Source organism: Cyclopterus lumpus, chromosome 9, assembly GCF_009769545.1.
Source record: "Cyclopterus lumpus isolate fCycLum1 chromosome 9, fCycLum1.pri, whole genome shotgun sequence".
Lineage (NCBI taxonomy): Eukaryota > Metazoa > Chordata > Actinopteri > Perciformes > Cyclopteridae > Cyclopterus > Cyclopterus lumpus.
In genome coordinates, this window is record NC_046974.1 from 22,605,145 (window position 1) to 22,748,888 (window position 143,744).

General features: G+C 42.8%; 7 protein-coding genes across 15 annotated transcripts; 3 read left to right on the top strand and 4 right to left on the bottom strand.

Annotated features, from left to right (window-relative positions):
• Positions 1-3,568: 3,568 nt before the first annotated feature.
• LOC117736982 (lymphocyte antigen 6G-like) lies at positions 3,569-4,529 on the bottom strand. Its single transcript, XM_034542677.1, has 3 exons — positions 4,393-4,529; positions 3,960-4,058; positions 3,569-3,848 (listed from the first exon to the last, which is right to left on the bottom strand). The coding sequence occupies exons 1-3, from the start codon at positions 4,439-4,441 to the stop codon at positions 3,700-3,702; spliced, it is 297 nt and encodes a 98-aa protein (XP_034398568.1). The 5' UTR covers positions 4,442-4,529; the 3' UTR covers positions 3,569-3,699.
• Positions 4,530-10,750: 6,221 nt separating this feature from the next.
• LOC117736066 (lymphocyte antigen 6G-like) lies at positions 10,751-13,821 on the bottom strand. 3 transcript variants are annotated; one of them, XM_034541100.1, is made up of 4 exons: positions 13,707-13,821; positions 12,822-12,864; positions 12,164-12,271; positions 10,751-11,985 (listed from the first exon to the last, which is right to left on the bottom strand). In XM_034541100.1, the coding sequence occupies exons 2-4, from the start codon at positions 12,838-12,840 to the stop codon at positions 11,831-11,833; spliced, it is 282 nt and encodes a 93-aa protein (XP_034396991.1). In that variant the 5' UTR covers positions 12,841-12,864; positions 13,707-13,821; the 3' UTR covers positions 10,751-11,830. The 3 variants fall into 3 exon arrangements, with proteins under 3 accessions (XP_034396991.1, XP_034396988.1, XP_034396989.1); XM_034541097.1 differs by lacking the exon at positions 13,707-13,821 and adding an exon at positions 13,196-13,332 and having other exon boundaries at positions 12,822-13,059; XM_034541098.1 differs by lacking the exon at positions 13,707-13,821 and adding an exon at positions 13,196-13,278.
• On the top strand, positions 13,371-51,435 carry msh3 (mutS homolog 3 (E. coli)). Of its 4 annotated transcripts, XR_004609946.1 has the most exons (25): positions 13,371-13,629; positions 13,732-13,855; positions 14,103-14,437; positions 14,764-15,003; positions 15,174-15,290; positions 15,387-15,504; positions 15,655-15,794; positions 16,588-16,754; positions 20,181-20,290; positions 20,655-20,769; positions 21,359-21,443; positions 22,478-22,587; positions 24,064-24,196; positions 25,955-26,142; positions 26,858-27,026; positions 27,260-27,324; positions 28,859-28,975; positions 29,249-29,356; positions 30,615-30,729; positions 31,302-31,459; positions 37,596-37,782; positions 49,267-49,399; positions 49,554-49,722; positions 50,637-50,999; positions 51,114-51,213. XR_004609946.1 is itself a non-coding variant. In XM_034541095.1 (24 exons), exons 1-24 carry the CDS (start codon positions 13,507-13,509, stop codon positions 50,692-50,694), a joined length of 3,384 nt encoding a protein of 1,127 aa, XP_034396986.1. In that variant the 5' UTR covers positions 13,371-13,506; the 3' UTR covers positions 50,695-51,435. The 4 variants fall into 4 exon arrangements, 3 of the variants coding, with proteins under 3 accessions (XP_034396986.1, XP_034396985.1, XP_034396987.1); XM_034541095.1 differs by having other exon boundaries at positions 50,637-51,435; XM_034541094.1 differs by lacking the exon at positions 50,637-50,999 and having other exon boundaries at positions 51,114-51,435.
• Positions 51,436-54,162: 2,727 nt separating this feature from the next.
• On the top strand, positions 54,163-92,406 carry rasgrf2b (Ras protein-specific guanine nucleotide-releasing factor 2b). Of its 4 annotated transcripts, none has more exons than XM_034541836.1 (29): positions 54,163-54,438; positions 66,702-66,808; positions 70,209-70,356; positions 72,879-72,968; positions 73,059-73,195; positions 73,731-73,847; positions 73,962-74,041; positions 75,555-75,748; positions 75,874-75,983; positions 76,064-76,182; positions 77,258-77,418; positions 77,507-77,573; positions 77,973-78,109; positions 78,569-78,651; positions 79,134-79,382; positions 80,901-80,993; positions 82,741-83,204; positions 84,771-84,896; positions 85,842-85,931; positions 86,566-86,672; positions 87,908-88,020; positions 88,421-88,481; positions 89,091-89,194; positions 89,841-89,925; positions 90,208-90,405; positions 90,693-90,772; positions 90,863-90,980; positions 91,070-91,138; positions 91,858-92,406. In XM_034541836.1, the coding sequence occupies exons 1-29, from the start codon at positions 54,163-54,165 to the stop codon at positions 91,948-91,950; spliced, it is 3,876 nt and encodes a 1,291-aa protein (XP_034397727.1). In that variant the 3' UTR covers positions 91,951-92,406. The 4 variants fall into 4 exon arrangements, with proteins under 4 accessions (XP_034397727.1, XP_034397730.1, XP_034397728.1 ...); XM_034541839.1 differs by lacking the exon at positions 80,901-80,993 and having other exon boundaries at positions 82,741-82,940; positions 83,022-83,204; XM_034541837.1 differs by lacking the exon at positions 80,901-80,993 and having other exon boundaries at positions 84,771-84,908; positions 85,848-85,931.
• Positions 92,407-96,766: 4,360 nt separating this feature from the next.
• On the top strand, positions 96,767-102,065 carry LOC117736248 (creatine kinase U-type, mitochondrial-like). Its single transcript, XM_034541451.1, has 10 exons — positions 96,767-96,863; positions 98,403-98,571; positions 98,865-99,063; positions 99,147-99,242; positions 99,349-99,570; positions 99,672-99,757; positions 100,358-100,481; positions 100,770-100,904; positions 100,985-101,110; positions 101,949-102,065. The coding sequence occupies exons 2-10, from the start codon at positions 98,426-98,428 to the stop codon at positions 102,063-102,065; spliced, it is 1,251 nt and encodes a 416-aa protein (XP_034397342.1). The 5' UTR covers positions 96,767-96,863; positions 98,403-98,425.
• A 10,330-nt stretch (positions 102,066-112,395) lies between these two features.
• On the bottom strand, positions 112,396-119,504 carry LOC117736522 (corticotropin-releasing factor-binding protein-like). The gene is made up of 7 exons (XM_034541913.1): positions 119,398-119,504; positions 119,217-119,304; positions 118,462-118,619; positions 117,483-117,693; positions 116,219-116,373; positions 113,625-113,745; positions 112,396-112,921 (listed from the first exon to the last, which is right to left on the bottom strand). Exons 1-7 carry the CDS (start codon positions 119,476-119,478, stop codon positions 112,767-112,769), a joined length of 969 nt encoding a protein of 322 aa, XP_034397804.1. The 5' UTR covers positions 119,479-119,504; the 3' UTR covers positions 112,396-112,766.
• Positions 119,505-138,273: 18,769 nt separating this feature from the next.
• Positions 138,274-142,384, bottom strand: LOC117736644 (homeobox protein orthopedia B-like). The gene is made up of 3 exons (XM_034542111.1): positions 142,348-142,384; positions 141,594-141,994; positions 138,274-138,771 (listed from the first exon to the last, which is right to left on the bottom strand). Exons 1-3 carry the CDS (start codon positions 142,382-142,384, stop codon positions 138,274-138,276), a joined length of 936 nt encoding a protein of 311 aa, XP_034398002.1.
• Positions 142,385-143,744: the final 1,360 nt, after the last annotated feature.

Sequence of the window (143,744 nt, forward strand, 5' to 3'; positions counted from 1 at the left end):
TTTCTGCAACCACAGCCAGTCAGTGAACATGAAGAGAAACGTCATAAAGAAAGCAAACAAGCTGCTAAATGTGAAACTAACCCCAACCCCCCCCAAGTTATTATTACACAACATATTGGATGCGCTGCAGAATGCTATTTTTTAAAATTCAGATCACTGTTAATAATAAAATGTAATCCTTTCATTACATTTAACATATAGATCAATATCTTAAATTACAATCTTTATTAATTCAATACAAACGGAAATAATGAGCCTCCTCACTACCTGAACCAGATGCCAAAGCTGCAATTTCTCAGTATTTTTCCAATATTTCCTCAGAGTGCATCCACCCAAACTGAGCACACTATTCTTGAGAAACACCAATGTGGATGTTGAAATAAACTGTTATTTAAATAACCAAGGCACAACATAGAGGTGCTGATCTTATGCACAGTTCATATATTACTTGCATGCACTCCTGTTTGTTTTAATCAGAGATGATCAGAAGGTTAGTATGTGAAGAAAGACCTGAGCATATGAATAAGGCTCTTTAGTAAAGGAACTTCAGAGAGACTCTGCTGACACCTGGCAACACGTGTATATTTACTGTCAAAGTACAAAGACTCAGAGTTGGCTGGGGACTCGATACCATTGCCTTTGTCCGTGGGGGAGGGGGAATGAAGGACAATGGTGAGGACACAATATTTCCTTGCAGTCACCAAAACTCATACCTGTACCTCACAGACATTAGTGCACAGCAAGACGTGTTATCAAAGTGAAAGTAGAGAAAACATAACTTAGTTTCCTCTGGATACCCTTACAGTAGAGAAAACATAACTTAGTTTCCTCTGGATACCCTTCCAGTAGAGAAAACATAACTTAGTGTCCTCTGGATACCCTTCCAGTAGAGAAAATATAACTTAGTGTCCTCTGGATACCCTTCCAGTAGAGAAAATATAACTTAGTGTCCTCTGGATACGCTTACAGTAGAGAAAATATGACTTAGTTTCCTCTCGGATACCCTTCCAGTGGAGGAAACCATAATAAAGTGCCCTCTGGGGTGCCCTTATGGTAGAGAAAACATGATAAAGTACCCTCTGGGTTAGGGTTATTAGATGAAATGCAGTAATCATTGCGCCTACATGCTTGAAAACTTTCGTCGCCTCGTCGCATGCAGCCGATCTATCTTTACTAATTTTGCCCCCCTAGCCCCTCAAACGTCCTGAGTCCGCCACTTGCATGGACATAAGAAGGTTCACATTACTTATTATACTCATTAAATTCAGTGCATTTTTTTTTGTGCATTGGGCTTATTTTCACTTTACGGTCTATATATATTCACAGTATCTTAGAGGAGGCATAATTCAGAGGACTTCTTCTTTTTCTTTTTTTTTAACTCACTTTTTTAAATTTAGTTTTCAACAACAAACAATACGTATTTTCATACAGTCGCTTCCTGTCAATTTTTCAGTTTTATGTCTTGGTACACATAATATTCAGGTACAGTGTACAACACATAGAGAACAACAAACATCAAATGGTGCTCATTCCAAGAAAGAAAAGAAGAGGGGAAATAAGAATAATACAAGTAATACAAATTAAATAAAATAAATAATTTTAATAATAATTGTCCACTCCTGAGTATATGTGCTATATATGCTTTTCAGAGAGGATTGTGTATGATGTGTCTGTGTGTGCACAGAGAGAGTTAACGAGAGCAGTTCAACCAGAGGGCCGAGCAACACACAGTAATAACAATCATTGTAGTAACAATGCTGAGACAGGACCCCATCGTTTGGTAAAGATAGGCTTCTGGAGCCTTAATGAATATGTGATTCGCTGCATTTGATAGATGTCCCATACTTTTTGGATCCATAAATCGTATGTCGGCGGATCCGGTTTGAACCATCTGAAGGTTATACCCTTCAATACTGCTCTGAGTAATATGTTTAGGAGGTATTTTTTGTCCCTCCCATCCAGGCCTTCAGGTATCGCTCCCAATAGTGCTACTGTAGGGTCTTGTTGGATGTTCTGTTGAAACAGGGCATAGCCAGAATATATGTGTATGATTGGCAGCGCTTCCACAGTTCCACCAACACAAGTTGGAATATGTTGGGCACTCCCAATAGTGCTACTGTAGGGTCTTGTTGGATGTCCTGTTAAAACAGGTCATAGACAGAATATATGTGTATGATTGGCAGCACTTCCACAGTTCCACCAACACAAGTTGGAATATGTTGGGCACTCCCAATAGTGCTACTGTAGGGTCTTATTGGATGTCCTGTTGAAACAGGTCATAACCAGAATATATGTGTATGATTGGCAGCACTTCCACAGTTCCACCAACACAAGTTGGAATATGTTGGAATATGCCCGTCTTGGCTACTATCTCTGGTGTTCTGAAAAATCTGGTGATTATTTTCCATTTAAATTCCCTCCAGGTGTTTGAGTTTGTAACTAGGTGTGCATCTGTGCACATTTCCTCCCACTTATTCTGTGGTATGATCGTGTTCATTTCCGCTTCCCATCTCTGCTTTATCTTTTGGGAATTATGTAGATTCATAGATAAAAATATGTTATATAATTTACTTATTGTTTTCTTATTTTCATTCCCCATCTGTATCTTGATTAAAAACCTTTCTAGGGGTGTATGTTTCACAAGCTTTCCCCACTCTTTGTGTTGTTAGAAAAGTTCTTAATTGTAGGTACCTGTAGAAAAGAGGACTTCTTTTTGATCAACGTTTTGTGTCAACAGAGGTTAATATAGGGTGAATATTGCATTATTCATTTGCCTTAAAAACTATACCAAAACTATTGAAAATAGTAATAGTATATAGACGCTGGAGTCCGCACAGTTTTTTTTATAATGTCAAAGTTATTATATATAGAATTGTAAAGGGATTATAGTATACTTCATTATATTCTGCTGTATTTGTTGCTGTGAACTGGAGGTATGTGTGTTTCTGTTTTGCATACTTACTGTCAGACAATGGAAGACGTCATAAAAATTAAAATGTTATTTAACTTTCGAAAACCATATACATATTAACATTTTGCAGACAAAGTAAACGAAAATATTTGACCAACTATGAACCGTTCACATTTATCTTTTGTAAACATTGGCCTTTTACGTAATCTGTAGATTGCTTTCAGTTTATTCACCTACAAGGACTGTTATATTATCAGTGTGACATACACAAGCCACATTTATTGATTTCCTGTTCTACTTTTCCCAAAGAAAGCAAAGGCTCATTTTGTCTTTGACTAAAGATACTATAATATTTTGGCAGACATATTTGCGCCTTAAGTGTTATAGTTTGTTGCAGTTTGGTGATAAGTGTCAAAAGTAACGACTGCACTCAAAGCAGGAAGTGCTGAATCTTAAGGTGTGCTGATCTGCGTCACTAATCCTCAGGATCAACATCTAACCATGTAATGTATTCATTTGCTCACGACTGTTCATAGTTTATGTCCTATTTTATCTCTCTTTTTTTTTGGACTATATGCAAATTGTGATTGTGCAAAGCTATTAGTTTTGCTGTAGCCTACATAGTGATGTGAAATGCAGAAGAATGAAACAACTCAATGGCCGAACATATATTGGGTTTTTATTGCAGTCAGCTTTTACATATTGAGACTTTGTTTACTCTTCTTGAGTTGTACACATTTGGGTATGAATGAAGACGAATGTTGTTAAGCTGTAGCTGCTCCAGTGGCTCACAGAAAGAGTGTGATGATGGCCGAGGATGCCAACAGCAGGAGGACACTGGAACCAGTGGGCATGGCGCTGTTACACAAGTTGCTGGTACAGCACTGTATGGGGTCGACACATAACTTGTTGTTCATGCAGGACTTGGTCATGATATCTGATGGAAAGAAAATCAGTTTCAACATCAATGAAAGCCACCAGGCATTGAGCACACATCGGCTCCGATAATCTATTTGAAATGCTTGTTTTTTCTGGAAGAACCGCTCACCGTTCACTAAGAGGGTGGAACAACGGTCAAAGCCGGCGGGACAAGTGATCTGGTCGTTGCAGGTTTGGCCAATACATGAGTAGCAACTCAGTCCACATGCTGTACAGAAATACAGAATATCACACACACACACACACACACACACACACACACACACACACACACACACACACACACACACACACACACACACACACACACACACACACACACACACACACACACACACACACGTTTTAAACATACACAAAATGTAATCTTACTGGAAACAATTCCACCAGGAGAATGAGCAAAGCAACTTGAGAGGAAGCTCCAACTATAAAATATGATACACTAAATCAATCAAAAAGAAAAAAAAAGAGCCCCACCCAACATAAATGCATTATAACAAATGCATTATATTACCAGCCGAGGCACATGAGACTGTTCTTACCTGCAGACAGGGTCACAAACAGGATCAGAGCTCCATACAAATGCATCATGAACGGACAGAAATAAACTGATGTTTAATCAACTGCGTGCTGGAGCAAGATGTCCCCTCTGCCAAAGCCTGCCCTTTATAGTCCAACCCACCAGCAGCAGAACCGGGTTGCGTTTCTTTAGACAGTCTCCTCCCATCCGCCTCCTCCCATCCGCCTGAGCGAATTATCCCATGAAACGGCTGTAAAAAATAAATAAATGATAACATCTCTTTTGGGTTTTAAAAATCAGCCTGCAGTAGTTCACTGCAAAGTATTACGTTGATTGTTTGAAAACAACAACAACAACACCCAGCATTTGTAACATGGTGGAGGTCAAGTACTACTTTATGATAGTCTTTTAAAGTAACTTGCATCCGAAAGTACTTCACTGTACCAACACTGCCAGAATACATCTGAGTGGTTCTGTTTTGTGGTAAAAATTGCATCCGTCTGATTCATTAGTCATCGCTACTTTAACCTTTTGAAAGCCAACCTATTTTTTAGATTTTTGCTCGAAATAACTAAAAAAGGGTGTATCTCAGCAACCACAAAGGCTATTTGAATAATTTTGGTGTTACAATAAAGGCAAACCATGTGTGCTTTTGTTCAGATGTGTAAATATCAGTATGTATTTGTTACTGGTTAAGAGTAAATAAAGATGAAAGACAGCAAAAGTTGAATTTTCAAAAAACACTCAGATCATAGCACACTATGGGACCAGTAAAAGTAAAGCAGAACAAAGTTGGAGAGATTTTAGTACAGATTAATTAGGCAACATGGGCACCATCTGTGCAATTTGAATTTTCTTATGTACAAAACCATATATTTCACTTGTATATTACTTATGGTGTTCAATACATCAAATACAGCAGTCTTTGTTGATTAGAAGAAGATTATATATATATTTTTTTTACAAAAAATGGTTTTCAAAAGGTTAAAGAGGATGTCCTCTTTATGAAAACTATTTTTTTTTCTACGTTTAATGAACTCTGGTGTTGCGTTGTATACGTCGACAGCATAAGGTGGGTTGTGGTGTGACTGCATACGGCTGCTCGCTCTTGCCCTGCAGCGACCGCTTTACCGCCATTACCATTATCTAGATTTCTCCATTTCCTCCATTAGCCTATTTATACCAGCCCATTTCCAGCCACACACTGTGACTTGGCGTTCTCCTTTGTATCTTTGCGTCTTAGCTTCCCAGGCCTCTGATTCGGACAATTACAGAGAAGCAGCCGTTGGCAACGGATATCTTTAATCTTAGGGCCCCAGAAACCACATATTTGGTTTTCGTGTTGCAAGAAGACCCTTATCTCAGCGTTTTTTGCTAAAGCAGGCACACTCTGACCACAGACCATTTCCTGCATGGGTATATGTGCACAGATTTTAGCCAAATATGAAAGCGCTAAATAATGAATATATATATATATATATATATATATATATATATATATATATATATATATATATATATATATAAAACCGGTCTCAGCCCCCCCCCCCGCCATATCAAAAATATGTAGTTGATATTATGTTGAACAGGCAACTTTATTAAAAATATATTAACATTTGTGTAACTTGGAACTCATTTTAAACATACCTTCAATTCAAACCATAGTTTAAATACAAAAGAATATTCTGCACCAAATAAATAATAATGATAAATAAATGAATAAGAAAAGTTCTGCTAAAATGCCAGTATACAGTAACAGTATATTCTATATCCAAAATATATATAAACAACTTTTACCAGTTGTGTAGTGAAAAAAGACAAAAGAAATTAGAACATTTGAAATAAATCTATCATTTGTAGTTGGGTGTGAACTGGTGTTTTCTCCAATGCTATGTTGTTACAGCATGATGGTTTGCTTCACTCGCTTGATGGCGATTAAAGCTTTCAATGGCATTTTTCCAATTACTAAAACCATTTAAGCAGAAGGCTGGGTCATTCTTTTTTCACAAAGTGGTCTTTTTGATGGTTATGCTTTGACACACTCAAAACAAAGTTCCTTTTTCAATGTAGGGCTATAATGCACTTTGCCTGAAACCGTAACTTCTTGTATTGAAGTTGCTGGACTCTGATGAGTTTCGGATCAGGATGGAATGGTTCACTCCTCATGTCCAGGACACTGCTACACTCACTTCATGACGGTCACTGTCACTGTTCCCCAAAGAGCAAAGAAAACTTAGCGTAGTCTGGGCATGCATGTTTTAACATAATAATTAACATAAAACAGGTAGACAATGTTTACCCTGTCAGCCATGATAATACACCTCAACACAGAATCAATGTAAGACCTCACCTGAAGCCCTGATGGTCTGATAGTATATTCTCTCTGTGTCCCAAAAATATTCACTTCAGGCTCAGAGGAAACTCTAAATTATCAACTTGAATCAATCAGAATCATGAAAGGGGTTTCTCCGAAAAAATGAAATACCGACAATGAAATACAATAAATTAAGGCAACTTCCAAGATGACGGGGTCAAACGTCACACTTCCAGTCAAGACGAAAAGTTCCCTTTCAGAATAAAACCTCTTATCTTGCCTTCAGAGTAAAGTAACGTCACAGGATCCCACTCCGCTTTCAATATTAACAACATTTCTAACAATAAACTATCATTCATTCTCATGCATCATACAGTTATCAATACATACCGTTATCAATACATAGTGGCAATAATAAAACAGTGATCATCTTATGCTTTACAATATATTCCTGCAGAATATTCTCTATTAATATTCCCTATTAATTATCATAACTTCCTTTATGTATTAATATAAAACATAAGACTACCTTTATGTGCATATGCAAATCAAAATAACCTACTACAACTCTACATAACTAACAACAACCCTCTGGGTGGTGAACACACTTTGGATATCTCTTTTCTTTTTTGGTGACATTTTCCTAACTACAAAGCACAACAGCGTCAACAATATCAATGCTGAGACCAAACGGAAATACTAATATGAGGCTTTATTATTTCCTGTCGTATTTAGTAGCTTACCGTGACTCCGGCCAGCTCTCTTTCTGCAAGTTACGATTCACGGTGTTTCTGCCACTTCAGCCAATTAAATGACAGCATCTTGTCTCGCCGGCTCGAGGGCGCATTGGAAAACTCTTCTGGGCGACGAACATAGTATAGATAATAATACAAATGAGTTTGCAAATATATTTTGCACAATTATTTTTTCTAACAGGCAATTCAAATTAACCAAATATTGGTGGGGACAATTGTGTCTTTCCCAAAACGTTGGTCGTGACTAGCCCCTATGGACCATATGCAAACCTACGCCCTTCTATACTGTATATATACTGTATATATATATTCATTGTTTATATATGATGAATTACAATTACATTTATGAGGTTTAGTGGTCTCCACTAGCCACTTTTTAGCAAATGGCTCTTAAAGGTATAAAACACAGCACCCACGGCTTCCATTGCTGTTGTAATGTAATGCAAAGTCGTAATAGGTGTTTGGGAAGGTTGCACACGAATGGGCCAATTGGTCCATGTGGCATTTTGAATGGCAGTGTTTTGCAGGACAACCACTGCTTCACCCGGCTTTATCTTAAATAAGGTGCTGGGAGTGTCAAAAAAGATAAAATGGTAGAATAGAAATCCGGCACACTTAATCTATGCAGAGAACACTTTATAGTGTACCTAAAGTGTCAATCCAAAAAAAGCTCCCTTTGCCACATCTTTCTTTTCTTAATTCCCCCTCTTGGCAATTCAATATGTTCAATGCCCCGTAATGGAAGCGAGGAAGAAACACTTCTGATTTGGGTGTTTTGCTGTAATCCAAGTTAATTAATGTAGAATTTGGGATCTATGTTTTATGACGGCCCCTGCCTGATACCCCTTCATAGCCCCTTGTTCTATACTTGATTTTAGATTGTTTTACTCTTATAGATTTGGGTATCTTTAATTAATGGTGGCTCCAGCCTGATCCGACTCAAAGCACTATTTCATATGAAATTATAAGATATTGCTTTAGGGTACCACCAGGGTGTGCACAGGTGTACTGCTTTGTTTGTTTTTACCTGCAGTCATTCCAGCTGAACCTGTTATGTGCGCAGCTGCAGGACACTGGACCCCAAACACCGTCAACACTGGAAAAGGCAACTTTATTGCTCAACAGGATTCAACAGGATTCAACACAAACAAAACAGGCTCACACACAGGCTCTTCAACGATCAACACAAGACGAACCGACAAAGGGGAATGACACAAACAGGACTTAAATACAGAGGGCTGGTGCAGGTGATTAGACACAGGAGGAAACAATCAGGGACAGGGCAGACAATCACAGGGACAGGAAGTGCAGAGAAACAGAGGACACGAGGGACAAGGACTTAAAAATAAAACAGGAAACACGACACAACACCACAGATCCACTACAGATCCTGACATAACCCCCCCCCCCCTCAAGGGGCGGATTCCAGACGTCCCAACACAGTCCCCCAGGGTGGGTGGAGGGGAGCCGGAGGCGGGACCAAAAGCATGTCAGAAGAAGTCCGGGGGACGGGCCGGAGGACGACCACCAGGAGGACTGACCTGCTCCGGAGGACGGGCAGGAGGACGGCCACCAGGAGGACTGACCTGCTCCGGGGTACGGGCAGGAGGACGGCCACCAGGAGGACTGACCTGCTCCGGGGGACGGGCAGAAGGGCGGCCACCAGGCGGACAGACGAAGTCCGGAAAACCGGGCTCAGGGGAACCGGGCTCTGGAGCCGTAGGCCGTGCCAAAGGAACCCCGGGAACAGAAGCCGGAAGTGGCCAGGGTGGTGACCGAACACAGGGAGCCTGAGTCGGCCGGGGTGGCAACGGGACAGGAGGAAACGGAGTCTGCCGGGGCGGCGACGTGACCCGGGGAACCGGGGTCTGCCGGGGCAGTGGCGAACTGACCCGGGGAGCCGGGGTCGGCCGGGGCGCCGACGGGACACGGGGAGTTGTTTTGTTTCCCTCTTTTAAACAAATAAGCACCCTTTTTAGTAGTTTACTAGTATGAATGGAATATATATATATATATATATATATATATATATATATATATATATATATATATATATATATATATACATACACATACATACATACATATATATTCCATTCATATAGTCTCCAAAACTATAAATATATATATATATATATAAAAAGAGTGGTTTAAAATCTGAGTGTAAGTAAAGCAGGACATGTATTGGAGCAGAACCCACCCAGGGATTTGGTTAATAGGTTCCCGACTGTGTCTTTTGTACCAGTATTAGTGTGGACGACTGAAACAAAAAAATATCTCCCCCCTAAAAAATATGTCCATCCTGTCATTACTATTCAAAATAAATGTCTTTAAATTCTATCATTCATTTAATAAAGCACGAAAGAAATCATGAGCCCTATCACCCTGCTCAAACTTCCAGAGGCCACTACCTTTTTTTTTAGGATCTGCAATAACTTCTACATATTAACAACTTTATGTTATAACCTGAAGCCAAAGAACAGGAATCCTAAGGTGTTTGGACAGAGTCTATAGGACCAGATCTCCATAAAACTGCATCGGGAACCGAGAGAGAAACCGACTTTTGATCCCCCGAGGAGAGGACTCTGTTGCTTTCACAGCTCAACTTCTTCCCTCAAAAGTGGGAACATTATCTGAGACAGTTATGTAGACCTCATCTGCAAATAGAGGAACCAAAAATGGCATTAGAATCATCTGCAGTAGCAGATAATATTATCGGATCTGACATTTATTTTGCAACCTGTACAAGTCCTCACGTTGGCGCCATCTTGTGGACACCGGGTGGTAGTTGGACTTTGAAACGCTCAAGTGGAAGGAAGCGTTGAAGCCTCTCACTTCAGGGAACACCAGTAAAGAGCCATAACCATGCTACCTGCAATGTTGATCATATGCCCACCACTTCTGGTGCAGACTGAAATATCACATCAACTATTGGATGACCATATCATTTTGCACAGACATTCATGTTCCCCAGATGATGTCTCCTAACGACTCTGATGAACCTCTGGCTCTTTCTCTGGTCTCGTCATGACTTTTTGATTTTGAGTCAAATATTTCGCCAACTGTGGAATGGATCGCTATAATTGTTTGCAAATGTTGATCATGGTCCCCAGAGGATGAATCAAAAGGACTATGGTGATTCTATGACTTCTCCTCTAGCGTCACCAGCTGGTCAAGGGTTTCTCCTAACTGGTGAGATGACTCTAGTGGAGTGACGGCATCCCGAGCAGGTGTTTTGTGAAAAACATGTGCTGGAAAATAAAAATGTAAATTAAAATGAGGAGGAATGACGACAGCCAGTGAATATTGGAAAGGTTTGAAAAGCTGGAGAGGTGAGAGAATTTTATTGTCAACTCGACGACAAACAAACACACAAACAAAAAGTTGCATGAAGACCAAATGTCTCACAAGTTAAACATTTAAATGAAACGCCGTCTCACTCACTTAATAGAAATAGTGTTTGTAAAATATGCATTATTTTCCATGGTTTTGTGCTGAAAATCCAAACAGAGCAGTCTTCATAGAATATAGTACATAAACACTGCAAAGTCGTAATAGGTGTTTGAGAAGGTTGCACACGATTGGGCCAATTGGTCGATGCGGCATTTTGATGGAAACAGAAATCCGGCACACTTAATCTATGCAGAGAACACTTTATATGCCCCGTAATGGAAGCGAGGAAGAAACACTTCAGCCTCAAGGAGGATTTTGATATACTGTTAGACTGTAATTCTGATTTGGGTGTTTTGCTGTAATCCAAGTTATTTAATGTAGAATTTGGGATCTATGTTTTATGACGGCCCCTGCCTGATACCCCTTCATAGCCCCTTGTTCTATACTTGATTTTAGATTGTTTTACTCTTATAGATTTGGGTATCTTTAATTAATGGTTGCTCCAGCCTAATCCGACTCAAAGCACTATTTAATATGAAATTATAAGATATTGCTTTAGGGTGCTCCGTGATTGTATATGTTTTTTGTCTGTATAAATTGTGCACCCCCTTTTTGTGTAAGGGGTGGCATCTCAGTACTACATTCAGCACTTTAACATTGAACAGGAGGCCGAGGCTCTAAAACCAGGGTGTGCACAGGTGTACTGCTTTGTGTACTGCTTTGTTTGTTTTTACCTGCAGTCATTCCAGCTGAACCATGTCTGCTCTGATGAAGGTCATTTAGACCGAAAGCTAAAAACAAAGTGTTGTCTGCATAGATTTACGTGTGCGGGTATCTATTCTATACCAGAATGGCAAACAAAAGTCCCACAAGTTAGACATTTAAATGAAAGGCCGTCTCACTCACTTATTAGAAACAGTTTTTGTAGTTTACAAATCGGAAAGAGAACAAGAAAAGTGCTGCATTGACACAAAGAAAAAAAACTAAATCCCAGAGCGTCAGAGAGAGAGCGTGATCATGGCCGAAGACACCAGCAGGAGGATGACACTGGGACCAGTTGGTGTGGCGCTGTTACACAAGTTCCCTTCACAGCAGTCCATGGCACCTGCGCACACCAAGCTGGTTTGGCAGCCCTTGGTAACCACGTTATAACCTGCAAAAAGGGGAAACCCTCAGAAAACCACATCACAAAACACACGATGGGTATGCATGCGCCACTTGTGGCCTCCGCCCAGGGACTTTTAGCTATGTCCATTGGCGCCTCGCTAATTAAACAATACAAATGAAATAAAATTAAATATTAGCTAGAGAAATATGACAGGACCACTTACCGTCAACTCTGAGAGAGAAACAACGGTTGAAGATGACAGAACAAGATTTGGTGTCCGTGCAGGATCTAGGGTCGGTGGCTGTGCATGTATAGCATCTTAATCCACATGCTGGACACAGAGACACAGAACACATCAGGTCAGGACATGCCCCACATCACACATCACTTTTTCTTCTTCTCCTTTGTATTTTTGTTTACATGTATTCTTTTACCGGTTTTCACACAGTTTATGTTGAGTTGTGGGTGTTTTGCATACAAGTGTCTGATCGCTGCATTGTGTGAGAAATGTCACGTGGCCAGAGTTCCTGTCAGGCCGATGAAGCCCAGACGGAGCGGCCTGGTGACCCGCACTTATTGGGCAATGCATTTCCTCTTTCTTGCCACCATGAGGCCAACAAGTGAAGACTAAAGAAAGTCACTGCTACAGCTCAAGAGAACGTTTCACACATAATCACAACAATACAACATGTTTACACTCTCTCACCAGTTGCTGTCCTTATCAGTGGCGTCACTATATACTATATATAAATATGCGTCAATACGCATATTTCCCAACATTTATCATTTTTACCTTCAGACACCATTTTCTTTTCAGATTTTGTAATATCATTTGTAAAGTGACGCTATTCAGTCAGTGCACATAGGGAAGCTGTTCTTACCTGCAGACAGAGTCATCATCAACAGCGCCAGAGCTCCATAAAGCTGCATCGCGAACACGGAGGAAAACGGATTGTTTATCGGGAGAGGGCAGAACTGGAGAGAAGCCTTTCCTGCTTTCAGCCCAACTTCTGCATTTGGAACTTGGACATTTGCATTTCCTCACAAAGCCTCTTTCCAACTGACCTAGAACAACGTCACTCCTGAAGTGACCTCATTATGCCCGAGACACCATGCACTCTTTTATTGGGAGGGGAACAAAAGACAAATACGTAATGCTGTTACGTAATGAGATAATCTCTCACGGTAGAAACAAACAAGTGAATATGTGTGTGCGCGCTAACTTCACACATGCATCAAAGATATTCTTACTAACCTTTTGGCTTATTATCTGAACCAGTGGATTGAGTTGACGAAAAGAAACGCAACCGGAAACTGGCTAAGGCTTTGATTGGCTACACGCTACGCCGCGTCATTCAGTCTAAGTCTCTGATTGGCCGCACGCTAAGCCGCGTCATTCCGTCTAAGGCTCTGATTGGCTGCACGCTAAGCCGCGTCATTCGCGCGCCCGAAGTGACCTCAGCACATGCGCCGCTATGTTTTGGAAACAGCCGGGGGGAGCCCAAAGCCGCTCACTGCAACGGACAGCTGTTTGTGTCGCGTGCACGGACTTCTGAAAGTGAAAACATGCCAAAGCCCCCGAAGAAGTCGCGCACCGGTCAGCCCTCCATCAGCAGGTACTTCGGAGGTCCGAGCGGCGGCGCCTCCGTTAACCAGAACCCTGCTCCGCACCAGCTCTCAAGAGGCAAGGTGAGGCGCGCGCTTTAATACATGCACATGCACATGCGCAGAACACACACATACTGAACCTAACGCTGACCACCGACCCGCGTCCTGCTTCTTGTCCTGCAGAAGAAACTTTCCCCCGATCACGGCGATTTGGGATTGTCAACAAAGCGAGCCAAGCTCTGTGTCCGAGACCAGCAGCAGGAGGAGCATTTGGACTGTGAGCCAGCATCCCGTCAGAGCACTGGAGGTGACTGAGAGCGCGCGTGCCTCAAACGCCACAATCCACCCGATCCTTCCCAACCGTCACACACGCGTGTCACGCCCCTCCCCAGCTTCTAAAAGCATCACGATCAGCATGTGCAGTAATGCATCCTCCTGTTACTGTGTGTGGTTTTGCCCATGATGAAATGAAAAAGAGTAAAATATTCCCATTTGGGATTCTCTTTCGTCTGCTTTATAAGCCTTTCTATTCTCGACGTCTCCTCTCAACCCAGAGCCGGCGCTAGCGAGGAGCCGGGGGGCAATCGGCCTCTGCACCTCCACCCGGGAGAAGCTGCAAGGGTTCACCTGCTCGGCTGAACCCGGTGTTGCTCAGAGAGGAGAAGGGAAGACGGGTGGTGCCAATAGCAGTAAGATCTGTGACGATGGAGGTGGCGGTGGTGGCGGCGGTGGTGGCGCTCGGCCTACCAGTGATGGAACAGATCAATGCGGCAATGAAAACAGCCTCCAACATCCAGAGGAGGAGCTGGAAGAGGAGGATGAGAATGAGTGGGAGGAGGACGAGGAGGTCAAAGACGAGAAGGGTTCAGGGATCGCTGCTGCAAAACAGGTACTCAACATATAGATGTTCCCTCAGAGTACATTTTGCCCTGCGAGGGTGTCCATCAGCAAGGCAGCACCGTGGCAGCCGACTCTGACCTCCGACCTTTTGTAGAGGAGGACAAAACAAAAGTCAGTTTCCCCTTGGAGGAGTTCTCGGGTAGAATTGCCAGTGAAGTGTCTGAAGATCTTTAGGCCCATTGTCCGTAAAGACTGTGGTCACAATTCTGTCTAAAACACACATTTTAGGGAACTGTATCAACACTTTTTTTATTTTTGTGTGGGAAACTGTTGCTGCTGAAACGATTTTCTATGCGTATAATTTTTCTGTTGCAGGGGTTCCGCTTGTCTCAGTTTGCCAAGTCAGGAGGAGGAGGAGGAGGAGGAGGAGGACGGGGAGGAAGACGGGGTGCAATGCCGAGTCCTCCGTCAGACTCCGGCAACCCCTCCAGACGCTCGAAGAGCGCGTACACCCCCCTGGAGCAGCAGGTCATCCAGCTGAAACAGCAGCACAAGGACGCCTTGCTGGCTGTGGAGTGTGGATACAAGTACAGGTTCTTTGGGGAGGACGCAGAGGTGATGAACTGACGGAGTTGACAGTTTCGATCCGAAACATGTCTCAGGTGTTCTTGTGTCTCAAGTGGTGGATATCTTTAGGGTGAAATTGTGTTCCATTGCTGGTTGATGTCATTGTTTTGGTCTCTGTTACGAACCCTCACAGTGGACGTCTTTGTGTGTGCGAACAGATCGCTGCGAAGGAGCTGAATATCTTCTGTCACCTGGATCATAACTTCATGACGTGCAGCATCCCCACGCACCGCTTGTTTGTGCACGTCCGCCGCCTGGTGTCCCGCGGACACAAGGTGCCAATCGCAGCTTTCCCCCCCGTATTCAGAAGCTGTTGATCGTGCGGCTGATCTGGACATTGTTGTCTTTCTTTTTTCTTTAATTTTTTGTAGGTCGGTGTGGTCAAGCAGACGGAGACGTCTGCGATCAAGGCTTCGGGAGCCAATAGGAACGCTCTGTTTTCCCGTCAGCTGAGTGCTCTGTACACCAAGTCCACTCTGGTGGGAGAGGGTATCCTTGTGGACCTAAATATGTGTCTGTCTTGTCTGTCTCTCTTTGTTTCTGTCTCTGTCTCTTTCTCTCCCTGTCTGTCTCTCTCTCTCCCTGTCTGTCTGTCTGTCTCCCTCGCTGCATGTCAAAAGCCTTGACAGCGTTCCTGAGACGTGAACCCGGTCTGCAGACTTGGCGATGTGGAGGAGGGGGTCTGTGGTGACGTGGTGTCGGACCCCCCAGACAGCTTCCTGCTGTGTGTCAGTGAGAACTGGGACAAACCCAAGAAGCAGCTCACAGTGGGGCTGGTGGTGAGTGTGATGGCTACCAATTCATAGCATTGTTTTATATAGTACTCTGTACTTTTTTGTATTTGACTAAGATTGATAGCAACAATAAGTCAATAAATAAATACAACAATCTTTGACTATTTTCATTATTAAACTATACAAGCGGTATGTAATTAATAATGTCTATTAGAATGTCATCTCTGTTTTCTCACCCTGTAGTTAATGATGTCCCATAATCTCATCTGGGGGGAATGATTGGTTGATTATAATTAGAGATATAAGAGATTCATTTTAGATTAATGCGATATTGCTCTTTTAATTTTGATCCATAAAGATAATCTGAATTGTGATATGTGACAATATCACTAAAATGACACAATAGTATTATAATATATCCATATCAACCAGCCCTGAGTAATTATATACAGGTTAATGTTGGCCAGAGCGGGTTGTAAAGGAATAATGACTTGATTATGACAATTTCTCATATGTCTTAGTTGCAGATTTTATTGCATCTTAACGTGCGTTGTTGTTTTCAAAGTAGCCTCAATTATGAAATCTTATTTCCATTTTTTTGTGGCGCAGCTAGGTCAACTTGGAGCACGAGCTGAACCTCTTTGACAGAATCAGATTGAGAGGAACATGGAATGACCCATTTTATATAGAAAAAAAGTCTTTATGGGAGAAATGTGAAGGTTTTTTTATTTCATAGAAACAAAATTGAGAAAGATTTGAATTGAAAAACATTGTTTCTTCAATGTGCTGCACGTGTGTGTGTGTGTGTGTGTGTGTGTGTGTGTGTTTGCGTATGCAGGCGGTTCAGCCCAGCACAGGAGACGTGTTGCTGGACTGCTTCCCAGATGGTCAGTCCCGCTCCGAGCTGGAAGGTCGCGTCCTAAAGATTAACCCCGTTGAGATCCTGGTGCCCTCTGACCTCTCGGAGCAAACCCACAGACTCCTCCAGAGCATCGCTAATGCCAGGTAATCTGCTGTCAGGGCACTAGGGGGCAGCCTGCACACATTTACCGTCTGCTTCTCCATGTGTTTACAAAGGTCTGTGTGTTTTGTGAGTTTTGTCCTTTTCATCCTGAGGGACTGAGTCAAGATATCGCGGCACCCTGGGGTCCACTGCAGTGCTAGAGGGGGTCCAACCAGGGCTTAGTTAATTTAAAATTATGTTTTTATGGCATTTGTTTTACAAAGAAAGATATATAAGATAATGTAGGAAGTTTAATCCATTGGTCAAATGTTTAAAGGAGTAAGTAAAACAAATAACAAGTTAATATAAGTTGTCTGGTGGTCCTGGAGGCCCCAGCAGGCTCTGGCGTTCATAAATGTTCTTCTTCTTTCTCCAAACCGCTCCTATTACTAGGAAGTCGGATGTAGCAAACTTTATTTATTTTTATATATATATATATATATATATATATATATATATATATATATATATATATATATATGCGCCTTTTTAGTACCAAATGTCCTCTTTCTATTCCAACTTGTCCACTGCCGCTTCATGGGACAACACTATGAGTGTTGTTGTCTTGAAAACCAACTGTGAACCTGTCCCTTTTTTAAACCCATAGCCGAGTATTTGAGCTTGACTTTCTTTTAACGCTCGCAGGCCGCTGTGTGAACCACACGATCCAAAGTGAAAAGAAAAGGGCTGAACAGCTTTTCATTTGGTTCAGTGACCGCTGGACGGATGTGTTCCAGAACACCTGTTGCCTCCCCCGTCCTTCCAGTCTGCACCCAGCGTGTTCACACTGGTGGGGGGACCGGCTCCTCTGGAGGCTCCCTGCGACTGTATTATGTTCTGGAAATGAAACTGGGGAGGGAGAGAGAGATCAAGAGAGAGCGAGCAAGCGGGCGAGAGAGTGAGCGAGCAAGCGGGCGAGAGAGTGAGCGAGCAAGCGGGCTAGCGGAGTGGATTCGATTTAGATGGTTGGATAAACGGGAAGGATGTCTGCCACCTTTCTGCCTCTTTTTGTCTCCCTGACAGGGCACATTTCTCATTACCTTTTTATTTTCATATTCCAGTTGCTATCCCCCCCACCCCCCTCCCCCCCTTTCCTCATTTGTTTAAATTTAATTCAGGGACCTTTTTGTTCATTTTTATTCATTCCTCTCTCGCTTTCTTTCTCTGCCCTCCGTGTTATAGCGGAGATGGACCTGTAAAGGCCAGCCCAATTATTGTGTTTGACCGGTTTGAACAGCACTGCTCTCTAGCGTCGTGCTCACCAGAGACGAGACTCCTCAATTTGCAGCCCATTTCACATACATACATGGCAGCTTCGTCAGTTCAGCTCAGAAAGTAAACAATTCCCCACATTTCTTATTCACACAGGCCCATTACGCATTACTTTCTTCTTCTTCTTCTTCTTCTTCTTCTAGGAATGGCACTTGAAATGCTTGAATTATTCTGACATTGGATGTTCTTATAGATGCATGTTAATATCACAAAGATATCACTCCAACCCATTAGTAAAATATGAGCGCAAGAGCCACCCAGGTGAGCGTTTAAAACGTTCGCCTCCGTGTCTCTAAGGGGTCGGGGCTGACGGGGGCGGGCCCCCTGGCAACTGTGTGTGTGTGTGTGTGTGTGTGTGTGTGTCTCCATGGTGCGGCAGGTAATGAGTCCCTCGGTGGCAGCGAGGTGCGGCGCTGGTTGCTTTACTCATCCACAGTCTGGAGTCAGGATCAGAGCAGTGACGGGGATTAGAGCCTCCGTAAAGAAAAGAAAGCTCTCACAAATGTTCTCGCTTTTCCAAAGATTTTAAGTCGGTGACTGACGCTCTTGAACACACACACACACACACACACACACAAAGACATAACCTGTGTGTGTGTGTGTGTGTATGTGTGTTTAAACAGACACACTCACTGCTTTCTATTTGCCCCACAGCAATAGACGCTAATAGAGCACCTCAATCTGCTGTGCACATTAACCTCTGCACTGTGGGTGGCAACATCTCCGACTTAACCTTTAACCCTCCCTGCTTTTGATCGATTATCTCCATCACAGTGCTCTGAGAGTTGGGGGTGGGGGGCAATTGGTAAATGTGAAGTACCCAGCCCTTCACATCTGCAGAGATGAACTAAACCCAAGTAAATAAAAAAACATATTTTTCTCACTTGCCTTCTTAAGTGGTGTCTCTCGACGTGGAGATGGTTTTGGCTTTATTTTGTCCGAGTTCTATGCTGCTTATCCCAATACAAAATAAATGTGTAGTGCTCACAGCGTTTCTGTCGGTGGGTTCACCACTAGGGTCCAGACTGAAGCGTCTCGACAGCTATTGGATGGACTGCCATGCAACTCGTTTGCAGGCGTTCATGATCCCCAGAGGACGAATCCTAACCACGCTGGTGATCCTCTTGTCTTCTCACCCAGCGCTGTCATTTTATACAAAACTGACCAAATAGCAGCAGATCCGACGTTCTCGTCGGACTCGGCCGTGCTTTTGCGTTTGGCGCTCATTGGCAATCGTTAGCATGCTAAACATTAGCGCGCTGGCGTCGTCATTGTGAGCATGCTGGTTTTCCGACACTAGCATTCAAACTCCCACATTTAACTGTGGCTTTTTCTAGACAATGTCATTTCATTGCAGTGAGCGCTAATAATACGAATACAAAAAAAATCCATTCACCTTCATTGTGTTAGTTTGGGTTTCCGTAGATTTTCTGAACCTGAACCAGCATTGTAGTTTCCTGTCAACCTCAAACCATATTTCCTAAACCCAGGTTCACAATGTGCTGGGTCCTGCAGAAATGCTACACTGCACCCTTCTCTCCACCGGATCAATACCAACGATTGCCTCTGTTCTGGTAAACCTCATAATACGGTGGAATCGACTGGTTAAATGATTAATGGTCACATTTGAGCCGCTGGCACAATATGCGCTCTATTGATCATGTTTATATACGGTCTTTGCTGTCAGTCTGGCCAGTGACTAGTGAGAGATGATGATGCTTCTATAATATATATATATATATATATATATATGTGTGTGTGTGTGTGTGTGTGTGTGTGCGTGCGTGCATCAGCATTAGGAAACGGAAGAAAAAGAAGAAATGCTCCAGAGCCACGTGTTTGCCATAGTTGCCCTGGCAACAACCGAGCGGACAAAGCAAACGAGTCCTTGAAAGCAGCGACGCCGAGCGAGTGAATGGAGCGATGGGGAGATGGGGAGATGCAGGGAGTGTGTGTCGGTTTGTGTGTGCGTGTGTGTGTGCGTGTCTATAGAGTCTAGTTGAACAAAAGGGCTGCTGCTGTGTCTCATTTCTTTCTCCCAGTCCGGAGACAGATCAGATACGGGACGTTGTGTTCCCCTTTTTCGTTTTGTTCGTCACAAGCACCACCGGCATCCTGAATCAATGCTGTCGCCATGTTGTCCCCCCCCCCTCCAGCGCTCAGGCCGATGACCGAGTGAGAGTCGAGAGGAGGGACAGCGCTCAGTTTGAGTTTGCCTCTGCGATGAACACAGCCACCGAGTTCTACTGCCACGCCCCGGAGAAAGGTGTGTTCGCCTCTGTCACCGCAGAGCCTCTTTGGCTCCCAGTCTCCTGCCTTTTTCAGTCACACACACACACACACACACACACACACACACACACACACACACACACACACACACACACACACACACACACACACACACACACACACACACACACACACACACACACACACACACACACACACACACACACACACACACACACACACACACACACACACACACACACACACACACACACACACACACACACACACACACACACACACACACACTTACTGCCCGAGGTGTGGGGCCCCGTGACTCATGGCTGTGGTTTATCTGTGGGAACACGTGGCGTGTTTGTTGCGTCTGCGTCCTCCAGGCTCTCGCTCTCTGTCGAGTGTCGCGTCCTTGGAGAGCCCAGTGATCTGCTGTCTGGGGCCGCTCATTCAGTACCTCCAAGAATTCAACTTGGAAAGAGTTCTTAGGAGCGAAAGGTACACACACACACACACACACACACACACACACACACACACACACACACACACACACACACACACACACACACACACACACACACACACACACACACACACACACACACACACACACACACACACACACACACACACACACACACACACACACACAGCAACGCAGGCTGCAAGCGTAATTATCCAGTGTTCCCGCTAGTCGATGGGTATTGTTTTAGGTTTTTTTTGCAATTGTTTTCCATTTCATAGAATGAGCTGCAATTTAAAAAAAGATGAACAGCATTAGATAGCTTGTGAAACTAATCCTTCCTTGCAGCCCTAATCCTGGAAACCACATGGGGTTTTACTCCTTGTATATCTACCACAATGTATTTGACAACTTATTGTAGACTTGTGTTGCCTTTCTCAGCGTAGAACCATTCGAGGTGACCTCAGCATTGACAGGAACAGTTTTCTGTCACAGAATTGCTTTGACTTTGACATTTTCATCATTCCGGTCGGCACATTGTTTTTCCCCCTCTGCCGAATCGATACAATGACCATTTTATTCTGCGGCTGTGTTTTGATATGATACTGTGCTCACGCGCAGCTCGTTCCAACGGCTGTCCTGCGAGTCGGAGGGCATGAGCCTGAGCGCCGCCACCCTCCGGAACCTGGAGATCCTCAACAATCAGGTAACGACGGCTGGTCGACCGAAATATATTTTGTATTTTTTCATCTGAAGTCTGTTTGAGGGAGGTCATGTGACTTCACGAGCAAACTGACAGTTTTTGTCCAATACTTTGAGAAATTTAAAACTCCCATGAGCCTCAGCTGCACTGGATCATTTCGTGCGAAAGAGCCAATTTCAGCACGCTAACGCACCAACAGAATAGACATCCGCACCATTGAGGACACTTTGCGGCAGGTGCGTGCCAACGCGCTAAGTTAAGACGGTAATCGTTACAGATGCTCCATGTTGGCGTCGTCACAGCACGCCGATGTCGGCATTAAGATGGAAAGCGCTCGCATTTGGCGTTTGACCCTTGACCTTGTTCCTTGTCTCATTTGAATGTCTTTGCTGGCAAGTCGGGCAAGCTAGGCTATATTTGCAGATGATGTACGGGAAAATGTCCGAGTCACGTCTGGAGTCTACTGCTCGGGCTAAGCGACACAAGTGCACGTCGGTGAGGATTTACCGTACATGTTTAGGAGTTCAGGACCTTGAACATGAGCATTTGTTCCATTCATGTCTCTGTAGGAGTAGACAGCCCTGCTTCATTCTCTATTCTATTCGATGGCTACAGATGTCATGTGGCTCACCAGGTAGACGGTCGCCTTCCCGGAGCAAATACCGTTTCACACATGTCGGTCAGGACTTTCCGGTACATGTCTGTGCATCTCGCGGGAATCCCTTTTGTAGCCGCGGTTGCGCAGTGGACCGTGGAGGAATTTAATGGTTGAGTTAAACTGTCATTTCTCCGATCACAAGAAAATGCTCGGTGACGAGTCGGGCTCGCGTGGGCGACGGGCTCAAAAGTTCAGCACGACTCCGCTGCTGCCGTGGCGTGTTTGTCACACGCGGAGTTCAGGCTCAGTTCAAACCTCCTCACCTGACTCCTTGTGGCCTCCGTCGACCAGCTCACCTCTTGAAATGATTACATCATCCGTTTTCTTTTTCTGTCAGCAGACTCTGAGCTGTGTTTTGTGTGCGCTCTTTCGATGATAGACAGATGGCGGCGCGAGGGGCAGTCTGTTGTGGGTGTTGGATCACACTCGCACTCCGTTTGGGAGGAGACTGATGAGGAAGTGGGCGAGCCGGCCCCTCACAGACCCGCGGTGAGTACAGGATACCCTTCTGACCCTTCTGACCCTTCAGCATTCGGTTTCTCAGTTTGCCTTATGAGGCGATCTGGATCCCAGAACCACTTCCTGGCCTTGAATCAAGAGTCTCAGGCTGTCCGGTGATTGTCATTTTGACAATATGACATTATATCTATAATAATATGTGTACAGATTGTAAAGCCCTCTGAGGCAAATTTGTAATTTGTGATATTGGGCTATACAAAATAAACTGAATTGAATTGAATATCTATCACATTTGGGTTTGATCACCTGGAACAAAAGACTTTGGCTAACATGAGCCCTCGATCTGCTTTTTCAGGAAAATACTGCCATAATTATAACTTGAATGTTGCCGTGAATGCCATTTTACAAATCGGATACATTTTTATATGCCATGAATGCAGCATTATTCCAAAGCTGTTTAACGTGGCCTCGGCTCTTCTTATTTCTTGAATTTATTAGAGCCATGTGTTAAAAAAAAAAAAAAAAATATATATATATATATATATATATTTTTTTTTACCTTGGCTGCACTGTTATTATGTGATATGAAAATATAATACCTTGTCAGCACCAGAAATAATACAAACCTGTAGCAGAAGGCCCTATTAATTTCATAAAGTCACATTACTGTGATCATTTAAAAAAAAAATTCTCACGTTTTAACTCATGTGTAGACTGTCAATGTAAATATGTCCAGAGTGTCGTGTGAGAGGCTGCTAGACGGTGCCCATAATGTAAATACTTTCGTTGTATTCATCCGGTAGTTTCTCTTTTCCAGAATCACTGCAGGGTGAAAAAATACAAATGCTGAAACTGACTCACGGCAGCTCTGGTACAAACAGCCTCTCAGTTATATGTTTGCAATACTGTTCCAGTTCTCCCTCTCTGCAGTTTTATTGTATTATCCATTTAGTGTGCGTGTGTGTGTGTGTGTGTGTGGCCCTCTCCCTCCCACAGTGCACGGATTAGAGCTGCGGATTGGGCGCTGCTATCAGATTATACAGATAGCTGCTCTACAGAATTTCCACGCCAAATAATACCCAGATCACACGCAGGCACAATAATTCCAAGGCACACGGTGCAGCGGCACATGAGACTTGATTTAATATTGCAGGAATACAGATCGTGGCCGTCGCCAGAAAGGATAACCGAAAGACACTGTAAACAAAAGTGAAAAAAATAAAATAATCTCAAACTGAAGAAATTCAACATATTCTAGATAACAACGTAATCACTCCCTTTATAGCTGGTTGGCTTCAAGTTGTTCTGGCAACTGGCAGGCCTCAGCCCGTCACAGGATTTCTGAATAAACTAATTTGGCAGATATTTGCTCAGAGTTCAAAACGCACAATGCCTTTTCAATCAGGTCCAATCTATTTAGCAGATTGAACAGTTTCTTTGGCGTCCATCAGTCCTCATCTACTTTCTGAAAGTCTTTTCTCTCCTTTTCTTTCACGACCCCCACAGGTCTATCTCGGAGAGGCAGGACGCCGTGCAGGAGATCCTCGAGTCGCAATCGCTCACTTTGAATGCCGTCAAATCCCTGTTGTCGCATTTGCCTGACCTGGAGAGAGGCATCTGCAGCATATACCACAAAAAGGTAAAAAGCAATATAAAAGGACACGGACACACACACACACACACACACACACACACACACACACACATACACATACACATACACATTCTTGCCCCTTGGCTGATATCTTTTTTTTTCTTCTTTTGTTTTGTTTCCACAAACGTGGACTTATTTTTGTAGGACTGTTAATCATGCTGTCAGTTATGATAACACTTCACTCACCATCCGAAGATGAGGTCTGTGGGCGTAGTGAGAGGCGGAAACTGCTGGGAAAGAATTGACAAAATATTTGACAAAAGCAGGGGGGGGGGGAAAGCTCCTATTCCTTGCTGTTTTACATAAAAATGAAAACCAAGACAATTTCCTCCCTTTCTCTCTCGTTCTCTCTGTCTCACATATGGCGTGCTTCTTGATTAACAACAGGGAGCAGTCGCTTTAGTGGCACTTACCTGATTGTCTGACGGAATCTCATTTCCCATTGGACCCATTTATGAAATGTCAGAACTAGGCTCCATCCCACATGTGTGTGTGTATGTGCGTGTGTGTGTGTGTGTGTGTGTGTGTGTGTGTGTGTGTTGTACAGAGATGAGAGAGGCCCTCTGGTCTGAGCTCATGTTCAACTTTCTGACTCATTCATATATTGTTAAAAGAAAACAGTCAAATGTCACTACACACACACACACACACACACACACACACACACACACACACACACACACACACACACACACACACACAGAGAGAGGGCCTTAATTGTCTTTATGCCCATCTGTTGATGAATGTGCCTGTGTGTAATGGCCTGTGTCTCTACGGCTCCATTGACATAATGGGAGGAAGGGCGCGCTCACAGTCTCCAGTCACTGTCCGTTTGGATTCATAAAAGAGCACCACAAGAGCTGCTGACATGGGGGACCATTAAAGCGGCAGCATGTGATTAATGCCATAAACCATTGTTGGTGTGACTCTCATTAACCTTTCATGACTTGGCGACTATACTGTGACGTCACCAATGGCGACGATATCGGCCCTCATCCGAGGCATTTTCATGCAGAGCATTGATTAATCAGTAACTCGACTTCATCCTAAATGATCACACGTTTAACGTTCAGCAGTGATGTTGAAGTCTCTATAAGCAGCTTTGGTTATTGTGCCGAAAGTGGGATTGAAATCAAATGCATTCGATTGGACCTCTAAAAGGTGTCCGGGCTTATTATGTAGAGTGATATGGAGCGACCAGGCGGCAAAAAAGTTTGCAAGAAGAAAAGATGATTGGATTTGTCCAGCTGTATTAAAAATTAACCAAACAAAAGCATCCTTGTACAAAAGAAAATATATCAATTATGGTAATACAAATAAGAGTGCAATGTAAATATATATTCATATTTATAGTTTCCATCATTCACTATCTTCTTGTGAATACAGTTAGAGGACCCCAGTGTTGCATGACTCTTGGTCGTATATTCTCTGGATTTGGTCTGAAAAGCAGAGTATTGTCATTATTGTTTGCATTTACTTTCAAATAGGTCTTTTTAAAAAATAAAAAAAAATTACGCGTCTTGGTATATTTTTCTTGGTGCCGCGTTGTGAAGACCTGCAGACTCTGCTGCTGCTTAATGAGTGGACGTCTCTCAGAGTGCTGGCTGCAATGGATGATCGCTGTTAAAGCTAGCGCTGCAGAGAGATTTAGGGATGTGATCTAGCTGCAGAACCCCCCCCCCCCCCCCCCCCCCCCCCCCCCCCATCTTCATCAAATGGTGTGCATATCTTTGTACGTTCCAGTCTTCCACGCAGGAGTTTTACCTCATTAGCAGCGGCCTTTCTCGACTGGGAAGTGAACTGCGGGCCTTGCTCCCAGCGGTCCAGTCCCAGATCAGCTCCGCGCTCCTCCGAGGCCTCTTGTTGGACACGCCGGACCTGCTGGCTCCGGCCCACAGCCACCTCGAGGTGCTCAATGAAAGGGCCGCCAAGTGAGTATGCATCAGCGCGAGGGGGTGGGGGTGGTTCAAGAACAGTATCTAAAAATCTGAGCATGCAGCTCTCTCCAGACACCTTGATTAAGTGGTGATTCATTGTGGAAGCAGATTTACTCCCAAATGTCATTGTCATAGATTTTGTCTGAGTGGTCTTTATTGTTTATTACTTAAGAACGTTTCATCATTTCGATTGCTTTGTTGTTTACACTCATCGGGCTCTCGCAGATACGGAATGCAGAACTGAGACTGAGATATTACACTATTTAACTTTATTTTCTTATTTTTCTTTTTAGATCAATTGATTTAGCCTATAAATAGTCAAACTAATAATGAAATGCCCACCACATGTTCTCAAACACTCCAGAGCCCAAATATTGTCTTTTAACAATGATAGAAGACTTAGTCATCACTTTGTAAGAACCAGCCAGTGTGCCGATCACAACTCGATCATGGCTTTGTTGATCAATTGATCGACTCTTTTTTTCTGTAACAGTGGAGACTTGTTCAATTGCTGTGTGATAGAACTGTATTGTCATTTTCTCAAAACTAAGAAGACGAGAACTTGCAGCAGCATAGTTTTACATGAACACACACACACACACACACACACACACACACACACACACACACACACACACACACACACACACACACACACACACACACAGTCTCCCTGACTACTCTCTGCTCTTTCTGTGTGTCGGCGCAGGACGGGAAATAAGACGGAGCTGTTCTCAGACCTGTCTGGCTTCCCGGTGCTTCGGGAAAGAAGAGAACAGATCCAGACCGTCGTCGGCCAGATCCAAGACCACCGCAAAGACATCCGACGGACGCTGAAGGCCCCGGCGCTGGACTACGCCACCGTCTCTGGACAGGAGGTACCGACTGTGTGTTTGAGGCTGAGGGTGATAGACAGGTGTGGGGGGGCGGGGGTGTTGACAGCCTGACTCGGGTGGGGGAATGAGTCACGGCGGCGATCTGATGTCTGTGCGCGCGTGTTCCGTATCGGTGTGTGTCAGTTTTAATCAAGAGTGACACATTGTTTGGTCCGTCCTCTCCCGTCTTATTTATCAAAGTCTTCGTCTTCCTCCTCTTCCTCCTCTGCCCTCAGTTTCTGATTGAGGTGAAGAACTCGTTGTCGTCCACTGTTCCACCTGACTGGGTCAAAATCAGCAGGTGAGCACACACACACACACACACACACACACACACACACACACACACACACACACACACACACACACACACTCCCAGTCCCTGAGACTTTATCAGATTTTCTAAATTGACACAATAAGGGCACTGACTAAAATGTGCTCCAAGGGGTTAAATCTCACCTCTGAAATGATTGAACATCAGGAAATGAGTCAGCGATTTGCACTTCTTTCTATCTCCTCTCAAAGTCCTTGGTTTCTTTTCTGAATGGGTTTTTGGTTTTTGGTCCGGCTGCTAACAAGTGGTTAATTGAGACGACAAAACGTCTCCTGATTGAACGCACGGTTCAAAAAACACAAAAGTGGTGTTCACTTGAGAAGATTATCTTGCTGAACAAGACGTGTGTCACAAAATCCAAAATCCAATGAAAAACAATCCCATTGGCTTTTTGTCGAGGGAATCAGTGCGACTTCTTTTGAAGTCGGGATTTCAGAAACACCTGGAGGGAATTCTCTTCACACCCGGCACAAACATCCACTTTGACTCAAAGATGAACTGATTACAATTTAATTGTCAAAGGTTGCTAATTAACTCAAGAATTCATATGCTAATTATGTCAATTCCACACAAATATCTAATGTCATTAAACTGCGAGGCGGTAATTCTAGTCAGTGAAGTGTCATCTGAGATTTAGCTGCATCATTCTGAGGAAATGTATTTCTTTTTCCCTGAATGGTGTTTTGTGGAGCGTTAAATGTTAGGCGTTGTCTCCAAGACACTGGAGATGGCAAATTAATTTCTTCTTCATTTTTCATAATATATCGTGATATATCACGGCCATGAAAAGTACATGTTTCTGATTGGTTTGCAGGTGTTTGTTAAAGTTGTGCCTTGATTTAGGACACCACCTGTCATACTTACTGTATGTTTCTATGACAACAGCAAACCCTCACACAGAGAGACAGTTGGAGCAAAAAGTCAAAATCTAAATAAATCACGACATAAACGACCAAAATACAACAGCAAAGGTGTATTTAACTGCAAGCAACCATAGTAACAGCACTATTTTAAACTACGGTACATTAAAAGGTAATTTGGTGACGAAGCTAATCCTTTAATGGTTTAAAGCTGCACTTCTGGTTTCACGGCCCTCAACTTCTCTCTTTAGTTTCCTTCTCACTGTTCTCCTTGGTGCAGCTGCTTTCAGTCGTAAAAACTCTGATAAACTCACAGCCAGAAGCTGAAGGAGCAACACGCAGCTGAAGGGAAAGCCGCGACGAGCCAGGAGGACCTGCCGTTCGTGTTCTATGAGAAGCTGTGAACCACTCGCGGCGACTCTCCTGGATCATTTAAATCTTCAGGCAGTGATCCAATAAATAAAGCAAAACAAGTAAATAAATGCTGATCTGGTCGTAACAACACATGGACAAGTGGCTTCGGTTTAAGGCGGCTTGAGACAAGAAGAGACGTGTCAGGCAGTCTCAGTATTTATTGAAGCTCAGTATATTGTGACAGGTTGGACGTATTCACATCAGTCATTGGTTCTGCCCCCCCACAGCACCAAGGCAGTCAGCAGGTATCACTCTCCCTTCCTGGCGGAGCGCTACAAGAAGCTGCTGCAGCTCCGAGAGCAGCTGCTGCTGGACTGCCAGAGGGAGTGGACACATTTTCTGGAGTATGACACACACACACACACACACACACACACACACATATACACACAAACAGCTGATCATGAACTCAAATGGAAAAAACTGCTAAAACCATGTCGGCCTCTCTTTCAGAGAGATGTCTGCTCGGCTCTCTCCTCTGCCAGTCTGTTTTGGTCGAGTGGACCGTCGGTGTTGTCAGAACGCCGTATGCACTTACCTTAATTTACACTTCACAATCTCTCTCCCCCACCCCACATCCCCCATCCCTCCCTCCCTCCTTCTCTCTCTCTTCGCAGTCAGTTTGGGGAGCACTATCACACCATGAAAAGGGCTATTAGTCACCTAGCAACCATGGACTGTCTCTTTTCATTGGCTGAGGTGGCTAAACAAGGGGACTATTGCAGGTGATGTCCTCTCACGATAACCGTAAATATTGGTGCGTGTGTGTGTGTGTGTGTGTGTGTGTGTGTGTGAGATAACGTGTGGGTGTCCTGTGTCGTGTCCTATAGTCTCAGACAGGCTGTGTGTGGGAGTGTGCACCGGGCTCAGCAGCGTGCTCAGCCAAAACGCCAACATCTCTCCCACACACGCACACGCACACGCACACGCACACATGCACACATGCATACACACACCTTTCTATTGTTCCATTTTGTTCTTATAGCTCCATCCACGACTTCATACCGCAGTCCTTCTTTTTTTATTGCTCCTCTTTAAATCCCTGACTTCTGTTTTGCCATTGCTCTCCTAAAGTCTCTACTTTTGCGTGTAAATATGTGTGTTTTATTTTAAAGGAATAGTTTGATGTATGTTTTAGTTTTGTTTCTTACTGCGAGAATGTCATCTCTCTACATGTTCCTATTGCTATCGCTTTTATTATTTTTGCTTTTACCGTGTAAAGTGCCTTTAGTACCTAAGTGCTATACAAATGAAATTATTATTATTATTATTATTATTATTATTATTAATATTAGTACAATACATGGGGATATTTGCACTTGCCAATAGCTAGACAAGATCAATACCACTCATGTCTCTACGCTAATCATGAAGTTACAGCCAGCAGACGGTTAGCTTAGCATAGAGACTCGGAGCAGTGGGAATGGCTGTCCGAAGCTGTGAAGAGTAAAAAAGAACATGTTGTAGTCTAACGAGGGGTCACAGCTATTTCTTGGCCCGGGAGTAGAGTATGTTTGCAGTATGTTGTCAGGAAGTTACTGCGCCGGTCTTCACATCTAACTCTCTAAAATAGTCAACAAGCGTATTTCCTAAACTATTCCTTTAAGGAAAGCCGGCATTGTGCCGGTTTGTGTTTGAATGTGTTGATTTAGTATATTTATTCGAAGCCTGGCCAATGAATCATTAGGCCAATATTATTGTAAAAAATCGATCAATTGTGTATTTTGACAGAAAAAATGCAAAATATATTTCAGAGCAGTATAAATAGCAACAGGTTTCACCGTTTATTCATTAATTTTAATATCTTATTTGGCTTTTTTTAAATTCAATTTTATTCAATTAAATGTTGTATTCATAAGTTCAAATGTTTGATTAATATAGTGTTCCATTTTAATGTCTTAACTGTGTGTGTGTGTGTGTGTGTGTGTGTCCGCGCGTTTTAATTGGTTCTATATGTGCCCAACTTGTGTGTTCTCTGTCCAGACCAGAGGTGTGTGACGGTCGGCGTGAGATTATGATCCAGGACGGCAGACACCCTGCCATCGACTTACTGATGGGAGAGCACAACCAGTATGTGCCCAACCTCACCAAACTACAGGTGCACACACACACACACACACACACACACACACACACACACACACACACACACACACACACACACACACACACACACACACACACACACACACACACACACACACACACACACACACAGACACACACACACACAGGCTCATTCAAAGTGCTTCAACCACAAGTTGAGCCAAAACACGCTGGGACGTTTGTTTGCTCATTGAGGCGGCTTTGAAACAAATTTGTAACAGCACTCTCACAAATACACGCACGTAACGTGCACTCATCCAGACTTGCATGGCACCGCACACACTTCCTTGCTCAGTGGGTGTAGGTTAATTTTGCAACAGAAGCACAAGCCAATAGGAAGAGGAGCCAAGCTTTCAATCCACCCACCTCCTCAGCTGTGCAGGACAGCATGCAAATATCTTATTCTGTCTCTCTCATCGCCTTCTGTCTTTGTCACTGTTATCCTCTCCTCTCCTCTCCTCTCCTCTCCTCTCCTCTCCTCTCCTCTCCTCTCCTCTCCTCTCCTCTCCTCTCCTCTCCTCTCCTCTCCTCTTCTCTCCTCTCCTCTCCTCTCCTGTCTCACAGGGCGATGGCAGGAGAACTATGATAATCACTGGTCCTAATATGGGGGGTAAGAGCTCCTACATCCGCCAGGTGGCCCTGATTTGTGTTCTGGCTCAGATGGGCTCCTACGTCCCGGCCTCTGAGGCCCGCCTGGGCGTGCTGGACGGCATCTATACCAGGTATGAACACAAATGTGAATCGGTTTTAAGTGGAAGTGCTGATTGAGCAAACGGTGTTTACCTAAAGGGGGAACCGGAGGGTTTGTGCTACGCTTCCATGACGCCGCCTTCGGTTATCAGCTGTAACCGCCGCATGAGAGCGGTGGCCAGCGGGGCACGCTCACGTGCACTAACAGTATGTGCGGCCGGCCTATGTCAACAAAGCACAGAGAAGCTCCGTTTACGACACACACGTAAATAAACATCATTAAATAACTACAGAGAATGACTATCACAATGATATCAAGATGATCATACCATGAATACAATGACATATCCACGTCATAAATGAAGTCCCGTCAAGAGAGACATCTACGAAGTTAAATTAAAGCTGCAAGCAGCGATGTGCGGGTCCTCGTTCCTCCGCGCACGTCGGGGGTACTGGCTGGACGACTGCTCCCTCAGCCAAGAACGCAGGCCCGCCGGTCTGACGTTTTACCGTTTGTCACGTAACGCTGATTTCCTTTGGCCAGTAGGTGGCGCTTTGACTGAGTGAAAATAAGCTTGTCAATATCCTCAGACCGTGACATTTATCAAGCATGACAAGTTTGGGGCAGATTCGAGGAAGTCCAGTGGAGCCAGTAGGTGGCGCTGTGACAATGTGAACATATACATGTATGATGTGTCTCTACGGTAAGTCTAGACCACGTCATGTAAATTACATGTGAATCCGATGCGTTTTAGGCTGATTTACTTCGGCCAGTAGGAGCCAGGAGGTGGCGCTGTGACAAGTTTAATACTTTAGTATAAAACATTTCATTTCCTTTTGCCAGTAGGTTTTGCTATGACGAATTCAAACGTTTCTTCATGTAAATGTGCTCAAGCCTGTACTAGCATCATGCATGCTTATTTTTGGCAGGATTGGATGATGTACATTTGATTTACAGCAACTTTCTATAACATAACAAACTGCACAAAGTGGGTGGTGTGTATTGGGGGCAACGTCAAGGTTTTTCAGTGAAAACTCACCATTTTGACAACTATTCATCTTTAAGGTCTTTAGACCATTCTTAAATAAAATGGAAGTTGATCGGATACATTTTGTGGGAGGAGTGTGTTAAAGTACGAATGCTCAAAATGGTCAAAAATGACAAAAACGCCCAAATTGGGCGAATTACTGTAGCGCCCCCTAGTGTCTAAATCGCAGATTTGTTGTACATGTTACAGGATGCAATGTGCACATATGCTGAACATTTGGAGTGATTAGGCCAAATAGTTCTGAAGTTATGAGCATTGAAAAACGAGACACGCCCCTAAGAGGTTCATTGTTCCATATCTCTTAAACACAATGAGATATCAAAACGCTTTATAACTTTAGTTGATATCGCTCCATTTATTAAGGACAACACGTTTGGTATGAATCGGACCAAGCGTGTAGGAGAAATGCGCAATTGTGTGTTTTTAACAAAGAGGTAGGTAAGCCATTTTTTAAAACCCAAATTTGACGTCTATATCTGATGGCTATTTTCGCCAAGCCTGACAAGCTTGCCACATTTGGTGAGTTTTGGAGTATGGCATTTACCCCAAATATGCGCCCAATGTTCCCCTAAGAATAACAACAGGGTCCTCTCGGACTATTAAAGTAATTTAATGCCGCTGCACAGAAAACAAGAAAGAGGGAGTTATTTGACAAATGTTCCATCATGGTTCTGTGAGATGCAACTCTCTGTATTGTAAAACCCTTTGACAATGAGGCTTTGTTGGAGAAGATCGCCCTCCCTCCCCCTGCTGATTATTCTCATTATGATGACAGTAGCAGTAAGCTCTGCATGTTGTTTCCAGCCCCGACTACATATTAGTGTGGAGCACAGGCCAATAAGCTGTATGGTCTCTGTTATTCTACCTCTGCTGCACTATGTGATTAGACATAATGGCTTGCAGATGTGTGTAATTGTCTTCTTTTTCGTGGGTTTAAGCATGTTCTTATATATTAACCCAGTTGGTGCCGGAGGTGTGCGTGTGTGCGTGTGTGTGTGCGTGCGTGCGTGCGTGTGTGCGTGCGTGTGTGTGTGTGTGTGGGTGTGTGTGTGTGTGTGTGTGTGTGTGTTCTTACCTCTGTCCTCGAGAGAAGCAGTTGGTGGTTTTGGACTTCCCATTCATGTAACGAGGGGATCGAGGGGTTCTCACATATTTAAGTGTCTCCTTTAGCGTTTGGGTTTATTAGAACGGGGCGGTTGGGTTGAGTGGACACAAGTAAGGATCCGATTATTTATTAATAGCAGTGCAGATCATGTATTCTCTATATTCGGAACAGAAGAAAAAAGATTAAAACATTTAAACTCAGCTAAAATTCAATTATAAACAATATTTAAAAAAAAGTTCAATTTGTCAAAGAGAAATAAGCTTACAATATAAATGTATTAAAAAAACTTTTTTCTTCACAGATTACAATGAATTAAATAGCTGTAAATCTGGAGCACCCACATCTTCTAAAATACCATCGGCAAAATCTGCTCTTCAGATGTAGTGAGATGCTCATTCTCCGCCACCATTTTCCTCCTCCATGTTTTTTCTTCACTTTTTCTTATCTCAAACATTTTTGTTGTGCTCATACCAAAACATATTTACTTTCTTTGTAAACTAAGCTTATTGATGTCTTCTTCCTGCAGGAAATGACTCTCGGAAGTCATACAATCTGAGTTTAAATGTATCCTCTTTGTTTGAGTTAGTATTGATAGTATTGAGATTACAGCAAAGAGCTGTGGAGTGACATGCAACATAGGTCCCCAGTGGGATTTGAACTGAGGATTTTAGCCCAAGTCACCAAGGCTGTTCTGCTTTTATAATAAAAAAAGCATATTGCTTTGAAAATAATTGTAAAAAAACAACAACAAAAGACTTCTTGAGGGAGTAATTAGTTTTAGGTCAGGGTAGGGTGAGCATAGAGAATGAGCTTCAGTCAGTGAAGGTCTACGAGTGTGAAGCAGTACAGGATGTGAAGGAAAAGCACCTTAAAGAGCTAATTCGTATCCATAGAAACACATGCAAGACCGTCTGTCCTCTCCTCCCGTGTCCTTTCTGTTTCTAATTGGGCCGCTCAGCTCCCCCCCCCCCTCCATCACCGAGATCCTGAGGAGAATCAGTCGGGGTCGTAATCGCTCAATCAATTCCCGCCGCTGTGTCGAGCACGGCAGACGCAGCGCCGGGAATTGCTTCATCTTGTTGTGTGTTTATGAGCGAGAGGGGAGACAGAGGTGGAGTGAGAGCTTGTGAGTGGAATAAGCAGTCTCTGTGTGTTTGGGGAGGGGGGGGGGTGGTGGTAATGAGATGATGCGTAGGCGTCTAATGGGATATCCTGTCTGAACTGATCCAGATGATAGATTATCAATGAGGATAAAGGGAATCATGTGGAGATTAGGTTTATAGCAGGGTGCCTGCCCACTTCTCTGTGCTACAGCATTTTGTATTTTTTTTTACAAATATGCCATCCGTGTGTGTGTGTCAGACAGATATATGTGTATATGCAGGTGTGTGTGTGTTTCATTGTTGGCACTGAGTCCTGAAGGTTACAGAGCACATCCTTCCATCCCTGGTTGTTATGGAAACAGCAAAAGGAAGCAGAATGTAAAACAGCATTTTTGAAAAGGACTTTTTAATAGCTGGTAGCAGTGATTATGCCGTGTTTTACTTAAGTCTTCCACAGGCTCCCCTTAGAAAATGCAGTGAGATTACTATCTTTTTTCTTTTCTTTTTTGGGGCCCAGAATTGAGCTGTGACATCATCACGGACAGCGGTGTGAAACACGTCGGGCGTGTGGAAGAATGTTGCATCCTTAATGGAAGTTGTTACGGTGCGGTGTGAATGTGTTTTTGGGGAAAATATCCAGCTCAGCTACAATAGAAGTTTTAAAGGAGGTTTAAAATGTGCATATCAAACGTGCAGCAGTTTCTTCGGCGACTCAAGCAACATTTACCAGTCGCGCTGGAAGAAATGTACTGTTGCTGAAGCCATCTTCTCTGCCTGTACGCTCAATAGAATGCAACAGGTCGAGATGTTCACTTTTTCCTTTAACCGTTAACAGTTGTCATCAAAGAGCCAAGACTAAACTCCATCTTTGTCTCCTCCAAGTATCCTTTTTTTCCCATTTGGATTGTGGTTGTTTTTTTGGGCCAAAAAACAAGACATTTTGATTGATTAGATTACATAGATTACCTAATGACATAGATTATGTCATTAGGTACTAATAGGTAGAAAAAGAAAACGGGGCTGTCTGAGAGCAACAAGTGAACCTTGACTTTCAGAAAGACCTTTGAAATCCTGCTTTCCGGAGAGGTGTGAGCTGCTGATGATGAATGACTCATGAGGAACTGGATGCAGAGCAGCGGGACACCCAGCTGGTGGGGCGCGCCTGTGTTTCTGCTGCCCATCCGCTCATCACTCCCTCCTTTCGTCTGATTCGGTCCTTCCCGCAGTATAGATCTGATCGTCATAATTTCCCCTGAGTCTTGGCACACATGCGCGTGCACAAACGATACATTGGCTAATGAAATGCAGCAGCATGTCTGCCACACCCCTCCGATGTGGCGTGTGGCGTATCCGTGGTAACGCGCGTCCTGGGGTTGGGGGGCTTCTGTCGGTTGTTCGATGGTGCCATGCCGCTATGTTGAAGGACAATACACAGATTTGGAAGTGAGAGAACGCTGACTGGCGAGGCATCTGTGCTCCAGCGGGAGTCCCGGCTCTGCCCGTCAGCCCGTATCGGTGCTTTCAGACGGGCTGCGAGGCTCGTAAAGAAGTCACCATGTTGTCATTGCAATATCCATTGACGTGGGCGGGCTCGGCGGGTGCTACATCGATAGTGTTCAAGTTCGTCTCGTTCCACATTTAGATTCATCATCAGCAACGCTAATGCTTGAGGTATTTGTCAATGCATTTATCACATGCTGACTAGTAGATTTGTTTTTAATGTTGTTTTTCTCATCACACGTTGGGCCTCATGCCAGAACATTTCAGTCCTCCTGTATCGGGGGTTCATAGCAGCAGATTAACGTCGATGGTTTCATCGGTCACATTTGGGTGAAGCGTCTCGGGGTCCACATCTCCCCCTTTTCTGGAGCCCTCTCTCGGTTAAAAAATTAAACCAAAACACACATCAAGGTTTTCTTTTCAAAGAATGTTGACATTGATGAAGTTTAAGGACATGAAATAACATTTGGAAGTCTGCATCAGTTTCTGTTAGTGAGGAAATTAATGCCCTAGCGAATGAACAGATTATAATTTACTTTTGATTTGTTGGGGCCTGTGAGTGTTGCAGAAAAACATTTTTATTTTCTGTTTAAAAATAATCATTTTAATCTGCGACGCATTTTAAACGCTGTAGGCTGAATGAGTATAAATCCAGATTAATTGGAAAAATAAAACCTGGAGGAATTTCACAAATGGCTGGATGTTAAACCCAGTTAACCTCAGAGGAGAAGACGCATTGGTAAGCAGAGTTTTGCATCTCATGGAAATTATGTTAGAAATTGAACGTGGCATCTTCATAAGAGCGTAACGTCGAGGCCTGGAGGTCATACGGGGTCATGTATGACACGTGAGGGAACGACGCCATCACCCCGCAGGTGGACTTCCTTCTTGTTCTCCTGCTCGGTTTGAAAAAGGGACCTCAGAGTGTGGGAGCTCCTTTCTCTCTCTTTTTGTTTCACACCCTTCCTTTTCCATCTCACCTTTTCTTTTCTTGGTGGTGTCTGCAGTTCTGTCTGTGGGTGTTTTGTTGAGTTTGTGGAAGAACAACACGTTACATGTGTTTTAGTATTTACAATAATGGTTGTATCTGAAAATCTACTTTAGATTGTGCTGCAGCTTTAAAATGTTGATGATTCACCTAGCGTAACTTGTATTGGTGAGTTTATCAATTATGATCAAATCAAGGTCATCTGGAAATGTGTATTTATTTTTTATTACAGGAGTTCAAAAGTAGAACTATGAAAGGGGATAAAGAATGATGGAAAACGTTCAATCTAACCCTGAAGACAGACTGCACGATCAGTCCGACATGCCATTTGTGCAATTTGATCTCCACATCACTCTCTTTCACCCTTTCACTTTTGACCTCTGACCCTTTCGCTTTTCTTTTTTCTCTTGCTCTGATCATCAGGATGGGGGCTTCGGACAACATTTACAAAGGCCGCAGCACTTTCATGGAAGAGCTGACCGAAGCCTCGGAGATCATTCGCCGCGCAACCGAGCGCTCATTAGTCATCCTCGATGAACTGGGACGGGGAACCAGCACCCACGATGGGATCGCCATCGCCTATGCCACCCTGAAGTACTTCATCAAAGATGTAAGTGTGTTTGGAGACGCTCTGTACTGCTGATGTGTGAATAAGACTATTTAAAGAGGGAAAGAAATGGAGAGTGAAATGGGAGGGAAGGCACTGATGGGACTTTTGAGTAACAGTTAGTGTGAAATATCAAATAACGTGGAATACACTTTGTTGTCAAACGCACACATACTCACTTTGTCGCTGGATCTGGATTTCTGGCTTGATTTGTGGTTCTTAACATCAGTGATTGAAGCTGAGCGCTGACATTCGATTGTTCATCCTTGGGACCAAAAACAATGACTTCTGTTTTATCTTTATTTAGACAATTCTGGCATCCAGTTGCTGATTTCTTCAATGTATTTAGTATGGGATTATAGTCTCCTGGTGATATAGTTATGCAGATTTGTGTGTCGTCGGCATAATTATGATAACACACTTTGTTGTTTTTCATAATCTGAGCCAGTGGAAGCATGTAGATGTTGAACAGAAGAGGCCCCAGTATTATACCTTGGGGAACACCACACAACAACCTACTCAGCTCTGATGTGTAATTACAGACACAAAGTATTGTCAGTCCTTCAAGTAGGATTCAAACCAGTTAAGTGCTGCGCCAGAGAGTCCTACCCAGACTTTGTCTGTCTAGTAGTAAGTCATGGTCGAGTGTCGAATGCAGCACAGAGACCTAGTAATACTAAGACTGAAGTGTTGCCACTGTCTGTGTTTAAGTGGATGTCGTTGAAAACCTTAACATGAGCAGTTTCAGTACTGTGGTGCTGACGAAAGCCGGACTGGAAGACATCAAAACAGTTATTTGAGTGGTTTAATAACTTCAGTTTTTAGGGCTTGTGGGAAAACACCTAAGAGAAGGGATGTGTTTACAATTTGTAAAAAATCAGTGGTCATGCAGTATGAAATATTGTGTTGGGAGAATATCCAAGCAGCAGGAGGATGTTTTCAGATGTTGTAAAATGTCTTCTAGGCTTCTTTGGTTGATTGAATGAAATTGTGTCATGATATTTGCATGGATGTTATCTAAAGATGGGGACAACACATACCCTGTGGTTGGTGTGGAGGCACTGACTGCTTGTCTAATTTTCTGAATTTTGTCAGCAAAAAAGGAGGCAAATTGATTGCATGCCCAGGTGGATTGGAGCATAGCAGTTACTGTCACCAGAGGGTTTGTTAGCCTGTCAACGGTAGCAAATAAGGTGCGTGTATTGTTATTGTTTTTGGTTATGAAGTCAGAGAAGAAGGACTGCCTTGCATTTCTAAGTTCTACATTATAATTGCGAAGTCTCTTTTTATAGATACCACAGTGAACCTGGAGATTAGTTTTTCGCCACCTGCGCTCAGCTTTCCGACACTCTCTTTTCTCTATTCTGACCAGCGTGGCATTTCTCCAATGAGATCTTTTCTTACCTGAGACAACCTTCACTTTAGTGGGTGCAATGGCATCAATAACCACAATTGACTGAGATGCAAGAGAGGGCTGGTGTGGAGGAAAACTTCTGAATAAATAGTTAACCATCAAACATTCGTGCGCCCAGTGGGCCCTGCAGCGGTGACTGTTAATGGTGTTCAAAGGACGTGTGTGATAAGATATGTACTTTATTCATCCCCAGGGTGACATTTCTTGAGGCAGCAGCAAACATGTTTACATATATACAATACAATAAAATAGCAGGGCAAGAAATATTACATTTAAGAATTTAAAGGAAATGTAAAAATAAAAAAACAAATGAAAGTGTATACAGTGTATCTAAGCTGTCCCTGCAGTAGGTGGTGGAGGGAGTGGTCCGATATGTTTTCCGGATAGTCCTGTTTGCAGCCAATGATGGAGCCGGCCTTCCACACCAGTTGGTGTCTCCGGCTCCAATGCTGCTCCCCCAGCAGACTACAGAGAAGTACAGAGCACTGGTCCAACAGACTGGTAGAACATCTCCAACATCTCAGAGCACTGGTCCAACAGACTGGTAGAACATCTCCAACATCTTGCTGTACACATCGAAGGATCCAAGTTTCCTCAAGAAAAAGAGTTGACTCCTCCCCTTCTTGTACACAGCGTTGATGTTGGCCTTCCAGTTCAGTCTGTTGTCGATGGAGACACCCAGGAACCTGTACTCCTCCACCATGTCCACATCCTCCTCCACCATGTCCACATCTTCTCCCAGAACTCTCAGTGGTTGTGGAGCCGTCGTCTTACTCCTGAAGTCGACCTCCATCTCTCTGGTCTTGGTCGACGTTCAGAAGCAGGTGATTTCTGCCGGCCCGCTCCACAAAGTCATCCACTACTGCCCTGTACTCCTCTTCCCGTCCATCATTAATGCACCCGACCAGTGCAGAGTCATCAGAGAACTTCTGCAGGTGGCATGGCCCCCAGTTGTACTGGAAGTTAGTGGTGAACAGGAAGAGAGACGGAACAGTTCTCTTTGGGGCTCCAACATCACAGACCACCGTCCCAGACAGCACATGGCCCAGTCTGACATACTGTGGTCTGCCTGTGAGGTAGTCAGTGATCCAGGAGACGGTGGACGCGTTGCCCCCCACCACCCGCAGCTTCTCACTCAACAGCAACAGTGGTTGGATGGTGTTGAATGCACTGGAGAAGTTAAAGAAAGTGATTCTCACAGAGCCACCGGTTCCATCCATGTGCGACTGAGCTCGTTGCAGCAGGTAGATGATGGCGTCGTCCACTCCCACACAAGGCAGGTAAGCAAACTGCAAAGGGCCCAGTGATGATTTCACCTGCGGTCGAAGGCGAGTCAAGACCATCCTCTCCAGCACCTTCACCTGGTCGGAAGTCCTTGAGGTCAGATGAAGTTGTCATCTTTGGTACAGGGACCAGGCACAATGTTATCCACAGCACCGGGACCTCCTCCTGTCTCAGGCTCAGGTTGTAGAGGTGCTGCAGGACATCTGACAGCTGGATAGCGCAGGTCTTCAGGACCCTGGGGCTGCTGCCATCAGGTTCTGCAGCTTTGCAGTTTAGCTCGTTGGACCTCTCCAGGGAGCCCCCTGGTTGCCTCCCTCCAACCTTGAAGCCAGTTATCTGCTTCATTCTGGTCCACACCTCCCTCATGTTGTTCTGCTGGAGTTTGGCCTACAGCGTCCTTCTGTAGGAGTCCTTGCACTGCCTGAGCTTCGCTCACTGTATTCATCCTTAGCATTTGCATACAGTAGGTCCAGAGTTTTATTGTTCGGTGTGGGGCAGGACTTTATCCAGGCTGGTGTGGTTAAAGTCACAAGTGATTGACAAAAATGGACACCCTCCAATCTACTGTGTCTGGACTCGGCAGTCCAGACACAGTAGATTGGAGGGTGTCCACTGCTTCCTCGGCGTCAGCTGATGGTGGCACGTAAACGGCGACAATAATGGCAGACGTGAACTCCCTCGGCAAATAATACGGACACATCCCCACGGCTAACAGCTCAAGGTTTGGGCTACAGAAGCGCTCCTTCACACACGTGGTCGGAATTTCACCAACTCTCGTTCACGTACACTGCAATCCCGCCACCTCTCCTCTTACCGCTCTGTATAGCGTCTCTGTCCGCCCGAACAGTCCTGAAGCCGGACATCGACGCACTGTGATCCGGAAAGTCCGCGTGCAGCCATGTCTCCCGTATGTGTAGCCATGAGGCTAAAGACCAGGTTACCCGATGCCCTCCTCCGCAGCTCCTCTGGCATCTCAGGCCTGGCAGCGGGCATCAATTAAAACACACACAGGGAGCTACTGCGACAGGCAGCCACTGGCACGGCGCCATCTTGCTAAATGTGAACTGGCGCAGTCAGGAGCCCTCTTTGGGTGTTGCACAATGTTGCGTATGTCTACAGACCAGGGGGTACCTGGAGAGGGGAGGATGCCGTTTGTGTTTAGTGAGGGGTCATCGATACCATGAAACGTTGGCGAGTCAATCGTCTGTAGAGAATTTGCCTTGCTTTGGATCAATGGCGTCGGCACAGGACACCCATTGTTTCAGTCAGACGTGGGGTTGCATGCTCGAGGTTGTGGTATTAATTAGGACACACAGCTGAGACTCTCTGGGTAATGTGTCAACGCGCACATTACCCAGAGAGTCTCTGTACACTTTGACAAGTCAGTTAAAAGAATCACCAGAAGATGCACTAATCCAAAATATTATTATTGTTATTTTGTTTACGACATATGCAATGTGAAAGCTATCACTCTGGCGTAATGGACAGTCCCCCTCAGCTCTATGGAGCCTTTTAGCCTATTTTGGGTCCTCGTTGTGGTTTTTTGTGGGCTCCAAACTCTGCTCTTGTCAACCTCACTTCCTGCAGCTGTTAGCAAATAGACGGTGAACATAATGAAGCAGCGAAAGAGACAAATTCTATTCTACATCGGATGAATATAATAAATAAATATTCCGTAATCTATTATTACACGTCATTTACATTTTTATGTCAATTTATCAGACTGGATGGTGCCCGCTGAATTTAGGGAGCACGTATTTAGTCTTGCACTTGAGCAACTTTGTTTGGGAACTACGAAAAACCACAAATCGAAATAGTGAAGGCCCAGGGTGCAGCTTATTGACAGATACGATTGAGGAGTTTCTGGAGTTTTAACATTAAAGTATACTTACTCCACCTCTGCCTTCTGGGTAATCAAATATTACAAGCTGTATCTAATCTGTGAGAGCTGGTATTTGTTTATTTTCTGTTTTCCAAGTTCTCAGTCAAGAAGGCTCTAAATTGCCCCCAATTACTACCCTTGTTCAAATAAAGATAAACATTTGTCTTTTGAACAGCTCATTCCAGTTTTCATGTTTTGCCAGTTCCACATTAATCTTTGGACAGCATCTTGGTTGTTGTGCAATCCTGCTAGAAAATGTAGAATGAAAATATGTAAGCAGCTGCTGGCAGGAGGAGGAAGCTCTCCAACTACCTGTTGTATAACAACATTGATTTGTCAGAGAAGCCTTGCTATTAAAGGAAAGACAACCGAAATAAGTTGTCCTGTACTGAGAGGCCTCCTCGGTGCTGGCCGACCCGAGTCTTTCACTCCTCTTCCTCTCCTCTTCCTCCTACTCGTCCTCCTCTGCCCCGGCCTCCTCCTCGCCAGACTCCTCAGACTACTCCTCTTTTGACTCGGTTGTCATGGCGACGCACTTTTTCCCTAACCCCCCCCCCCCCAGCACTCAGCTAAGCGGTAGTTGATAATGTAGATGGGTTTCATAACACCACTCGATAAAAGAGACAGCCTTGACACACGGAAAGGGAGAGAGAGAGAGAGAAAAAAACACTGGGTTTTTGCGCCAATATCACAACTGGCCTCCGGCTGTGACCTCACGCTGTCCTCTTCTTTAGCCATTACGCACTCTCCGACTCCCTCAGACTCTCACTTTTATTATGTATTTCACACTAAGCTCACCACTCGCACCGTGACTCAGGCTTGCATGTGACTGCACAATCATTGTAATACTGCGCTGCAAAGAAAACCAAAACTACAACAGGCAGAATGGGGCCCAGCTTTACACTTGGACTCGCTGGAGAACTACAACTCCCTAGAACTCCCTTTTGGCTGAACTCTAATGGGCACATTTGCATCGCTCCATGTGGGCGTAAATGGTCTGATGTGCTCACGCTGATGCACAAACGCTCCTGCGAAGTACCCGCATGTGCTCCACTGACTCTGCACTGCTCTCTCTCTCTCTCTCTCTCTCTTTCTCTCTCTCTCTCTCACACTCTTGCTCTCTCCCCTCTCTCTCTCTCTCTCTCTCTTTCTCTCTGCTCTGTACACGGCATTCCGTTTGGCTTTTGTTCTCGCTATTGCGAGAACATTAATATACAGCATCAAACAACTATTCTCCCTCTATAGCTCTCCCTCTCTCCCTCTGTGTGTGTGTGTGTGTGTGTGTGTTGTAATCCAGGCTTCTCTATGCTGTGATGACGGTTCCCACTGATAACGCTGTCCCTGACCCCACGATGTTGTTGCAAGCTATTAGCACCGTTGGCTGCTCGCCGCTGAATCAACCATCACCACGTTGAGAGCCGTGTGGAGGCAATCATTCATTCATAGATATGCTCTGAGGAGATTCGGGGGACTTAAACTCAAGGAGAACAGAAGGGAAATCAAAAGCTTTGGCAAGCATGTATGTTTTTCATTTATAGTAGATTATCAGTGTGTTTTCTCGCTGCATTCGCTGTAACGCAGACAGCGAAACTAGATTTGAATACTCTCAAAGCTTGAAAATGAATGTTCAAGTGAATCCCTTCAGCATGGAGGCCCTGCAGGGATTCACTTGAACCAAAGTACTGATTCTGAGACGGATAACGACAAGTTAGTCCTGATCTACTTTACACAGAAGGTCTCTTAATGCTGGCAAGGACACGGGCACAGCTTGCCTGCTTTCTTCTCCGAAGTTACTTTCTAACGCTGGCTGGTGTGTGGCTGAAAAAGTGAGAGTTCTCTGAATCAAACAGTTCAATCTGTTCTGTGTCCTTATTCCCTTATATTTATTGGAATCCAATCAAACTCATAATTCTACCCCAAACACCGCTGATCAAGACCTCCATGAAGACCAATGTTTGAGCTGACAAAAACCCAACAATTCTTTTTTTTCCCTTTCTTCTTTCAGGTCATTATTTACTAAAAGAGCGGTGTAGTTTCTAGCACTGTTCGATTCCCGGGCTCTGTGGGGAGTTTAAGATAAGATAAGATAATCCTTTATTAGTCCCTCAGGGGGAAATTACAGGATTACAACAGCATTGCTCACAGTAATAAGTAAAAAAACAAGTCGTATAATAACAGAAATAAGATAAAAGAGTAAAAACAAGAAGAATATTATATATACAGACGGAGTAGAAATAGAATAAAGTGTATAAAATCAATTAAAAAAATTAAAAAGTACTTAAACATATTAGTATTGCACAATTGGGCTAAAGTGCTGTTCAGTGCGAAGTCCAAAGTGTTCGAAGTGATTGTGTTTGTGGCCTACTGGGAGCTCAGCTTGTTGTGTAGCCTGACAGCAGCGGGGAGAAAGGACCTGCGGTACCTCTCCCCCAGACACCGGGGATGAATCAGCCGGTGGCTGAAGGAGCTGTGCAGCGCTGCCAGAGTACCCTGCATGGGGTGGGAGGGGTGGTCCATCAGGGACGATAGCTTGGCCATCATCCTCCTGTCCCCCACCACCTCCACAGTATCCAGAGGACACCCCAGCACGCTGCTGGCCTTCCCCACCAGTTTGTCCAGTCTCCTCCTGTCAGCTGCTGTGATGCCGCTGCACCAGAAGACCACTCCATAAAAGATGGCTGATGCCACCACCGAGTCGAAGAAGGTCTTCAGGAGTGCTCCCTGCACCCCAAAGGACCTCAGTCTCCTCAGCAGAAAGAGTCTGCTCTGTCCCTTCTTGTAGAGTGCATGAGCGTGGTCAGACCAGTCCAGTTTATTGTTCAAGTGAACACCCAGGTACTTATAAGACTTCACAATCTCAATGTCCAGTCCCCGGATGCTCACTGGTGTTGGAGGAGAGCGTTTACCCCGGCGGAAGTCCACCACCAGCTCCTTGGTCTTGCTGGAGTTGATCTGGAGGCGGTTCCGCTGGCACCATCCTAAGAAGTCCTGGTTCAGTTCCCTGTACTCCCTGTCATCATCGGCCGAGATGAGGCCGACGATCGCAGAGTCGTCAGAGAACTTTTGCAGGTGGCAGTTGGCAGAGTTGTGTTTGAAGTCCGATGTGTAGATGGAGAAGAGGAATGGAGCCAGAACGGTTCCCTGTGGAGCCCCTGTGCTGCAGGACACCCGATCTGACTCACACTCCCGTATCCGCACATACACTAAAGAAAACATACTTATTAACGATGTATAAAATGTTTGCCAATAGACCCCCCTCCTCTCTGTTCCTTTAAGAGATTTATACACAACATACAAACATTCAAATGTGTTGGTGTTTTTCATTCACCCTTACTGGTCAGAAACGGTGCAACTGCTGCACAAAGACCAGCAGCATTTTTCATGGGGACATAATTGGACAAGTGACATTCATTTCTAAAAAGCAGTGTTTAATTCTTCCCTCCGGAAGCGCCCTTGAGCGCTGGTCCAAGTCGGCATCTTAAACAGCCAGTTCTGCAAACATGTTTTAAAGGAAAGGCCATCACCTATTCACCAGGCTCTGACCCCGACTCAAATCACTTAACCAGAGAGAGGACGAGATTGACTCGCGGCCAAAGTCAGAGGTCGGTGACACACACACACACACACACACACACACAATCATAGTTAGTTCTGAGGCAAGAACACGGAGGGCGTTGACTTAAGTCCAAACTGGATTAGAGTCTAATTGGATAGAGAGCAGTAACAAGACCGAGAGAGACGCTAATGGTGGTGTTAACCCCTCCGACCTTTTCCCCCGGGATCCGATCACCGGAGGAGGAGGAGGAGGATGAGGAGGATGAGGAGGAGGAGGAGGAGGATGAGGAGGAGGAGGAGGAGGAATCTGTTTCTTTTTTTTCTCCATCATATTTCAACAGATTATCACTAGGCCTTCAGTAATGTTTTTCCTAGCGCTTGATTACGGTTCAATTAATGTAACCTTACTCATCAGTTGTTTTTTTAAATGAACTTTGGATCAAATGATGACATGTGTCTGCACAGTCTGCAACTTCCGTTCCTGAGAAGCGACGCCAATGCAGAAGTGCCTTGAACTTGCATTCTTCCTAATAACCAGCAGGGTCCGACTGGTTGCAAAAAGTCTGATTGTATAGAAGTCAAGGAGAAAGTGATGAATTGAGTTTATGGTCTCAATTTCTTCTTCAATACACCATGATGTACATTTAGTAAATGATAAAACAGGGCATGCTTTAGGACGGGGCTACCTTGTGATTGACAGGTCGTTACCACAGCGTTGTCTGGTCTGGGAATTTACAACTTTAACCCTTTCACAGTGTGTTATCAGTTCATGCAAGTACATTGTATCATTTTGGTTGGCAAAAAAAGTCTTTTATCCAGCGTGTGCTTAGCTCCAGCCTTTTGTCATTTTTTGGTTGTAAAAAAACAAGATCGAGGCTTCAAGCAGCAGTCCACAAACCAACAAGTGACGTCAAGGTGACTCCGTCCACTTCTTATGTACAGTCTGCGGTCTCACAGCTCTCTTTAGCGTCACAAAACTCTGAGAAACCAACTGTATAGACAAGACGAAAGAAGGTTGTGGGGCGACTGTGGGTCAGTGGTTAGCATGTCCGTCTTTCAATCAGGGGGTTGGCAGTTCAATCCCCGCCCTAGTCGATGTGTCCTTGAGCAAGACACTTAACCCTGCGTCGCTCCCTGTAGCTGTGTCTACGGTGTATAATGTAACATGTAAAGTGTCTTTGAGTATCTTAAAAAGCGCTATATAAATTAAATGGATTATTATTATTAAGGTTCATTTAATTAAACTGCAAAGAAAGTCTTTAAACTGCGTATTCAGTCAACCAACTGTATAGATATGGATGTGCAGGATCAGAGATTCTGAGACCAGCTAATTGTTTTTTACATACATTTTTCCCTGATGGATTTTCTGGTTTCCGACTAAACGATTAATTGATTAATTGCTTCAGCACTGATTCCGTCACATCGTCCAGCTCTGCAGAACACAGCTGCCAGGGTGGTCTGGTAGTGAGCTGCCATTAGCGCCTAATTAGCACATCATCAAGGCAGCACCCTCTGCTTGTTTTTACCTTTTCGGTGTAGGTGGACAGAAATGATTAGAGCTGTGCGTGTGTGTTTCTCACCGTGCGAGTCTGTTTCAGAGGGAGGTATTAATGGTGACGTGTGACCTTTCTAAGACCGAGCGGTTAGATCGCAGAGCCAGCCGAGTTCTGCAGCCGCCTGTCTGCTGCGATGATGTGAATCATGGGCCTCCTTCGCCGTGAGAGCTCTCACACACACACATACACACACACACACACACACACACACACACACACACACACACACTCTAGCTTTGTTTCATCAATACTGCATATGTATGTACACGTCCACAAAACGGTGTCTTAGCTCCGCTCACTGCAGCGGTACGGAGGCGGTTAAGTAACAATGGGCCAAAGTACGGTAGCTGGAGATCCTCTCGCTCTTTTTTTTTGCTTGATACAACTTTTGCTTTGTTGTGGTAAAACAGACGGTGTTACATAATGCAACATTTGTTATGATACCTACCATTTGGTATGTGTCACTTCATCTCCTCCTGCCCTTTTTTTCCGCCTACTTCTCTCTCTTGTATAAGGCCGAAGGGAAAAAGTAAAATAAATAATCCAATTAACATTAACGGAGAAGAAACATTTAGCGGAACTGAAACACTCAATGTTTATTAAGCATATTAATGACCTAGTTGTAGTAAAGATAAAGATGCCTTTCCTTAAGGGCTTAGAATAGCTATACAAACTTGGATACTTTGTAGATTAGTTAAATCATTTATTTTCTGTTTCTTTTTGAAGTATCTCAACACTGCCATGAAGTTTTGTACACGCATTCATGGTCCATGGGGGATGTATCCCATTGACTTGGCTGACTTTTTAGTTACGATGCCACCAGCAGGTCAAAGTTTCAACTTATCTACTGAAATATCCCAGTGGTCGCCATCATTAATATATATATATATATATATATATATATATATATATATATATATATATATACACACATATATTTTTCCAGATCTACTTATGATCCCTCGTAACAGACGCATTATGATTAATATTACTTTTGTCCAGCAGAATTTGTTTTTTTCATTATCTGCTGTCCGAGTAATTACGGCTCCAAAGAGTCATCTCATGACCCCTTGTTGGGACCCCGCAGGTTGGAAACCTCTGATCCAAGATATCCACAACTTGTAGCTTTTTATTAGTTTAAATTTGCTATGTTTGTTTATTTTGTGTTTGTGACTTCACCTTGTTTACGAGAACGTCAATGTTTCACCGCTGCGTTTTATGGGGCTGTGGCTCATTGATTTTCAAATGTGATCATTATTCAATCAACAGGACCCCTCTCACTCCTTGTTAATACACTGCAATAAGCATCTGGGTGTGCTCAACAGATGAATATGACCAGTACACTTACTGCAGTTTTTATATGATTTTCTTGTCTGCATTTTGTGCACAGACTGTGATCAGATCTATTTTTTTTCGCGGGCACACTGCAAAGCTGGTGAGGAGGTGGGAAGGTGGTAGATCTATTGTCGGTAAAAACAAAACATAGCAGGGCGAGGGTCACCACAAATGTTCTTACTGTACATCCTGTACTTTTTCTTACTTTTACCCACCAGCGAAACGTCTGTGACTGCCGGAGACAACGGAAGTGATGAGATTCTCCGTCAGCGACCGTTTCCCTGGATGTTTTCCTACCAATGTCGGCACAATGTCCATTTTGCAGTTCCACCGGGCCGACCCGCGGTTTCCCTGATCCTTTCGCATCCAGAAAAGTCTGGCACACACGGCCTTCTGGCAGCTTTTCTTTCAACCCGGCATCAAAATATTAACACTCGGCTCTTCCCCCTTCCTCTTCTTAGGTGAAAGCCCTCACCCTGTTTGTGACCCATTACCCTCCTCTGTGCGAGCTGGAGCAGGTGTATCCTGAACACGTGTCGAACTACCATATGGCTTTCCTTCTCAATGAACCTGACATCGCCGCTGACACTGGCGGTATGTGTGTGTGTGTGTGTGTGTGTGTGTGTGTGCATATGAAAATGCTTTCACTGTTTCATTGCTGGTCAATTTATAACAATTTTACTTTCTAAATCATCATCTATCGGCAGTTGGAGATATTTATTGTGTGTGTGTGTGTTCGCGCTGACAGACGGAGAGGTTCAGCCAGAGTTCATCACTTTCCTCTACCAGTTAACTGAAGGAGCTGCAGGGCGGAGCTACGGCCTGAATGTCGCCCGATTGGCTGACATCCCAGACGACATACTGCACACCGCCTCTCGCAAAGCCAGAGAACTGGAGAGCGTCGTCAACGGCAAGAGGTACGAACACGCATGTTCACCGTGACCATTTCTTAAAATATCAGTTGGCTTGTCACAGGCAGCAACGAGATGCATTGTGGGAAATGCAGTATCTTTGTGGAGCTTGACCCATTGCAAAGATTAAAAGTCTCTGCTGCTTTAATTTCTATTTAATAATGCTTTTCATCAAAGCAGCAGCTTGACAGCTGAAAGGAGTACCGAGAAAGGAAATAAAACTGGAAGCAGCTCCACCGACACTAAATTGAAAGGTTTTTTTAAGCCCAGCACTCAAACGAACTTCAATTTATTCTTGTGCTTGCGCGCCTTAACCAGAACATGTACCAATATTACTGGAAAATCAGACTGGATACAGATAACTGCAGCAGCTCAGACCGTGGATGAGAGACAGACCCACCAGCATGTCGATACGATGGGATGTTTTCTGCTATGCAATTCCTCGACTGCGGCAGAAAATTGCCCCCTTTTGCTTTGGAGACATGCAACACCTGATTAGTTTACTTCAGAAATGTTTTGATGTCGACGTTATTCCAGATGCTTTTAGATGCTGAAAGGGATGCAGCTATAACCAGTACACCACCAGAAAGCAAAAACAAAAAGCTCAGAAAAGTGTAGTGTGCACTGCCAATATCTTTGCCCAACTTTTATTTAGCTGTGTTTGTGGTGCAGTATTCCTGAGGCAGTTTTTTAAATATTTCCTTTTTTTATGATTTAAAATGAATGTTCCTAATTGGTTCTTTACCAATTTTAATGAATATAAATGTGCTGGTATTGCTAATTAAAATCAAATCTGTCACATATTTTCTCCTAATTTGGTCCAAATCATATTTTCCCTGAAGACCAACACACAAGCGCACACTAAGAGAAAATCTATAAGTATTTTTTTTAAATGCTGACGTGTTTTTTCGCCTCCTTAGGATAAACCACACGATGCCAGGCACAGGTGTGCCGCTTACGATCGAGTTAGGGAGCTGAACACAGCAAATTCTCCGTCTTGTGCAGTCAAAGCGACAGCGTGAAGCACTTTCTCCGAATACGGCCTTCCATCGCCGTACATTTGTACACCGCATCTCCTCGCTCTGTAGCAGACGGCCTGCTGGGAGTTCAGTGCTGCTTAAGCCTCTCCAGAAGTAATCCTCACCATATGAAATATGTCAGCTCGGACACACACAAACACGCAGCCATGCCTCTCTGTCAATGTAATCCTTCCTTTATTAAATGTTTGTCTTTTTTGGAGGGAAGACACGCTGAGCACACAATCGCTGAGCTGCTGGTCAGAGGTTAGGAACAGGGATGTCATTGTACACACACACCCCTCCCACACAAGCTATGTGAGGATATACAATACATACAATATTTTTGTTGAAGCAACAGTTCTGTGTCTTTATCTATAGGAAGAATAAGAAGAATAGGAAACTTCTCTCAGCTCTCTTGAGCATCTCGGGCAGATCGTCCCTCGCGGAGTGGCTGCTGTCCACCGCTTGAGATCGGCGCCATGAAGAAGAGAGCACAGAGCCATCAGTGGAGGAGCATGCTCAAAGAAGAGTGGACAAGGGAGAAGTGATAACTCGTTTCACTGATTGGAGTAGAGGGGTTGTTGCTGCTCTCTTTGCTAGTGAGAGTGTGTGTGTGTGTGTGGGAGAAAAGGATTTAACTCACCATCATCTGTACTGTAACCTAATTGCCAGAATATCAATAAATACCTGTACTAGACAATATGTGGCATAGGTGTGCTTGGTTATTAAATGAGGTGGAAAAAAAGACTAACTTGTCACAGCTGCTATCCTTTGAGCGTTTATCACTTCTCTATTTACAGTGGGTACGGAAAGTATTCAGACCTCTTTAAATGTTTCACTCTGTTTCATTGCAATTTGCTAAAATCAAAAAAGTTCATTTTATTTCTCAGCACCCCATCTTGACAGAAAAAAACAAATGTAGAGATTTTTGCAAATTTATTAAAGAAAAACTGAAATATGACATGCTCATAAGTATTTAGACCCTTTGCTCAGTATTGAGTAGAAGCACCCTTTTGAGCTAGTACAGCCATGAGTCTTCTTGGGAATGATGCAACAAGTTTTTCACACCTGGATTTGGGGATCCTCTGCCATTCTTCCTTGCAGATCCTCTCCAGTTCCGTCAGGTTGGATGGTGAACGTTGGTGGACAGCCATTTTCAGGTCTCTCCAGAGATGCTCAATTGGGTTTAGGTCAGGGCTCTGGCTGGGCCAGTCAAGAATGGTCACAGAGTTGTTCCGAAGCCACTCCTTTGTTATTTTAGCTGTGTGCTTAGGGTCAGTGTCTTGTTGGAAGGTGAACCTTCGGCCCAGTCTGAGGTATAGAGCACTCTGGAAGAAGTTTTCTTCCAGGATATCTCTGTACTTGGCCGCATTCATCTTTCCTTCAATTGCAACCAGTCGTCCTGTCCCTGCAGCTGAAAAACACCCCCATAGCATGATGCTGCCACCACCATGTTTCACTGTTGGGATTGTGGGCAGGTGATGAGCAGTGCCTGGTTTTCTCCACACATACCGCTTAGAATTAATGCCTAAAAGTTCAATCTTGGTCTCATCAGACCAGAGAATCTTATTTCTCATAGTCCTTCATGTGTTGTTTGGTAAACTCTATGCAGGCTTTCATATGTCTTGCACTGAGGAGAGGCTTCCGTCGGGCCACTCTGCCATAAAGCCCTGACTGGTGGAGGGCTGCAGTGATAGTTGACTTTGTGGAACTTTCTCCCATCTCCCTACTGCATCTCTGGAGCTCAGCCATGGTGATCTTTGGGTTCTTCTTTACCCCTCTCACCAAGGCTCTTCTCCCACGATTGCTCAGTTTGGCTGGACGGCCAGGTCTAGGAAGAGTACTAGTCGTCCCAAACTTCTTCCATTTAAGGATTATGGAGTCCACTGTGCTCTTAGGAACCTTGAGTGCTGCAGAAATTCTTTTGTAACCTTGGCCAGATCTGTGCCTTGGGCATTTCCTTCGACCTCATGATTCTCATTTGCTCTGACATGCACTGTGAGCTGTAAGGTCTTATATAAACAGGTGTGTGCCTTTCCTAATCAAGTCCAATCAGTTTAATTAAACACAGCTGGACTCCAATGAAGGAGTAGAACCATCTCAAGGAGGATCAGAAGAAATGGACAGCATGTGAGTTAAATATGAGTGTCACAGCAAAGGGTCTGAATACTTACGACCATGTGATATTTCAGTTTTTCTTTTTTCTGTCAAGATGGGCTGCTGAGTGTACATTAATGAGAAATAAAATGAACTTTTTTGATTTTAGCAAATGGCTGCAATGAAACAAAGAGTGAAAAATGTAAGGCGGTCTGAATACTTTCCGTACCCACTGTATATCAACTGATTTAAATAAAAATCGATTCATTCTTTATTCCACGCATCCTTCTTTCTTGTCACTCTGTGGATACCTACATTACCCACAATGCAAATAGGCTGCTGCTAGTTTGGTTGGGGATTCGGATGTGTTGTGCTTGTAGTGGCTAATAGCATTTAAGTCTTTAGCGTGTAAAGATCACATCTTTCTCCACAACTCTTGTTTACATTTTCAAAACTCTTAGTTTTCAGCCCCCAACCGACTTTGCCTCGAGACATCACATGAGGCCTTTAAAAAAAAAAAAAAGTCTTCAGCTCCCTCCAGTGCCTCAAATGGTTTTATACAACTCTTTTCACTGTATGCAGCTGCACTTCATAAGCCCGTAAACAGACTGTAATGTGTAAGATCGGTGAAACTCCCCTTTTTAAATGATCAACTTTCATTTATTTATTTATTTATTTATAAGGAAACATCATTTGACATGAGGAGGCTTCACATTTGTCTTCTTTCCTTGTATGCTCTCTTTAATACAACGCGATTAATGATGCAGACACAAATCACCACAATTGCACTGGGAAAATCTGCATTACATCTCCAGCTCTCACGCCCTCTCAAAGACACGCACACGCAGACACACACACGCACGCACACACACGTACACGCACACGCACACGCACATAACTCATGCTCCGCCTTTAATTCTCTGATAGAGAGAGAGAGGGAGAGAGAGAGAGAGAGAGAGAGAGACTGTCAAAGCCGATTACACTTTATCCAGTCTGTGGTTCTGTCACTTGAGGGTTCCTTTTGTGAACGACACGCCTCTCGCTTTGTTTGTTTGTTTGTTTATGGGAGCGTGTATATGTTGTTTTATTTTGGTCGAGCAGCATGGACCTATGGACGTCTTCACTATGAGTTCCTCTGCAGAAGCGCTCCCGTCAGCGGGGCAACTTTTCGGTGCGCCGCGGCGCCGCTAAGCCGCGCGTCTCTCGGTGGGGAAAGTTCACGCGCAAACCCCTCCAGGCTCGCGGTGAGAGCTCCGCTCGTCCCCCCTCACCACCTACGCCCCCCGCCCCCCCTCACCCCCTCTCTTCTCGTCCAAACTGTGCGGCAAACATGCAGAAGAGCGTCCGCTACAACGAAGGGCACGCGCTGTTTCTGTCGGCGGTCGCGCGTAAAGAGGGCACCAAGCGCGGCTACCTGAGCAAGAAGACGGCGGAGAACAGCCGGTGGCACGAGAAGTTCTTCGCCCTCTACCAGAACATTCTGTTCTACTCCGAGAACGAGCAGAGCGCGAGACCTGCCGGGATTTACCTGTTGGAAGGATGCACCTGCGAGCGCTCCCCGGCGCCCAAGATGTCCACCACTGGGAAGGAAGCGCTGGAGAAACAGGTGAGAGTTGTGAAAGAGATAAGGGGGGTGCGATAATCCACCAAACCCTGCTGTGAATGACTGTTCCCACATCTAATCCGATGGTACAACTTCCCCAAAAAAATGCCCCAAGAACACTGGCATCAAATGACAAATAATGGTGCTCTCCACTCAGATACATATCGAGCTATGTGTTGTGTTCTTCACTCAACCCCGTGCTTTCCACCGAGATTTATAGTGACCGTTCCTCTGTTTTGTTGTTGTTGTTGTGTGAAACCTTTTTTTCCAAATCACAAAAATGAAGTTCAAAGTGCTCAAGAGCAAGTGGCTCGTGCATCATCAGACTGAAGTGGCTGCAGCAGCTCGGCCTCTCTTGTTTCAGTCCTGCATTGTAAAGTGCATCATCCCTCTCTGAGCAGCAGGTGATCAGACCCCAAAGATTCAGATGTGTGGGCTGGTACGGGAGTCCCCACAGGATGTATTTTTCCAATAAAAAAAATCAAATCAAATCAGGTCCTTTCACACAAATGTATTTCTCTCTTTCACTCTTTCGACTCATCTCTCTGAGGTCACACAATTTTCTGACAACAACTTGTGTGTACACCTGACAGCCTGTCACATGTTCAGGTTATTGTGAACTCCACCTCGTGTGGATCAATCAGACATGTCCTCTTAGTTCAAAGTCAAAATGATTTCCAGTCTGACAGTGGGAAGCAACTGGTTCTCTTCAGCCGTTTAACCTCATGGAAGCTATAAAGTTCTAAGCACACATTTTCCCTCTACACCCTATACGTATCACATGCATATTTAATGTGTCCTTGCGATAAATCTACATCATCTTTACATTTAATGAAATATAATTTCCCCAGGATTGCCAACATTACGTCGGCAATACTCATGTCATGTGCTTCATTTAGTTGTGGGTCATGTTTAGTGTTCTTAGATATCTTGTGATCTGAAATACAGTGCGGAAAAAAAGGTGACTTCAAAGAAGTGGGAATAAAACATTTTTTAATCTGTTGGTGCCTGCGCTCCTGGAAGTTGCCTCGGCATTGTTGCGGCAACAGCTCGGGAGATCTTGTTTCTAGGAAACATTTGAATTACCCTTTGCACACGCTTTTCATTGAGAACCTGCGTTGGTCACAAGACCATCAATCAAAGAACAATCTGCATGTGTCTACATCAGGGGGCTACAAGAGAGAGACTTTTTTTTTTTTTTTACAGTTTGTGCAAGTATTAAAGAGATATCATGTGCATTCACAATTAATCACCCGAGAGGTCAGAAAATAGCCACCAATTATCATTACAGTAGACATCAGTCCCTTTTTAATAGTACTGTATGCCTAAAGACAATTTATTCCAGATGTGTGCAAATGGGGGAAGAGGCTTTAGGAGAGCCAGGAGAAGTGTGGTTTTATTCAATTAGTAACGCAAGGCGCGTTTTGTCTTTATATCCGTTATTGAGTTGTTATTATTAATGATGAAAGGAGGACAAATTTCTCTTTTTGAGGGCAGGATTACACGTGGGTCCTACCTCTCGCACTGATGTAAGCTTGGCAATTTCATTTTCACTCGCGCCGACTGTCTCTCTCTCTCTCTCTCTCTCTCTCTCTCTCCACCCATTCTGTCTCACTCTCGCACTACAGCTGCGATGTTTAATTCGGGTTGTTTACAATCTGCACTCTACGTAACTGTTTAACTACGTAGCCATGCAAACAGGACGCCGAAAACCAACTACTTTTATCTGGGTTATGAGGCTGTGTGTGTGTGTTTGTGTGTGTTTGTGTGTGTTTGTGTGTGTTGCTGATCGAGGCTCGATCATCGATCATTTCAGTCTGGTCTTGCGGGTTGTGTTGGGTTCGGTGGAGGTTAAAGTGAGAGAAGGCCTCTTATCTCTCCATCAGTTGCTCTCGCTCTCCATCTTTTTCTGTGCAAGTGGAGTGAGCCTGCCAACAACCTGCAGTATCACACCCCCACAGTGAGCCACAATGCAACCACGCAAATAACACACATCTACTCTCTCTCTGTTGTACGCTCAGAGAGACACGAGCCCTCCAGATAACATGTCTCCATAGTTTCGACGGCGACTGTGCACGTGCATCGCTGATGTGAACTCACGCGTGTGTGTGTGTGTGTGTGTGTGTGTGTGTGGATTCAGCTGTGTATGAGTTGTCAATCAAGGCTTGGGTCGGTTAAAGATCTCAGGGAGGTGCACAGTTCAGCGGAGTCCATGCACCCGGGGTCGCCAACCATGTGTCGTGTTTGGTCCAATCGTTTCAAAGGCCATGGTGTTGCTTTCTTTCTGCAGGTCGGGAGCATCACCTCGGTACGCCGGTGGTGGAGGATCCAAACAAAAGACTAATCATGGATGACATCAATGCTGTTTATTTTAAATTGGCCAACACAAATGACAGCGCTAAAATCATAATGCTATGGATCAAAGGAAGGTTCTTTTATGCCTCCCTGCATGCAAAAGCTGTGGCCGGCTTATCTGTCCGTCCGGTCCATTCTCGTGAGCGCTATATGTCAAGAAATGCTGGACTCGGTGATGAATTGATGTGATTTTGGAGGTTAAAGGTTAAGGTCCAGGTGACCTCACGTCAGTCCCATTCTGGTGATATCCATAAACGCCTTCTGCTAATTTTGTACAATGTATCCACCTGGACTTCAAGGTTTGAACAGATTAAAATGTAATAGTGAAAGGTCACAAAACGCTTTGTGGGCCATAACTCAATAATTCATATGCTAATTTTGACAATTCTTTCACAAATGTCTGATAGGATAATATGATGAAGGGATGGCATGGATGCAAACTGTAACTGGTCTGGTCATACAGCCACAAGGCAATAATTATAGTTTGCTTATAGTTAAAAGGAAAAGTTGTGTCAGTTTTTGTGAACAGAGTTTATCAGTTGGCTTCTCCGGTGAGGAAAGATGTCAGATTGTTGTTCTCAAAAAGCTGAAAGGGCTCAGCTTGACAACTGCATGGCTCAGAGTGCACAGCTAAAAATGTGGAAAGAGTAAAGGCATTACTCGACATGTTCGTGGTGGTTGTGGTTCGGTTGATGGAGCAGAGGTAGGTCGAGCAGGTCGTATTTCAGGCTTGGCCGATACTGGTTTCTAGTGTACCAGAAAGATACAGAATATGCTGGTGATGAAACAAAAGTTCACTCGTATGATGGCACTGAATTCTTTTTTTTTTTTTTTGACTAAAAGACAAAGTAACTGCTGTTTTGATGTTTGTGTGTGTTTACCTTGCTACGGTGTTTGCGGGGCGTTTATTGTCCATCACCATTCATTATTGTTCCCACCATCCTAGTGTAATTATTTGTTCACAACATTGTACGCTCATTTTTGTGGGTTTTGGAAACCCACAATCCACTTGTTGACAAAATGTTTTTAAAAAAAACAGCAGGCCATATTAGAAGCTTCTAAGGGGTAGCCAGATTTGTGTGTATACAGCAGCAAAACATTTTGTTCCCTGCCATGTTTATGTTTCGAGTATGACGGCATTACATGTGTAAAATAATCAAGACTATCCCTACTTATTTATTGAAGGAAGGAATTGAACAGTGTATTCGGTTTGGCCTTGTGTTTTCTAAAACGCTAGTATTTGCGGAAATATTGTTCTGAAATGTTATGTTTTGCACCCCCAGAGCAAACGGTACTTGGTCTTCATAGATGTGTTGGCGTAAATGTGAATGAGGAATATTTGTCAGACATTGATGCCCATTATGTTCCGTGTTTACAGAATCTAAGACTCTGCATCGTCATCAAGGATGCTTCCCTCCATCCTTGCGGAGTGCGGTGTGATCCGGCTGCATCGTCTTATGGAAAGAGTGTTTATAAGGTTCTCCTTCCTCACTAGACTTCATGCAAGGAAAGTCAGTGCTGACTTCCATGTGAGTGTGTGTGTGTGATTACTTCTCATCACAATGCTCGTATGGCTCTAAACGTCCCTCTCAGAGCCTCACGTTTGTCTGCATCAAGGAACCAATTCTCCCCATGTTACTGAAGTCTGATCTGCTTCCCTCTGCGGGCTGCTTTTCATTTTCCTCTTAAGTCTGCCAAGGGTTTGAGCCATTATGGATCTCATTAGTGCCGGATCAAAATAATCAGATTGTTGTGTGTCTCCTCTGTTTGAAATGCTGCTTTAATCAAAGTAGGGAGGACAACGAGGGGTCGGCTCACAGCAGTCTTGTTTTCTTCTCCCTGTTCTATGAGAACCATTGTCGGCAAATGACCTGATGTTTATGAACTAGACAAACGGCAGAGTTGAGAAGATTGATGCCACTCTTGTGCGTGGAGCTACAGACACCGTGGACACGATTAGCTTAGTCTAGCGTAAAGATGAGAGGCGGGGGCGAGTTACGCGCTGTAACTATCTCTTTTGGATCAACAGATGGGAGCAGTGACTTCCCAGAGTCTTGTTTTCACCAAGGGTTGGTGTTCGCCAGGGATTTTATTAATTATTTGTTTTCTTTAAAGAGAACCATGCCTTGCTGTTGCCCCTGCTTCCAGTGTTTGTGCTTTGCTACGCTAATAACCTCCAGGCCAAAGCTCCACACTCAACACACAGGTATCGATTTTCTCAATTAGACAGCAAATAAGTGGATTCCCCATAATAGTAAACTATTCCTTTGAATGCTGCCCTCATAATTTCACATCATCAATCCTCATCATACAAGTATGTGTAATGTGAGCGCGCCTATACTTGTAGTTAAAAAAAACTGTCCACCTCGGGGGCCTTTTTCAACAGCTCCTTTCAGCAAAAAGCTCTAGAAATGTCATGCCCTCCTCCTCACCTGCCTACTAGGCTCTCTCTTTCTCCCTCTCTCTCTCTTGGTGTGTAGGTGGCTAATTGTGCTGGAGTTGGGGCTTGATTGACCAGCTGCCTTCAAAAGCTCCACTCCTGCTCTCAGTCTGCGCCGGACTATAGACTCTGTTCGAGTTAGTTCTAGCTGCCGCTAAGACGTAACTATTTAGATTCTGAAAACGTCCTGTTGATCCCATGCCCTAACCGTGCCTGTCTTCTTGCTCAGGACCAGCAGCTGGATTATTGCCCCGACTCCAGCTCCAGAGTTCTGCCTGCCTGCCTGTCTACCGGCCTGCTTACGTTATTGGACATTTCCAATAAACCTCAGTGACTTTACTCCTGTCTCAGCCTCTGCCTCTGTGTCCAAAACCTGGACATTTTTGTCTGTTTTTCTGGAACTATACAATGTATCCTAATAAGGATATAAATAAGAGGGAAAGGTAAGCCCAGGTTACAAGAGGAACTATGTTAAAACTGCCACATTTGCTTTTACATCTCATGTTAGTTGATACACTAATGTAATATAGTTGTTGGCTGTCCTAAAACAAAGCATTTTAAAGGAAACAATAGTTTGCCATTTGGGGAAATATGCTTTTTTGCCTTCTTGCCAACTTAGCATGAAGAGTGTAAACTAGCCTGGCTCTGTCCAACTGAAACACGATCCACCTACCAGCACCTCTAATGCTGATGAACACCGTATAGCACCTTTGTATAAACTGTACAATAACAGAAGATGTAAATGTAAATTTTTAGTTTAACGGATGTGATGCAGTGACTTCTTGAAGTCTTGTTGTCCTGGTGCGGTTCTTTTTTAAGCTAAGCTAACTGGTTGCTGACCATAACTTCATATTTACCGTACGGACATTAGAGTGGTATTGATAATATCATCTAACTCTTTTCAAGAGAGCGAATAACCAAATTTCCCAAAATGGCAAACTCTAGGAGGGCCTCATGAAATCGAAAAAAAAAGTGATTGTTTTTACTCTTGGCTTTAGTGTGGATTTAACAAACAAGATACAACGTGCTGACTTAGCTTTAGAGGTGCTGGGAGATCGATTGTGTTCACTTTAACAGAGCCACGCTAGCCGCTTCGCCCTCTTTCCAGTGTTCATACTAAGCTATGCTAATTGTTTGCTGGCAGCCTAATATGTAGCCTTTATTGATCGCGGCAGAAATGCAAATAAGCACATTCTCCACGACGGTATTTATCATGGCAGATATGATGGCTGACACCGGGCCACTTATTAAAGAAGATGCAATGGTGTGCCGACAATAAATAAGGTCCAATTTATATTATTTAAATGCACAAGGCATTCATGACGTTTCTTTGTTCTTGTCCTTAGAGCTCCATTCGGCACAAAAAAGACATTATTGCTCCTGTGTGAGCACGACAGGCGCTGAGAAACGACAGGAATGGGAGAGAGGCAGATTGAGTCTGATGCAGTAGACTGGTGGGTGGAAAAGTGAACCCACATCCCTTCTAGCCTATTTATCTCTCTAAAGATTCCTCTCACAAATTACTTTTATTGTTTCAGTAACTGATTTAACTCTTATAACGGCCTGAAACATATCTTACGCCCTATTCTGTGCACACAATTCCAATCTGTCGTCAAATTCTGTCTGCAATATATCTGTTATTTAAAAAAAAAACACCCACAGTGTTAAAATAGTAGTGTATGTACCTTTTTAATTATTCTTTATGTGCCTCCGTTTCTTATTATCATATCTTTATTCAAAGTAGGCGGGTTTCCCCTTTGTATATTGTGTCTTTTTCAGTAGAATATGATCAGAATCTGTATATATAGATTTTTTCCAAACCTAAATAATTAATATTTGTCATCAATATGCAGCCAACGATGATATTTTTTAGTTATTGTTCCTCCGTGAGAATGCCAATAACAGGTGGTTAGAGATTAGCTCTGCATTAACAACCGTTCACAATAACTACATGTGGTTCTGTTGTCTTATCCCCCCCACACACACAATCAGGAAATCCAGTGTATGGATTATATTGTCTCTCTCTAAAGTCCCACCTACACACACATGAATCTGGCCTCTTCTCTGTTGTACTTCTCTGTAATGGTAATTATTACCCTGCGGGACTCAGGATCAGTGTGCAGTCCCTGCCTCACCACAGCAGTGCAGAGGGGGAGACACATTATACTTCAGCATCCAGTGGAGCACATTGTATTAAAACAGCTTGTTAATGATTTCTTTTCCCTTCCTACTTTTTAATCAGCACATATGGATCTACAGAATAGGATTAGACTCATGTCACATGTGAATTGCAAATACTCATGGCGAAGGCCATGCCATGAGCCAACCACTGATTGGTTTCCCCTGCATCACAAAGTAAAATCCCACAGTTTATAGATTTAATCCAATTATTTATGGAATAGAATAACTTTTACTTTCCTGTGACTTCATGCAAATAACAGTTTTTGTGTGTACTGTTGCATATTTGCTTGCAGTATTGTTTTCTAAATGGTGGCAGTGCCCCCTTTATATACGTTATACTTTATATGGAGGTGAGACAAGGCATCAGCGCAGTGATCTATTTTTCTGACCTGGCTGCCATTAGATTGTTTGTATGAAACATTTTTCTGAATTGGTAATTAGAAATTATTTTCATGCTTATATCTATATAACCATGCCAGCGGTTTGCATGTTGTTGCCCATTTACTGTATCACAAATTGTGTACACTTCATAAGCAGTTTGGTTAACCAATTGCAAACTGCCATGTTTTAGAAAGGTGGCTGAGGAGTGTGATTTTTGTCTTCTCACTTCTGGTCCATTCAGCTATTGGTTTCTACTTGTACAAGTACGATATGAAAATAGAATTCTACAATCAATTGCAATGAGTTATCATCATGAGGTTAGAGAGTGCTGATTTTTTAAATCTATTAAGACGCAACAAAAACAAAACATTGAAAACATTACATTTAAACTCCATGTTCAAGGTGAACTCAAGCCCATTTTAAAGCCCCTAGTACACTCATACTGGTAGTAGTACACTCATACTGGAGTACTCAGCTGCCCCACAATGCATTGTGTCTTGTGTTTTGAGCCAGTTTAAGGCTGTTAATATGTCTCTTTATTCGGTTTTAATTGGTTGATGTGAGAATGTGTGTGAGAAAGTAACTGTTTAGATTCCCAGTAGGTCAGTTTGGAAATTTGCTGTGATCGATTTCAGAGATGTGACGGAGTAGCTGGCGGGGGGCACCATGACGCCCCGTATGTCGCTTGAGCACACTTCAGTCTGCTGGTGAAATCATACTTAAATGTTTAGGTGGAAGGAGGAGTACATACAGATTAAGTATGTCATATGTATACTGTAATATGTATATACGCTAGTATGGTAGTATGCAGTATTAGTATGCTGTACGGTAGTATGCAGTACAGTAGTATATATACGGTAGTATGCAGTACTGTAGTATGCAGTACGGTAGTATGTATACGGTAGTGCTGCAGTGCGGTAGTATGCAGTACGGTAGTATATATACGGTAATATGCAGTACTGTAGTATGTATACGGTAGTATGCAGTATGGTAGTATATATACGGTAATATGCAGTACTGTATTATGCAGTATGGTAGTATGTATACGGTAGTATGCAGTACGGTAGTATGTATACGGTAGTATGTATACGGTAGTGCTGCAGTGCGGTAGTATGCAGTACTGTAGTATATATATACGGTAATATGCAGTACTGTAGTATGTATACGGTAGTATGCAGTACAGTAGTATATATACGGTAATATGCAGTACTGTAGTATTGGAGCTTGATAACAGCTATACTGGATTATATTGTCTCTCTCAATACGGTAGTATGTTTTTTTCACATACTACCGTTTCTAAATTGTTGTTAGAAACGGTAGTATGTATACAGTAGTATGCTATTTCAAACAATCAATGAAATGCTCTGCAAATGCGCTGTGACTGTTGCAACACTGTAATAAGCCCGTCCATTCATCATTTTGGGGGAGTGGCTTTTGAGGGAAACCTGAATAGACGAGCTGTCAGTGTTGCCGACTTGGTGAGCCTCTCACTAGAATTAGCAACTTTTGAAGCTAGTGCTGCAAGCTACTTTCAGTGGAAACAAGTTGGCAACACTGGGCTGGGTTTTTCAAGATCACCAACCCCGCCTTTGATTGGCATCCCAGCATAGCTCCACCCAACTTCCAGCTGATGAGAGATCAAATCAGCCAGTGTTTGAGAACACCTTTTTGAGTGTACGGGGTTAGTTACAGAGACTGCTCTATGTAACTGTGCATTTTCTTCATTGTTATTCAGCCTTTCAGTACTCTCAGTATATACACATTTAGCCTCTTTCTACCCACTGAAGTAAACAACAGCAAAGCAGTAAAATGCCAGTCGCTATAAAAGGCTATAAAAATAAAAACTGAGGTCCATCTTTAATACTGTACACCACAACTTGGCCTCTCATCAGTGCACATACCAAAGCAGACAGCAGTGCTGCATCATTAGTTGCTATTCCAGTCCCCGAATCATCAGTGGATCCCGACATTCTGTCATCTGCTTTTAAATATTTATAACGCATTAGTATTTCTGGATCCCCAAGCCGTCGTTTGCTTGATAAATCTATCACCACCAAGTCCAGTTTCATCTTTGACTCTTTAATCTTTAATAAAGGAAAAGTATTTCATCAGAGCACCATGAATTGCATAGTGTGCGTTCCAAATGTTCCGTCTCTGTCGGGCAGTGAAAAGCTGTCTCACTCCTCACGTCTGTTCTCTCAACATGCATGTTTTAAATGACTGACCCAAAATCGCTTCCGAATAGCAAGATTTGCCCTTCATTGTGCCTCTGTGTCTTGCTCAGTGGTGGTAAACACACTCCTTTGTGTCACGCTGTCAGTTTCCGACTCAATTTCTGTAAAAGCTTTTCCTCAGATCAGGCAAAAGAAAAGGTGAGTGATAAATTGGTCGTCGGCGATGTAAAAAGAATGAAAATAACTCTGTTTCTTTTGCTTTTCTTCTCAACCTTCATTTGTTCAAATGAAATCTCGTACAGTACAGTGAAGGCCCTGAGGGATGGAGGGTACAGTTGAGCTGATTTGAAGGGAGAGCGCGCCGGTGGTCCTGAATGGTGCTGTAGAGTTGGGAAGCTGCGTGTTCACAGCTCGCGGAGAAACCGACCTCTTGCTGCTTCTACTGTGTTGCTCTTCGACTAACGAGGACACGGTACAGCGCTACAATGTATTTCATTGCTCTGCATTGTTAATGTTTTCAATGCCATGAGGTCCAGCCTGATGTAAAATCCGCTATAAAGGATGTGATACCATTAAACTTTAATGATTGCCTGGGGCCAATTGGGTCACCGCTGCACCAAATAGGAGTATACAGCGGGGGTAAAACTGAATATATATATATACACAAGTGAGAATATGAAGCTAATTTGACTCACTTAAACATACACATGGAGCACTTTAAAGTTAAGCTGATATATAGTGTGAAAACGGGACGTTTAAAGGGGATTTTTCTTTCCTCTTAAACCAACAAAGTTAACATTCGCTGTCTCTCACCAAAAACTCAGTGTGCATCCGCGGAGTCTAACAAACCAGTGCAAATGTTTTATGAGGAAGGAATTGTATTTGAACTCTTTGAATATTTAAAATTGCGCATTGTTTAAATCCATGTTCGCTAGCTTGCCGTCTTCTTCTTCACATGACTTTGTGTCCATGAAAGACACAAACAAAACAAGGGCACACTCATAACAAAAGCTCTATAGCAATACTCATGCTCCACAGCACACAATGACAATATACTTCACAGATGAAGATCTGACATACAAAAAAAAATATCTGATATTACATGACGTAATATCAGAATGGTGTTTTAAATGTAAGTATGAAGCAAATATCAAATTGTTTGAATATCTGATATTCAAACAATGTCAAACAATTATCATTCCCGTATATGTAATGATACGACAGTGACATCTGTATAATCAAAGCAATCATGTGAATCAATGCCAGCATGGTGAGAAGATGTTTGTGTGTATTCACTTTAATAGCGCTACAAAAGGCAGCTATATTGTAGACCCTGATGTATAACGTGCACCGTAAACATCCGGAGTCATTAGAGACATCCCTTTTATTATCTAAAATGTGCAGACAGCTTGGGCTCAGAATCGCAGAATTTGCTCAATTGTTTCACTTCCACTTCCTTCTCGCGTCTAAAATTACAGGACGGATCAATAAAAGCATGAAATGAAGAGAGCCATTGTTGAAGAGCAGAAAATGGAAGGGCAAAACACGGTCGAAGCATCAGATATTGCGTTGTCATGGAAATGTTATCTTGTTAGGCGGTGACACAATTTGGAAATATGTACTCGGTTAAGAAATATTATGTAACTGCTCCCGCTCTGTTCCGCTTTCTCTCTGTCAAAGACTGTTAGAGCACAGATTATTGATGATGTAATGAAATCCAGCCAGCCAGGGAATCGAAACGACAGCTATGGCAGGGATAGGAGGATGGAAATGGAGGAAGGTCTCTGAGTGTGCGTGCATCTCAATCACCTCGGTGTCTCTCTGCCCAGCCTATATATCTCCGACTGCAGGGGCCGACGCTCGTCCATACTCCTGCAGGGTAAACGTCTCTCCTCTGGACTCAGTTTGGTTCACCGAACCCTTACTGAGAGAGACACAAGGGGAGTATGAAGGGATGTGGGGATGGAGGTGGAGTGGGTGTGGGTTTTCGACAACAAGAGATGTGAGGATGCTATTCGAGCTGGGCAGAGGAGGCGGAGTGGGATGATAGGTGAAGTGCAAAGAGAGAGAGAGAGGGAGAAGAGGAAGAGAGAGGTGGTTGGATGATGAGAAGAGAGGAGGAGGAGGAGGAGAAGAGAGAAAGTCCATGCAGAACTCAGTCTTCTCTGACTAAGAATAGCACCTCTTCTGGTAACCCAGTGCCCCAGGACATGACCGTATGAATAAAAGCCTCTATCACATCACATAATGCCTGGTGTGTGTGTGTGTGTGTGTGTGTGTGTGTGCGCACTACTGTTGGTGTGTGGCATGTATTGGCATGTGTCTTTGTGTAAACGCGGTGAAGTATTTTGAAGGCAGAGGCTTGGGAAATTTATTAGAGTAATAAATGAGACAGACAGGAAATATGAGAGAGGGGGGGCTAATTGATGATGATGATAATAGGTTGGTGGAGAAGGGAAGCACTCTGTAACCCCCCCCCCCCATCCTTTCTCACTCTGTGCCGGTGTGCTCTGCCTGTTTCATGTGAGGTCTGTGGAACTTCATACGGGATGAATCTGGGCAAGAAAAGAGTGTGAAAAGCAAACGTAGTTGACAGCCACATTTCCATATGTGTGTGCCATATGTCGGATTAGCTGTGGCGCGCATCTCAAAGGGGCGACCAAAGCATCTTGTGGGTAGAAAGAGGTCACAAATGTAAACGGCTCTTTTTTCTTTATCTCTCTCTTTCTCTTCAGCACTACTTCCTCATCGTGTTCGGTCACGATGGACAGAAGCCTCTGGAGCTTCGAACGGATGAGGAGAGCGAGTGCGATGAATGGGTGGAGGCCATCCAGCAGGCAAGGTACACACAAGGTTTTGCATAAAGGGTATATGTGTGCTTTTACCTCTCTGTTTTGTACAGCCGGAAATATGACATCCGTCACAGAGCTTTAAGATTAGAGAGCATTATTTTTGGCCATACTGGTGGTTTTTCATTTTATAGCCCATTAAATATAAATAACTAACTGCAAAACTGATTGTCAGGAAATAAATCTCCCTTATTATATTTTCACAAACAAATTGAAACCTACTTGTAAAATCCTTGGGATTAACATCCTTTAACTAAGCTTATAGACAATAAACAGACATGGCATATTTATTAGCAAGCTAGCAAGTAAAGCTGTAGCTGCTCAGAACAGCAACAACAATAACCAGACATGGCATATTTAGCAAGCTAGCAAGTAAAGCTGTAGCTGCTCAGAACAGCAACAACAATAACCAGACATGGCATATTTAGCAAGCTAGAAAGTAAAACTGCAGCTGCTCAGAACAGCAACAACAACGAGCCTCTTGACATCACCATCGCTGATTTAATTTCAGAACTGGCCAATCGTCAGGCTAATATGAAAGAAGATATGACGACACTGAATCATTACCTAGTATATTAAAAAGGTAACTTGTCCGGTCCTCAGTGTGCTACAGGAAACCCCATTTAAGGACTGCACTTCGACAGAATTGCTAGTGGGCGAGAACTTTGAACGATTGCAGAACCAAAATGCTTCCCTGTTCTTCCGACTGGAGGACCTGCAATCACGCAGTTCCTACACACTAACAGAACCTCAAGGATCTGAAGACCCCATCACGTTTATGTCCAAGCTACTGAGCGATAATCTGAGCCTGGACGTCTTCACATCTCCTCCTCAGCTGGACAGAACGCACCGGAAAGGCGGCTTGTCTTTCACCGATACCGTGACAGGGAGCTGGGATTGAGCTGAATAACCAGGAACGTGACCTGAGACATGGCCTTCTATGAGAATTGGGTGGCTGCCTGACGTGACCAGCTGTTCTACAGTCCGGATGAATGCAACGCTAATACCGTCATGCTGACCTGGACATGATATGGGAGACATTGAGATTGTGATGATATTGAGAACATTGGTCCCCCCAATTCTTCACACTGGCTTAAAAGATGAGGAGGAGGAAAATATAATGCCTATTATTATTACTAATTTCTTTCTTCTTCTTCTTATTTCCTTCCCTGTTCGAAAAAATACCATGAATGGATATTTAACATGCTCAGTCCATGAACATCACAAATCAGTGACAACGGACAACTCTAACCCAACACCAATTGGAAACGTGTTTGACTTTGTATAGAGGACACGGGCACAGCTCTCACTTTCCCCAAGGAACACAATCAGAGTCCTCCAAGTCCACAAAACACATGTAGAGTGAATGAGCAACTTCCCATGACCCCTCCAACAGCCCTGCAGGGTAAAGAGCTGGTCCATTGGTTCACTGTCGGGAAGGCATCCGCATTGCTCCTCTTAGATCTGAGCTTTTTGTTGGAGCCTCTAACTGTCTCTAACCTCCACACAATACTGAATAGGAGTGTCAGCCAAGACAGCCCAACAATGTCCAGAGCCTTTAACATCTCAGGGTTAATCTCATCCACCACTGGCATCTTGCCGCTTCCCATTTCTTTGAATACCTCTGCGATTTCTGCCAGGGAAATGGATGGATATGTCTTTTCCAGAGTGTTCAAACTCTGCCTCCTTCATGGAGGACTTGTTGAGAGTGTTCCAGGAGTTCCTCAATGTGCTATTTCCACCGCTTATTAGAGTAAACTGAATATATCACTGTTGGCTAGGGTTCATTTATCAAAGATAATTACAATATTGAAAGTCAATTAAACAACTTATATGTTATCAATCTCCCTTCCTGCACCGCTCATAAAATCTAAGCCCCATTAATTCTTCCTGGGAAGAATCTATGTTTTTTTAAAGAACACGTCATAGAAAGGGTTGTTTGGAACCAAAAATGGTTCTTCTATGACATTACTCTAAAAAAACAAACATTGGTATCAGTTAGCACCAACCTGTTTACGCCAGGCATTAACATGTGTCCTGGGCGAGTGCATCTAAATAAGAGTGTAAACGACTAGCAAGACCAATTGTGATCCTACCACTCGAACTACTTCAGGGATGCATTTGGCTGCGTATTTTTTGTTAGTGTTAACGATAGCACTTCCTGATGCGTCGCCGAACAAGGATGTAAAAGGAAAAAACATCATCCAGACGGAAGCTATCCTTTTGTTCCTCTTTATTCTCATCTCCAGTAGGTTCTCAAATCCTTAAGCTGTCTTTGTCCACAATGTCTCAAAAAGCCTGTGAGAACCATAAACAAAACTAATACATCCAGGAAGCTGCTGTTTGTGTTAAATTTGACATTCTTTGTCACGGTCACGTGACTAGTTTGTCAATCGCTAGTCACGTGACTCGTTAGTCACTCAGTAGTAACCAAGTGGCAACCGAGTGAAGCCAATGCGGAAGTGTCTTAAAATGTGCATTCTCTCTGCTGACCAGCAGGGGGCGACTCCTACGATTGCTAAAAGAAGTCAGATTGTATTGAAGTCTATGAAAAAATGACTCATGACTCACATGATTTATTTCCTCAGTAAACATTGTAAACATGAGTTTATGGTCTCAATCTCTAGTTTCAAGTCTTCTTCCATAAAGCATGATGTTCATTTAGTAAATGATGGTCCGCTTAGAGTCAAATAGACCATCAAATAGAGTATGCTTTAGGGTGGACTTACTGTGAGTTACCGCTGCCTGAGCATAGAGTGGTGACATTGGTGTGAGAATGACTTGCCCAAAACGCATGGGGATGTCAGGTGTAAACAGTGATGTGCTCATGTAAGTCCCAGCATAGCTCTGTCTAAGCATACGTTTAATCAGCCAGAAAAACCCATGTGACGGTGTGCAGGACCATGAAAGTGAAGAGGCTTTTCTTTGGCAAAAGACATTTTGATGTGTCACTGGAGGAACAGCTGTCTGGAATCTGCTCAGTAGATGCATTTTGTAGATGCAATGAAGTTCAGAGAAACATTCTTAGTTTAGTTATTATTATAGGAACTTGAATCTGCCTTACCAGGGCTGTGTGTTTGTGACTTGATCAGATTTGATGTACAGTGCTGGCAACATTACCAAACAATCCCACAACTGGCATCAGGTTTGGATTCAAACACAGATAAGTGCACTGAAACATGTGACATCACCTTCTCCAACACCACTGAGGACCGAACAATAGGTTTACAGGGTTTTTAAGCATTAATTTCAATACACTTTGTTTTTGTTATTCCCTACTTTTCTGCCATAACACACAATGGGGGACAGAAGCAATACATATGACACATCTTGTGTATGCTATAAGTGCTTCATATAACTGATATCTATTTGTGGACTTCTCTTGGTTTCCAGTTACTCTGACATCATCATTGAACGAGAGGTGCTGATGCAGAAATACATCCACCTCGTACAGATAGTGGAGACGGAGAAGGTTGCCGCCAATCAGCTGCGCACCCAGCTGGAAGATCAGGGCACAGAAATCGAGAGGCTCAAATCAGAGGTACAGCACGCAAACGCACACCTACACACCTGTAAGGTGTCCAATTGCGTACCCTCGGGACGCAATGCATGTGTAAACTAAGCAGGATTTGCATAGCACAACAGACGCACCATAGAAGACCAGCAAGTGTTGAGCAGTGTCCATGCTGTATCTATATGTATATCTATCCATCCCTATGCTGTGTGTGTGTGTTCTCACAGCTGCGTTTATTGCAGCGGAGGAGTGGGTGTGAACGGTGCTCATTCCCCTCTGAGCGTAGGAGGAGAAGCCCACGGCTCAATAAAGACAGCCCATCAGCTTACTTACAAAACAGCTGCCAAAAAACGCTACGCTTATCGAACGCAACACCTTTCTGTTCTGCCGTCACGGCCTGATCAATCAGATGAGCGCGCTGACACAAAAAAAACAACTGACCTCCACAACGTTGTTAATCACAACTAATTACAATTCTCTCTCACGCACACAAACGACAGCAGGTAATTATTGGTTTATGGTAATTAGATCAATAGCTCCAATCGTTTCTGAAGTAAACAATAAGTGAGCCTACGTTGGATCCCGACATCACTGTCTGTGTGTCTATCTATCTATCTGTCTATCTATCTATCTATCTATCTATCTATCTATCTATCTATCTATCTATCTATCTATCTATCTATCTATCTATCTATCTATCTATCTATCTATCTATCTATCTATCTATCTTGCCCACAGCTGTGTTGCATGGTCATCTGACTGGCTTTGCATGAACAAAAAGGTCTCGGTTTTGATTAGTTGAAGGAGTATCAAGTGAACCAAAATTAGATAGTTCTTTAAAATAAAATAAAGCTTTTTCATTGTCTTTTTAGTTGAATTGCTAATTTGAGATTTCCTATGATTTTCCAGATCATTATGCGTCTCAGATAAGAAGCGTTCCCTTCTGTGTCTCCTCGATGGCCAGAATGCACTGCAGAGTTATTTTCTATGTACAGGTGCTTGATTGCAATGTAATTCCGGGCCAGCTGCTAACATCTGCGTAAATCACAGCTCCATCGCCATTTCCAATTCTGTCTTGGCTCATCTGTGTCAATAATGGCTTGTTTAAATATCTCGCTTGTCGCGGCTATTCCTGCCTCCGGGAAGAAATAACACAATGTTTAATGGATTAGCCTGTTACGCTGCTTTTTGTTTGTAATTCTCCGTCAGAGCGGCTATTGTGGACGCTTCTCCTCGCTACACGCTGTGATTATGCCTCTGTGGCGGGATACGGGGAGCCATGTCGATAACGAAAATGCTAACGAAAGACGTTTTATATTCGGAAACATCTGCCTGTGTAATTGGGCTGCTCATAAAAAAAGGATTACACTTTGAGAGCCAGTATGCAGTTGGTGATCCATCTCATTAAAACACACTCTTGTTTGTGTGTGTGTGAGTGTGTGTGTGTGTGTGTGTGTGTGTGTGTGTGTGTGTGTGTGTGTGTGTGTGTGTGTTGCGCTCTATGTTTATGAATAATTAAACCAACTAGCCACTGTAACTGTCAACAGTTGGCAGACTGGCTCCTCTCCGCTGCCTTTTTCATGAGAGTGCTGGTGAACGAGAAAATGAGGAGGAAAGCGTGCGGCTGGAGATGTCTTTGGTTTCCTCTTTCATGCTTTTCTCCCTCAGCGATAAACTCGTGTGGTTAAGCGGCCGGAGAGCAAAAACAAATAGGTGAAAGTGATACCGTACAAGAGAAAGTCTCAACCTCTGCCAGGTTGATTTCTCCACCAAAGAAAGCGTTGCCAAGAAAAGAAAGTTTAACCAGCTGTGTTTGAAGTTAGTTATCACAGTTATTTAAAGAGAAGCGGTGCGATTCTATGATTAGGTTTACTATGTGAAATGACATTTTATTTCTCCTTTTTTTTTTTGCACACCTTTTTTGAGTTTGGCATCTTGCTGGCGCATTCCCTTTGCGTAGTGTCACATGTACGGCTGATTTTTTTTTTTTCATCTGCAGAGAGTAAATGTCACACGTCGAAAGGCTAATCGGACTCTGCGGCCTGAAGAGAGTATTTCATGGCTGTAAAAATGATAAAAGGTTATAATTAGTTAGACTTGCTCTTTAAAAGACTGCGATGTTACGGTTTCCATAGATTGTGCTGGAAATATCTGCAGGGCTAGGATTGTTGTCACTACCTGCTGTGCCCCATAATGCACTTCAGCACACGAAAGCCTTACTGTCACCTGCTGATAGCAGCCTTCCTCCTCCGCTCCCATTTTCTTTCTGAATGAAGGCACCAAATGGTCAAAGATTAAGAAGTCTGATGTCTATCTGCTGCAAACACATCAACAGTTCACTGTGCACACACTGCACGACTATCACGGAGACAACATTCAACCTGGTTGCTCCTTTTGGAATATAATATCCTTGTGAATTATCACTTCTTACCATCATTGTTTCTATATTATGTGATTTTACTGTAGTTTATTGTGCCGTTGTGTATTTGTCTGATATTTTGTCACCCACAGTACGCTCATTTTGTTTGTGACTGAATTTATCTTCAAAGATTATAGCTCTGAACAAAACTAAGGAGCGGATGCGGCCTTACCATGTCAACCATGAAAATGAAGACCCGGATATCAAAAAGATCAAAAAGGTACATCTTTCTACTCATTTCTTGGTTGTTGTCTTTTTCACAGTATGTGCGTGATTGTGTCTAAAGCTGCTATCGCGTGTACGTCCTCAGGTGCAGAGCTTCATGCGGGGCTGGCTCTGTCGGAGGAAGTGGAAGATCATTGTTCAGGACTACATCTGCTCTCCTCACGCTGAGAGCATGAGGAAGAGGAACCAGATCGTCTTCAACATGGTGGAGGCGGAAACAGAGTATGTCGATACTGGAGTAGCAGCACACACTCTAGAAAAGTTGTCATCATTGTCAAGCTTTGCAGCACATGTCATAAAAGACATTACCATCCCATATTTCACTTCTCAATGGTTTCTATTTCCAAAACGGTTCTATATCATGATATATATTGATTGTTGATATACAATTACATACACTGAGAGAGAAGATTCTACACATATCTGTCAGTCCTCCTGTATATGAATTAGGATGATCTGAATCATGGTTAGAGGAAAAGATATGGGACACTTATGTTGCAAATTCTTTTTCACACCAGAGAAGATCAGTAATGTGTTTGCACAGTCAGGGACACAACAGGGAGAGGCATTCATTATTAATTATTCTCAGTTAGAAACAAATAAAAACATTAATTGAACTGGAAGACAACATTTTACAAAACCCTACTATTAAATATTAACAAATTCTCCATTAAACATTTTCTGCTCATGTACTACATGTGTTTTGAAGATGCAATTGCATTTCTAACACATAGTGTGTGTGTGTGTGTGGTGACAGGTACGTCCACCAGCTCTACATCCTGGTCAACTGTTTCCTCAGACCTCTGCGGATGGCGGCGAGCTCCAAGAAACCCCCCATATGCCACGATGATGTCAGCAGCATCTTCCTCAATAGGTGTGTGAATTATGCTGCAGAGAGAGAGAAAATGAGGATATAAAAAAAACAAATAATCAAATCTTTTTTTGTTGTAATTGGTGTTTTTACACTGGGTTCACACTGTGTCTTCAGTGAGACCATCATGTTCCTACATGAGATTTTCCACCAAGGCTTGAAGGCGAGGATAGCCAACTGGCCAACTCTGGTGCTGGGTAAGCTGTTACTTAGCCTCACACACAAATACACACAAATACACACCATGTGCCTCCACTCTGCAGCCAGCCGGTGACATCAAGGTCAGGTTTTTAGTGGTCCAGTTTGCGTCTTTCAAATGTCAGTCATTACGTTTTACTGCCCAATTCGCGCACACACACACACACACACACACACACACACACACACACACACACACACACGCTCATTTTCCTATCTCAGTCTGCAACCAGCACACTCCTTGTCTTGACAGACAATGACCACCCATACCAGAAGGCATCACACAAATTGAACTCCTAAAACAGAAGCCCCCTCGACAGATAAGCGTCTCCTAGGTGACAGACTGCGAATGACTTGTGACAAATAGAAAATAAAAAAAGGTTCGACTGATTAAACACTCTTATCTGACGCCATGTTTCACTTCAGGATGGTGCCTTTTTGTAGATCTCAATCAACAATATGTTTTACATCAAATCAATTTTTATAGTATTTTCAATAATTCTTTTTTTTTATTGTCATTATAATATGTATCTTCCCATACAACATTAATTAAGCATGCATATATATATATATATATATATATATATATATATATATATATATATATATAGAGAGAGAGAGAGAGAGAGAGAGAGAGAAAAAAAAAGATATATATATATATATATATAAAGAGAAAGAGAAAAAAATATATATATATTTATATATATATATATATATATATATATATATATATAGAGAGAGAGAGAGAGATTAGTAATTTAGTAATTAATTTTGCACAAGAGCGTTTGGACTGCAATGTGTTTCAAGGCCAATATATGAGGTGCTATACTTGTTGATGAAAGTTGGAAAAGAGGCTATAATGAGGCCTGGTAACCGGATGTCTCCTTTCTAAAGAACAAACAAACTGAATATGGACTTCTAAGCAACCAGTCTGAAGTGTGTAGCGGCCTATATGATTATACTGTCGCAGCTTGGTGTTTTCAGGCAATTTAATGAAGGTAAACACAGTGAGCGGCCATGGGTAATGGCCCGGCGCTCTGAAGCGGGTCCCGAGGCGGTGCATTCATCAACACATCGGTCCTCTACAAAGTCCGTCTGACATTTGATCGTGTGGTTAGATATAGTTGACTCATGTAAACTTGCCACAGTGATTACATAACCTTCGAAAAACAAGCCACAACTTAACCACACACGTGCGTTATTGGTGCGTTTCGGTTCTTATTAACCTTAAACTTAAACATGATAAAACAACAATCATGGGACAGCTATAATAAAGACAGTACCAGTATCAGAAAATGCTACAACAAGGGCATTTATGGAGTAGATAAAAGAGCCTCATCAACATCTGCTTGGTCACACATCTGACAAAAAGCTCAACTAACAATGCTGGTTAAACTACTATGGAACTGTGCCAGTAGTGATTTTTATAGCAACATAATGTTCATCTGAAACCAACTGGTTTCATGTGACTTGCATATGTATAGCAAGTGTGTGTGTGTGTTTTGTTTCTAGCTGACCTATTTGACATCCTGCTGCCCATGCTGAACATCTATCAGGAGTTTGTGCGTAACCATCAGTACAGCCTGCAGGTTTTGGCCAACTGTAAGCAGAACAGAGACTTCGACAAGCTGCTGAAACAGTACGAGTCTAACGCTGCCTGTGAGGGAAGGATGCTCGAGACCTTCCTCACATACCCGATGTTCCAGGTAGCTCACGGGCACCCGCTCACTAGAGCTTTCACAAACGCATCACAACACAAACACAAATGTCTACGTTTTAATTACCTCTTTTTCAAAAAATTGTCATCCACATCGCTGTTCTCTCCTACAAGATTCCCCGCTACATCATCACCTTGCACGAGTTATTGGCACACACGCCTCATGAGCACGTGGAACGAAAGAGTCTTGAATTCGCCAAGTCCAAATTAGAAGAACTGTCCAGGTACGTGTCCGAATGATCAATTTACCTGATGCATTTTGATGTCGGACACTGAACTAAATGGCGCGCTTGCGTGTGGTCAGAGTAATGCACGACGAGGTGAGCGACACGGAGAACATCCGGAAGAACCTGGCCATAGAGAGGATGATAGTGGAGGGCTGTGACATCCTGCTGGACACCAGCCAGACCTTCGTCAGGCAGGGTAAGTCCTCGTCAGCTCATAAGACAGCAGCTTTTCCTGACAGTAAGCGCCTCCCACTTGTCAGCCTGTGATCTGAGGGCACAGACACGGCACCCTGGTGCAGCTCAGTCACTGAGTCATGACATTAGCTCCTGTAATACTTTCTACTGGGGAGATGTGTCTCTATGTCAGCTTGCCCAGTGGTGCAGAGATGGCTGTGGTTATCCATTCTAACAACATTATTCTAAGGTTGAGTAACTACTTCATTTAAAGTTAGATTATCGTCCTAATGAATTGTTCTCAAGCTCTTCAAAATTGAATGTTACACTTATTTAATTTAATGATATTTCATGTAAATTTCCGATATGAAATTGTCAGATTAAAGCAATAACCCTTCACTAAATGAAAAACCTGTGAGCACTTACAGTACTGTCTTCACTTTCAGTACGCGTTTTGTCATTGTAAATTGCTTTAGGCAAAGATGTCAGATGAATATTGTAATGTAATATTGTAGATTTAAAGCCACTCCGAGTTTTCATTTTCTTTCTGGGAAGTCTGCCTGCCTAATCCAACAAAACAAAGTCCCACTTGACCTCAAATATACCGCATGAATTGTACTCTATTTATCAGCAATTACTCCATGCAACATGTGGTTGGCGAGCCAGTCCAATAAAGGCACTGGTCCAAAACCTTCAAAGTGTTGATACTTTTGATGTGCTCTTGAGAAAGGCACTGAACCGTATCCGTACCAGTGTGCCAAGAAGTGCGCTAATTGCTAGAGTGTGCAAACCCTAATGAGCTACCGCATCTAGCTCTATCTCGTCATTTTTCACATACGCATGACACCAGTTTTTTTTCCAGTTGCTCGTCTTTCTCTCGATCCCATGTTCCCCGCTTCAAGCTGCGACCTACTGAATCTTCCTGTTGTAATACTCTCATACCTCACACACAGGAAATACATGTGTGCAGAGATGGGCACAATGTGGCTTTTTACATCCGTTTGTTCTTGTGCCACGGCAGATGCCAAACACAGCCCTGAGCTTAATGTCAGCTTAATGAAATGTAATGTAATCCCGTGCCCCCTCCTGCTCCTAAGGCTCTCTGATCCAGCTGCCGTCGGTGGAGCGAGGGAAGCTCAGTAAAGTCCGTCTGGGGGCTCTCTCTCTGAAGAAGGAAGGGGAACGGCAGTGCTTCCTCTTCACCAAACACTTCCTTGTCTGCACACGCAGCTCTGGGGGAAAACTGCACCTTCTCAAGGTGAGAGTAGAATTCGGAGTGGAAGTTCACTTTTTCATAGAAAATAAATAAAGAACAATGTTGGTCAAATGTGCTACTACTCTTGCAGCAAGGTGGAGTTTTGTCCCTCATTGACTGCACACTCATAGAGGAACCAGATGCCAGTGACGAGGAGGGTAAGTTTGACACATCCATGAAGCACTTGGTCGACACACCGGCAGCTCTTATTGGCTCATTTAGGCCCTTCACCACTCATGGAGGTTAATTAGGTGTCAGATGATAAGTGTCTAGTGTCCAGAAATTACTTCCTTTTAAATATCAGACACTCACCCCTTTAAATGTCAGGTTTTGATCTTTTGACATTGATGATCTTCATCCATTCTTCTTCTGAGCCACTCTTTGCCCTGACAACCACATGCATGTGCACACTTCCACACACACCTCTTTTACTTAAGCCTCAGGGGCACGCAATGGAGCTAGCAGGTCCACTGAATTAAGCCTCCGTGTGTGTGTGTGTGTGTGTACAAGCACAAGCGATTCTTATTATTATATTAAAACCTATCTCTATCACACAGCTAAAGCCGGCGGTCAGGTATTTGGCCAGCTGGACTTTAAGCTCGTGGTAGAGCCCTCGGACTTGCCTCCATTCACCGTGGTGCTACTGGCTCCATCGCGGCAGGAGAAGGCGGCATGGACCAGTGATATTAGCCAGGTAATACACAAACACACACCCATACAAACACAGAATAACAAGAACCTCCAAATAGCGAAAGCGAGTCTCCGCTGGGCATTGAGAAGGCTTAGTGATAAGTAAACACAGACACGGGTGCAGTTCTCCAGGGGCGAGTTCAGCTCACCGCCTCAGTACTTCACAAACAGAGTAGCACCATGCGAGCATGTCACACTGAATTAGTTCTTATCGGAGAAAAAGAAAATACATTGACAGTTCTTAACGGCGTCTCTTTCTTCTCAAATCCTTGTCAACCAGACTTATAAAAACATATATAGTTCTCTACTTTTTTTTTACACAGATAAACAAAATGAGTGCAAGAAAGCATTTTTCTCTCGGACATGTTTTTATGAAGGAAAATATATATATAATATATTTAGCAAATAATCTCACATTTCCGTCTCATACAGTCATTCTTTCCCTTTCCACTTGTCTCTGTAGTGTATAGATAATATCCGCTGCAATGGCTTGATGACCAGTGTGTTTGAGGAGAACTCTAAAGTCACTGTGCCTAATATGATCAAGTAAGTATGTGTGTGTGTGTGCGTGTGTCTGTGTGTGTGTGTGTGTGTGTGTGCGTGTGTGTGTGTGCGTGTGTGTCTGTGTGTGTGTGCGTGTGTGTGTGTGTGTGTGCGTGTGTGTGTGCGTGTGTGTGTGTGTGTGTGTGTGTGTGTGAAGAGGAGCAACCATCTCCTAACGCCAGTGTTGTAAAATATATGTTGAAGCATACCTAGTTGTCTTGATGTACTGTAAAGTGATAGACTTTATGTTATGCATTGTGTTTTTTAGTTTTTTTCAATATTCATTTCTGCTTAATATTGTTCTTTGGCATCCACTCTTATTTTTTAGCTTCCTTCTTTGGAATATGTGGATCTTGCTTTTCTCTTTTTCACTTGGCTGTTTTTGCTCAGTTACGTTCAAAACCTTTTCCTTGGTTAGTCACCCATGCTCGGTTGTGTGTGCGTGTGCGTGTGTGTGTGTGTGTGTACGTGTGTGTGTCCATCAGATCCGATTTGCGTCTCCATAAAGATGATGTTGACATTTGCTTCAGCAAGACGCTCAACTCCTGCAAGGTCCCCCAGATCCGCTACGCCAGCGTGGAACGGCTGCTCGAGAGGCTGACCGACCTGCGCTTCCTCTCCATAGACTTCCTCAACACCTTCCTGCACACATACAGGATGTTCACCACGGCGACGGTGGTCATGGGAAAACTGGCCGACATCTACAAGAAGCCCTTCTCCTCCATACCTATCAGGTCATACATTGCAAACACACTAATATGCATTCACAAACAGAGAAAAGGATAGAGACGACACGTGTTGGGTTTGTCTCTATCAGTGTGTGAAACGCTACATGAGTGTTCTCAGAGGGTTTTCTTGGCTTCTCACTTTTTTTATGTATTTACTGTGAATGATGAAGTCAGATGTGGGTCTGTGTTTTGGACTCTCTATTCACACGGTTTAATACATACTGGCTGAATTACATACCAGCCTGTGTATGAAGACCAGCAGAACAGATGCTTCAACAACGTCTTTGGCACAGCAATTGGAAAATGCCTTGTGTCAGATGAGGAGTTTCTCTCTCTCTTTCTCTCTCTCTTTCTCTCTCTCTCTCTCTCTTTCTCTCTCTCTCTCTCTCTCTCTCTCTCTCTCTCTCTCTCTCTCTCTCTCATTAGGTCTCTGGCTGCATCATAATGTGTGTGTTTATATTCCTTCCTCAATGTTATTTAACTTACCTTATGAACTGGAGAAGCTCTGTATCTTCCGCTGCCCCGAGGGCAGGTTTGCATGTAGAGCCTGACTCCCTGTGGGCTGGGGCTGCCTTCACTGGGAGAGAACAGGGGGGGACTCATCCAGGGACCAGAGGTGTGCAGGAAGGGTAGAGAGGGGGGGGGGGTTGTTTCTCCCCAAATGTCATTCGATGTCGGCACATGAGCAGCCCAAGTTTCCCTCTTGTCAAATGTTCCACTTTATTCTCTCCTTCTTCCGTCAAAGAGCCAGTTTAATAGGAGCTTTAATTGTGCAATGAGGATTATGGATTTATATGGATGTATGTGTATATGTGTATATGTGTGTGTGTATATATATATATATATATATATATATATATATATGTATGTATATATATATATATATATATATATATATATATATATATATATATACACATCAGGTCAAACTTTTTTCAAGGCTGATACTATTAACTGTTAGCATGCTTATACTAAACTAAGATGGTAAACGTTATGCCTTTTAAACAGCTTGAAGCACTGTTATGCCTAAGCATAGCCTCACAGAGCCGCACCCATTTCATGACTCTTTTACAAGTGCTTTATCTTACACATTATCTTTCTTTAAATGAGCATTTGTTGACAATGATTGGAACGCAGCAATTTCCAACTTTTACAAGTAACTAGAGTGACCCTTGTTTTTGTTTTTTTTGGCTCAAATGCCCCTCAGTTTTCCTCTTTTTGTTGATCACTTTGCTGTCCCTTCCTGTTACTCTCACCGTTGTGTACACACACATCGCGACATGAACGCACACCCTTTAACACAGCTCAGCATCAGATTGACGCTGGACTTTTCTTCCATGCAGTCATGAGTCTGAGAGATTCTCTCAGCCACACGCCACCTCCCCTCCTTCAACCATCTTCTGTCTTTGTCACCACACCCGCTTTTGCATTTCCATGTCTTAATCCAACCGTCACCGTCATCCATTTAATCATGTTCCTGTGTTGTCCATCCCCCCTGTCTCTTCATGTCCCCTCTAACTACAGGACGCAGTACCACTCATTTGACCGTCTGTCTATCTCATCCATCTGTCCCGACTACAGTCTGAAGATCAAGAGGACAGCCGTGGATCAGTCCAAGTAACTGACTTTTCTCTGTCTGTCCTCCACTCTACTGTGTCTTTCCGACTTCACCTGCCTGGTCTTCCTCTCCTCTGGTCGTGGTCTGACACTTCACTGATGCATGACGACGTTCCCCTTTACTCTTTAATCTACCTGCTATCTGTCGCTCTCTGTGAATGGAGCGACTCACACAGGTCATAATCTCACCACTTTATAACATTTTAGGTTGATGATACGTAGACAGGAATAGCATGTTCTCTCTCACTGGAGCATCACTCCCTCAAGGCCGTTTTCTCTCTCTGTATTCATATCCATCCCTTTATTTGTCGTTCCTCTCGAATCTGCTTGATATCCTCCTCTCAAGCATCTTCCACCGCTCGCTTCAAAGTTCTTCAGCTTTCCTCCGCGCTTCTTTTCATCTTTCCTTCCTCTATCTGCCTCTCATTCCTCCTCCTCCTCTTTCGATCTGGGATGCATATTTTTGCTCCACTATTTCCTGCTGAATAACTGACTTGTGTGAATAAATGATAGTTGTGTTTATCTATGCATGATTGCTCCTCCCTTGACGCAGCTCTGATCACACGACTCTGAGCAAAGTTAATGTCATCATGAAATGCTTGTTGATTAAAGCTGTTGCACTTGCATTGCCTGCTAAATAAGGCGTATAAATTTAGCAAATGTGATCTGCAATAAAAGACTGATTTTTGAATTTATATTGAAAATTCTAATCTATGAAGCGGATGTTTTTTGTTGACTATTATGTTCCTGTCTAGGGCAAATAATCAGCTAAAATCCGCTTTTTTTAGAGGGGATTCACATACACACTTGCTGAACAGTTTTAGTTTGAACCCTTTTTAGATAAAGTTCCACAGATTCAGCGCAGCAGCACAAAGATTAAACATCAGGAAAGACAAGTGAGAACTGCAAAGTCACTTGACTTTAACCAGCATATGTTTAATTTGCTGAAGAACAGACTGGAGGCAATAAAGCTCCTCCTACAGTTGATATGACAAACACGGCAGTAAGTAGTTTACACATCCAGTGGATATCGAGCAACATAAGCATTCATTTGGAGTTGCATATGTTCTCTTTCTTGCTCTGATTTGGTCACCACCAACTGAAAGATATCAAGCTTTGTAGCTGCTAAATTTTCCACTCTGTTTATCCTTTAAATCGATAAAAGTAACAATTAGAGCAGATTCACGGTAACTTGTCAAACTCCCCCAGTCCATTAAAACTGGGGAATGTACACAGAGTTCTGAAATTCCTACGCTGTTCATCTGATGTGGAGGTAAACACCCTTGAAATGAAAGCTTAAAGTCAGAACCGTATCCTCATAGGCATATCATTGATGCCCAACCCAGTCCACAGTACATATTACACAATATGTACTGTGTCACATATTGTGTCACTGTTCTAATACTTTTCTGACTGCACAGTATGTGCCCACTCATGATAAGTCACTCTGGATAACTACATTAGCTAAATGCTCCAAATGTAACATTGAATTCCTTGAGGTGCCCAGTGTGAATTCAAGAGTTTCTTTTCCCATGAGTCACTGTTCTGAATACACAGTGTTTTGAGCCTAAACCAGAAATAGTTTGTGATACAGGAACACTGTCTGATAGTATAACTTTGCTATTGAAACTTTAACACGCCAAAGCACACAGACAAACAAACTGTTCTTTTGCGTTGCTTCAACTACACATTTTCCTTTCATCCTCTGGTCTTGATAACAAATCCCCCCCCCCCCTCCCCCATTCAGGTCCTTGGAGCTGTTCTTTGCCACAAACCAGAACAACAGAGGTGGCGAGCACATAAACGACAAATCTCCTCGTCTCTGCCGCAAGTTCTCCTCTCCTCCTCCTCTGTCCATCCAGTCCCGCACCTCCTCCCCTGTCCGAACTCGAAAGCTTTCCCTCCACTCCCCCATCACTGCCAGGGTCGGAGGGCTCGACCTGACCAGTCCTCTGTCAAACTCCAGCGTCAACCATAACACTTCCCAGTCTGCTGCCAGTAGCCCCACATCTGCCCACACCCCCCAAGCCTCCTCTCCTCCGCCTCCTCCCTCTTCCACCTCTCCCCCACCCAACAACTCAAAGCCCCCGCAGGACCAAGTTCCCCCCATTCCCTCCTCCCCGGACCAAAGTCCCGGCTCCACTGCAGAGGTGGAGGATGTACCGAAGGTGGACCCGTTTTCTGGCAAACTGAGACGGAGCATCCGCAGAGGTGTGTTATAGCACATACATCCTACATACATGATATATACTGTACAGAACATCAGGTCTGGATTAGTTTAATACTTTTCTATATCACTAAATAGCACATTTTGGATGTTTGTCTCCATCTAGAAATTTTGATTGTTGTTGTTTTTTTGTCATTAATTTCAATTCAATTCAATTCAGTTTATTTTGTATAGCCCAATATGACACAAATTACAAATTTGCCTCAGAGGGCTTTACAATCTGTACACATACGACATCCCTGTCCCAGGACCTCACATCGGATCAGGAAAAACTCCCCAAAAATATATATACGTTCTTAAATATTATGGAAGCAACAGAGATAAAGATCTACCGGTAGTTCTAAAGTGTGGGGGTAAAAATATACCAAAACAAGTGATGGTTGTAATTATTTATAACAGCTGAACTGTGAAGCATCAGCAGATGAGTTAAACTCTCATGTCTATGCTTCCGCGCTCATCTTATTCCGCTGTATGTTGTCTCTGATTGAACGTCGACATACAGTGTGCAGGAGAGCCTTATTTGCATACCGAGATGCTCATGAAGGGCTGTGTGCTTGTGTGCTCGAGTCATCTAAGCTGGCCTCCCACCGCACAAGCTCAGATCTTCTAATTGTGGTGATAAACAGGCCATTCAGACTGGAGAGAGATAGTGTCAGGGAACACACACACACACACACGCACACAATTAGATATATATGTGTGTGTGCACATGCGGTATAGCTGCTAAGCGCTCACTAGGAGACAAAGAGCCATTAGCGGTCGTACCATCAAGCTACTCTCACCTTCTCTGCACACATTTACTTGTTTATAAGTATCTATGTGCATGCGGCTAGTTGCAAATCTCTGTCCCTGACTAATTGGCGGTGTGACGTTCTTAACGTATGCTGAAGAGTCGTCCACATTATCTTCCAAGCAAAGCACCGGGCTGCACAAGAGCATCTACGGGAGAACTCCATAGTAACCAGGTACTGTGTAGTGTTCACTCTTCTTCGGGCCAATTACAGACGGTGACAAATTAAAGGAACGACTTGAATAAATGAGCGTAGGAACATAATGACGTTTCCATAACAGGGAACACTGACTGGTTTGCTAAGCGTGAAAACATACTGTGTGCCATGGCCTTGGCCCAATTGTACACCTATGGGAGATTTTGGGACATGTGCAGGATACATATCCATACTTCCGTTTTCATCAGCTTATTCAGGGACGGGGTCAACAGGCTAAGCAGGGTATTCCAGATGACCCTCTCTTAACGTTTTCCCAGCTCTTCTCGGGGTGGCCAGATGAGATATCAAAATCTCTGCAGCGTGATCTGGGTGTACCTCGGGGGGCTCGTACCATTTGCTCACTCACTCACAGAAATGTGCAGGGAAATAAAACCAGTCTTGATGAGATTCTCTGGTTATACTGATCTCTGCATGGCTGTGAGCATAGGTGCAATAAAGTTCTCCTCTCCAGACCAGCAGCTGCAGTCGTGGCCAGCGCCATGACCATAAACATCATCGCCTTCATCGTCATTACTCTTCTCCCATTCCTCTCCTCCTGTCTAGCTCTGCTGGAGTCGGTGTCGCTGGAGAAAATCAACCCAGAGTCTCCTCAGAGCAGTGAAGCCGGAGACATGTCTCCATGTCATTCACCTTCCACACCTCGACACCTCCGCTACAGGCAGCCTGGAGGTACCGCTTTGTGTCTGTGTGTGTGTGTGTGTGTGTGTGTGTGTGTGTGTGTTTGTGTGTGTTTTTATCGCTCATAACTAGACTACAGTGCCTTAGCTGGAGGCTGCCACATATCCCAGAGGCCGACATCTTTGACACAGCAGCATAATATGAAGCTCATATATAGCCAGACGTGGCATAAAAGCTCCTCTTCACTGAGCGATAATGATGGTAATTTCGCTGGTGATATTAACGGTGATGATCACACGATATGATCACAGTGAGAATTCCTGTATGGCTTTTGGAAATCTCGCCAACAATGACGAGTATAATTATGGTCTTCAATCTGCCTGTAACAACAATGACAATGTTGAATTTTGGAACTTTCTTTAGTAGCAATAAAGGCATCCATAATGAACATAGTGCACATAACCTGTAATGTGCAGATTTTTGTTTATTATATAAATATAGATATGAATATATGTGTGTGTGTGTGTTGGAATATATGTGTGTATGAATATATTTGTGTATGAATATATATGTGTATGAATATATTCATATATTCATACATATATATATATTCATACATTGTATATATGAATGTATATATATACATTCATATATATGTATATATGAATATGTATATATCGGTCATTTACATGAATAGTTAGGCACACTTGCCAGGTGGACATGTGATTCGAAGGTTCCCAAGCAACTAACAACTATTTTTGGTTAATAATTAGGTTGATGCAGGAAAAGGGGGGGTCGCTATGCCATTTCACACAATTGCAAAATAAATTAATAATCCAAAAGATCTATTTTAATTTGTTACCAATCATATTTCATTTTGTATGATTGAAAGTATATCTTTTATTCACTTGTGTCGCCTCCTTTGACGATACCGGTGGAAAACAGGATAACAGTATTGTTGTCGTTGATGATAATTGTGTGTTTGTGTGTCTGCAGTCGCAGCAGGGGAGAACTCCCGCTGCCCAGTCTCTCCTGCTTCAGCCTTTGCAATTGCCACAGCAGCAGCAGGACATGGTTCACCACCAGGTACACACATACACACACACTTTATATACATCTAAATATATATATATATATATATATATATATATATATATATATATGTATATACAGCATGTTGTGTTACAATAACTTACATTACATTAGTAGAAATAGCACCACCTGTCAACTATAAAACTGTTTATGGTTTGATTCACTGCTATTGACAAAGATCTGTCCATGTTTTAGGCTCCCCGGGGTTCTGTCGCTGCCCCGACACAATCGAGATTAATAGAATTTCTGATAATCAAAACATTGAAAAGTTATATTTAAGCAATTCAACAGCAGCATCCCTTTATCTTTCTGTGGATTATCCGGACCTCAATTGGGGTTAATTCCCTCTTTAAAAAACTCTTTGCATGATGCCTTGACATATTCATACTGAATACAGACTTTTACTAGTACATTTTGCTGCGAATACCTCTCTACTTCTACTTCCGCAAGAGATTGCAATACTTTTAATGAAGCATTTTTGGATTGCATCATTTTTAACTTTTAAAACTTGTAATAATTTTCCAGAAAATTCTCAACCACTGACAACCACCAAATCATATTTGAAAATGTTACACCATCACACAATAATAACATATTCTCTCTGTCTCTCCTTTCCTTTTCCCTCCAGTGTTTATGAACTCTGAAAGAACTTGTGATAAAGAGTTCATCATCCAAAGAGCTGCAACTAACAGAGTTCTCAATGTGCTGCGGCACTGGGTTTCCAAACACTCACAGGTCTGTCTGCGCCCACCAGTGTGTGTGTGTGTGTGTGTGTGTGTGGTCCCCTGTTTTGCTTGGGCGATCAAGTCTGTGGTCTCATTAAAGCAGGAGTCTGATGCGTTCTCTCTCTCTCTCTCTCTCTCTCTCTCTCTCTCTCTCTCTCTGCTCCACTGCTTTCCCTTGAGCATGTAAACAGCCATGTGCACACAAACACACTGAATATTGTTGCCGTATCATTTGGACAACCAGCCTCAGTCCACCTCCTCCTCTGCTAAACCTCCAGTGTTGCCTCTAATGAAGTGAATGTCGCGGTAATTGCTTGACTCCCAGCTTAGAGGTCTAACTGCATTGATCTGTTTTATGGATTGTTCTTCAATAACACAAAATGCTGTGATGATAGGGCAGCTATGGTTGGCTTTTTAACGAAGAAACAAACGCACACACACACACACATACTGTACACCCACTCATATTTCTCTCTGGGGTGGGGGGCCAAAGACCAAAGAGCTTGTTAAAACTGACATTTGAACAAGTGTTGAATTGGGATAGGAGTGAAAAGAGAAAAGGAGGAGGAATAGGAGGTGTGAAGGCTGGAAGGAATGAGAGGATTCAGGAGGAGGAAGACATGAAGGATCATACAGCAGGGACTGATGCTTGGTCAGACTAGTGTGTTGAGACTAGAGAAAGTTATATGTCGAGATATGTATGTATACATTGAGACTAAATACATTTATCGACTGGCAGATATTTTGCCACCGTTTATACTCTTGCGGTAGCCGTCCCTTTAATAGTGCCGTAGGCCGCTAGGGCCATTTTATCCATAAACTCACTCTCTCTTGATTATTAATGGAACACAACCGTTGGACAACAGAGCTCTCCCAGTATATGTCTACTTCACTGTCTGTGGTATATCAGTCCGCCAACCGAAACAATTACGAAAATTAAGTGCACGATGTTTCACAAAGAGGCAGTTTAAACCGTAAAATCAATGACATTACCAACAATGAAATAAATAGGTCATGATGGAAGATTTTGTTCACTTGGGCTGTAATGTCCTTCTTTGTGAGGACCAATAAGAGTTTGAGAGAAGAAGACTGATTTGGGTCGCCTTCACTCCTCTGGTTTTAGAGGGTCAGGGTCAGGTATCGCGCAATGTTAGGGTACCAGGTGCAGTGGTGTGGTGCTGGGGAACCCATTAATATGCTGCATGTCACTTTCAACCATGGAGGTTTGTTTGTGTTTGTGTTCAGGACTTTGAGATGAACGGGGAGCTGAAGATGTCGGTGATCTGTCTCCTGGGGGAGGTGCTCAGAGATCCAGACCTGCTCCCTCAGGAGAGTAAAGCTACAGCCAACATACTAAGGTGCAGCACGCACAAATATACACACACATGTGCACACAAAAAAGCATGCAACACGTGTGTGTGTGTGTGTGTGAAGCACTTGAATGCAACACTTGAAAGCTGAATAGTTTCTGTCATCCAATGGTCTTCCATTTATTATTTATCATGAAAGCGTCTCCTTATTCTATTCTATTATGTTCTACTATGGTCTTTTCTCTCAGTTCTATTCTGTTAGATTATGTTCTGTTCTATTTTAATCTGCTCTGTTTTGAGCAGATTAAATGTTCCATTCTGCTGTATTCTGTTCTAGTTTATTTCATTCTGATCTGTTATGTCATATTTATTCCATTCTGTTCTGGTCTTTGCATTTAGTTTCTATGTTATTCAGTTGTAGTCTATTCTATTTCACACTGTCACCTAGTGCCCTTTCTCAAGACGAGCAGGAGGACGCCCAGCTGAGGATAGAGGACATCTTACAGATGGTGAGAAAAACTGCAGCGCATAAAAATCCTTTGATCACTTATTTAAAGTGCATCATCACAAACGTCTTGTTAGGATTTCGATACGACATTACTCTGTTGGATCAATGGAGCAGCAGTACACTGCAGAGAAAATAAGTTCTACTGCATAATGTAAACCTCTTGTTATTGCACACTGGCTGATTGATGCAGCTTTTAATTCGAATTGGGATATTATTGTGGTTCTCCATGGGATTACCTTTATGAGGCCAGTGCCCCATGGTATTTACGCATTAATACGCACATCCCTCCGAATATTTTACCACTTCTCAGAGATTAAAATAATCATGTTCATGTCATCAGTGCCCCTGGTTTACTATCTTGGCTTAATAATAACTGTGAATCACGCACACGTTGCCTCGGTCAGAACCCACTGTTCTCTCCTCCAGGCAGGAGGGGTAAATACACCTTCTCCTGACTGTGATGGTCTCCAGGGAACTGTCAGCTGTCGTAAAACATATTCATCACTCAGCCTCCGTCTCTTTATTAGATATTAATATGTCCTCGTTATCTGTGCTGCGGTGTGAAAACGTGTTGGTTCATGACTCTGTTTGTCTCTGTCGGCGTGTTCAGGCGGACTGTCCGAAGGCGGAGTGCTTCGAGTCTCTGCCGGCGATGGAGCTGGCGGAGCAGATCACCCTCCTGGATCACATCGTCTTCAGGAGCATTCCTTACGAGTCAGTCCTCGTCATCTGCAACAGCTACAATTACATTTTAGTGTATTTAGTCATTTCATTCTTTGATAATGGGCTTTTGGATATATTTTCAAGAACATTCATTTCCCCCAGCTTCCGACATTAATGTTTTTTTTTTTTATATGTCTTTTATATAATGGCACATATTTATCCATGCCCCGAACACAGGAGAAACTCCTCACTGCATCCCCATCGCGTGTAGGTTTTCTTTCTCTGTCAACCTCTTTTAAAGAAACGTGGCCGAATGGAAAAAGTACCCAACTCTTTGTGAAATAAAAAAACAAACAGTTGAAACAATAAGGAAACACGGTGAGCTTACGTTAAAATAGTTAATACAATATGTAAATGTGTTTAGTATTTTCTCAAACCTTGATATTTGTCTCGATGGTAAAATCCATACAACAATAATGTCTCACGAACCGAGTTGACTTGTGGATTTCTCAACAGCCCTTAATGAGACATCTGTCTTTTACTGGTGCGGTTTAATTAGTTTAAGTAATGTCATCAAACCCTGCTGCGAACGCGATAATATCCTTAAGTCACAGGCTTGAGCTAATGTAACTTCTATCTTGTGAGATTACTGTGCTCATTGAGACTTCACATCACACGTCTCTGTCCCAACTCTCAGAGAGTTCCTGGGTCTGGGCTGGATGAAGGTGGACAAGACGGAGAGGACGCCATACATCATGAAAACTACTCAACACTTCAATGATGTACGCTCTTTCAGTAGCTTTAAATAAATAAATAAACTGCTGGTGACATGTATTGTCTGTATCCTGTCGAATGTTATCTACTTATAAACCTTTATATATTAATAGATACTTTTCTCTAGTACACAGCAGCGACGCATGCAAGTAAAATGTGTGTGTAGTTTATATATACATCATCTTGATTTTTTAAATATTTAGCACTCATTAAGTCTAAATCTAATTCCAACACAGTTCTTATCTTGTTTTACCGTATCCTAAATACCCTCTTTTATTTTCCCTTTGAAGATGAGTAACCTGGTGGCATCGCAGATCATGACCCACACCGATGTGGGCTCGAGGGCCAACTCCATAGAAAAGTGGGTTGCCGTGGCCGACATCTGCCGCTGTCTCAACAACTACAACGGTGTGCTGGAGATCACATCCGCGCTTAATCGCAGCGCCATCTACCGTTTGAAGAAGACCTGGGCTAAAGTCAGCAAACAGGTGGAGTCCTTCTCCATCAGTCCTCTCTCTGTAAACCTGAAAACAAGTGTATGGCAAGTTTACGGAAGCATAGAGGATTAGAATAAAGTTCTCTGTAATGTCTTCAACTGTCTACAGCGTTGATGCCGTTAGAGAGGGAAAGACAACACCGGCCTGCTCAGGACCCATAAAAATCTGATTTTGTCATTTCATTATGATCGTGTTTTATCAAGAGTAAGCGGGTCTTTGAATAATAAACAGCCTTGTTTGTCCTGCTTTGTAAATGATTTGAACGTGATCCTGTCCAGGCTAAAACCCTCATGGACAAGCTGCAGAAGACCGTGTCCACCGAGGGAAGGTCTAAAAATCTGAGGGAGACCCTGAAAAAGTGAGACATTGCAAATAACAACACGATACGTGTCATGAACAATCTATGACAATCTATGAGACATTATTTGTTCCCCTTGTCTCCCTGCAGCTGCAACCCTCCATGTGTGCCGTACCTGGGAATGTATCAAACTGACTTGGCCTTTATTGAGGAGGGACGGCCCAATTTTACTGAGGAAGGTCTTGTAAACTTCTCCAAAATGAGGATGGTAGGCATATGCATGAAGAAAATATGCACATTATCTGTACATGTATACTTTTACTTTGATTGTCAACTTAAAGTCATCCTTTTCTTTAGATATCCCACATCATAAGAGAGATCCGACAGTTTCAGCAGACTCCGTACAGAATAGAGCATCAAGCCAAGGTACGTAGAAAGATAAATAAATAGGGGTGCCTTTTACTTTGTCAAGAACAAGAACATCATCAAATCTGCAGTACATTATAAGAATAACAAATCCTAAACTTTATTCATATAGAGCTACGATAAAACATAGTTACAAAACACTTTTAAAAAAAAGCATGAACACAGGTTCAAAAGAATGACACTTCCAGAAAAAAACTAAAATCATAGAGTTTAGGAGTGAGTTTATAATAAGAAGACAACGTGGATCCGTTATGGAAGGGCAGGTCTCTGCTGCCGTTGTGAAACGATTATTGAAAATCCTTTTGATATATAGTCTAGAAATGTATATGTTTCTGGGAGCTAAAACCATGGGCCTGCAGAAGCCATCTTTAATCACCGATCCTCTGTTTCTGCATCAAGATATTCATGCTTCTAACATCCACTGTGTATCAATGTAACCCTCGTAGCTGTTAGCTGGAACAATCACAGTAAAGTAGTTTAGATTAAGACGACTATGAGATTTAAATTCAATTTGAGTAAAGCAGCATAACTGCAAAGCCATTCAATCTCTTTTCAGCCTTTTCGAGACCATCCAGTGATCTGGTTGTTAAAACATTAGAAACATTGACCTTCAAGATGATTTGAACAGAACAAAAGGAAGCCGTAGCTGTAAATATGCTGTGCGTTGCAGGTTGGAAGTGTACAATATCCCACTCCGCTTTTTCTTTTTTTCTTTCCAGGTGACCCAGTACCTCCTGGATAAGACACTCATCATGGACGAAGAGACACTGTATGATCTCTCGCTGAAGATTGAGCCCAGGCTTCCTGCCTGAGTTGCAGCTGTTTGTGGCCAGTGGGAACCTGCCAAACCTGGACCCCCGAGGGCAACACGCCCACGCAATCTCATCAATCAAGAGGAAAGCTGAGAGTTTTGAGAGCGACGTGGGAATGGAAATAAGAGAAATACTGACTGAAGTGGGAGGTATCTTTAGAGTGAAGTATGAGGACAGTGGGACACGCTTTTACAAGAGACTGAGGGAGCATGAGAAGGGCACGAGGCTGGCGCAGTGTTGGATTGATTGTCTTCAAAGACAACCAGAGGAGGAGGTTTTTGGTTGCATTGCGTGAGGGTTTTTGAGGAGATGTGACATGTTGCCGTGTGCGCTCATCACTCCTCAGACGAGAGTGCGGTGCACACGACAGCACACGTGGAGCATGGAGTGAATGGATGGAATACAGTGGATGTAACAGAGATGTAGCATATACAGATAGTGTGACAGAGAGATGTCTGAGCTTGTGTCTCTGTGCCGTTGTCTATGTTCTGTTGCCTGTGCATTTCCGTGCCACGTACTGGAGCGAGAGAGCCCCAGAAAAAGAAAAAAAAATTGCTTTTTTTGTCATGATGGTCACTGCATAAAACTTGCATGGATTCCGCTTGGGATGTAACTGTCTAAATGGCCTTCCACCTGAACCCCTGACCCTTAGCTTAGCATGCATCACTCTTTCCAGAGTGACCCTCTAAGCCACTATGCATCCTCAGTGGGCTGGGTGTGGCAAAAAGAACAAAATAAAACGCCTTCAAGCCTTCAAATATAATGTAGAAAGATGATCAAATGAAAATAATTGAAAGTGAAAACATTTGAGATATTTTGATGAGGTGGCAGGTTTTTCCATTGATAAAACAATGAATTCTGTATCGGCCTTTAGTCGGTCTTTGCCTAAAGACTGAACGGAGAGCTATTTCTCAAATGAAAACGTCCACATGAATGATACAACATAAAAAAACACGTTATCAGTGCCTTCCACTAGTGTAGGTCAATTTCCCCACAGTTGCCAATACACAAGCGTACCGTTTTAAGAAAGCTTAAGATTTACTTTAAAATTGGACTAGAGTTTCACTCATTCTCATCCTTTTTTCTTCTTCTTTTTTTTAAGTTATGTAGACTTGAGAGTAGCATGTTAGTGTAAACACAGTAAAGTCCTCGCAGCAAATATCTCCCTCTAGTGTTGAAACATTGTTATAACCTCTACCGACCCAAAGCTTGTGCAGCGTTTGTGTATTTGTTGGATTTCTTTGGCTTTTACAAATTGTCTGATCCTGACGGTTGTAGTCAGGTCCCGGTGTGTAACTCTTGGATGTAAGCTGGGACAGTTTATTGCACTCTCTGAGATGTAGCTTCGCTTGAGTGACAGTATGATCGTTATTTTACCATGATATTTATTTCATCAGATACTGTATTTATGATATTTTTGTATATAGTAACTCCACACATATCATATGGTTGATGAAGAGATAGTTTGAATTTGTTATGCTGTGAGTATTGATTTTTATTGTTTTTATGTCTCTCTTGCTTTTATGTTGAATTGTAGTTTTTTGCATCCCAGGCTCTTGTATTGCAAGACATCTGTTCAACTTTATACAACAAATAAAATAATAATAATATTTAAAAAAAACTACGTCATTTGAAAGTGGAAAAAATGTAGCATTTGAATAATCAGAATTTGTTTTCCGTATTGCTGATATGATGAACATAGTTGTCCCGCATGCACACAACAGCTGCATGTTGTGCATGTCCGACTGGACGCTCCCTGTGCGTTGTCCCTCTGCTTCTCTATATCAATATCGTCTCTGTAGCTGTCACGAGGCTCCGTTAAAAAAGGCATAGAAACAATATTTTGTCCTTCAAATCTGGCACATTGGTCTCCGGCTCAAAGCATCGTCTTTAGGCTACGTCATCTGCAAAAGAGCCCGTTGTTCTGGAGGAGCAGTGTCGGAAGTAAGAGGTCAATGTTGTCAGGCTTTGCTTTTGGAAATAACTCGTCTGCACTGCGTCTGTAACTCACACAGGTTTGGGAATACAGGATGCCACGTTTGTATTGTATCATTTTCCGTGTATTTGTTTGCTTTTTTCACTTGTAGATGCAGGAGAAATAAATTCAACATGCCTTATGTGTTTGCACATGCCTCTGCTTCCTGCATGCAACTCTGAAGACTATGGGAGACAATAACAAATACTTTTTGCGTGGTTTAACTTCTCCAAATCTCTGGGGTTTTATCTGATGCTGAGGTCTAAGGGTAGACTGCCATAAGACTAGCCCGCAATCACCAAATCTAATATATTTCCTTTGTTTAGAACCAGTCGTAACACACTTGTACACATTCAAAGCCAGACACCAGATCTAGATTATACATTCTCAACACGTGAAAACAAATAACTCTCTTTGAGTGATGAACAATTTAGGGAGTTTTAGAATTTATTTGCAATGTTTGGACCTTGAACTTTATGAAGTTCTCTCCATAGATAGTCACAGGTTCACAGGTTCAACGCCTATTCCTGCATTGATTAACTGTGATTGCAGAGAAACCAAATTAGAGCTTCAAACTCGACTCAGGTTAAGGTTAATTCTTTCTTATTCCATCTTTGGAGTAGTGCATTAAAAAGACCAAGCTCAGTGTAGCTACAGTAAAAGACGCTAGACCACCTATGACAGTTGTTACCGTATCCTTAGTGCTCAGGGCACTTTGGTGGTATAACCATGAGCCAAAGCCAAGAATCTGAAAATGTTCATTTGTAACAATATACAGAACTACACACAAAGTGATTACACACTCTATGACGGATTACCAGAGGACAGAAATGACGCTCAGCCAACATGTCAGACCTGAGCGAGAACAGACGGAAGTCAACTAGGAATGCTTAAACTTAAAAAGGCTGCCATGTTAAAAGATCCCTTCAACTACAACCCGACACCAGTCACTACCAGCCACCACAGAGACAGAGGACAGGGGCCAAAAGAATGAGCCTATATAGGTCAACAGGTGCTTTTTTAAATCTGGCCCTAATGAGGTAATTTGTTGGGGGAGGAGCCTGGCTTGGGGCCGCATTCACCAACGTTACACCTTATGTTGCATTCACTGACACTAGAGGAGCATTCCCCATTACACTTTCAGAGGAGCTTACCGAACGGTGCCGACAGGCGCCTGCAGGGAGAAGGGACAAAGAGCGACACTGACAGGGCTTTATAGACTGGAGACACCGGGAACCAGTGTTCCCAGTTGACCCTAACATTCCCCTGCCACCAGACATACTATTCTTTGACTTTTTTTAAATGACATACCATATTACAACATTTCTACGACATATTATACTATACTATGGCTTTTTTTATGATAGTGTTTATTCTTGATACGAGGGTCAAAGAGCTCAGTAAAGACCTGATGGGGAAAACCAAGCAGTCAGTTCCCCCCTTATTTTAGGAGTGAAGACACAGCAACTCACTGCAAACATGACCTTTAACCTCGTAGCTCTCCTCGCCTCCTGCTTCCGTGCCCACGGTCTCGATGAAGGGGTTGTCCACCCTGGTCTGGATGCATTGGTGTAGCAGCAAGTTTATGACGTTTTTCGCGTCCTTCTTCCCATACGTGGTTGGGGTCAGGGCTGTTGTGCTCCCTCAGGTAAAGGATGTCAGCTGGGTAGAAAGTTATCAACTCAGTTAGTGTTTGAACCACTTCACTAGTGGAAGAGCAGTTTTCATAGTCTAGTCCGTAATCCTTACTTTTTAATTAAAACATTTCATTTTCTACTAGAGGGAAAGGGAGAGGAAGAGAGTGAGATAGACCAGACAGGGGCAGATGGAGTGAAGGAGAAAAGTGGCATGGTGTGAATCTCAGACAAGTTAAGCAAGTGTTTGTAAATTCATCGCTCCAAATGTTGTTAGTGTGGGATCTGCTGTCAGCTTTTGGTTCTCATGAACCGACTGGAAGGTGGCCGTAAGCGTTTGTCTGACCAGTGGGAGTTTTATAGCAGCTCAACCAACACGACTCCGGATTCGTCTCAGCCATTTCCAGTCAAAGACAGACACTCAAATGATTAATACTAGAAATACTGATACAAGAACAAAATAAGGAGAAGGCATCTAATGTTAGAGATACAGTGCATTGTAAAGGGTAAATTTGTTGTCGAAAAAGTTAAATAAAACGTGTTCCTTTCCAGTAGAAGGGCTGTACTAAGGAGGTGTACTATTGTGCCTCAATGGGAAACATTTGCTTTTGTCCACAGTTCCCAAACTGGACTTTACACTGAGTCACAGGGACAAAAACTGCAACATTTTAGTGGATATATTCTGAGCAGGGTTGACGGTGAAGGTGACCCCACATTTTGTTCTGTCCGAATAGTAATATTAGCGCATGCATATCTCATACCTACAGCTAACAGTTTAACAGAGTTATGCATGATTTGGATGTCTTTCCTTTGAATCAAAATGCTGAATATTAGGAGTTAAACCTCCAGCTGAAGTGTCACAGTGCTTTACTGAAGTGGTGCTGTAGCTAAGACTGACTGATCATCAGAGTTATGTTATTACTGTTTGTGGAAGAGAAAATCATTTAAGGTCCATCAGTGTAATCTGTATTGTGAAGAAGTGCTACATTTGATTGTGTGTGTGTGTGTGAGAGAGAGATTGTCTGTGTGTGTCTGTGTGTCTGTGTGTGTGTGTGTGTGTGTGTGTGTGTGTGTGTGTGTGTGTGCGTGCGAGTGCATGTGTGAAGAGACAGGCAGACATGCTGACTGACAGTACAAAGAGGATTTTCTGTCTGCTGCCCAGCGAGAGGCTAATCCCGAGCCAGCGTCCCCATCTCTGTGATCCCGTCCCTGTTCTTCAGTCTGCTCTCACTCTGCAGATCGAGCGTTCCGGACCGAGCTGCAGGAAACACACAGCGGGCCTCCACTCTTCAGACAAACCTCAGGTGAGTCGTGGATTCTCCACTCGCCCCTCTGGGCTCTTTCTCTTCCTGTGTTTCCTGCCTCCTTGTGCACACGCGCTTCCCCGGGAGAAGTCAAAGTAATTGTTGGTATTTAATGCTATGATATAGTCTACAATAGACGTTTGTGTGCACAAGTAAAGAGACTTCTCTTGTAATCTTTCCATCAGCTGTCTCAGTCTTTTGTTTCCACTTTGCTCCAAGGTTAAACACTTACAGCCTCCATAGCAGCCTCTTGCATTAGGGCATCTTAATCTGCCTGATATTAACGGGGACAGCCACCTGTCAACCACCGGTCTTCGTTCGTCACCTGTTAAACATGCCTTTACTCATTTCAGAGCGTTCAAAGGGCACAGGTGCCTCTCTTCATTACTTTCCTTCTTCACCTATAGTCTCGAATGAAGATCCCTCAAATCCTACATTTTCCACTCTCGTTCTTACCCTTTAACCCCTCCTCCTGACCTTAACGTGACACTTTCTATACTGCCCCTCCGACTGTATTCTTTCCACAACTCCTCTCCAACTAAGTTTACTCTCTCTCTCTCTCTCTCTCTCTCTCTTTCTCTCCTCCACACTACTTGCCCACCCTCTGTCTCTATGTTCTCTTCCTGCTCCTCTTGTGTAAATTCAGATGACCAGCTCATGATGTCAGAAAGGATGTTGTCCTGGCCTTAAGACAACTCACACTACCGTGTTGTGTGTGTGTGTGTGTGTGTGTGTGTGTGTGTGTGTGTGTGTGTCGGGTGTTTTTCACCCATAGCCTAAGACAGACAATAAGTAATGTGCAAAGATAGAGCCGCATCTCAATATAAAATGGATGCATATTGCAGTTGAAGATGCTTTGTCTATATACTGGCGGGTGTTACAAGGACCATGACATGTTCTGGCTGTATCTCTCTCAGTACCTAATCACAAATCTAATCACCTGAGCTGGTGGCTCGCCTAAGGCGACCAATCAGAAGGCTTCTGCCTGCTTCTAGAATAATCTCTTCCCCCAGACTGCAGCCCTATCTATTACATTAGCGTTTGATTAATGCAGGTTAATGCAGTTACCTGTGAAGATGTGTGACGAAAGATCTTTATGTAGACTTAAGATGATGTTGGACTGTATTAAAAACTGTAGGAACGACGTGTAAATCCAATCCGTGTCCTCACCAACTGCATCACTTCAAAACTTACATTTCTACTTCAATGTGTTTCCTTCTGAGCACAGAGCAACAAATACTAAAGTAGAATATACGTCAAGTGCTACATTATTGTCAGTAGTCATTTAAATACAAAAGCCACAATCACTGCTACTTCCAAAAATATAATAATAATGACTCAATAAAAAAGTGCATTGCTACAACCTTAAACAATGTTATATTCTCTTCACTGTTTTTGAGAAAATAAATCAAATACTATTGTACGACAAAAAACCTCCAATCTGATTCCCAACTATCAGCTTAATCTGGTTGCCGTCTGTGACATTTAGGTGGGATGAAGTGGATGGAAAGTCAACTTTGCCCTCTGACCTTTCACCAGGTACAAACGAAGACCACATAACCATGGCAAACTCTTTCACCCGCATGATGTCCGGCCGTCACACGGCAGTGATTCTGGCCAGCATCGGCGCCGGCACACTGGCCTCCGGGTACCTTCTCAGTGACCACGTCGTCGCTGCTGCCGAGAGGACGAAGCTCTATCCCCCCAGGTACTCGTCTGTTTGTGAGCTGTTCCGATAATCACCCAGACAGCCAAAGTATCTAACGCTGCGGTCTCCATCAGAGAAGACATCGAGGCAGCTGATCATTCCGGAACAATTTTCCTGATAATATTTCAGTATATTGTGACACTATGAATGGTATCCATGCAAGTAAATCGGAAAAAACAATGAAGCAACACTAAAGCAAACTGGATGTTTTACTTTAAATAATATTGATCTTTTAGTTATGAAAACAGCTCTACTAGTAGTGAAGCTTCTTTGTCGTTGATAACTTTCTACAGTGCAGATTTCCCTGACCTGAGGAAGCACAACAACTGCATGGCAGCAGCCCTGACCCCAACCATTTATGGGCACCTGAGGGACAAGAAAACCCCCAATGACTGGACCCTGGACCAATGCATCCAGACCGGGGTGGACAACCCTGGACACCCCTTCATCAAGACTGTGGGCATGGTAGCGGGAGACGAGGAGAGCTACGAGGTTGGCGTTCATGTTTGCAGTGAGTTGTTGTGTCTTCACTCTTAAAAAGGCAAAACTAAGTGTTTTTGTTTTGTCCCAATCAGGTGTTTGCTGAGCTCTTTGACCCCGTTATCAAGGACAGACACAATGGCTACGACCCTCGCACAATGAAGCACCCCACTGACCTGGATGCTTCCAAGGTTTACACACGCATGTTCTCTTAAGTGTTTGGTTCTCTGCATCACATGGTCTGGTTCTTTTGCTTCCACTCCTTCATACAGTGACCAGACACTTCTTCCTCGCCAGATCACCTCGGGAATGTTTGATGAGCGCTACGTGCTGTCATCTCGAGTCCGTACCGGTCGTAGCATCCGTGGACTGAGTCTCCCCCCGGCATGCTCGCGCTCCGAGCGCCGCGAGGTGGAGCGCGTCGCTGTGACAGCTCTGTCCGGCCTGAAGGGAGACCTGAGCGGTCGCTACTACAGCCTGGGAGAGATGTCTGATAGAGAGCAGCAACAGCTTATTGATGTACGTGCACAGTCACACACACTGAGAGACACGGTTCTGTACTGTTTTGTGATGACCTTTGCCCTCCCATGTCCCCTTTTGTCCCTTTACCGGCCAATCAGGATCACCTCCTGTTTGATAAACCTGTGTCACCTCTGCTCATGGCGGCCGGGATGGCCAGAGATTGGCCTGATGCTCGTGGGATCTGGTAAGACTAGAGAAGAAGCTCAGTCTAGAAGAGCATACTGTTGTTTTTGTAGCTTAGCCGTAGTTACTGCATCACACATTTCATGTTCACAGCCGTTCAGCAGTTCATCAGTGTCTTATTTGACGACATTTACCAATTTCTCGGATATGATTTTTTTAAAGAAAGACATGGCAATACTGTGTGACATCAGACACCATTAAGAGCCACCACCAGTACAGGACCAATACGACTGGAGAGAAGTGGATTAATACGGGGGAATTAGATCACACCGTTTTTATGTTAAGTTATGCAAGAACGGATCATGTAGAAAACACTGTTGCCCCAACACTTTAAATCTCCCAGAAATCAACTAGTGGGCTCACTCCCTGCAAGATGTGTGTTATCCATGCAGTGCTTAATACATCACTGGTGGCATCCTGAAACTTGCACTTGGTAGGCGATAGCTTATTTGATTTCCTCTTCTGATGCCTTAAGGTATATTTAACATGCCTTCCTGCTGTTGTGGAATGATCAAACATCACTCTCCTCTGCAAATTTAACGTGGATACAGATCTCCCAGCTCTGAACTGGAGTTTAAGTCTGCCTTCCTGATTGTCTCAGGCACAACAACGAGAAGAACTTCTTAATCTGGATCAACGAGGAGGACCACACAAGGATCATATCCATGGAGAAAGGAGGAAACATGAAGAAAGTGTTTGAGCGGTTCTGCAGAGGTCTAAAACAGGTGCACATGTCTCTATGTCTTCTTGCACAACCATGGCCCAGTGCCAACTCCTCCACGAATAACTCATCTTTATCGGTGCGGTTTATCTTAGAGCAAAGTCAAGCTTTGGACAGACTTTCACAAAAGCAGTGCCAACAAAACTGTAATAAAACATGAGGATAAAGAACAACGTATAAATTAGAATGAACACATCAAAAATATTTGATCTCCAGTCTGTTGCAATTACATTTTAAATGTGTGTTCCAAAAAGCAAAGTAAAGGCAAGTTTTTTTTTCTTCTAACTTGTAGGTGGAGCATCTAATTCAGGAGAGAGGCTGGGAGTTCATGTGGAACGACCGTCTGGGCTACGTCCTCACCTGCCCCTCTAACCTCGGCACTGGGCTCAGGGCCGGTGTGCATATCCGCCTGCCCATCCTCAGCAGGGTAACACCCGCGGCCCTCCCGCATTGTGGATCTCCTGTCTGAAAAATGATGGTAATGTGTGCGTTGTGTTTATGATCTAGGACCCTCGCTTCAAAAGGATCCTGGATAACCTGAGGCTACAGAAGAGAGGCACGGGAGGCGTCGACACGGCTTCCACCGGGGACACCGTCGACGTCTCCAACCTCGACCGCCTGGGCAAGTCAGAGGTAAGCAGCTGAAGGGGGACGTCTCAGCAGCTGAAGGGAAAATAGAAATGAGCAGCGGGTAAAGAGAGTCAGACAGAGGACAGCAGGTGTCTTGCTGTGAATAAGCGTACCCGCTGCTGCTCTTTAATCTGTAATCCAAGCAGGGATGTGCGGGGATTGAGATTAAAAGAAACTCCGTCTAATAAGAAGAGCCTCTCCTGCTGCACTCCCTCACAGGCCGTGATGACGGCCTCCGAGCGCCACTAATCGATGGCTGTTAAAGGTCATGATGGATTGTTACGGTCAGGGTTCTAATTGGACTCTGCCGATCACGTCCAAGCAGAGGAAGTCTGAAAGCCTGAACTCAGTGAGCATAAGTCCCCCGGTGTTAGTTGGACTGGCCAGCTGTCAGCAGGTTATGGAGGTGGGGGGTACGATACGGGCGTCATGTATTCTACTTAGTGGACAACCCAAAGCAGAGAACTTAAACTTAAAGACAGCTTATAAACAGACACAGATTACTGTTTCTCAGCTACCTGCCAAGAGTACTCGTGCAGTATTACTGGTTTTAAAAATATACTCACTTTATTGCAACCAAATCAGCACAATTTACATTTGCTTCTATAATTCTTGTCTTTATAATATTGAGGACCTTTGAGCCTCAGCGACCACTTAGTTGGCTAAGTATCGGGAACCATAGATAATATGATATATAATATGATATATATATATATATATATATATATATATATATATATATATATATATATATATATATATATATATATATTTATTCTGTTCAACAACTATATACACAGTGACCATGTGTTTTTTGACACTAGTAACTATGCATCCACAGGTGGAGCTGGTACAATTAGTGATTGACGGCGTGAACTACCTAATTGAGTGCGAGAAGAGGCTGGAGAGGGGGCAGGACATCAAGATCCCCTCCCCCATCCTTCAGTTCAGGAAGTGAACGTCACCTCGGCTGTGAATCCTGGAGTAGAGCAGGTGCTCCAATTGTGGTCGTTAAACTGTTGGTCCTAAGATATTCACGGCATGTATAGCGTTGTACTTATTTACGTGCACATTAAATGAATCACATGTACACATATTCTAAACACAATAAACTATATTGATGAACTGAGTTGTATTATTGGCAGGTGCTTTTTTTCTACACTAAAAAAAAGATTGTGTTAGAATTTGTGTGCCTTTAGAGAGGGCCCGAACCTTAGGTTGGGAACCATGGGACTAAAGGACTTAACGACAAGTCGGCTTATAAAGTACTTAAACTACAATAGCTCCACCGAGACCTGCTACTACAGTAAAATGCTATCAGGAATATAATATCAGTCACAGTTTTATGCAAAACTAGGAATTCTACTTTTCATACTGAAAGTACAACTGCTGATAATACTTTTTCTTATTTAAGGTTTTTTACCTTTACATGTAATGGAATATCTTTTACATGAATGTATTGGTACATTGAGACCTTACGTGCCTCCTGTAGAAGGCCTTTAATCAGGGTGGAAAAGGCCAAGCTCATTACTAACAGACACCAGACAGGTGGCTGGTTAACTGTAATGTAATGTTATTTACATGCTTAGGCAAGAATAAGTGGGGATTATACTTTATAAATAAAGCCATCCTGCTATGGGAAATTGGTGTTCTAACTATTTGGGTAAATGGCCCTTTTAAATCCGGCCGCTCAGAGAATCTTTATGAGTCGCTCTTCCTTTTCTGGCAGCAGATTAATGACGTAGATCTATTAATGCTATTAGAGATCGACACTAAAGAGCTCAGACAACTGTGTGTGGAGATGAGTGTGTGTTAGGAAACCATTAATGCTGCAATTATTACATATTCAGATGAATGCTAAAATTGGATTTTCTGAGCATGGATAGTGAGTCACATGGTATTTCACACAGAACCAATAGTGGCTAACTGTGATTTTCAGCCACTTAAAGTGTATCATAAGCATGTATACAGTACTTCTAGTCGGCATACTCAAGGCCATTTTGGTAGTTATGATGTGAATATTCTGCCTGTAAACATTGATTAGTTACACATTGACATTTTCAGGTGTGGCAGCTGCATTCTCCGCTTCACAGACCAGCTCAAGTGTTTTGGTTGAATGCTTTGCACACATATGGGACAAATAACTTGTTTCAACTCTTTTTTTCTTTTGAAAGATTATTTGTTGATGAATTGTTGGAACTGTAGAAATGCATCAACATGTACAAATAAACCATGGCGGACACTCCCCTAGCGCCAAATGCTCAAACATAATACGTTGTTGTTATTAAGACAATTTTTTACACTATAAAACACACAATGAAGTGGAGAATGTTCATTTGACATCAGAGGACCAACGGGTCTTCAACCCTGTGAACTTTCTCATTTGATCAAAGACTCAAAAACATGAGGCTGTGTGTATCTTTGGCATTCATCTGCATGACGCTGTCAGGAGGTAAGAGATATTATACATATTAACAGCAATCAAGGCAGAAATGTTGTTATTCTTCACGGGGCCATTGAGACTATTATTCATTCTCTTTTGCCTGCAGTGAGCGGATTAAAGTGTTTCACCTGCTGGAGCGCAAACCCCGGCACCTGCACTGTGGTGTGGAACTGCCCGGAGCAATATGACCGCTGCAGCACCAGCATTGGTAAATTGAACTTGCAGCATGTGGCTCTGATATCATGTTATGATTATTGCATCCTATTATTCTTTCTTGTGCGATTTGCGTTGTCGACACTTGTTTTTATCGATCATTCAATGGAACTTTTATTGTCTTTCTCTGTTGAAGATGCTGAAAATATGATCACCAAGGAATGCATGAGGAGTGATGTGTGCAATATCGTAGATTCCTTGGGTGTGAGATGCTGCGCTGAAGACCTGTGTAATGGAGCTAAGCACGCTGGAGTCTTTGCCCCCCTGCTTGTACCACCCGTAGCCATCATCACACTCTTCTGTCGAGGATAAACGTCCCTACTTTTACACTTTTACACTTTTACACTTTCATGATGTAAAAATGTGCTGTGATGCAATTTGAGTGTTCAGACGTCCTGGTAATACCTTTTGAGGCGGTGGTGATCTTTAATTGTATTGATGGCCCTGCATATCCTTGACTGTTCTGATGGAATATTTTCCCCTTTTCTTTTACTTACTCCCACATTACAATGTATATTTTTGAAATGTGAATATATAGAATGAAATGTACCAGATATTAACTGTGGTTACAAAATGAATATTGATTTCTTTGAAAATACTATGATATATGCCAACTTTCGCTCATATTTAAACAACATATTTGTTTTCCTTCAGTCTGCATACTGCCAGTCTTTGTTGCTACTTCTAACAATATCTAAAAACCAACCAACAAGGCATAGCTTGCTAATTTATATGAGCTGCGTTTTAGAGGAAAGCTCCAATTTGTTTGCAAAATACAATTGGGAAGTAACACTCGTCGTCATGTGTGTAGTTAATGAAAGCAGGCAGTAGAGGGCAGTAGAGGGCAGTAGAGGCACAAACACACTCTCAGGAAGTACAACCAAGCAGCAGTTCTCACATTTGTCTATTATCAATTCATATACATATATATGAACCAAATGTATTTCATCATAACAACTGATTCACGTTAACTTCTGATTTTTGGTAATTTGTGACATAAACTATGTTATTTAAGAGTTTTGTTAAAGCACTTCTTGAGACTCTTCCATTATTTATATGTTGTTAATCAGTGGTGTTATGTAACAAAGTAACTGTACTTAACTAAAGTGAGTATTTTATTTTAATGCCACTTTATACGTCTACTCACATCCTAGAGGGAAATATTGTAATTGTTACTCCCCTACATTTGTCTGATAGCTTTAGTTACTATAGTTACAAATCCATTTAAAGTATTTGCACACAAAACATAAAATATGAAGTTCTGATGTGGACTAAGATCCCCAACAGTTTATCCTGTACTGTAAGTACAGCTGAACAACACTTGGTTGTAATTGGCAACCATACTATAATATAATGATCTAATATAATATAATTTCTAATGTAGGTCGTTTTTTATTTTAAAAATAATTCATGTTTCCAGCGTCACAAATTACACCATGATGTACTGCTTTTCCTTTCAATCATTAAAATTAAAAAAATAATAATATTAAGGATTTTCTGCATCAAATACTTTTACTGTAAATACTTATTTACTTACTAAAGTAGTGGAGTATTTAGTAGTATTTGTACTTGTTACTTTACTATATACCAATACTATCCATTGGTTTTAATGTAAGTGGTCCATGTGGTGATGGGGTTATTCAACCTCTGGCTGTCCTTTGTATTAGCAACATCTGTAAATCAGACGAATGGAATGTAAGTAACCAGCCTCGGCTGTTGTAAAATAAGAGCAATGTTTTAAAGTTTACAACCCAATGGCAGCCAGGGGTCACAGTTTGATTTATTGGGGTAAATATTGCAATTATATGATTTATGGACATTTTAAAAAGTGAAGTCAGAAATGACCACCTGACCTGCAGTGCAGCTCTGAAAGATTATCATATTACAACATGCAACCCTTTGTTCATTCAATCTAATAATAACATGTTCTGCAAAATAAAAGGCAAAAGAAAAGAAGTGGAGTTCATCATTATGCAATCACTCCAGTTTAAGAAAACAACTCCTCTGTGTATTCATCCCAGTTCACAGCACTCGATACAGTCATTCTCTGATATTTGTGGTTAATATTGCTTTATGTCAACTCCTGCATACTTACACTTAATCTACACTGATTCATGTCATCAGTACATCAATGTAGATATTACATATGAATCAGTATATTAAAAAAAGAGCTATTGCACATTCGGATCTCGACACTCATTCACCGTAAATTTTGCTTTATGAGTCATGCTGTCAATTAACTGAGCAGTGTCAAATTGATGAACTAATAGTTTATTATTGTTTCTGTTTATATATAACAGTTGAAACTTTCTAAAATGGTCCTGAATAGATGCAGTACTGTACAACCACATTGTTTAAAAGAGTGTAAGTCATAACAGACTCAGATACATTGCATTAATAACACACTGTATAAGTAGTGCGTAAACAATGTAGCATGTATAATATGTGGTGATATGTTTGCTCTGGGGTCAGTTGCTGATTTTAACTTGTGAAGTAGATTGAGTTAATGCTCTCTAAAGAGGTATAGAGAGCCAGATGAGGTCACATATAAACTGGTAAGTTAATATGTTGAGCAATGGACACATGAGTGTGTTTTCACACATTAATCTTCATTTGTCTTGCTGCAAAATGAGGTTGGTTTGTAAAAGTTACATCAGGCATGTAATATATATATATACAAACCCCAGATGCTGTAGATCACAAACTTTACAGATAGGGTGTTGTTTTTCTCCCATCATTACCAGAGTTACAGGCGACATCATTTCAAAAGCAAATAATAGCTCCATCTACTCATGTATATCATTCTCATTTCATTCTTTAAAGGGGACCAACACAATTAAATATTCACAAAAGTGAATAAATGGTGGCAGTAGCTCGGTCTCTATAGGAACTTGGCTTCAACAATTCAAGTCCCAAGTGGACCCAGTACACGGGTAGCTGTCGAGGTGCCAGTTCACCCCCTGGACCACTGGACCCCAAACTGCTCCCTGGGAGCGGTGTACCTGCCGACTGCTTCGATAGGATCGGTTATATGCAGATGCTATATTTCACTGTGTGCTGTGTTTTGTTCATGTACAACAAATGTCACATTTAGTAAGTAAAATATCCACTAATTTGCAGTAATTTCATAAGAAAAGTTTAGTTACCTTCACATTATCGATTATATTTAGTTCACATTCATTACAGACAGATTATATTGTTCACTTAACAATTAAATGTAAAATGTTATCATTACCAAAAGAAAACTACCCAAACCCTTTTATTAGGGTTAGGAAAACATCCTGTTTTGGGATAGAATGATGTCTGTTAAACCTGTATATAATCTCAGGGTGTGTGTGTGTGTGTGGGTGGGGGTCTTGACAAGTAATTGCTGTGCTGTGGGCCAGACCAAAGTGAGTGTGTTGTCGGGCCTAATCAGCTGTCTGAATCAGTCTTGTGCACCATAAAAAATCCTCCTCAATCTGCTCCAGGTTCAGCTTCTGTGCTTGTTTATTCCCAGAGCACAATATGTGCTCCTCAAAACTTTTCAGCCACTTTGAATAGGGCTCTGTAATCACATGGGACTAACAGGCACTAGAACGAAAGGCAGGAAGAAGCGGCGACAACATCAAATGTGCTCTTGTGAATAGGCCACAAACAGCCAGTGAAGCCATCTCTCCACGGAGCATCCAAATCAGGGCTCGCCGGGTACTGGTGCAGAATGGCTTCACGCTGACCGAGGCGCAAGCCAACTATGGGAACGCTTGCCATTGGGTTTGGCCTCCACATCGGGGAGACTCCTTCTATAGCGACAACCTTACCAGATGAAATACATGAGCTAGGAAATAGAAATTGTCGCGTGAAGTAAACTTTTTGTTATGATAATTGTGTTAATCATTTTTGTTCGTGTTTATTCTAACTTCCCACTGATGTTTATTTATATGCAAATATGTGTCATGTGTACTTTGACCAGATTAAAGATGGCTGAATAAATAAACACGTGTCATGCCGGTCACTGACTGGCTAATAGTCCGGAAACAACCGTCACAAACAGCACAGAGGCCTCACTGAGGCTACGAGGTTCTCAGTAAACGCAGAAGTCGCAGCTGGAGGATCCAACATGAGCATTTTAGCATTTAGGCCACATCCAGTGTGCATCTGATGGTAATGCAACATCCTTGTGTTTGATTTGGGTCACTTGGCTTGCTGACAGGGTGGTGCATTAAATCACTGTTTAAATAAGGCAGATAACACACACAAGCTGATAAATATAACCAATAACTAATAGATTATCACAGAATATCATGACAAATATTGTTTGTTTTCACTCAACTGCACATATATGATATATATATATATATATATATATATATATATATATATATATATATACAGTATACAGACATTTGTTCCACTGTAACTTTACTGCTTAGCTGCATTAGTAAAAATAATCCAGTGATATAATAATACAACACTGCCAGGGGTCATTCTGCTTGTTTAATAATTACTTTTCCCTTTGAGTCTTAACAATATTTTGCTCATAATGCCTAAGTACTCAGTATTTGAATGCAAAATGTTGCTTGTAGTATTTTTTACACTCCAATTGTGCTTAAAGAGAGACTGGACACGTCCTTACACCACTGAGCCATGAGCAGAAGTGATGCATCAAAGCTATTCAGAATATGTGACTTCTATTTCAGTCACAAGTTTGTGATTATTATGCAAATGTTGAGGAGCAAGTTGGTAAAGGAACTGGATCCGCTGTTCAGTAGATGTGTGAGCCGATGACCTTTGCTATGGCAGAGAGAGTCCGTTATAATGTGCTCAGAAGAAGGACGCTGAAGCCCCTAAACAGTTTTGGGTGAGCAGTTGAGAACAAACAATAAAGGACCTCCTCCTGTGACATCAACGGAATGATTCCCCCATAAAACATATTTTACTGGTATTTCTATAGTAGCCGAAAACATATGTATCATAGAAATTACGGGGATGGAGAATAGCTTTTCGGGATAAGAGAGGGAGAGGAAGAATAAAGAAGTAGCAGTAACAGATTCTTCTCTCTGTGTATTCACTAAACAGTTCAGTGTGATTAATATCTTAAATAAACATAATTTCCTCTTTACTGTTACTTCAATGTTATTACAAACGCAAGTGCAGGGTCACATCTCATCCACATGGACTCATGACCTCTTTTGGTCTGAAAAGTGACACACCAATGTCCAGTCCACCGTCACAGGCCGCTATAGATGCATGCAGAGTATTCAAGAGGGCTGTACCCAGCACCAGAAACAAATAAACAGCCTTTATCTCTTTCGATGGCATCCAATGTGCGTTTCATTCTCTAATGAAGACTGAAAATTGCAACACATCGAGCGAAAAAAGACATCCGCTAGTTAATTGAATCATCACGGTTGAGCAGGTTTGAGATTAATTCCACGTAAAGAGAAGATCAAAAGCGAGCCAGTTAGAAGGAAGTCGAGGGGAATAAGAGCACTGAGGCTTGTGGGATAATCCCATTAAGAGCTGCGCATTCATTCAGACTGAGGATGCAGAGCTGTACAGTATGTAAGAGATTAGAGCTGAGATGGAGAGGGGTCACAAGCAAACCTGTATTCTCACAGTTTTAGAACATTGTGGTGTATTATTCTGTGCTCTCACTAAGCTTTTTTAATTATGATTTTTGAGCAATGATCAACCACTATGAAAGCTATTTCAGAGTTTGTCTCTGGAACAGATTGGATTACAAAAATGAAGACAAATGCATGCGTCATTGCTTAATACTGATCGCCAAGGAAATATTTTAATACATTGGAATGCACACACAGTTATTGTATACACACGTAATGTAGTGGGGGGGGGGGGCAATGACGTCTTCTAGGACTAAACTGCCAGCATTTGATCTAAGATTAGACGTCATCCTCCTGTTATCTTGGTTGACGGCGTTGGTGTCTGTGCATGAATATTAACATTTATGTGTTACCAATGCGGAAGCATTAGACATCTACCACAGAAATAAACTTTTCTTTGGTTCGTTTCGCTTAACGTCCGAATAGCAGCATGACAGTGATTTCACAATACCAAATAGTATTTATCAAAACCGGTGTGTGGAACATTTACCTGAGCAGAGTGAAGTCACTCTCCATGTGTGTGTGTTGTTATCCAAGCTTCTCTGTGCTTTGGTTGTGCTCATAGTTCATAGTTCATATACTTGCTTGTGAGCAATGCCCCACTGGCTGTAGGCCCACCAAACCCGCCCCTGCACTGACCTCATGATGCGGTTACAGCTGATGGCACTGCCCCGACTGAGCACCGTCAGCACTTTTCCCGTTGTTTGCATTGTTAGTGTTAGTTTTAATTAGCGGTGCGCCACCGGCTCAGCCGTCGCCTTGTTGAGGGCCGTTGTGAGGCAACAGAAATAAGTTGGTTTAAATCCTATTTATCAGATTGATCTCAATTTGTATTTGTAAACGATGAAGCCTCAATGACCACCAACGTTAATCACGGAGTTCCACAAGGTTCTGTGCTTGGACCGATTTTTATTTACCTTATATATGCTTCCTTTGGGCAACATTATCAGGAAACACTCCATAAACTTTCAGTGCTCTGCAGATGATACTCAATTATATCTATCGATCAAACCAGAGGAGACCAACCAGCTCGCTAAAATTCAAGAATGTCTTAAAGACATAAAAACATGGATCACCTGCAACTTCCTGATATTAAACTCAGACAAAACTGAAGTTATTTTACTGGGCCCTGAACACTTCAGAGATCAATTATCTGGTGATGTGGTTTCTGTAGATGGCATTGCCCTGGCATCCAACATCACTGTAAAGAATCTCGGCGTTATCTTTGACCGAGACTTGTCCTTTAACTCCCACGTTAAGCAAATCTCAAGGATTGCATTTTTTCATCTACGTAACATTTTAAAAATCAGGCACATCTTGTCTCAAAAAGATGCAGAAAAGCTGATTCACACGTTTGTTACTTCCAAACTAGATTACTGCAACTCCTTATTATCAGGCAGCTCTAATAAGTCTCTTAAATCCCTCCAGTTGATCCAGAATGCTGCAGCTTGTGTACTCACACAAACTAAGAAAAGAGATCACATTACTCCTGTATTAGCTGCTCTGCACTGGCTCCCTGTAAAATCAAGAATCACATTTAAAATTATTCTCCTCATCTACAAAGCCTTGATTGGTGATGCACCATCATATCTTAAGGATCTTGTAGTACCATATTGCCCCACTAGAGAGCTGCGCTCACTAAATGCGGGGCTACTTGTGGTTCCTAGAGTCCTAAAAAGTAGGATGGGAGCAAGAGCCTTCAGTTATCAAGCTCCTCTTTTATGGAACCAGCTTCCACTTTCAGTCCGGGAGGCAGACACAGTCACCTCATTTAAGAGTAGACTTAAGACTTTCCTCTTTAATAGTGCTTATAGTTAGGGCTGAATCAGGTTTGCCCTGGTCGAGCCCCTTGATATGCTGCTATAGGCTTATAGGCTGCTGGGGGATGTTTTAGGATACACTGAGCACCTATCTCCTCTTCTCTCTCTCCTTATGGATGAATTTAGATCTCTCAATTGCACCTTACTAACTATTAGTAAGGTCCTCTGTTGCTTTCCTGAAGGGTTCTTCCCTTTTTTCCCTGTGAAAGGTTATTTTTTGGGAGGTCCTGGTACAGGGATGTCGTATGTGTACAGATTGTAAAGCCCTCTGAGGCAAATTTGTAATTTGTGATATTGGGCTATACAAAATAAACTGAATTGAATTGAAATGGCCTAATTTCGTACAAAGCACCTTTAATGAAGTCAAAAGTCCACAGCCAAGCAAGCGGCTCTTTGAGGCTGTTCTGAGGCACTTTGAGCTTAATGCAAATATTATCATGCTAAAATGTTCATAACGCCAAAGCTAATATACTGATGTTCAGCAGGTATAATATTTACCACGTTCACCATCTTAGTGTTGTGTGTGAACCTGATTTGCTTTAAGTTGAGGCTGATAGGAATGCCATTAATTTATGCAGGGATTTGGTAATAAACTAAAGTATTGGACCAATAAAAAAGTAGACCCGATGATTATGTTGGATGAAAGGTTATGGAGTCACCAACGTTATTATGCTTCATCCTGAGGGGGACTTGCATGTCTGTAACACGTTTCATGGAAATCCTTCCAGTAGTTGCAGAGATGTTTCACTTAAAATCACAAAAGTCAACGTCGAGGTGGCACTCGAGGAAGAGTCAGAGAATCAAATCTATCCTCTGGGGACTGCGCATGTCTGTATGGAAATATCATGCTAATTCAATAGTTGTTGAGATATTTCAGTCCAGTCCAGCTTTGCTAAAAACTGTGAAATGTGTTACAGTTTTGCTAAAAAGAGCAACATATTGTATTTATCCTTCTTGATAAATAAATGATTAAAACCCAGTATCACACATTCACATCCCGTATGGTATTTAGTGCTGAACTAGACAAAGATCTGTGTTTCTGGGTAAAATGCGGAAGCATACTAATAAAACAAAGTGAGCATGAAACAAAGTGAGCATGTTGTTCTATAATGAAATGGAAGAAAGCTCTCATCAAGACAGAGTGACTGAAACATTGACAAATGTGCTTCATCATGCAAGTCATATTTATTTTGAAATTGTCACGGCATTATAAACACGAGAGAAAGCAGAGACTGAAAAACCTGCCAAAGAATACTGAAACAGATATAAACTGAGAACAGAGAGGTTGGAAATGAATATGCTCTTGCCAAGAAATACACAGCATATCCCAGATATTCTTGACAAACGACTAATCAGAAAACAATTAAATCCAACATCCTCCATCTATTTGATTTAATTCAAATAGATATTCTATGATCAAAGCGAACAATGTAAGGACACTAAATCAAATATTTGGCAAAACAATACAAAATATGTACTGACGGCATTGGTCAAACGGGTGTATTTACAGAGAGATGGATGACTGTGTGGACACGTGTGTGTGTGTGTGTGTGTGTGTGTGTGTGTGTGCAGGGATCTCATTCCACAGAGCAGAAGTTATCCAGAGCATTCTCTCGGTTCTTGGAGAGCTCACGTTGCTCCAGTAGTCGGTACTGGAAGGAGACGCGGTTGATATAGTTCCCACTGGACACCAGCCTCACCACCGAGTTATCACAACCAATCTTCATCTGGGCTGAAGGGCCAGAGAAAAAAACACATACTTTACACCGGACCAAAAACAGAGCAGCCTTTGTTCTCTAGCCGGCCGGTGTGTGTGTCTTTGTGTGTGTGAGTGTGAAGGGCACCAATCCACCGAGAGCATGGTAAATCAATACCGATAGTATAATAAAATATTGTACAGATGCATATGCTCGCATATCCTAAGTCAAAATGTATGCATTGCTCATTCCGATGTTCATAAAAGATCCTTGATCTTACTCTTTTACTGTATTTATAAAATTCATATGTTGTTTTTCAGCAAATCTAGTAATTTAATGGTCTTTATTTTTCTAATATAAAAATCAGGTGAAAGTCGAGATGCAAAATATCCCTTACACCATGAGGGATGATCTTATTGGATCGTATTCTTGAAGGTATAATTCTGTCTGAATGTCTATTATGGGAAGCAGATTCTGGACTGTGCCGAACAGTGTTTTCAAAATATGCAGCTGGACTTTAAACGGTCTGTCAACGCACGGTGAAATGTACCAAAATGTATTAAAAAGATCTCACAATTTATGGGAAGCAATATCAGCTAAAATAAATAATAGTGAGCCAAGGCTCATAGTATTGTATAGTATATATAGTATAACATAGTATACTGTAGTATAGTCATTGTCTAGTAAAATAAATCAGATTTTCTACTGTTTCTACTACAATGAAAATTCCAGACTCACCGAGCCCAGTGAGGGAGAAACAGAGGTCGGCCATGGGGAACATCATAGAGGTGTCCACCCCATTCCCCCCTAGCAGCTCCACATGGTCACCTGACCCCGAACAGCCCGCCCACAACTGTCCCTGTAAAAAGAAGTAAACAACAACATATTCTGGTGCTGAAATGCAGCGGTTCATTTATTAAGTCTGCAATATATAGTAATAAATAAATATAGTGCAATGTTAAAGGTACCCTGTGGTTTTTTGTTCAATGTGTTGATGAGCAGGTTCCAGTTTTGGTTCAACCTTGTGTATACTAGCACATGCAAGTACTTACATGAGTTATTATAATAAGTAAGTGATACTTAATTATTATGAGTTATTATAATAAGGAAGCTCCCCCTCTTCAGTGAAGAGGGAGCTGAGCCGGAAGGCAAAGCTCTCCATTTACTGGTCGGTCTACGTTCCAACCCTCACCTATGGTCACGAACTCTGGGTCGTGACCGAAAGAACGAGATCTCGGATACAAGCGGCCGAAATGAGCTTCCTCCGTAGGGTGGCCGGGCTCAGCCTTAGAGATAGGGTAAGGAGCCCGGACATCAGGGGGGAGCTTGGAGTTGAGTCGCTGCTCCTTCGTGTCGAAAGGAGTCAGCTGAGGTGGTTCGGGCATCTAGTCAGGATGCCTCCTGGACGCCTCCCATTAGAGGTTTTCCGGGCACGTCCAACTGGTAGGAGGCCCCGGGGAAGACCGAGGACACGCTGGAGGGATTATATCTCCCGGCTGGCCTTGGAACCCCTCGGGATCCCCCAGAATGAGCTGGAAAGTGCTGCGGGTGAGAGGGAAGCCTGGGTCGGCCTGCTGAATCTGCTGCCACCGCGACCCGACCCCGGATAAGCGAGTGATAATGGATGGATGGATGGATAATAAGGAAGTAATAAGGAAGAGTAGAATTACCACCGCAAGGTTATAGGCCAAAAGTCAACCTGCCAAGTTCCAGTTTTCATCTGCGTCACTTCAAAATGTCCTCACATCATCATTTGATCCGATTAGACTTATGTGAGACATTTTCTTCATTTGCATATTAATTAGTGAGTTATGGGCAAAAGCTTCTTTTTTTTTAGGTCAAAGTGACCATTGCCCAACCAATTCGAATCAGTTAATCGTGGATGTTTCTGCCAAATATAAAATAATTTCCTCCAGGAGTTACTGAGATGTTGCGTTCATGGACCGACGGACAACCTGAACACAGAATTCCCCGTCCATGGCATGGAGCACAAGTACAGGTTTAAGATGAAAAGAGATTTTGAAATTAGCTGAGAAAACTCATTTGGAGCTACATTTCATTAGTATTAAGAGTTATCATATCACAGGATATTCAAGTTGATTTGTCTAAAATCAAGTTCTTATATCTCACTGAAAGTCCCTTGCTAGGTGATTCGTATCTTATATTAAGTGTTACAAAATACTAAAACCTGCAATTAGACAAATATACTTCCAGAGAGTACCTTTAAATTCCGGCTTGGTCTGCATAATGTCAGTTCTTGTGGTATTGTTTAGAGGAATAATGAGAACTACTGCTAATAGAGAGTTACATCTAATTATCTTATCGGCAGTTGTCTGATATTCTGTTCATAATAACACTAGAAAGCTCAAGGGTACCTCAAGTTTCAATCCCAGGTCCATTATATTTTATATCCATATCCTCCTCTTTTACCACATACTTTGTTTTTAACATAAAATACGATCACAGACAGCTTTGTCTGCGTGTTAAAGTCTTTTGGCTTCCCCCACTTGAGTGGGCACAGATTATTGTATTTGGCCCAGCAAATGCAGAACTTGCACTTTATCATAATGTCAACAGTCTGCCGGACGGCGTCGGATCAGCTGCCAACATCTTCAGGAGTCATTTTGTATTACTCGACCTTCTACTAACACGGTTTACACCATTTCTGTGCGTCACTACCTTATAGAGATATGGATTCCATGCGGTGTTTATTACTTTAGGAGTCCGTAACCCGATTCCAGCCTGTTTAGTGAATACTTACAGCTGGACAATGAGCTGCAATAAAGCACCTTGAGGCCGAGGGGAGCTGCACATTCGACACGCCACAAGTGACCGCTTTACACGTGTCATGTTTCACTAGCGCCTTTCTTTGCCACAACATCCACAGCATCCATCAGAAGCGGTCCAACATCTTCCCTGAATGTTCAGACCTGATCAGACCTGATCAGACCTGATCAGACCTCTCTCCACAGACGTCTGATCACACTCTGTTGCCGCTAACCACAGAATCTCTCAAACAACAGTGTGAGTCCGTTGCTTTCGACTCCCCAAAACTCTCCGTGGACGATATTTTTTTAGAAGTTCGAATGTTTTTCAGTTACGATACCGACGCTGACATGTCTCTGCCGAAAAATAGGATTCGATCTAGCATGCCAAACATCTGGAATGCGTCTGCGATGCAAGTGCACCGCGTCTTCCAACAGTTCACATGAGGTTCATGTCATTCGTTCATTTAAAGAGGACTTTCATTAAAGTGAGAGTACGTCGTCAACGAGAGGTTTCTATAAATGATAGTGTGTGTGTATGTGTGTGTATGTGTGTGTGTGTCTCACCTTTGGGCTGAGTTCATTGCTTTTGGCCTGCCCGAGGCTCAGATCTGTCAGTCGGATCTCCACGGGGTAGATGATGGAGAAGCTGCAGTTCCTGCGCTGGTGTGGCATCACCATGGTGAAGCTGCCCTCTGGACTCTGAGACATGATGTTACAGGCTTCACACACAAACACACACGCACACACACACACACACACACACACACACACACACACACACACACACACACACACACACACACAGGGAGAGAAGCTCATTACTGACACATCATGTTACAAATTGGACATGATCAAGGCTGACTGCGAGGAGGGGACACAATTAGGGCAGAGCATTGAAATACAATTACATTTCTGATGACAAAGATGAGAAAATAACGGCATTTGAATTGATAACAGTATGGTAGACTAGACAGGCACCGACGGGAGTCGGAACAGTTTACTCCTGCGGACATATTGTTCATTTAGAAATATGTTTGTGGTGAGGGAGCCGTGCCTATCGGAGCTAAGGAGAGAATATTAGTATACATATCATTGAGTGTTATTTGTTCTGCAAGATTTGAAGATGAGATTGATGACTTTTGACTATTGTGTATGTGTGTCATTATTATTATTATTTGTTTCACATTTTTAGGTTGGTAACTGTCACTCACATACAACGGAGCTGACTGAATACAAATAAATCTTTTATTTTTTGTAAAACTTGTCAAAATCAGGTGAAATATTTGTTATTTATTAGACTCCACACGTGTTGAAAGACAATCATTTTTAAGTTATGTGTTATGTATATGACATGTACAGAGATATGAATGCTGTATTATGGCCAGTTTTACTGGTGACCTTGTGACCCAACAGAGACTTAATGGATTGGATATAAAATGCATTTTATTTATGGCAATTGCCTACGGATAATCCATTTAAACTCCTTTTTTTGTGTGTCAGTGCTCTTTCCTTATCCGTCTTGGTCTCGCAGCTACGCTGTGATTGTTATGCCACTTGACCCAGCGCTAACACCGTGGAAAACAGGTGCATGCCTCTCATTCAATCTCTTCCTGTCGCTCTCGGCCTTGATTAATGCTCGAGTCACCAGCCCAGTCCTCACACACATAAAAGTAAATAACACAAATCAGATTTTAAATGCGAGGCCTTGGAGCTTGCTTAATTTCTTACGGATTTTTGTTGTGCACAATTACAATTTCAATGAATGTTGTGTCTATTTATTTAGATTCTCTGCACTCTGGTGACTTCCAGGAGGTGCAGCAGGACTCACGGAAGGGGTTGTGTAGCTTTCTGACAGCGAGGGTGAAGCCACTGTCGGGGCTGTGAATGCGAAAGAAGATCATGGCCACGTTCTGAGAGGAGCGGCTGGTGGCCCCCGGTGCTGTGGAGGAGCAGTAGTCCGTGTAGCGCTGGTGTAGAGGGAGATGGTGGTCCTGCCTGCTGGGGAACTTCTCTCCCTTCAGGACCCAGCCGTCAAACATCTGTAAGAGGAAAATCGTCTTCACTTCACCCGGAGAATATATGCATGACACATGGGGGGGGGGGCTGTGGCTCCGGCGGTATAACGTGTCTTACACTAATTTCAAGACTGGCAATTAGATTTGATCCTGAGTGTAAAGCAAGATAAATATAGCTATATAGTATATATGCAAATCCATATTGACTGAATTACAGTAGTCTTTGAATAGCAAAAAAAATATCTTAGCAACTTTGTATTAGGTGTCTTTTTTAAGGAGTCCAATACAGTTTACAGCACAGTTTACTACACTGATAGTGTCATGAATTATATTTCATTACAACCATAATCCAAATGTTGGATTCATTTAAATTAAATGAACGCAGATACGGTGGTTGTTCAGCATCGTTCTGCTGCCGTACCGGGACAGATCTGTGCTGGTCGACCCCGCCTGTAACCCCAGTCTGTGTGATACATGTTTACTCCTGCCATGCCTTTCACCACTTTGGCCCACATGAAATGACTCCGCACTGTAACTGGCAGGCTTGGCTGCACAACTAAAGCCTTCCCACACATGCTCTGAGTAATGTGACCAATGCACAGAGGATCCGGTGGGGTGTTTGGCCCTTTTGAAACGCCGCCTCAACGCTGCCTGGCACCATTTTAATCAAACAGGAGGAGGTGAAATAGAAATTTGAAAGTTTGACTCGCAAAGCGCCTGAACTTCCTGTCCTCCACTCACAAAGGGGTTGGGGGCGATGGGTGGGTGTTATTTTTGGCGAGAGGAGCCAACCTTGATGAAGTCTCCCGCGCTGCAGTCGATGTTGACGTCGGACAGCTCCAGGCTGATGACCTCGTTGGGCTCAGCGATGATGAAGGCAGCGCAGGCCAGCTGTGGTTGAGACGCCACAAAGGTGAAGTAGCCGTCGGTGGCCAGCATATCCAAACATCCTAGAAAGCACACACACACACACACACACACACACACTTATTCACCATGACAGAGAGGAGATTCACACAACACTCTCGACCACCATTCGGTGGAATCTCCAACGATCGGTCATGAACTCAAAGTGTGATTTGATAATCAGCTTTATGGTCAAACACAAAAAGTATTCATAAGTGTTGACTGGAGAGTTGCTTTTCTTCCTGCTCAAACCTTAGAGCTCATGTGGCTCTGGGGAGTTTGTGCTAAAATGATTAATTATGTGTTCAATAATTATGCTGGTAATGGACTTTAAAAAACAAAACAGTATTTATTTCCAACATTTCTGCTCTGTGCATTTACTACATCCAAATACAAGAATGTCCTATACATTACTGGATGTGCGGTCCAGATGGATTGATTAAGTAATTAATTGATGGATTTAGTATCACACATGTTCTGCAGGTCCTGCCTGGACACTAGAACTGCAATGAACATCTCTGCAGTTTTAAATCCATCACTTTAACATACTTTTATTTATGCAAACGGTGCACTTGTTGTTTGCCAAGTCGGTAAGCATAATCATCTACTGAACTAAAGCCATTGTTTACTGCACCACTTACTGAGAGGTCGGCGGAAAATGAAATCCTCTGACTCTCTTTTCTGGTCCAAACTGAGCAGAGAGAATAATCCATCTGCAGCTTCGTTGTCCTGAGTTAAAACATAACGGAAATGGAATTTTTTTCTTTTGCCTTTCTCGCAGAAACTTTCAGGAATTATTGATCGGCAATCAAAAAGCCTCACCTCAATGTAGCGACTGAGCCCCGTCCTCGATGAGAGGGAGATCAGAAAGAGGAACAGCTGCGTGCGCAGAGCCACCGACATCCTGAAGTGCGTCTCTCGGTAAAGTGTGTCCTGGAGCTGAGGGGGGAAATAACGGCGCTGTGTGAGAGGTGGCGGCTTTTATAGCGGCGCAGACAGACAGACAGACAGACAGACAGGCAGTTAGACAGGCAGACAGGCAGATAGGCAGGCAGGCCGACATCAGAGGGTCACTCACACACACTGAAGCGTGCGCCCTCGAGACTCATTTCAATCGTCTCACCATGTATTAGCCGACATATGCTTGGCTCTGTGAGAAATTCATATTTTTATTCAAAAGACCGAATGTCAAGCTGCCAAATTGCATACATAATATTGCTTATAGGCCGTTTCATTGTGCGGTGCAGTTATTACACTATGATGGCACTATATTCAGATGGAAAGGAAGCTCACACGACACATATTGAGAAAGAAAGAAAACAATTTCAAGCACACAACAAAATAGAACACCTTTTAACATTTAACAGTCCTGATGAAAATAAATGTTATCGGCTCATTTACACATTCTCCGTTGGATGAATGTGTATTGTCTCTATATATCTATGTAATGTTGCACAGGCCGCTAAAAACATGAATTTCACATGTTCACATTTTGTAAGGGATGAATGCTCGGGGCACACATGAGCACCCCTTAATGACCTGGGTTCAGTTCCCAACAACAGGAGCACATGCATTCACAATAAAGCACCGTGCTGTGTTTGTGAGTGGGTAGTGAGGGGTCATGGGGAAGTGGGGGTCGAAAGGTCAGAGAAGCTAGCTTGTGACTGGAGCTTCAAAGGCCTGTGAGGTAAAAGGTCGAACATCTGTAGATCTTTGACTCAGAGCAAATGCTGACCGCATGATACGTTTTCTGATAGCACTGATGCTGGAATAAGTCACCTGTCAATGTTAATACCCAATGTGTCTACATTGACGCCGCAACTTCTTGGGAATCACCATCATCGTGTATTCCTATAGACCTCAGTAGTAATGACTTCATGAACTTCTTCAATGAAAAGATTTTAACTATTAGAGGCAAGATTGATGCTCTCCTGCCCTCAACTACTGCCGATCTGTCATCAAGAGGAGTGGCCTTGGAAACGGCTGTATGCCCTGGTGTATATTTTGATAGCTTTTCTCCCATTAACCTAGACCAATTGTCTTCAACGGTTTCTACTTCTAAACCGTCTACCTGTCTCTTAGACCCCATCCCAACGAGGCTGCTTAAAGACGTGTTGCCTTTAATTGGCACCTCTCTGCTGGATATTGTTAATGTGTCTTTGCTAACAGGGCATGTACCACATTCCTTCAAAGTAGCTGTAATTAAACCTCTCCTGAAAAAGCCCACTCTTAATCCAGAGGTGTTGGCTAACTACAGACCGATCTCTAACCTTCCCTTCCTCTCTAAGATCCTTGAGAAAGTAGTCGCAAATCAGTTGTGCGACTTCCTACATCAGAATAGTTTATTTGAGGAGTTTCAGTCAGGATTTAGAAAACACCACAGCACAGAGACAGCACTGGTGAAAATTACAAATGACCTCCTAATTGCATCAGATAAAGGACTCATCTCCGTACTGGTATTATTAGACCTTAGTGCTGCGTTCGACACCATTGATCACGACATCCTATTACAGAGACTGGATCAGTCGATTGGCATTTCAGGTACCGCACTAAGTTGGTTTAAATCCTATTTATCAGATCGATCTCAATTTGTATTTGTAAACGATGAAGCCTCAATGACCACAAACGTTAATCACGGAGTTCCACAAGGTTCTGTGCTTGGACCAATTTTATTTACCTTATATATGCTTCCTTTGGGCAATATTATCAGGAAACACTCCATAAACTTTCATTGCTATGCAGACAATACTCAATTATATCTATCGATCAAACCAGAGGAGACCAACCAGCTCGCTAAAATTCAAGAATGTCTTAAAGACATAAAAACATGGATGACCTGCAACTTCCTGATGTTAAACTCAGACAAAACTGAAGTTATTTTACTGGGCCCTGAACACCTCAGAGATCAATTATCTGGTGATGTGGTTTCTGTAGATGGCATTGGCCTGGCATCCAACACCACTGTAAAGAATCTCGGCGTTATCTTTGACCGAGACTTGTCCTTTAACTCCCACGTTAAGCAAATCTCAAGGATTGCATTTTTTCATCTACGTAACATTTCAAACATCAGGCACATCTTGTCTCAAAAAGATACAGAAAAGATGGTTCACGCGTGTGTTACTTCCAGATTATATTACTGCAACTCCTTATTATCAGGCTGCTCTAATAAGTCTCTTAAATCCCTCCAGTTGATCCAGAATGCTGCAGCTTGTGTACTCACAAAAACTAAGAAAAGAGATCACATTACTCCTGTATTAGCTGCTCTGCACTGGCTCCCTGTAAAATCAAGAATCACAATTAAAATTCTTCTCCTCACCTACAAAGCCTTGATTGGTGATGCACCATCATATCTTAAGGAGCTTGTAGTACCATATTGCCCCACTAGAGAGCTGCGCTCACTAAATGCGGGGCTACTTGTGGTTCCTAGAGTCCTAAAAAGTAGGATGGGAGCCAGAGCCTTCAGTTATCAAGCTCCTCTTTTATGGAACCAGCTTCCACTTTCAGTCCGGGAGGCAGACACAGTCACCTCATTCAAGAATATACTTAAGACTTTCCTGTTTGATAGTGCTTATAGTTAGGGCTGAATCAGGTTTGCCCTGGTCGAGCCCCTTGATATGCTGCTATAGGCTTATAGGCTGCTGGGGGATGTTTTAGGATACACTGAGCACCTATTTCCTCTTCTCTCTCTCCTTATGGATGAATTTACATCTCTCCATTGCACCTTATTAACTCTGCTTCCTCCCCGGAGTCGTTGTGACTTCACGTCTCATAGGGTCCATTGGACCTGGAGGTGTCTGATGCCTGGTGAGCCGGCCTCCCGCGTTGGCCCTGCTGATGCGCCCTGCCCCCCCTCTCTACCTCCTTCTGTTTTATGGATTGGAGTTCCATTCATACCTTGTCATATTCATGTAATGTGTTTATGTAACTTTGTAAATGCTGTTCATTCTGTACACATGACATCTATTGCTTCTGTCCATCCGGGGAGAGGGATCCTCCTCTGTTGCTCTCCTGAAGGTTTCTTCCCTTTTTTCCCTGTCAAAGGTTATTTTTGGGGAGTTTTTCCTGATCCGATGTGAGGTCCTGGGACAGGGATGTCGTATGTGTACAGATTGTAAAGCCCTCTGAGGCAAATTTGTAATTTGTGATATTGGGCTATACAAAATAAACTGAATTGAATTGAATCACAAACAAACAATCATGGTCATCCAACACGGCAGTTTGCCAAACAGTCAATACATCGCTTAGCACGACTTTCAAAATGAACCCCATGGTTTAGGTTTAAGATAAAACTTCACAACCACACTTTGGGACACAAACACTGATCTCACGAGTCATGCATGTGTTTGTCCGACCCTTCCAAACCCCCCCCCCCCCCCCCCCTAGACGTCCACCTTGTCTTTCTCACTGTTTGATACTACGTCATGAGCTCCGTCCTTTGCATTCACGTGAATGACTTTAATTTGTACGGCCACGACGAAAAATGATCCACATTGAAACCATTGTCATCGTTCTTGTGCTGCCGACACAGCATTTACACACATTTTGTTCCCAAGTAATGTGTCGTTAACAGGTCGTGAACATTTCATGTATTTCTATGTGACCGATAAAAGTCACACACCTCCATCTTAGTGAAAAAAGCTCCTGATCCTGGCTGCTGTTGTTTTTTTTTAAAGAAACTGGAAGAAGGCAAAATTCAATAGCAATAGAAAGCATTCTGACTGGAAACATTACAAACTGGCATTTGTGATCTCCCTTTCCAAACCAAGAGTTGAGAGCAGCTAGATTGATACGGTGGAAGCAAAAGCTAATCAAGAAAAGTAAATCAGTAACATTTCCTTTTCTACTGTGTTTCCATTATTCCATTATTTTAGCAAGGACTGGTTTAGTGTGCGATATTGTGTCCATTCCTGCATGTCTGTATGGGGAGATATTCACAATACGGGCACTTGTTTATACTTGACCAGCGATCCACCTGCTCCACCTGGGGTTTTCTATGCTTGTGAGACACAAACAGAAAGACAAAGCATTAAAACGTATAGCTGTATTCAAAAGTACAGTATTAAAGACGTCTTTTGACAAAACAAGAGAAAACTGTGGAGAACAATACAGCAGTATTGTTACAGCAACAACAACAACAACAACAACAACAACAAAAGAGAAAGAGAGAGAAGGATGTGATGCAATCTGGTTTGTATACATGGCAAATTAATTTAGATGAGACTAATCGTTTGTGCTGCCTTTGTGAAAGGTCAAACTCAGATGCGGTGTAAGAGATGACGTTCATTCAGCCGCTCAGCCCACACTTGCTCTCATTCATCTGAACAAAGAGGCACTCTGTGTGAAACTCTGGCCTGCATTATCTCAAGCTAATGGTGGCTGACATTTTCTCGAAGAGATGAAGGTCTGAGATGCCACACAGGACGACCGGACAGGATAACCATGAACATAATGAATAACATTGGGTCTAAGAGCCCCTCAGCCTAACAATGCTCATGACCTATTCAAGGTGTATTACTTTCATTTAAAAGCCAGTGGTCAGTGATGATAATTAGTCCATGTGCGCCTTGTGTTGAGAAGATGTCTGAACCTATCAGCCGGGGTCTCGCTGCTAAAGTGGGCTTTGCTAATGTGAACGACAGCGAAGGAAACGGGGAAAACACTCGATGGTGTGTGTTTGTGTGTGTGTGCAGTCTCAGTCTCATTTTACTGCTCTGAATGACAAACAGATATATTAATTTGCATTATGCTGGTCTATTCACAGAGTTGACCTCCCAATCTAATGTCATATAATTGTATATAACCTCTTCCCATATTTCCGCCACATACACAGATATCAGGATTTAAAAAGGAAATGCAAGAGTGGCGGATAAGATCAAATACACAATTACGTGAAAATAATGTGACAGCATACAAAGTATGCAATGTGACATATTAAATCATCTGTTCGAATCAGTACATTTTGTTGTTTGATAAGTTGGCAAATGCTCCTGCTCTGATGTTGAATGAAATTCAGTTATGACTCATTTTGGTAATTAATTCAGGAAGCTTCATGTCCTCACTATTAAAATAAATGCAAATGAGAGCTGCCTCACCAATGCAAAAGACTGCAACACCATCTGCTGGCAAATGTTGGAACAGCATTATTTTTGTTTGTGGGGGGGCTGTGGGCATGATAACAATGCAAGATATGCATGAAATACTGTTCACTTTTCAATGCAACTGCAAGTAAAGTAAATAAACGTACTTCAAAATGTATTAATTGAGAGACAGAAGCAGCTCATGAAACCTTAAGGGGTGTGATGTCTGTGACGGTTGCCTCAGCTGGCCAGATGTGACCGTCACCCCTCCATGTGGTCAAAGTTAAACCAGAGCGATTGTTGATTCCAGACATTAGCATCTCAACCCTTCCCCGTATCCCAGCATGCAGCCTCCTACTGCACACCTGCTCCCTGGCCAAGATAGCACATAGCTAAGTGTTTTTGCCTTGTGGCTTGTTGAGTGTTGCCTCTCAAACACACACACACACACACACACACACACACACACACACAGTTCTGCCTGTCAACGCGGCGGTCCAGCACCGGCTCTACTGCCTGACTGACCCATTCATCTCCTGCGGGGGCCGTAATGAGCCGACCCTCCCCGTTTGGACCGACCTGACAGAGAGAGATTACTTTAAAGTCTGCATGGATTTTCTCCCCTTGTACCCTCCTCCCCATTCCTCTCCCCTGAAAGTGGTTAATTCAAAGTGCATTAATGAGGAGCGATGGATAACACACTCTTCCTTTAATTACCTTCCAGCGGAGTTCTTCGGGGGAGGCCTGGTGACTCTCATCTGATGCTGGCCTGTTTGTTTGGTCTTTTATCTGACACATTTTGTAGTCAGGACAAATGATAACAAAACATTCATGTCCTAGACTTATTCTATATTAAGGGGACAAATAACAGGATATGAACCTCTTTAATTCAGTTATTCTCTGAGAGTGTAAATATTATTAAATGTCTAAAAAAAACTTTCCAGTATCGACTAATTATTAGCAAGGTCACTGGACAAACCATCATTCTGTTCATTACTAAGAATGCACCGATATTGTCCGAGGTGTGTGCTCATTTTGCTGTATTGTACATAGACTAGAAATTGTACATTGTACTAGAAAAGAGCTTTGGCCCTTGAAAAGGCAGCAAACACACTTGTGCAATTGTGCAGCGACGATTGATAGCGCAGGCAGAAGATGAGAATAATTCTACATAATAGTATAATTACAGAGCACACTGTGGAATAATTGTTCTGGAGCATCAAGGGACCTCTTTTTTATCAAGGAAAACACAATCAGACAGACTGACGCAGTGAGAGTGCAGTGGCCCAACATGTAGCTAAAGGGCTGAGAGGGTTGAAAAAATAATTCCAGTCTGCGTTGGCGTAGTGTATAATAGGCTGAACCTGCTGGGTTCACGATTTAGGACCACTTCCACTTCCTTGCAAAGTCTCAGGAGGCCCCGTTCGTCAAACAGTGGCCTTTCAGCTCATGTCTTGGAAATCATTCTTTCAGCTGCAGGCGGTGACCGTCTCCAATTACCGGTACAAAAACAGCACAGTATTCAGCCGCCTCCTTGCATCTGGGGGCTCCTGTCTGATGCTTCTATCCATGTCAGTGTCAGTGGCTCACTGGTGGAGGCGTCGGCAGGCAAGACATACGCTAACCAGAGCAAGGAATGATGGGTGCACTTGTGCCAAAAGACAGAGAAACGCTGTAAAAGAAAAAGACAGAGAAACAAAGCCAATGGCAGACAAACCATTAGGACTAATGCAAGGCCTTTTTTAAGTATTGACTTAAAATAAGACAACAAAAAGCCATCCTCTTTGTTTACAAATGAATTATTGGCCAATTGCAAGTTAGGATACTATCCTGTAGTGTTTCACTCCCTGACACGGCCTCCTTGTTGAGTACATAGGACTCTTCTACTATATTTGATAGTCAAATGTCCTTGAATGACAGAAAAATCGGTTTCCTTTCACTAAATTCTGATCGATCTTGTACATCCAATTTGGGAACACGAACCATATGTTGTCCCCTAAACATAGAGTTCGAAGTCCCCTCAGACTCTGCAACATGTCTGCCCAGTGCATGTGGGTGGGCCGTTGACACTCAGTAAATGTGTTCCTTCATCACTCAGCCTCTGCTGTGGTCCGGCCAGTCTCATCCAGCCTAATAAACATTGATTAGTCCACACAATCAATGCGCTCAATGACAATGATTCAGTGCAATGTATAAATGTATCGACTGCAATCAGCTATAAACAGCAGCCCTCTTTTTCATGCATTTTCTGCGTTTTATTAGCTGTCTTTTGATGGAACAATAATTGTATGATTCTCTGTAGAGTTAACAGACATATTTCATTAAGTGGTACCGAGATGAGATAAAATAATAAGAAAAAAATCTATTGACCATCTGTCTAGATTTTTTTTAAATAAATAAATAATTGCATGAACGAATCAAAAAAAAAAAGTTCGTCCAGCACTGTGATGCTCTCAACAGCCACGAGGGGGCAATGTTTAGCTGCTGTTGCCATCAACGGATTGATAGCTCTTTGCTGCTCTCTTATCTTTAGTTGCACACTAAACCATATTTTCTGCATCTTAGCAGAGGTGACTGAACTGAATAAAACGAGAAATATGCCCACAGACATTTTGACTTGTCCAGGCTTAAAATATTGTTCCAATAAGGGTGGTTCAAATCAGGAAATATAGAAGAACCACTGATACAAAACTAGTTTAGCCACCTGCATTCAGGTGCAACGTGAAAACCAATCTAGCCTGGTCTGTCTGGGTGAGGAAAGTTTTTGGGGAATACCGCCACACACCTATCTGCCCATGTGAAACACCGTCTAAGATCCGGAGAAGAGCCACGTGTGACGTGTCGTATCATCTTTCACGCACCAGTTGAGTTCGAGGAAGGAGAGGAAGTACAGGAAAGCCCCGACGTGGAAAGCCAGTAACTTTGCTGCCGCTGGGTTTTCCGTCGCCATGCATGACCGGGTCATGTAATGAATGTTGATAAAGTAGAAAAGCCCGTTTAATCAGGACGGATCACTGTGCAGAGGTGGAGAATGTCAGAGAGAGCAGGCACAGCTGCTTAGTGAGAAATCCAATATTGACTGTCGGGATAAATGTCCTGCATATTCTCTCATCTGTCCCAGGGGCCGCGGTATTATGCCTCTCACGTTAGCGCGCCTAATTGCATTACAAATGGCTTGTTATTGGGAGAAAAATGACGGAGAAAAACTATCATGATTATTGCCTCTCAACAATGTTGGCTCCCAGAGCTGAAGTAATTGTCGCGGCTTCAGGAAAATGTCACCAAAAAAACAAAAAAACAAAAAAAAGAAGAAAAAGAAAAAACGTACCCCTGCGACGCACGCAGTCTGTTTCCAAAAATAAATTTAAAAAAAAACGTTTGCTTTTGATTGATGGCGCGAGACAGATCAAGCCAAAGGGAGACGACACCCGTCACATTCAGTGCGTCCTTCATCTTCTTATTCTGGTACAATAAAGCAAAACAATGACACATCAAAGAGGGGCATTCATTTGCCACATTGTATACTTTAGATGCTGAGATTGTGCGTGTGTGCGTGTGTGCGTGGAGGCAGACGTGTACTGTACACGTGCACGCATGGCTGTGAATGCATGCATGAACAGGAGTGAAACAGACAAATCCATCAGATGTCCACTGGGTTTTGGTTTGTGTCCCACCAGGAGCAGCCATTAACACACAATAAATGCCCGACGCCATAAATATGACAGTGTCTCATTCATACTGACACTCTGGCTAAATTACACATAAAAGCACTGATAACATCATCATTAAATATTGATTTTTAAGGGTGCTTGAAGAAGAAGAAGAAGAAGAAGAAGAAGAAGAAGAAGAAGAAGAAAAACCACGTGCACATACAGTATTCTGCAGATGAAGTGGATTTGGTTGAGTCAAAGCAGATGGAGCAGAGTGGTTAAGTAAAGAAAGGAAAGAAGAAAAAAGAAGGAGGTAGCCACTCGTGGGAGAAAGATGGACAGAAGAGAAGCAGGAAGAAGAAAAATGGGGAGAGTGAGAACGAGGGGTGAGGATTCGAGGGCTTGGGAGGGGTAGAAAGAGATTTAAGGCTGAGGCTCAGAGCAGATGTTAGCGTTGATGATGATGGATGCAGGTTGTTGAGATGCAGAGTTGTTATCATGAGAGGCACTCCAAGCCTCCTCGCGGTACACTTTCCTCCCCAGATGTCTCTGCGCGTGTGTGTATGTGTGTGCGTGTCACGACAGTGGAGAGGGAGGCGCTGAAATGAGCAAGCCACACGCCCAGACCGGGCTGTGACACTAAATCTATTGGTTTTCCACGGGGAGCTTCACTGTAACATGTAATAGTGGTCCAGACTTACATTGGACAAATCATCAGTGGTGTATAAAGTATACCCAAAAGTAAAGATACCTTACTGGAAAATGACTCCAGTAAAAGTGAAAGTCACCTATGAGAATACTACTTGAGTAAAAGTCTTAAAGTATCTGATGTTTACTGTACTTAAGTATCAAAAGTAATTTTCTGATATTAAATGTACTTTCAGTAACAATGACCACGCTAGTAGCAATATGGGTTTTGAACAGTTTATTGCAAAAATTTATGAGGCGGAAAAGGGGTCGAGGGATGAAGGGATGTAGGGATGGGGTGGAGGGGGAAGGGATGGAGGTCGAGTGGTAAGAGGTAAGGGAAGAAGAGGGGGTAGAGGGATGAAAGAGAAGGAAGGTCGGCGGTGTCCCAGTGGCTGGTGGGAACGGGGGAGTGGAGACTCGTGGATGGGGGTAGTCTCTTCTGAAGCTTCGGAGAGCGGAGTCCCCCGTTGTTCCTGTGAGAGGGAGAGAACACTATGTTAAAAACAAAGGGGTTGGGGGAGGGATGTGGAGACAGAGTCAAGGGGGGTTGAACAGGTGTGCTGGACTTAAGTGCTTTAGTAAGCCGGAAGTGAGCTGCATGCATTCAGGGAGTGGTCATTGTTCCCGAACTAAGTTCTGTAAAACTCCATTAAGTATTGAAAGTAAAAGTAAATGTAAATGCTGTTAATAAAAAATCAAAGGGTCAGAATTTTGAGAATTATTAAGTTTATTATTTTAAGTGCTGTGGCCACCATGACCAAGGACAAGGAGTTGTGTTGAACATAATTGGGTTGGCTGTGATCCATCCAGGAGCAACAATGTTCAACATAATATATTGTACATATGTATACTTTTGCATCTACTATGAACTTATCACCATAATATGACACTGAAGGAGTTGTAACAGTGTGTTTATAAGTTATTCTGTGTACCTCAGTTCAAGTTAATAACTGTAACTCCACGTTATTTGTCTTTTAGAGAGAGAAACGACATGAGGAGGGAAGAAGAAGAACACCAGACAAGGGAAGAAGAAAGGAGACAGGATGCACTGTGAACCCTCAATTTGGAGTCGTTTATTAACTATCATCTCCTCTTGTGTCCTCTTTTGTCTTTTAGAGAGAGGAGAGGAAAAGAGAAAGAAACGAAAGCAGACCAGAAGAGAGAAGAGGAAAGGAGACAGGATGCACGGTGAACCCTCTCCTTTCAAAAGATAAATATACATTTATTCTCTGATGTTATACTTCTGATGAAGTAATTAACTGTTATTACCGCTTATCTGCCATATCTTCACTCTGTTTCCAGTGAGGACGAGCAGCTCCAGATGTGTCCTCATGTGCACCTGCATCGCAGACAGTTTGTAGTTCTGAACTTCATCCCGTCTGTCATCATATCCAGAATCCAGCTGGACTCCAGGTCTCCACTAAGGTGTCATAGCTCCGTGAGTCTGATTTGACATGGCAGCTGCTCCGTCCTCCTCCTCAAGGAGGCCATTGAATCCACCTCAAACCTAAATGACAATGAAGGAATCCTTCCCATACGTTTGATCTGTGAAGTCAGACTGAACACCCTTTATGTTTCTGTTGAAGCTGCTTTCGTCTTTAATAAACTAGTTTTCACATGAAGTTACAGTCTTTGTTGATCCTCGCCACATCTGGAGAAAGCGGATGACTTCCTGTACATTTGAACCACAGTGTATTTATTGTGATCTGTTGTGTCTGTCACGAATTCCCCTTCTTATTAGTTGTTTTCATTCTGTTTGCTGGTTTAATTAACTCTCATGTCATTTCAGACCCGGTCATACCTGATCGTCCTTCATTCCCTTCACCTGGTTCTCACGCCCATCTCACCTGCAGCCCATTCCCTAGTTAGTCACTCACTACTTAGGTCCCCTCACTTGCACTTGTCCTCTGCCAGATTGTCTTGTGTTTTCGTGCTAAGCTCTCCAGCATTACTTTACTTTATTCCTGATCTGCCTGCCCCGACCTTCGACCCCCTGCCGGCCCCTTTTTGGACTTGTTTGCCTCACGAACTGATCTCCCGGTTTTGACCCTGCCTGTACCCAGTAAGGACGTCTCAGAGTCGTGCTTTTGGGTTCCAGTTTGTAACACCATTACAGTGTCCAACCAATAAAAAACAGGATTATGTCTAAAAGGTCAAAGCTACGACTCAATCACAGTGGTCAGCCGAGTAGAATTGTGTTGTTAAAGTTTAGAGTCACATGAATGATAATCTCTGTTTCCACCACTGCAGCACATCTGAGTGAAGTGGGTTTCAACAGGAAAAGTCTGCATGAAGCTTCATGTGTTCTTTGTCTGACTTCAAGCATAAATCGTTGGAGGGCTCTTATGAATACCAACTACATTGTGACATTTGCTCAGTTTGAGGCACAAAGAAATGAGGTGAACATTTGAACCGCATAAGAACCATCGCCATGTGTCCTCAATTTAATTTAAGGATGGATGAGTGTTGCCATTGAAATGTAGAAGTAGGTCATGTTCATGTTGTCATCATACCTGTTTTCACCCTTTTGACAAGATTTTTTTAAATATATATATTATATAAAACATTTTTTTTTGTTATTCAGAAGTATAACTTTACAAATATTTACAGTTAACCCTTGTTATAATCAAGATATGAGTGGAAAGAAATTCTACAAATAAATGAAGTAAGGTTTTTCCTATTTATTTGAACTTCATTAGACATTTAACCCGTATGTGTACAGATTGTAAAGCCCTCTGAGGCAAATTTGTAATTTGTGATATTGGGCTATACAAAATAAACTGAATTGAATTGAATTGAACCCATTCAGGTCGGTTTACACAAGCTGAACACACACAGTAACGTGTCAGTCTAGAGTACACATCAGCCCCGTTGAACACATTGTCTTTTCATATTCAACACATGATGAGCTTCCTTCTAAATTAGTGCAATCCAGAATAAGTTTCTGGATGGAATCTGGGATGAAAAGCTCAAAAGAAGACTTGACGTCCTGCACATGAGTAGCTGCATCCGTGTTGGCCCTGAATGCACCCTTATCACATTGGCAGCCATGCAGCTCATTTCTTGGGCAAGAAGACCGTTTAATTTCTTCACTTCCTGGCTTCTGAAGGGCTTCTTCTGACAACGGCAGCATAAAAACAGAACTCTTTCACTCACACACACACACACCCACACACACACACACACACACACATGAACACACAACATCCTGTATGTAATATACATGTGTAGGGAATGAAAACGGGTCCCACAGACCCAAAAACCACACAAGGGATGGTTTAATTAAATTTGTATAATAAATGTAAAAATGTCACTGTTGCCCTGTTATATAAATGTGTGTATTTCTTTCAAAGAATAGTTCAACATTCTGGGAAATGCCGTTATTTATTTATTTGTTGTTCTTATCAAGAGTAAGATGATAAAAATGACACCACTTGTTGGCCCATTAAATATGAAGCCATAGTCAGCGAGCTTAGCTGTGTGTTAGCTTTGCACAAAGTCTGGGAAACAGTTAGCCCATCTGTCCATGTGCAATAATTAAACACAAATAAGACTCTTGCTTCTACTACTTAAACAATTCACGTCATTCTGATGTGTAAAATGTTGAACTATTGTAGCAGATGTCTGCATTTCTCATTTCCTGATTCATGTTGGCAGCACTAACGGGCTGAGCAGGCAAAATATTAACACAAAACTACCACAACTTTTTAATCAGCTTCAGTTGGTTAAGGTGGAGCAAAATTGATTTTATATAATGATGTCTAGTTAAATATATAAACACTTTGTATATGTGTGTAAATAAAATATACATAAATATATTTATACATTTATATATATGAAATTATACGACATGTACATCTATATAGACCCATGCTGCCCACCCAAGTTTATAAATAATATAAAAACAACAATTTATATCTGGACCATGATTGTGGTCTCAGGATGACATGATTGAACTTATCAAAGCACAGTTTCACACAGAAAAACATTATTCACAGCTGATCTTGATTGGAAAACCTTATTTTAGATTATTTATTTAGTTTGAGTCGAGCATGAATGATGTGAAAACTTTACCACACAAATGAGATTTTATTTAAATGTGCTCCAGATTGACTGGCCGGCCTCTCTTACAATAATAACATGTTCAAGATGGTGCCAGTTCTATACTTTTATTTACGTGACGTTTATAATCAGATCAAAAGATGAACATGCAGTTTGTGAGGCTGGTTGTCAAGGCCATGACCTGGGGCCTCCCTGGCCCTGCAAGACGCACAGGCCGGCCATGAGGACGAAACCTAAAAGTCTACAAGTATAAAAAGGTGGACCGGCCCCGGTGCAGGACGCTACCTGGGGGGTCGATCAGGACACAAACATTGGCAGTCTCATGGCGGAGGATCCTTGAGAAGGAATCCCTTCAAGCGTCCCGTCAGACTCTGAGGCGTTTCTTCAGAGGAGACGAGGAGACGAGGATATTCTTCTCATTACCGGCTGCGTTGTGGTTAACGTTGAATAATTGAAAACGTAAAACACATTTTGAATTCAGTAGCCTCTTCATCTTCTTCATAAACTTCATTCATTTATAGTGGGTCGAAAAATTATTTTGAACACAAGAAAAATTCCCTCCGCATGTTTTGTCACATATGAGGCTGATGAACATGATCTTCTTCTACACCTTCAGGCACAGAGCAAAGCAACTTCCCATCTGAAGGTCTACATTGAAGCTTGTTTCACCTTTTAGAGACATTGTCTTGCATTAAACTACATATCACCAAGCTACCACATACATCACTGCAATGATCCAAATTCTTTAAAAACACACACACACACGCACGTGTACACACAAATACAGGCAGCAGCTGGTGTGTGTGTGAGAGTGTGTCTGTGTGTGTGTATGAATGGGACATGCTGAGTGGTAACCTGCTCTCCACTCTAACCAGATAAAAGGTGCAGGGCAGAAACACGTCGGTAATTGATTGCTAATTAGTTCCTTTGTTGTCGTCCATTGTGTCGTGACAGAGCTTTGCCCTGGGCTGTCTATTCACCGGCAGAGTCTGTGGCCTCGCGGCGAGGACATACGCATATAGCCAGTCCATAATGAGACAGAGGGATGTAACCCCAACAGGTGATCGGAGCTGCTTTAAAAAAACAAAGCCGCAGTTGCACTACAGAGGACATGACAGTGTAAATGTTTTTTTACCCACAGGCATCCTCAGACAACAACAACAACAACAACAACAACAAAAAGCATGCTGGAAAGTCTCGTTCCATGATTATTTGTAATGTCCAGCTGCATTCTGCTTTACAGTATGTGGTGACAGGACACTTACCATACCAGCTATATGCTACACCCACATCATCGCTCTCTCCCTCTCTCATCAGTGCATGAGAAATTACCTAATGAGGAATGGGTCGCACATTTCCACAAACTCATTAACCCGCGAGCGAGTGAGACTAATTGCAGCGTTTGGGTAATGTGATTTCACATCTGTTACTGCGGCCCAGGACACAGTAGTAGTCAACGCGGGGCTGCTGGATCTGGTGGGCTGGGCCACATAAGAGCTATAGCTCAACCAGAACAACACACACACACACACACACACACACACACACACACACACACACGCACACACACACAGCTCTAGTCTGGATGGGTGGAGCAGCAGTCACTTTGGCTGTGGTTATAACGGCTGATCGACTATTGTCACGCGATGTCGTGTAATTACATGCCTCTGCAGGGAAGGTGGGCCACCTGCATTCATTCTGATAAAAAAATGATATATATATATATATATAGACTGCTGCTAGAACTGGGCTAGGTGGTGTGTAAGTGAATAATATAGTAACGGACAAATAAGTAATGACTTTGACTTGGTGACCATCATGAAACAAAATAGCCATTCAAAAGAAAGATAGCATCAATTTGTTGTTTTTCTCTCTGTTTCACAAAAGATTTCCATTTATTTTGACATTCAATGTCAAATTGAAAGAGCTGCTAACAAATGCCCTAAAAAAGGGGTTGACCATCATAAGCACAAACAATTGATAACCTGGTGTTTTTTCTTCCATACATTCACTAAGACTTGACTATAAATTCAATGTGGAAAAATATTATTCTTTCTTAATTAGGGCTTTCTTGCTTTTCTGTAATTGGCCTGTCTTCCAGTCTGTACATTAATCCAGTGTGGCCTGTTTATTGCGTCAGTTGCAAATAGCTTGGAAATACAAATTGTAAAAAACTGTCTTTTGTTTTTTTATTGTATGTTGAAAAACTTAATCTCATTCAAGTTAATTGCATATAACCGAAACACACACACACACACACACACAAAGCAAAGCAAACACACACACAAAGCAAAGAAGAATAAATAGTTGTTTCAGGGTCTTGACTTGAGTTGGTATTTTCAATAATTCAGTAAATTACTGCAAACAAATTTATGTTAATAGAAAAGGTGGGAACCAACTGTTTAATATGGGAAAAGTAATATACTTTTGTTAATTATGATTAATCCTTTGTTTAACCCCCCCTGCATTGTTACAGAAACTCCAATTATAAGTTTACAGGCAGTGGGACTGCTTATGGTAATGCCATATCTCATCAATTACCATCCCGTGACCGTAAATTGGCCTCAGCGCTGACAACGAGACGAGGTTAACACGCTGATTAATTTGGGCTGCTGTGATTTCAGGCTCAAGTTGACACTTATAATCTTTGACACAGACAGTGAGGTTCGCTCACTTTCATAATGGAAAAATGTTATTTACCTCTCCCGGAGCCGAGTTTGCATCTCACATCAGGATAATTAGAAATGAAGCTAACGCAAACAAGGTGAGTTTCTCTTATTACACAACTGGTGGGCAAGTAATGAGGAACTTTGAATAAATGTCAAATGATCAAAAGGTGTAAAACTGCTTAACTATCTGTGTTTTATGTTTTTGTTATTACATTACATTACATGTCATTTAGCTGACTTTTATCCAAATCGACTTACAATAAGTGCATGCAAAACACTGTAATCTCTATAGGCGTAATAATAATTCAGAAATAATAGAAAACGTGTCTGTTAAACAACTCCAGTGTGACAGTGTCTCAGTTTAGATTCAGAAGTGTCTGAGGAATGTGTTTGTCCATTGCTTCATCAACATATAATCAACATTCGTACTATTTCTATGTTATGGATGCTGTAGTGATTGTTAGATTGTGAATGCGACTGCGCTGCTAAACGTAGTTGAGTCTTCTGCATTTTGTTTCTTTTCTCGTCCCATAAACACCTCAATCCACTTGTTTCATTACTTAATTGGTATTTTATTTAATGGATTTGTGCTGATCACTGTGTTAGTGGTCTGATTGACAGGTGCAAGACAGCTCCTCCCATAAACAGCTTGTGCTGCATTAGAAAGCTAAAGTAAGCCAGTGAACTAGTTATTGATAATTCCAGGACACACAGTGATGCAGTATTTTGAACTTATAGATTTTCCTCAACTGTATTGTTATAATTAAAGTTATAAGAAATGAGTAGGATCTAAAGTGAATCTCTGTGTGGTGCATGGGTCCAGTCCCCCAGTGTTTCTGCAGGCCTATCTGCATTTAGAATTATGCACATAATTAATGTGAAATCTGCAATATGATTCTGTGCTAGTCCATGTGACAGAATTGGCCTATTTACTATATGTCACTTAGAAACTACCTATAGCATAAGATTATTGACAGGCGGGAAAATGGTGGAATTCCTGTTGCCTTAAATTTTCTTTCACACTCCCATGACAACTGGACGGCCTTGTGTTTTCATCTCTTCTGGTATTTCTAGAATAATATTGGATATTTTAACAAGATGAGTTTTGCTGCAAACTAATCAATTGCTGTCATATGTACTTCTCGAAGGATGGATCATAGCAGCAATTCAGCCTTCTATTAAACACTATAGAAACCACACACACACACACACACACACACACACACACACACACACACACACACACACACACACACACTGTGATTCCTCCTGCTTAGTTACAGTCCATCCAGTCTGCTCAGTGGGATGACCGTCATGCTAAAAGCAATGACCGTCACATCCCCGCGCTGACATCTTTACCGCTCCTGTCTGCCACACTGGGACCAGTCACCCTTCATAAACCCTTTAACCCAGTCACCTCAGACACTGGTCACTGAGCAACGACCACTAATATAAGTTTGCCCAACAACATTACATCCCACAAATATATATAAAAGTCCCATTATAGTTTTTCATTGGGACAATCCAAATAAACTACAGGTACCATCAACAACCGACTGGCATGGTGGAGTGCCCGTTGGAATTTGTACAAAATGGACATTATATATCTCGTCAAACTTAATGGAGACATGAATCATTCTTGTGTTGACATTCTTGAAAATTACTTTTATTTGTTTGTTCATTTTTAAATTGGTACAAACCCGTCAACGTGGAGCATTTGATCAAACATTTAAGAAATGTGTCAAGTAATAGCACATACAATAAGTTAAAACATGTCACAAAAAAGACCAGCGGGTACATATAGCAAGAATGTTTTATCTACACAAAACATCCTAAAACAGCATAGGCCTACTGAAAGATCATTGTTTGTTTTTTTTGTCCTCTTAAGATTTATGCTCCCCTCTCATGCAGACGAGACTGCAGGTCGCCTCACAAAAGTATACCTCTTCAATCTGAGTGGGCATCATTTTCTCCTTAAATTATCCAAGCGTTTAAATCCACATGCACAGTGCATGCCCGAGACCCAGTTCAATAGGCCCACCAACAGTGTGGTGCGTGTGTGGTAGGTAGGCTGTTACCAGAATGTATACCCAATCTTATAAATAACCGTTTGACATAACACAACTTCACCTGAACACAATAACGTGTGTGCGTAAAGACACACTCAATGAAAACGCAAATACGACGATTGTTTTGGCTCTCAGTAATTAGGGCCATTAGTCTAGAGATCATTACAATAGTATTCATCATCAATAGTTGATCAAATCCTTTTGAATTAAGATAAATAACCCCAAACCCAAGATATTTTTTTCTTCCATTTGTCCATCAGTGTTGTCCTTCACTTTCTGCCATTATGCCTATAGATGAAGTGCAGTCTCCATTTGCTCACATCAGGCCTGATTAGCTCGCGCTCTCGTTTTGATCTAATAGCTGGAATAAAAACCGAAAAAAGAGCCGCAGGGTGGGGCTGGGAGGGGAGGAAGTTGGGAGGAGAGGATTGCGGCGGGGTGTTTTGTTGTTGTTGTTGTTGTGGTTGTTGTTGAAATGTCACTAAGTGAAGCTCATGGACACTGTGTGCTCCAGCGCTTTGCGCCGCAGTGACGCGATGCTTGTCCCTCTCCACATGTCACTGTCCGGGGAACTACACAGCTGCGACGAGCCCGATACGTTCGTGGGGCCGGAGAGAGAGGCCGACATTCCGGGGAAATGCGACTGGTAGAGGTGGGACTGCAGGCCGGAGCCGTTGGAGGAAAGGCCGTTGGAGAGACCCATGGAGTTTGGTGGCCCCGGGCCCAGGCCGCACTGTGACAGGGACTGCATGCCCGGCTGGCGACCCATGGCCGGCGGGAGCTGCAGCTGGGAGACGCCCGGCATCCCCGTGGCCCAGCGAGAGTCGTTGGCGTGGAAGGAGCAGAGGCTGTTCTCCATGGCGGCCGCGGCAGAGAACTGTTGCAGGCCCGGTGTTGGGAGCAGCGTCCCCGGGGAGCGGAACACATTGGTGGTCTTCTTCCTTTTCTTCCATTTGGCGCGTCTGTTCTGAAACCAAACCTGCGAGCACAGAGACACGGCCGTGAGCCACGAGACCTACAGACCGAGGAACACGTGTGTGTGTGTGTGTGTGTGTGTGTGTATTACACCGTGATGACGGCATCAAGGCAGATGTTGGAAACATGTTCCTATAGGATACGTGTTTGCATGGGAGAAAAATACCGTTTACGCACGAAACTCAGACGAAAATCTCGCCACACTTTAAGGCTCTGATAGGACATTATTGTCTTTATAACATGTATACAACACTGTATATGGTGTATATAATGATATACATATGGGTATATAATTGTATGTTATAGCAGGGACGGTTGGAGATTGCGTCCTTCATAGCACCTCGTATACAATGTCCTCAGCACTAATCCTCTTTACCAGCAGGTCTGGATCTGACCCTGTACTGTCTATGTGTCTACTGTGACATAACGAAATGAATAAGACTATATCCACTGCAACTATAGCCTGGGCTGAACTCATGAATTGTTCTAAATTGCATTAGTATAATGTATGAGTTCATATATATATATATATATATATATATATATATATATATATAAAAGTGTATTTATATGTGTGTATATATATATGTATGTGTATATATATATATATATATATATATATATATATATATATATATATATATATATGCATACATACATACACACACACACACACACATTAGGAGAATCCTTTTTAAATGAAGCTATTGTAAATGTCAATCATCCGGCTACTGAACCCTCTGTTTTTAAGAGGCTTTGGGTGGAACTGAAACAGATTAGAGGTCGGGGGTTGTGAATTTCATTGTATATTAAATTACATTTTTGTATACAAACGCAGCCGTCGCGGGTGTATTTTATCACTGGTGTTCTGCAGCAGGAAACATGTGGATTTAAATCCAAATGTCCCGCATTATTGTACACAATCCACGTGAAAGTAAATGTCCACTCAACCAGGTCCACGCGCGAGAGCCCGCAAGCACAACGACCCACCTATCCGCAAGCTAAAGAAATAACGCTCGCGCGTCCCCCCCTTTGAGCTTTATACAGATTTCACCATCTTCGGGCGTGATTAATGCGCGCGCGAGGCCGTGAGTCGATGCCTTCGTATTAAAAGTGAAATCTCGCTCTCATTCCGCTCAGCCATCCGTGACACGTCGCCCAAGCCCATTACACTCGGAGGGGGGAGGGGGGGAAAGAAAATGCAATTTCTCATTCGATTAAAAAAGTACAATATATTCTTGAGTCCTATTAAGACGTCGCTGATGGAGCATTCTGGAGAGGAGAGGCTGTGGAGGCACGCGCGCGGGCCAACACGCCCACCGAAGGCTGCACCTGCTCGACCCGCACTAATGTTTACCAACAGCGACCTGCACGAGCCGGTAGGACCACGCGCTGCACAGAAGAAATAATTCATTATTAAGGTGACTAATGGTTATACTGGTTTTTATTGCTTTCAGTGGGATAATTTGCATGAATTTCACATCACTGGTTAATAACCCGTTCACCGTAATAAATAAGACTGAAATTGGTTGATAATGTGTTTGGTTTATTAGAGGCTTGTTCCTGCACGGTTGTTACAAGCACTGCCAGTCTTGGCCAGTATACATTGTTTTTTAAAGTGGTTCGTTTTATTCCCCACCACCACCTAAAACATAAATAAATAAGCTAAATAAATAACGTTTGCGTTTTAAAATAAAATAAATAAATGAATTTCACGCATTAATTCCATTAAAAATTGTGCCACAGATTCCAATACTAATTATTTTCTAAATAATGAAGGACATTCTTAAAGATGTTTCCCGATAATATATTGGCCATTATTTTTGGCAAGGGTATAAGTCCCATTTGTAATGGTAAAGACAGCAAAGAAAAAATCATTACCAAAGCCTAATTTTATAATTATAATTTTATAATTTGTAATTTTATGCAAAATATGCAGGTCCACAGAAACAAAAAGGAAACGAAAATTAAGCAAATGTAAAGAAATAAATGAATAACTTTCCCCCACCCAAATTCAATATTTCCAGGTGCCAGCCAACATGGCGTTATGCAATATCCCTCTGAAATGTTTAAGAGCCATCTGGATATTTTTTACTTTAAGGGCCCCGGATTTCTGTTTGTTTATCCACAAGTGAGCCATATGTTCAGCACCTTGGACAGAGCCACTCGTATATCAGATTGGACACGACTTCTTAGAATTACATATTGATTGCTTTTTGGACAAATCGTGGCATATTTGGATCAAATAATGAAATCAAAGTATGCTTGAGCTTGTATTTTCTAAAACAAATGTGTGTTGCACATCAGAACACAACGAGTAGCGTGAGAAATAACACGGGGGCTTTCTTTTCTCATTTGAGCATACTAAGAGGATACAGTGATGAACCTAAATAATAAGATATTTCTAAATGATTCTATTACTCTAATGATGCATAATAGTATACGTTGTGTGTATTGTAACTTCGACTGCACTAGTGGCGTCAATCCACCCCGTTAGTTTTGATATTTCAAGCATTTGCAGCCAAACCGTTACACCTAATAGCCCAAAAGATGCAGGGCACAAGGACCAGTGACAAGTAACTGAATTATGGGACATTTTAGAAGTGGCCTAACTCTCCATCTACAAGCGCGTGTTCGTCCTGAATCCTCTCCTCTCCACCCTACTTTGCTCATCGCTTTCCAGAAGGATTTAAAGGACGATGTTGGACATTTGTATGGTTACAAAAAAGAGATCACGAGATCAAAATCTGGAGCCAAAGCCGTTCCCTGCTATACACCACGCGAGTGTTTACATCCTGTAACATCCACATTGCGCCAGTGTGTTACCTGAACTCTGGACTCCGTGAGGCCGATCCTCAGAGCCAGCTCCTCCCTCATGAAGATGTCGGGGTAGTGGGTTTTGGCGAAGCTGCGCTCCAGCTCGTTGAGCTGCGCCGGCGTGAAGCGCGTCCTGTGCCGCTTCTGTTTGGCGGACTGACTGGAGCTCTGCTGCGGCTGCTGCTGCTGCTGCTGCTGCTGCTGCTTCTCCTGCTCCTTCCCGTTCACCGTCATGCCGCCGGAGTTGGATCCCACGGTGGCGATGTCTTCTCCCGGTAAGAGGGTGGTTCCCTCCACGGAGTCCGAACCGGGGGCCATGTCTCCCGGGTGCCCCTGGTCGGGCACCCCGCCACCCAGCCGGCACTTGAGAGCCTCTCGATGACCGAGTAACTCTGCAGCATCCTTCATCCCTGAGAGGATGAGGAGGAGAGCGGCTTTGAGTAAATACATGACAGATCTTACAGCGCCGCATTGTTAAATGAGTCACACGAAAAAAGGCAACACATGCATAATAATTCAAAGAATACAACAAATAAACTCATTGTAGCTTGGGTTGTAATTTTAAATAACATTATTTTTGTTTTGCTGTCAGATCATTTATCATTCCTTATACATTACTGCAAAGAATGGCATACACCAACGATAAAGCATTTAGCTGTTGACACAATTAAGCACACAGTCTGTCTATCACATCACAATGTTGAAGAAGAAGTTGGAATCTTACACTGGAGTTTAGGGCCGGAGTTTAGTGACGATAACTCACCCAGCCGAGCATCCAGGAGGTCGGCGTGAGAGAGCATCGCGTACCGCTCCAGGGTGAAATGCGGTCCAAAAAAATCCCACAACTTTGGGGCAATTTAAAAAGTATATATCGTCTAAATGAACGAAAATTCGGTTTGTGGTTAAAAAAAGGAGGTCCCTTGCATTATAATGTCCTTTAGAGCGACGGGGAGGCGCTTATTAGTTGAAAGAACCCGTGAGCTTCCTCAAATAAGAGCCAATCAGAGCGGGAGTTTGGAAATGTCAGCGACGTGACTCCCCCCTCTTTTCCTCTTCTTCTTTTTTTTAATACACACATACGGAAGAAGGCACGCGCGCACGAACACTACAATTCAATTCAATCCTCTGCCACTCCCGTCCTCTGATTTATAGTTTTTTTCATACTCAAATTATCCCACGTTGGACATCTTAATGTGTTTGTTTAATCTCATATAGTCGGTGCAATGACGGGACTCCTGTTTGTGGACATACATGTAAAATACTGGAAGGCGAGCTCGTGCTGGTTTGATTTTGCTGCAGGAGAACAAGAGCGTGCGCGGCTATTTGAGCCAAAGCATATACAAATAATTCCATTAAATTCTACATTTGTTCAAATGACTGCTATGTTAATTTGCCTGATTGAAGACGGTAAACCAGAAAGAGAGGATTCATTTCCCAAAATAACGAAAATGAATCTATAAATTAAAACCGAGTTCGAGCCAGGGTGTACCTTCATATACAATACTGTATTTCTATTGACAGGTCGGATTGAGTGCATTCTGTACATGATCAGTGTGGACTTAGGTCAAAAACAGGAAAAGAAAACCTATGAAGCCGTGTGGCGCCAGGCCTGCTTCCAGAGCCCCACTTCCCCCCCACCGTCCTTGGATCACAAACAAAACGAATATCGCTCTCATTCCCCCATGGCAGGTGATTTGTGGAGACAAATCGAGGAAATAAATAAATAAACGAGTACAGATGGATTTAAGCCCCGTTAGTGATCGGCCGCTTTAACTCCCATCGACTTTTCATCAACGCGGGCGCAATTAGAGGTATTTAGGCCTGTTTGGTTCAAACAAAATCAGACGTGGTGGACCCTAAACGAATGTGCCCCTTTAGCAGTGGTCCATGAGTAGGTCTATTATACAATTAACAGGACAGCCATTGATCTTGCGCTCCACTCCTATACTTCTCCAGACAGTGCTGGTACACAGAGGGCTGTTGGCAGATGTCAGGGTGAGCCCAGTGAATGGACCACCGCCTGGGACTAAATAGGTTTCTTTGCAGCCGCACAAAGGATGCGTCCGAGCGACTAGTCCTCCCTCTCCTCCCTCTCCTCACGCGCCACACAGGCAACTCATCTTTTATGCTCCTCGACCGCAATGTGCCGGGCACGCGGGG

What these genes read in the sequence shown, in the direction of transcription:
- LOC117736644 (XM_034542111.1), bottom strand. Translation starts at nt 142,384, where the DNA reads ATGCTCTCTCACGCCGACCTCCTGGATGCTCGGCTGG. An exon ending in CCTCCTGGATGCTCGGCTGG is followed by an intron (nt 141,995 to 142,347) that starts GTGAGTTATCGT and finishes TCATCCTCTCAG; the next exon opens with GGATGAAGGATGCTGCAGAG. An exon ending in TCACGGAGTCCAGAGTTCAG is followed by an intron (nt 138,772 to 141,593) that starts GTAACACACTGG and finishes CTGTGCTCGCAG; the next exon opens with GTTTGGTTTCAGAACAGACG.
- rasgrf2b (XM_034541836.1), top strand. Translation starts at nt 54,163, where the DNA reads ATGCAGAAGAGCGTCCGCTACAACGAAGGGCACGCGCTGTTTCTGTCG. An exon ending in ATGGTGGAGGCGGAAACAGA is followed by an intron (nt 73,196 to 73,730) that starts GTATGTCGATAC and finishes GTGTGGTGACAG; the next exon opens with GTACGTCCACCAGCTCTACA. An exon ending in AAATTAGAAGAACTGTCCAG is followed by an intron (nt 75,984 to 76,063) that starts GTACGTGTCCGA and finishes GCGTGTGGTCAG; the next exon opens with AGTAATGCACGACGAGGTGA.
- LOC117736982 (XM_034542677.1), bottom strand. Translation starts at nt 4,441, where the DNA reads ATGATGCATTTGTATGGAGCTCTGATCCTGTTTGTGACCCTGTCTGCA. An exon ending in GTTTGTGACCCTGTCTGCAG is followed by an intron (nt 4,059 to 4,392) that starts GTAAGAACAGTC and finishes ATTTCTGTACAG; the next exon opens with CATGTGGACTGAGTTGCTAC. An exon ending in TTCCACCCTCTTAGTGAACG is followed by an intron (nt 3,849 to 3,959) that starts GTGAGCGGTTCT and finishes TCTTTCCATCAG; the next exon opens with ATATCATGACCAAGTCCTGC.
- LOC117736066 (XM_034541097.1), bottom strand. Translation starts at nt 12,870, where the DNA reads ATGCAGCTTTATGGAGCTCTGGCGCTGTTGATGATGACTCTGTCTGCA. An exon ending in GATGATGACTCTGTCTGCAG is followed by an intron (nt 12,272 to 12,821) that starts GTAAGAACAGCT and finishes CTCTGTGTCCAG; the next exon opens with CATGTGGATTAAGATGCTAT. An exon ending in TTTCTCTCTCAGAGTTGACG is followed by an intron (nt 11,986 to 12,163) that starts GTAAGTGGTCCT and finishes CCCTTTTTGCAG; the next exon opens with GTTATAACGTGGTTACCAAG.
- LOC117736522 (XM_034541913.1), bottom strand. Translation starts at nt 119,478, where the DNA reads ATGTCGGTGGCTCTGCGCACGCAGCTGTTCCTCTTTCTGATCTCCCTC. An exon ending in GGCTCAGTCGCTACATTGAG is followed by an intron (nt 119,305 to 119,397) that starts GTGAGGCTTTTT and finishes GTTTTAACTCAG; the next exon opens with GACAACGAAGCTGCAGATGG. An exon ending in GCGCGGGAGACTTCATCAAG is followed by an intron (nt 117,694 to 118,461) that starts GTTGGCTCCTCT and finishes TTCCTCTTACAG; the next exon opens with ATGTTTGACGGCTGGGTCCT.
- msh3 (XM_034541094.1), top strand. Translation starts at nt 13,507, where the DNA reads ATGCCAAAGCCCCCGAAGAAGTCGCGCACCGGTCAGCCCTCCATCAGC. An exon ending in GGATCGCTGCTGCAAAACAG is followed by an intron (nt 14,438 to 14,763) that starts GTACTCAACATA and finishes TTTCTGTTGCAG; the next exon opens with GGGTTCCGCTTGTCTCAGTT. An exon ending in AGCGTCGTCAACGGCAAGAG is followed by an intron (nt 49,723 to 51,113) that starts GTACGAACACGC and finishes CTTTATCTATAG; the next exon opens with GAAGAATAAGAAGAATAGGA.
- LOC117736248 (XM_034541451.1), top strand. Translation starts at nt 98,426, where the DNA reads ATGGCAAACTCTTTCACCCGCATGATGTCCGGCCGTCACACGGCAGTG. An exon ending in ACGAAGCTCTATCCCCCCAG is followed by an intron (nt 98,572 to 98,864) that starts GTACTCGTCTGT and finishes AACTTTCTACAG; the next exon opens with TGCAGATTTCCCTGACCTGA. An exon ending in ACCGCCTGGGCAAGTCAGAG is followed by an intron (nt 101,111 to 101,948) that starts GTAAGCAGCTGA and finishes ATGCATCCACAG; the next exon opens with GTGGAGCTGGTACAATTAGT.